Source organism: Oncorhynchus keta, chromosome 5, assembly GCF_023373465.1.
Source record: "Oncorhynchus keta strain PuntledgeMale-10-30-2019 chromosome 5, Oket_V2, whole genome shotgun sequence".
Taxonomy (NCBI): Eukaryota; Metazoa; Chordata; class Actinopteri; order Salmoniformes; family Salmonidae; genus Oncorhynchus; species Oncorhynchus keta.
The window spans coordinates 20,013,709-20,156,736 of record NC_068425.1 but is presented as its reverse complement, the minus strand read 5'-3'; the positions used below and the strand labels follow the sequence as shown (position 1 = coordinate 20,156,736).

The 143,028-nt window shown below is 45.5% G+C and overlaps 5 protein-coding genes, 1 long non-coding RNA gene and 1 other non-coding gene across 19 annotated transcripts in view; 2 read left to right on the top strand and 5 right to left on the bottom strand.

Annotated features, from left to right (window-relative positions):
* The window catches only part of LOC118384194 (envoplakin-like), a 13,644-nt gene extending 3,124 nt beyond the window's left edge, over positions 1–10,520 (bottom strand). Inside the window, exons 1-21 of the mRNA XM_052519032.1 lie at positions 10,364–10,520; positions 7,381–7,480; positions 7,003–7,157; positions 6,629–6,752; positions 6,192–6,323; positions 6,047–6,088; positions 5,585–5,858; positions 5,325–5,407; positions 5,120–5,230; positions 4,871–5,017; positions 4,596–4,750; positions 4,407–4,504; positions 4,083–4,255; positions 3,795–3,973; positions 3,507–3,645; positions 3,164–3,357; positions 1,451–1,601; positions 1,253–1,336; positions 1,035–1,142; positions 822–914; positions 1–711 (exon numbers count right to left, since the gene is read on the bottom strand). The exon at positions 1–711 is cut by the window's left edge and continues 3,124 nt beyond it. Coding sequence (XP_052374992.1) covers positions 1–711; positions 822–914; positions 1,035–1,142; positions 1,253–1,336; positions 1,451–1,601; positions 3,164–3,357; positions 3,507–3,645; positions 3,795–3,973; positions 4,083–4,255; positions 4,407–4,504; positions 4,596–4,750; positions 4,871–5,017; positions 5,120–5,230; positions 5,325–5,407; positions 5,585–5,858; positions 6,047–6,088; positions 6,192–6,323; positions 6,629–6,752; positions 7,003–7,157; positions 7,381–7,480; positions 10,364–10,407 — 3,297 coding nt within the window. The 5' untranslated portion in view covers positions 10,408–10,520. The remainder of the gene's footprint in view (positions 712–821; positions 915–1,034; positions 1,143–1,252; positions 1,337–1,450; positions 1,602–3,163; positions 3,358–3,506; positions 3,646–3,794; positions 3,974–4,082; positions 4,256–4,406; positions 4,505–4,595; positions 4,751–4,870; positions 5,018–5,119; positions 5,231–5,324; positions 5,408–5,584; positions 5,859–6,046; positions 6,089–6,191; positions 6,324–6,628; positions 6,753–7,002; positions 7,158–7,380; positions 7,481–10,363) is intronic.
* On the top strand, positions 7,487–8,936 carry LOC127930044 (uncharacterized). 6 transcript variants are annotated; one of them, XR_008136605.1, is made up of 3 exons: positions 7,487–7,637; positions 7,749–7,970; positions 8,100–8,936. It is a non-coding gene; the product is annotated as an uncharacterized LOC127930044 (long non-coding RNA). The 6 variants fall into 6 exon arrangements; XR_008136602.1 differs by having other exon boundaries at positions 7,675–7,970; XR_008136604.1 differs by having other exon boundaries at positions 7,487–7,711.
* Positions 10,521–24,932: 14,412 nt separating the features above from the next.
* Positions 24,933–30,322, bottom strand: LOC118384682 (probable ATP-dependent RNA helicase DDX5). Of its 2 annotated transcripts, none has more exons than XM_035771416.2 (13): positions 30,151–30,322; positions 29,241–29,409; positions 28,975–29,071; positions 28,749–28,882; positions 28,575–28,640; positions 28,349–28,490; positions 28,112–28,272; positions 27,854–28,026; positions 27,650–27,760; positions 27,506–27,567; positions 27,376–27,435; positions 25,895–26,126; positions 24,933–25,681 (listed from the first exon to the last, which is right to left on the bottom strand). In XM_035771416.2, exons 1-13 carry the CDS (start codon positions 30,189–30,191, stop codon positions 25,654–25,656), a joined length of 1,476 nt encoding a protein of 491 aa, XP_035627309.1. In that variant the 5' UTR covers positions 30,192–30,322; the 3' UTR covers positions 24,933–25,653. The 2 variants fall into 2 exon arrangements, with proteins under 2 accessions (XP_035627309.1, XP_035627308.1); XM_035771415.2 differs by having other exon boundaries at positions 25,908–26,126; positions 30,151–30,321.
* A 12,459-nt stretch (positions 30,323–42,781) lies between these two features.
* LOC118384193 (E3 ubiquitin-protein ligase SMURF2-like) lies at positions 42,782–109,052 on the bottom strand. Its single transcript, XM_052519031.1, has 20 exons — positions 108,682–109,052; positions 76,927–76,965; positions 75,187–75,295; positions 70,017–70,150; positions 62,148–62,213; positions 61,255–61,339; positions 60,518–60,601; positions 59,311–59,525; positions 58,087–58,171; positions 55,461–55,619; positions 55,257–55,310; positions 50,591–50,792; positions 48,879–48,982; positions 48,137–48,251; positions 47,353–47,531; positions 46,918–47,055; positions 46,552–46,672; positions 46,188–46,389; positions 45,497–45,572; positions 42,782–45,305 (listed from the first exon to the last, which is right to left on the bottom strand). The coding sequence occupies exons 1-20, from the start codon at positions 108,731–108,733 to the stop codon at positions 45,206–45,208; spliced, it is 2,319 nt and encodes a 772-aa protein (XP_052374991.1). The 5' UTR covers positions 108,734–109,052; the 3' UTR covers positions 42,782–45,205.
* A 334-nt stretch (positions 109,053–109,386) lies between these two features.
* Positions 109,387–112,640, bottom strand: LOC118384681 (importin subunit alpha-1-like). The gene is made up of 11 exons (XM_035771414.2): positions 112,602–112,640; positions 112,256–112,380; positions 111,980–112,120; positions 111,707–111,795; positions 111,324–111,589; positions 111,135–111,229; positions 110,649–110,915; positions 110,261–110,494; positions 109,965–110,147; positions 109,699–109,848; positions 109,387–109,603 (listed from the first exon to the last, which is right to left on the bottom strand). The coding sequence occupies exons 2-11, from the start codon at positions 112,319–112,321 to the stop codon at positions 109,514–109,516; spliced, it is 1,581 nt and encodes a 526-aa protein (XP_035627307.1). The 5' UTR covers positions 112,322–112,380; positions 112,602–112,640; the 3' UTR covers positions 109,387–109,513.
* Positions 112,641–115,877: 3,237 nt separating this feature from the next.
* LOC118384192 (nucleosome-remodeling factor subunit BPTF-like) lies at positions 115,878–139,550 on the bottom strand. Of its 7 annotated transcripts, XM_052519027.1 has the most exons (31): positions 138,817–139,550; positions 136,308–137,130; positions 135,116–135,336; positions 132,765–132,938; positions 131,044–131,244; positions 130,645–130,793; positions 129,978–130,336; positions 129,693–129,824; positions 129,215–129,344; positions 128,951–129,086; positions 128,495–128,809; positions 126,398–128,279; positions 126,067–126,191; positions 125,827–125,955; positions 125,417–125,567; positions 125,112–125,235; positions 124,584–124,803; positions 123,854–124,024; positions 123,162–123,304; positions 122,853–122,982; positions 122,309–122,550; positions 121,968–122,214; positions 121,463–121,836; positions 120,606–121,432; positions 120,172–120,397; positions 119,709–119,992; positions 119,414–119,602; positions 119,121–119,313; positions 118,753–118,837; positions 118,361–118,547; positions 115,878–116,756 (listed from the first exon to the last, which is right to left on the bottom strand). In XM_052519027.1, the coding sequence occupies exons 1-31, from the start codon at positions 139,295–139,297 to the stop codon at positions 116,720–116,722; spliced, it is 9,087 nt and encodes a 3,028-aa protein (XP_052374987.1). In that variant the 5' UTR covers positions 139,298–139,550; the 3' UTR covers positions 115,878–116,719. The 7 variants fall into 7 exon arrangements, with proteins under 7 accessions (XP_052374987.1, XP_052374986.1, XP_052374984.1 ...); XM_052519026.1 differs by having other exon boundaries at positions 115,878–117,813; positions 120,606–121,836; XM_052519024.1 differs by having other exon boundaries at positions 120,606–121,836.
* A 2,304-nt stretch (positions 139,551–141,854) lies between these two features.
* Positions 141,855–141,936, top strand: trnas-aga (transfer RNA serine (anticodon AGA)). Its single transcript has one exon. It is a non-coding gene; the product is annotated as a tRNA-Ser (tRNA).
* Positions 141,937–143,028: the final 1,092 nt, after the last annotated feature.

Below are 143,028 nucleotides of genomic sequence, written 5' to 3'. Positions count from 1 at the left end.
CCTCTCAAGTGTGTTGATTTGGCTCCTAGTGCGGAATATGTCATCATTGAGGGACTTGGATCTTAACCCCTCCTCTGAGATCTCGGTCTGAAAGGTCAGAACTGCTTTCAGCATCTCCGGGTCCTTCTCTAGTCTTATCACCTCCTTTTTCACTACTCGCTCTTTGATAGTCGGTCTCTTCTGTGCCAGAACTGTGATCTCAGTCTTCATGTGGACCGTCTCTGTATCTCTCACCTGGACCTCCTGCTCCAGCTTGCGCATCTCCTCTCTCAGCTTGGTGGCCTCCTTGTCAAGCTGGGGGTCCCTCTCAAACTCAGTCAACACCCTGGTCAACAGCCTAGGTGTGACATTTGTCAGCTCAGTCTCCCGGCGGATGATATTCTCATTGACAACCTTTATCTCTGTCTGGGTGCCAGAGTGTTTTATAGTCTCATCTTGGATTCGACTCTTCAGGGACACCAGGTCACCCTCTAGTTTGGGGTCACGGTAGTATTGCACAACTTCCCTCTCCTCCATTCGTTCCACACCTCTACGGCTTTTCAGTGAAATAAACCTCTTTCTGTATGTTGCTAGGTCATTCTCAGCATGGGAGCGCCTGGTGGTCTCATCCGCCAGCTCTCTCTTTAGAACGTCTGTTTCCTCCAGGTCTTTCTGCTGGCTCTGCAGCTGCCGCTGCTGTTTCACCTCCACCTGGCTCACCTTCTCTTCATTCTGTTCAGAGCAGGTAACAGTGGACAATATAGTTTAACCTATACTAGTGTTTTTTATAAGGAATTACAGAATCCACTGTGTTGATGTTTTACAAAGTAATTGTGTCATACCTGGGCAATTATGTTCTTAGCGAATCCCATCTTGTTGAGAAGCTGATCATTCTCTGCAGACACCTCTGAGTAGAGATTCAGTAGAGCTCTTTCCTGAAACAGAAACATACAGCCTCTAGTCAGACCATGGATCTTGAATCAATGCCCAAACTTGAATGCAAATTAAGTCAACTATAGGATGAGGATTGTTGCAGTCTCTCAGGTCTACAATACCTTTTTAAGCACAGCGTCAGCCATGGCGGATGTGTGACGTCTTTTGCTATCTTCATCATCCACATCTTTCAGTGTACCCCGGTACTTATCAGATTTGGCCTCATACTCCTACGAGACATGGTGAATATTTATTTTCTCTTTTAAGAGCAACATTGACCAAAAACCTTCAACTGACATTTTTAATGGTAGCTCTGATTAGATGTATTTTTTTAACTCACATTGAGGACATTCTGCAAGTCACGGGACTGTTTCACTGCTAGGCCCACATCATCTGATTTCCTTTTTATGTCCTCCACCACTCTCTGAAAAGAAAGCAAACACACAATAAGAACAAGAGAATGTACTGCAGAAAACTAACGATGTTCATAGCAGGGACAATTTTTGAGATAAAATAACACAAAAATAAACCCACAAACCTTCTGAGAGTTCTGCTTGGAGTTAATTTGAGAAAGTCCATCACTTGGATTGATCGTATTATTAGGCAGGTTGGTCAAAAATAAGTTCAATGATTGGACAGAGCTCTGGAAGCCTTGATTCTTATTGGTTGCCTCTTGTAGCAGAACCGTTCTATAACAATAGATTTTTTATTAAGCATCTGTATATCATAGACCACAGAAGTAACCACAGACACAAGACATATATAACTGTGACATAAAAACTCAGAAAAAAATAAACGTCCTCTCACTGTCAACTGCGTTTATTTTATGTGTAAATATTTGTATGAACATAACAAGATTCAACAACTGAGACATAAACTGAACAAGTTCCACAGACATGTGACTAACAGAAATGGAATAATGTGTCCCTGAACAAAGTGGGGGTCAAAATCAAAAGAAACAGTCAGTATCTGGTGTGGCCACCAGCTGAATTAAGTACTGCAGTGCATCTCCTCCTCATGGACTGTACCAGATTTGCCAGTTCTTGCTGTGATATGTTACCCCCCACTCTTCCACCAAGGTACCTGCAAGTTCCCGGACATTTCTGGGGGAAATGGCCCTAGCCCTCACCCCCCGATCCAACAGGTCCCAGGTGTGCTCAATGGGATTGAGATCCTCACTGGCCATGGCAGAACACTGACATTCCTGTCTTGCAGGAAATCACGCATAGAACGAGCAGTATGGCTGGTGGCATTGTCATGCTGGAGGGTCATGTCAGGATGAGCCTGCAGAAAGGGTACCACATGAGGGAGGACGATGTCTTCCCTATAACGCACAGTGTTGAGGTTGCCTGCAATGCTGTGAAACACCGCCCCAGACCATGACGGACCCTCCACCTCCAAATCGATCCCAATCCAGAGTACAGGCCTCAGTGTAACGCTCATTCCTTAGATGATAAACTTGAATCCGACCATCACCCCCCGTGAGACAAAACCACGACTCGTCAGTGAAGAGCACTTTTTGCCAGTCCTGTCTGGTCCAGCGACGGTGGGTTTGTGCCCATAGGCGATGTTGTTGCCGGTGATGTCTGGTGAGGACCTGCCTTACAACAGGCCTACAAGCCCTCAGTCCAGCCTCTCTCAGCCTATTGCGAACAGTCTGAGCACGGATAGAGGGATTGTGCATTCCTGGTGTAACTCGGGCAGTTGTTGCCATCCTGTACCTGTCCTGCAGGTGTGATGTTCGGATGTACCAATCCTGTGCAGGTGTTGTTACACGTTGTCTGCCACTGCGAGGATGATCAGCTGTCTGTCCTGTCTCCCTGTAGCGCTGTCTTAGGCGTCTCACAGTACGGACATTGCAATTTATTGCCCTGGCCACACGTGCAGTCCTAATGCCTCCTTGCAGCATGCCTAAGGCACGTTCATGCAGATGAGCAGGAACCCTGGGAAACTTTCTTTTGGTGTTTTTCAGTCAGTAGAAAGGCCTCTTTAGTGTCCTAAGTTTTCATAAATGTGACCTTAATTGCCCACCATCTGTAAGCTGTTAGTGTCTTAACAACTCTTCAACAGGTGCATGTTCATTACTTGTTTATGGTTCATTGAACAAGCATGGGAAACAGTGTTTAAACCCTTTACAATGAAGATCTGTGAAGTTATTTGGATTTTTATTAATTATCTTTGAAAGACAGGGTCCTGAAAAAGGGCAGTTTCTTTTTGCTGAGTTTAGCTGTGTGACAGATTGGGTTCTCACCTCTCCTGTAGCTGACTGTTGACGTTGGCATAGCGGTTCTTCAGGTGTTTGACCTCTGTCTGCTGGCGGCGGATGTCTGGGCAGTACTCATGGAAGCCCTTCTGCAGGGAGCTGCTCAGCTGCTCTGTGGACTCCAAGTCCCTGCTCAGCTTCAGCATCTCGTCCTGCTTTAACGCTACATCCTTGCGCATGTTCTGTTTGTAGGACAAGGGAGAAACACATGGGACTGATCAAAGAGGATGGGTCAATCGAAACAAAACACTCACTGCAACTTGAAAGAGTCCATCATAATGACATGATGTGTGATGAACTTTAAGTGGTCATATGACTGAAATACTGTTACCTGAAGCTTCTGGATGCGTGTCTGGAGGACATTGGGAACATCAGGGATGGCAGCATCTTCAGCCAGCTGCTCCTCAAAGCCAGAGACTGAGTTGTCCACCGTATTGATCTGCCTCTCCAAGAACATGGAAGCTGTGGCTCTGGTCAAGATTTAAAAAAATTGTGAGTGAGAATCATCTTGAGCATTTGGATGTAAATAAAATAAAAACAAGCAAAAAATCAGAACATATAGCTAACACAACCTTTACATAGGTTTTTATTTATTTCACATTGTAAACTAAATTCTTACTTTTTGTTGTACAGGTCACAGAGGACGTTGGTGTCGTCAAACTTGTTGTTAAGACCACTCAGTTTGAGGGACAGGGCGGAGGTGGTGGGCCCAAGGGGCTTCTGGGCCAGGATGGGATCCATATCTCTCTGGACCGCTGCCTTCTCTGCCTCCAGGTTCCTAACAGTCAGGGTGGCCCTCTGCAGGGCAAAACACACCATGGATATCACACTCTGGAACCACACTGTCCATTATAATGATGCTATGTAGCAGGCTGCAGTGGTCTGAAATAAAAAACAATCCCTTCACCTCATGCTCCTTCAGCCTGTTGGCCAGGTCACATGTGGGGTCACTGCGATCCAGAGGGGCCCTCAGCCGGCTCAGAATGTCCTTCTCACTGTGGTCCAGGTTCTTTCTGATCTTGTCCAGCTGGCTGGCCAGCACTGTGGTCTTTGGGTCCACTGGGGCATTAGCCACAGGGGCTGAGGACAAGCAGAGGGCACAGTGAGAAATAAGGGGACAGGAGAGGGCCACACTGAGTCTAGTCCCCTGTATCGACTAGGGTCCCACTGTGAGTTCAAACTAAGTGATTTCTGCTAAAGTTCTTAGCAAGTGGAGTGATGTTCCACTCACCTGCTCTCACTGAGCGCACCACCTCCACACCGGGGCTCCTCAGGGAGGCCATCAGAGTAGTTCTCTTTCTCTTCAGGTTAGAAAGCTCTCTTTCCAGACTGGACACACAAACACACATTACAGTTCGCCTGGGATGGTGGTTAAGTTTTGGGTCATTGTAATAAGGAGTCTTTTTTTCTCTCTCTTTACCTTTCCACTTTCTCAAGTGCCTCCGTGTCTGGCGGTGGGACCAGGAAGCAGGCCCCAGGCAGGGTTTTGGTCTTCCCAGTGCTGGTCTGGACCTCCCAGTTCTCATCGTCTAAGTTGGACTTTAGCATGAGCTTCTCTGCTTGAGACACTGAGTCCTAAGGGTGACAGGAGTTTGCATCATTATATTGTGCTACAGCTGTCAATTGACAGGACATTAGCTTGCCCTTTAACTTCTCAGAACTCTCACAATGCTATTCTATGAAGCTATTTTCTACCTCTCCATTGGTCCATTCACACAGGGACACCACAGGGGTGGGTTTGGTGGGGCGGAGACGCCGCAGCTTCAGAGGGGCGATGGTGCTGCTGAACTCCCTCAGGGCTACTAGGCGCTGTTCGTTCCTCTCTATCGCTCTCTCATCACCCTGAGGATATGAGGTACAGAAGATATTAGAGAACATATTGAAATAATGCTTTACGTCATAGAAACGACTTAACTTAGATACAAAGAATAAACCAAATCTCACCTCAAGCTGTAGCAGGATCTCTGGGTTGTTCTTGTTGTTCAGTGATTTGGGGTCCAGATTAGAGTTGAGTCTCTTCATGGACTCAGACAAGGTCTCTACATCCAGCTGGTACTGTAGGTAGGAACACACATAGGAGCAATGTTACATTGAGCCATGACAATGAGCCATAAGAAACGTCCTTTCCCAGGGTTAAGAGATGACGTACCTTCCTGTAGTTGTCTATGTTGTCAAGGTGTACCTCCTGGCAGATACACAGGTTTAGGAAGCTCTGCCACTCGTTCTGCAATGCTGTGTGCCTGAGACAAACCGCTGCCCCATGGAAGTGCCTGAGACAAAACCAGTCAGCATACATATTGCCCCATGGAAGATACAGAAGGACCAGAGTAGATGATGTGGTGAGTAACTCGATGTCCTATACTTAAGCTATTACAATGGGAAAGGTTTATATTTTGTAGCCATATAAACATACCCGTATTGTGGAGCTGGCAGGGTGCTTCATTTCAACGAGACGATCCCCATCCATCTGTAGCTGGTTGGTCTCGCTCTCATGTGTTAGCAGAGTGTTGTTTTTGAACTTCTCGTACTCCATGCGCACCCCTGGGGGGTCCAGCATGCGGTCGCTCCAGTCCTTCCTGAGGATCCTCTCCTGGTACTCGCTCAGGTAGACCAGCTCCTTACTGCAGCCCTGCATGTAGTCATACAGAGAGGCCAGGTACCTGTGTCTCCACAGGGAGGCCTCCTGCACCACACAGCATGGGGAGAGACAGATCAGTCACACCTGGACTATCTTATAGTCAACGATGGAGAGATAGCACAGGCACAAAGGTTAAAATACAACCACAACAGTGTAGCATTCTGAGCCCCTTTGACATGTCAGAGCCATACTTTAATGCACACCCAGATGTATTACATAACTTCTGGACTCACCAAGAGATCTGTGTACTGTCTCTGAATGGTAGACAACTTTGCCTGTGGACAGAAAACAAACCATGATAATCATTGTTTCGAGTTTATCCCTAGTTTTGGTGAGATTCAGAATGAAGAAAGCAGCCGAGTGCTTTGTAGTCGTTACCGGAGAGCCAGTGCTGCTGCGGTTCATTTGGGAGCCGTAGGCCTCGATCTCCTGGTGCAGGATGTTATGAGAGGCAATCTGCTTCTCCACATCAGACAGGTTGGGCCCGTACCTCTCTGCACATATTTGCTTCTATAACACACAACACAACACACAGGTATAGTAAATCCTCTAGAGTTCAGCTGTATGTTTACCTCAACCACATGTCTTGTTAACTTTGCTTGGCTGTTTTCCCCCTGGGGATAATAAAGTTTTGTACCACTACTACTACATTCAGAAAGATATGTTCCTCCAAGGAACTAGGAGCTAATACCAAAGGTTTGGTTGCACTAGCAGAAAGCGGTGGTCAACCAAAGTTGTTATATAATGGCAGGACAGTACCGTCTACGGTCATACTGGTCTTGAAGAGAGTGTTACCAAGGATATGGCAGGCTCACCTGTTTCTCCTCCAGCACCTGAGACCAGTCAATCCTGGGAGTGAGCTCCACCTCCTGCACTGCCTCATACAGGTCCCGGTACATGGTACAGTCCTTGGACCAGCGGTCATGGAGGTTTCTCACACTGAGGACCAGAAAAGAAGGAGAAATAAGAGGCATATTGAAAGAGGGAAAGAGTGTGTGTGTGTGTGTGTGTGTGTGTGTGTGTGTGTGTGTGTGTGTGTGTGTGTGTGTGTGTGTGTGTGTGTGTGTGTGTGTGTGTGTGTGTGTGTGTGTGTGTGTGTGTGTGTGTGTGTGTGTGTGTGTGTGTGTGTGTGTGTGTGTGTGTGTGTGTGTGTGTGTGTGTGTGTGTGTGTGTTCTTGCTGGAACTCACTCAATCTCTATCTCTCCAGCCTGTGGGTGTGAAAGCTTCTTGGCCCGGTCCACATCCAGAAACAGATCCTTCAGCAGCCCCTCAGCCTCAGCTAGGATCTCTGTATTCTCCTTCTGGTGCAGTAAGGGCCTGTCCTTCTTGTCATTCACTGTGTCCTGGAACAGAAATGGAAAGCCACTCATCATGACACATTTGTGTTGAATTGCACATTGATAAAATATCTGTGGGGGGATTGAAAAGTTTTTACTTGATCAAGTGGAATTAAGGGGTGTGTATTTCATTAAGTTGGGCATTGTAACGTGTTAGGTAAAAGTGTATGTATAACTGTGTAATTACATACACAGGCAGTGTATGGGTAGGGATGGTAGGACCTCTTACCTCAGCCATCAGCTCCTCAGAGCACAGCACATTCTTCTCCACCTGGTCTGCATTGCTCTGCATGCGCGCCACCAGCACGGCCACATCATTACCTTGGCTCCTGGGAAGAGAAAAGACAAACCTCCATTCACATCAGTGTAATTGGCACATTGTTGAAACCAGTAGCCCTATCTAAGAGAGATCAGTAGAGCAACCTGAATGTTCAGGAACCAAACTCCAGGTTTGGTAGAATAATCAAAATGAGAACCAGACTCCAGGTTTGGTAGAATAATCAAAATGAGAATCAGACTCCAGGTTTGGTAGAATAATCTAAATGAGAACCAGACTCCAGGTTTGGTACAATAATCAAAATGAGAACCAGACTCCAGGTTTGGTAGAATAATCTAAATGAGAACCAGACTCCAGGTTTGGTAGAATAATCAAAATGAGAATCAGACTCCAGGTTTGGTAGAATAATCAAAATGAGAACCAGACTCCAGGTTTGGTAGAATAATCTAAATGAGAACCAGACTCCAGGTTTGGTAGAATAATCTAAATGAGAACCAGACTCCAGGTTTGGTAGAATAATCAAAATGAGAACCAGACTCCAGGTTTGGTAGAATAATCTAAATGAGAACCAGACTCCATAGAATAATCAAAAGAACCAGACTCCAGGTTTGGTAGAATAATCAAAATGAGAACCAGACTCCAGAATAATCTAAATGAGAACCAGACTCCAGGTTTGGTAGAATAATCTAAATGAGAACCAGACTCCAGGTTTGGTAGAATAATCTAAATGAGAACCAGACTCCAGGTTTGGTAGAATAATCTAAATGAGAACCAGACTCCAGGTTTGGTAGAATAATCAAAATGAGAACCAGACTCCAGGTTTGGTAGAATAATCAAAATGAGAACCAGACTCCAGGTTTGGTAGAATAATCTAAATGAGAACCAGACTCCAGGTTTGGTAGAATAATCTAAATGAGAACCAGACTCCAGGTTTGGTAGAATAATCAAAATGAGAATCAGACTCCAGGTTTGGTAGAATAATCTAAATGAGAACCAGACTCCAGGTTTGGTAGAATAATCTAAATGAGAACCAGACTCCAGGTTTGGTAGAATAATCTAAATGAGAATCAGACTCCAGGTTTGGTAGAATAATCCAAATGAGAACCAGACTCCAGGTTTGGTAGAATAATCTAAATGAGAATCAGACTCCAGGTTTGGTAGAATAATCAAAATGAGAACCAGACTCCAGGTTTGGTAGAATAATCAAAATGAGAATCAGACTCCAGGTTTGGTAGAATAATCAAAATGAGAACCAGACTCAGGCAGAACAAAAAGTAGTCCTCAGCCCCTCCCATCCAACTCCACAAAGAACTGTCAATCATCTACACTCATCTAGCAATCAACACATCTTTAAGTCTGTATGTTCTTGTACTTATTGTTCTGTCATTCCTACTCGTAGTCGCTGTTATGAAAGTCAGCTAATTATTCGTACACACCCTCACATTGATGGATTATTGAGGAGTGTCCTCAGGAATGTACAGTGAATGGGTGACATAGCACATGGAATTCTACTGATGTCCCCATGAATCGCTTTGATCCAAGTTAATAGCTGATGAATGCAATTACAATCCAATGGGACAATAAATGAATAGTGATAGTGGGGGGAGAGATTTACTGTTTTAACAATGTGGAATCCAGTATCTCATACATGCCTTGTTGAAAGTTCTGAGTCATTAAGGCAACTGCTTATCTCTGTTAGTATATGTGGTAAAATGACAAAGTCTACATAGCTGTAGAAGCCATCTAGGTTTGGCAGACACATCCTTTCATACCCTGTGACATCCTAAAGAAGTTTAAAAGGAGTTAGATAATGTATAGCTACCGTACCAAAGCAAACAGCACACACATGTCAGGGTGAGTAGGAGTGTGACAGGCAGACACTAAAGGGAAACCTAAAAGTCACCCTGCTGGTTCTATAAGATAGAGAGCTGAAAAGGATCCAGACTCTACACCCTGTCGCTCCAAGACACACCCCAGTGTAGGAGTGATGTGGAGGGTGTTCCTGGATGTGGTGAGGGACACAGTGTTCAGTGATGTAAAGGAATTGAAACATAATCCTCAGATTATTGATTTATCAAGGCACACTTGAAAGGAACATAGTACATATTTCACAAAATCATATAATCTATTAATCTCTCCGCAACTTTGTATATACACAAATCTAATAGAACCTGTTTAAGCAACAGAACACACAGTACATACCCTCTTCTCTATATAAACATAAATCCTGAGCCTTCCAGCGATGTACCGAAACACATTCCACATCTGCTGTCTGTCACTCACTTCTGTGAGATCACACTTCTTCAAACAGTGCTTTTATGTGCTCTGGGCTCTTTGTTACCGGGCCAGGCTACTTTAGTGTAACATAGTATTATCCATCAGAGCTATTGTTGCTCTGTCTACATAATTAGTCAGAGCAGCCATCTTTGAATACTGAGAGCAATGTGGAAGTTCAATGCACCTTCATGTCACACCCTATTGCTAAAGGCACACATCAGTGGTTACATACAACACAGTCCAAAAACCAGTGAGATTACTATTTTCTCAGTAAAGTTAACAGATTGTGACAGTTACTACAGAAATGATTGTCTTGTCTCATCATTAATCAGTGGCAGATAAGATTGATTTTACACTTATGTAAGGTAGCAATGAGGCGTTACGTATACTAAGTGCTCATAGATCAAATCTGATACTTCATCTAAATCATCTCCTGCATTTTCATGGAAAACTGCAGACTCTTAAAATACACTATCCTTCCAAGTTGGACATAGAAAAGACCAGTCAACAAATGCCCACATGTGCAGTGGACTAGATTCCAGGTCGCCCAACAGGGAATACAAGCAGGCTGAGATGAAGTGAAAAAGAGAAATAAGAGACAGAGAAAAGAGAAGGAAACATGACACATCAAAGTTCAGGCAACGGAGGGCAAACTCACTGGGCCACTTTCACCAGGTCGTACTCCTTCTTCTTGCTGAACATCCTGGGAGGCTGTGCGTTCTGTCAGTCCCAGTGCAATTACCTTACTCCTCACTGTACCTCTCTCTCTAGCCGTGTCTCCTCTCTCTAGTTAAAGAGCAGCCACCTGCCTCAGCTCCACCCCAATGAACAGGTGTGTCATCATGAAGGCACTAGACCAGAGGAACAGACCGGGTAGACCTGTTCCTCTCTCCTGTCCTCCATCCCACTCTCTCTCTCGCTCTCTCTGTCTCTCTCTCACTTTCTCTCCATTCCTACACACCTGCATTCCTATCTTTTAATATATTTACTTTTCCTTACCTGGGCATAATCAATAAAGATCGTTTTGTTATAGACAATGTTGAATAGGCACTGCTTTTCTAAATCAAGGGAATCAACACTAAGAGATACACATTATTATAACAGTGTGATTCCTCATTGGTAGAATTCCAATGGAGAAACACTGGAATGTGGCAGGGCCAGTCCCCTGTTAGATTCCAGCATGCTACTCACTCACATTTACTGACTTCAATCAAACCAATCTAAATTCATTCCCACCTTGAAACATTGGAGATTGAATTATCTAGTAATGACATTAAACCACTGATTAGTTGTCATTACAACCAGAATATCTAGATTCTAGACATATTTGGGATGAAATGCCAGAACACCAAAAGGCTATAGTGTAATGCCAAACAATGCCCAAAGTTCACACTGCATGAAAACATATCCAACAAGAATCGTAATAGTTACTACTACATACACCTTTATTGAAGGTTGGGCACACCACATCCCAACTGTGCTATCCACCCAACAAGCAAACAGTGAAGGTCAATAATGTTTAGAGAGTATCAGACTAAGGGGGTGTGATCTGTGGGTAGTAATAATATCACAAAAATATGCAAGGAAAATGTAATAGCTATTTGTAGTAGTGTGATGACACCTATTTAAATGTTGTGTTGGCCTGACATGCTAGCCCACTACAGAAAGGGTGCCGTGAAACTGGACAAGTTAAAACAGGCCTATCTTACAACAGCCTAAGATAATAAACAAAACGTGACAAGCATTTGACATCACCATTGATCCTTTATTTTAGGAAGTCAAAACTGTGAGTGGTCGTGCTGGTTTGCATTGTATTCTGTTTGTAGCTTAGCCATCGGGTACAGCATCAGACACTACAGTACCGTGGGCTAAAGTTCCCCAGGCTTCTGAGTCTGAGTGATTATTAGACACTACAGTACAGTGGGCTAAATTTCCCCAGGCTTCTGAGCCTGAGTGATTATTAGACACTACAGTACAGTGGGCTAAAGTTCCCCAGGCTTCTGAGTCTGAGTGATTATTAGACACTACAGTACAGTGGGCTAAAGTTCCCCAGGCTTCTGAGTCTGAGTGATTATTAGACACTACAGTACAGTGGGCTAAATTTCCCCAGGCTTCTGAGCCTGAGTGATTATTAGACACTACAGTACCGTGGGCTAAAGTTCCCCAGGCTTCTGAGTCTGAGTGATTATTAGACACTACAGTACAGTGGGCTAAAGTTCCCCAGGCTTCTAAGTCTGAGTGATTATTAGACACTACAGTACAGTGGGCTAAAGTTCCCCAGGCTTCTGAGTCTGAGTGATTATTAGACACTACAGTACAGTGGGCTAAAGTTCCCCAGGCTTCTGAGTCTGAGTGATTATTAGACACTACAGTACAGTGGGCTAAAGTTCCCCAGGCTTCTGAGTCTGAGTGATTATTAGACACTACAGTACAGTGGCCTACAGTTCCCCAGGCTTCTGAGTCTGAGTGATTATTAGACACTACAGTACAGTGGGCTAAAGTTCCCCAGGCTTCTGAGTCTGAGTGATTATTAGACACTACAGTACAGTGGGCTAAAGTTCCCCAGGCTTCTGAGTCTGAGTGATTATTAGACACTACAGTACAGTGGGCTAAAGTTCCCCAGGCTTCTGAGTCTGAGTGATTATTAGACACTACAGTACAGTGGGCTAAAGTTCCCCAGGCTTCTGAGTCTGAGTGATTATTAGACACTACAGTACAGTGGGCTACAGTTCCCCAGGCTTCTGAGTCTGAGTGATTATTAGACACTACAGTACAGTGGGCTAAAGTTCCCCAGGCTTCTGAGTCTGAGTGATTATTAGACACTACAGTACAGTGGGTTAAAGTTCCCCAGGCTTCTGAGTCTGAGTGATTATTAGACACTACAGTACAGTGGGCTAAAGTTCCCCAGGCTTCTGAGTCTGAGTGATTATTAGACACTACAGTACAGTGGGCTAAAGTTCCCCAGGCTTCTGAGTCTGAGTGATTATTAGACACTACAGTACAGTGGGCTAAAGTTCCCCAGGCTTCTGAGTCTGAGTGATTATTAGACACACGCCCTGTTGAATTACCACTCTTGGTATTTATATATATATTTTTTACCTTTATTTAACGAGGCAAGTCAGTTATGAACAAATTCTTATTTTCAATGACAGCCAAGAAAAAGTGGCTTAAATGCTTGTTCAGGGGCAGAATGACCGATTTTTACCTTGTCAGCTTGGGGATTGGATCTTGCAACCTTTCGGTTACAAGTCCAAAGCTCTAACCACTAGGCTACCTGCCGCCCCTAGTATAAGGAGTCAAGGTCTCAGAGAGGAATGCAGTGTACATTTACCGCTGAGGGAAGAGCTGGGTCCTCTGCTGACAGTAGATAGATAAACATTTATGAGTGTATGTGCATTGTACCCTCATAATCAAAAAAATCAAATCCAATTGTGTTCATCACATGCTTGTAAACAACAGTGAAATACTTACAGGCCCTTTTCCCAACAACGCAGAGAGAAAGAAAATAGAGAAATAATATAAGAAAAATAATAACACGTAATAATACAAGTTATAATAAACACCATGAGTAAAGATAACTTGGCTATACCAGTACTGAGTTGATGTGCAGGAGTACGAGGTAATTAGAAGTAGACATGTGCACATAACTAGGAATAAAGTGACAAGGCAACAGGATAGATAATAAACAGTAGCAGCAGCATTCGCAATGAGTAAAAAAAAGTTTGTGCCAAAAGGGTCAATGCAGATAGTCCGGGTTAACGATTTAACTAACTATTTAGCAGTCTTGTGGCTTGGGGGTAGAAGCTGTTCAGGGTCCCATTGGTTCCAGACTTGGTGCATCGTTACCTCTTGCCATGCGGTAGCAGAGAGAACAGTCTATGACTTTGGTGGCTGGAGTCTTTGACCATTTTTAGGACCTTCTTCTGACACCGCCTGGTCTATAATTACACAAGCATGTGCAATTAATAGAAAAGTGGCAGGTGGGAGTTTATGTCTGAGTTATATTAACGCTACTAACTCATAATGTGATGTCTATGGCTCAGTCAAAGCTGTGGTTTAGCATGCTGTTGAGCATCAGGCTTGACGTAGGTGTGTCTGGCTCACTTCCATATTGGGTACAGTACTCTCCTGACCAACGGCAACTTGCCAGGAGAGAAACGTGCAGGATACTAAAGATACAAAAAGTGAAGACATTTAACATTTACATTTAAGTAATTTAGCAGACGCTCTTATCCAGAGCGACTTACAAATTGGTGCATTCACCTTATGACATCCAGTGGAACAGCCACTTTACAATAGTGCATCTAAATCTTTTAAGGGGGGGGTGAGAAGGATTACTTTATCCTATCCTAGGTATTCCTTAAAGAGGTGGGGTTTCAGGTGTCTCCGGAAGGTGGTGATTGACTCCGCTGTCCTGGCGTCGTGAGGGAGTTTGTTCCACCATTGGGGGGCCAGAGCAGCGAACAGTTTTGACTGGGCTGAGCGGGAACTGTACTTCCTCAGTGGTAGGGAGGCGAGCAGGCCAGAGGTGGATGAACGCAGTGCCCTTGTTTGGGTGTAGGGCCTGATCAGAGCCTGGAGGTACTGAGGTGCCGTTCCCCTCACAGCTCCGTAGGCAAGCACCATGGTCTTGTAGCGGATGCGAGCTTCAACTGGAAGCCAGTGGAGAGAGCGGAGGAGCGGGGTGACGTGAGAGAACTTGGGAAGGTTGAACACCAGACGGGCTGCGGCGTTCTGGATGAGTTGTAGGGGTTTAATGGCACAGGCAGGGAGCCCAGCCAACAGCGAGTTGCAGTAATCCAGACGGGAGATGACAAGTGCCTGGATTAGGACCTGCGCCACTTCCTGTGTGAGGCAGGGTCGTACTCTGCGGATGTTGTAGAGCATGAACCTACAGGAACGGGCCACCGCCTTGATGTTAGTTGAGAACGACAGGGTGTTGTCCAGGATCACGCCAAGGTTCTTAGCGCTCTGGGAGGAGGACACAATGGAGTTGTCAACCGTGATGGCGAGATCATGGAACGGGCAGTCCTTCCCCGGGAGGAAGAGCAGCTCCGTCTTGCCGAGGTTCAGCTTGAGGTGGTGATCCGTCATCCACACTGATATGTCTGCCAGACATGCAGAGATGCGATTCGCCACCTGGTCATCAGAAGGGGGAAAGGAGAAGATTAATTGTGTGTCGTCTGCATAGCAATGATAGGAGAGACCATGTGAGGTTATGACAGAGCCAAGTGACTTGGTGTATAGCGAGAATAGGAGAGGGCCTAGAACAGAGCCCTGGGGGACACCAGTGGTGAGAGCGCGTGGTGAGGAGACAGATTCTCGCCACGCCACCTGGTAGGAGCGACCTGTCAGGTAGGATGCAATCCAAGCGTGGGCCGCGCCGGAGATGCCCAACTCGGAGAGGGTGGAGAGGAGGATCTGATGGTTCACAGTATCGAAGGCAGCCGATAGGTCTAGAAGGATGAGAGCAGAGGAGAGAGAGTTAGCTTTAGCAGTGCGGAGCGCCTCCGTGATACAGAGAAGAGCAGTCTCAGTTGAATGACTAGTCTTGAAAAGTGAAGAGTGATGAATGAAGAGGGAACTACAGGTAACTGCCAAAATAAAGGAAACACCTGAGTAAATGATGGATACAAAGTATATTGAAAGCAGGTGCTTCCACACAGATGTGGTTCCTGAGTTAATTAACAAAATTAACATCCCATCATACTTAGGGTCATGTATAAAAAGGCCTGTTTATTATTTTGGTTACCATGACTTTTTAAGAGGGGTCTCAAAGATACATAGGGGGTTTAAAGGGTGTGTGTGTGTGTGTGTGTCTCAATCACCAGATCTCAGCACAATTGAACACCTATGAGAGATTCCTGATTCCACCACCATCAACAAAACACTAAATAATGGAGATTCTCGTGTCAGAATGATGTCGCATTCCTCCAATAGAGTTCCAGACACTTGTAGAACTATGCCAAGGCGCATTGAACCTGGCAGTTCGTGGTGACCAAACCCCCTATCTAGACACTATACTGGTTTTCTATATTTTGGCAGTAACTTGTATGCCATACACTAAATTACCAAAGGTATGTGGACACCTGTTTGTCGAACATCTCATTCCAAAATCATAGGCATTAATATGGAGTTTGTCCCTCCTTTGCTGCTACAACAGCCTCCACTCTTCTGGGAAGGCTTTCCACCAGATATTGGAACATTGCTGCGGGGACTTGCTTCCATTCAGCCATGACAGCATTAGTGAGGTCGGGCAATGATGTTGCGCGATTAGGCCTGGCTCTCAGTCTGCGTTCCGATTCATACCAAAGGTGTTTGATGGGGTTGTGGTCATGACTTTTGTGCAGGCCAGCCAAGTTCTTCCACACCGATCTCGACAAACAATTTCTGTAAGGACCTTGCTTTGTGCATGAGGAAATGTTATGCTGAAACAGGAAAGGGCATTCCCCAAACTGTTGCCACAAAGTTGGAAGCACAGAATCGACTAGAAAGTCATTGTATGCTGTAGCTTTAAGATTTTCCTTCACTGGAACTAAGGGGCCTAGCCCGAACCATGAAAACAGTCCCAGTCCATAATTGATCCTACATCAAACTTCACAGCTTGCACTATGCATTGGGGCAGGTAGCGTTCTCCTGGCATCCGCCAAACCCAGATTAGTCCGTTTATCATTAATTTAAAAAAGATGTAGGCCTATCTCACTTCATAATCCCAGTTAAAAAATACTCACTCTGAGTAAAGCAGGAGCAGCATCTTTCAAAGTTCAGGTTTTCCTAATGTGGTCATAAGGTGTGAGCTACCGGGGCTGCATATTATTGCATTGTAAATGTCCAATCTCATTTACTGACTTAACATGAAACCCCACCAGACCCCTCCCCACCCCTCCCCTATCCCACTACACTACACCACAGGGCAGAACACATACCTGGTTAAATTCCACATTATGCAAGCCTGGCTGCCATTTATCTGGGAGAGGCTCAGCCAAGAACACACAAATCATTTACAGAGAGAACACATTTCCGTCAAGGTATGTAACACTGAAGAGCAGGGCTTGAACTACAAGGGTTATGGGAACAAAGCAAACAAGGGCTTCCCCTTAATCGTTGAAAACATCAAAAGGGTCCCCTGTTTGCCCAGGCCCCTATTTTAGGGAACTGTCTAGTGAATATCAAATCAAATATTATTGGTCGCGTACACATATTTAGCAGATGTTATCGCGGGTGTAGAGAAATGCTCATGTTCCTAGCTCCAACAGTGGAGTAATACCTGACAATACAAAACAATTCACTCAAATCCCCAAAATAAAAATAAATCAAAAATAAATATAGAAATATTTGAATGAGCAATGTCAGAATTCGGAACGTTTAATTTTTGGTCCAAATGCTGGTGAGAGACTGCCGATATAACCAAAAGTTATTTTCAGCTGTAGGTAATAATGCAAGAAACGTTCTGAGCAAATAATGTAAGAAATAACACACACACAAAAATATACTGCAAAGTTGGTTACGAGCGAGGAACACAGCGACCATGTCCGTAGGCACCATCTCCACTAAACGTGTCATTTCAACCCTGACAAAGAGCTCGAAAGAATCACTCTCTTTGAAACACTTCTTAATTGCACATTTACAAATTGAGACATGAATGGATGCAGAAGAACATAATACCTGTGTATGCGATTCACTGTGGCCTGTTACTTGGGACAGGAGCTCTAAACCTGCCTCTGTTTATTTCTCACTGCTGGATCATGAGAAAGCACCAGTCATAAGAGAGGCGAGGCTGCAGCAAACAAGGAAAGATAAATAAATATAACCAGCTTTCGTAGGCTAATAACAAAGGAAAAAGCAGGCAGTATTTACAGTTAACATGCCAAACATACACTATATATACATAATTATGTGGACACCCCTTCAAATGAGTGGATTCAGCTATTTCAGCCACACTTGTTGCTGACAGGTGTATAAAATCGAGCACACAGGCATGCAATCTCCATAGACATACATTGGCAGTAGCCTTACTGAAGAGCTCAGTGACGTTCAAGGTGGCACCATCATAGGATAAAAAACAACAAAATGTATTTAACTAGACAAGTCAGTTGACGGCAAACACTAGCCAAACCCGGACGACGCTGGGACAATTGTGGACTGCCCTTTGGGACTCTCAATCACAGCCGGTTGTGATACAGACTGTATTTGAACCAGGGTGTCTGTAGTGACGCCTCTAGCACTGAGATACAGTGCCTTAAACCCCTGCGCCACTCAGGAGCCTGACTGGCCTGCACAGAGCCCTGACCTCAACCCCATTCAACACCTTTGGGGTGAATTACGGGGTCTGAGACGCCGAAGCTTCCCACCATTAGCTATGACAAGTTGAAAAACCTAGTCATTGGCGACTCCATTACCCGCAGTATTTGACTTAAAACGAATCATCCAGCGATCATACACTGTTTACCAGGGGGCAGGGCTACCGACGTTAAGGCTAATCTGAAGATGGTGCTGGCTAAAGCTAAACAGGCGAGTGTAGAGAGTATAGAGATATTGTTATCCACGTTGGCACCAACGATGTTAGGATGAAACAGTCAGAGGTCACCAAGTGCAACATAGCTTCAGCGTGTAAATCAGCTAGAAAGGTCTGTCTGCATCAAGTAATTGTCTCTGTCCCCCTCCCAGTTAGGGGGAGTGATGAGCTCTACAGCAGAGTCTCACAACTCAATCGCTGGTTGAAAACTGTTTTCTGCCCCTCCCAAAAGATAGAATTTGTAGATAATTGGCCCTTTTTCTGGGACTCACCCACAAACAGGACCAAGCCTGGCCTGTTGAGGAGTGACAGACTCCATCCTAGATGGAGGAGTGCTCTCATCTTATCTACCAACATAGACAGGGCTCTAACTCCTCTAGCTCCACAATGAAATAGGGTGCAGGACAGGCAGCAGGTTGTTACCCAGCCTGCCAGCTTAGTGAAGTCTGCCACTAGCACAGTCAGTGTAGTCAGCTCAGCTATTCCCATTGAGACCGTGTCTGTGCCTCGACCTGGGTTGGGCAAAACTAAACATGGCGGTGTTCGCCTTAGCAATCTCACTAGGATAAAGACCTCCTCCATTCCCGTCATTATTGAAAGAGATCGTGATACCTCACATCTGAAAATAGGGCTACTTAATGTTAGATCCCTTACTTCAAAGGCAATTATAGTCAATGAACTAATCACTGATCATAATCTTGATGTGATTGGCCTGACTGAAACATGATTTAAGCCTGATGAATTTACTGTGTTTAATTGAGGCCTCACCTCCTGGCTACACTAGTGACCATATCCCCCGTGCATCCCGCAAAGGCAGAGGTGTTGCTGACATTTACGATAGCAAATTTCAATTTACAAAAACAAAATGACGTTTTCGTCTTTTGAGCTTCCAGTCATGAAATCTATGCAGCCTACTCAATCACTTTTTATAGCTACTGTTTAGCTACTGTTTACAGGCCTCCTGGGCCATACACAGCGTTCCTCATTGAGTTCCCTGAATTCCTATCGGACCTTGTAGTCATTGCAGAGAATATTACATTTTTTTGGTGACTTTAATATTCACATGGAAAAGTCCACAGACCCACTCCAAAAGGCTTTCGGAGCCATCATCGACTCAGTGGGTTTTGTCCAACATGTCTCTGGACCTACTCACTGTCACAGTCATACTCTGGACCTAGTTTTGTCCCATGGAATAAATGTTGTGGATCTTAATGTTTTTCCTCATAATCCTGGACTATCGGACCACCATTTTATTACGTTTGCAATTGCAACAAATAATCTGCTCAGATCCCAACCAAGGAGCATCAAAAGTCGTGCTATAAATTCACAGACAACACAAAGATTCCTTGATGCCCTTCCAGACTCCCTCTGCCTACCCAAGGACGTCAGAGGACAAAAATCAGTTAACTACCTAACTGAGGAACTCAATTTAACCTTGCACAATACCCTAGATGCAGTTGCACCCCTAAAAACTAAAAACATTTGTCATAAGAAACTAGCTCCCTGGTATACGGAAAATACCCGAACTCTGAAGCAAGCTTCCAGAAAATTGGAACGGAAATGGCGCCACACCAAACTGGAAGTCTTCCAACTAGCTTGGAAAGACAGTACCGTGCAGTATCGAAGAGCCCTTACTGCTGCTCGATCATCCTATTTTTCCAACTTAATTTAGGAAAATAAGAACAATCCTAAATTTATTTTTGATACTGTCGGCAAGGCTAAATAAAAAGCAGCATTCCCCAAGTGAGGATGGCTTTCACTTCAGCGGTAATAAATTCATGAACTTCTTTGAGGAAAAGATCATTAATATTAGAAAGCAAATTACGGACTCCTCTTTAAATCTGCGTATTCCTTCAAAGCTCAGTTGTCCTGAGTCTGCACAACTCTGCCAGGACCTAGGATCAAAAGAGACACTCAAGTGTTTTAGTACTATATCTCTTGACACGATGAAAATAATCATGGCCTCTAAACCTTCAAGCTGCATACTGGACCCTATTCTAACTAAACTACTGAAAGAGCTGCTTCCTGTGCTTGGCCCCCCTATGTTGAACATAATAAACAGCTCTCTATCCACCGGATGTGTACCAACTTACTAAAAGTGGCAGTAATAAAGCCTCTCTTGAAAAAGCCAAACCTTGACCCAGAAAATATAAAAAACTATCGGCCTATATCGAATCTTCCATTCCTCTCAAAAATTTTAGAAAAGGCTGTTGCGCAGCAACTCACTGCCTTCCTGAAGACAAACAATGTATACAAAATGCTTCAGTCTGGTTTTAGACCCCATCATAGCAACGAGACTGCACTTGTGAAGGTGGTAAATTACCTTTTAATGGCATCAGACTGAGGCTCTGCATCTGTCCTCGTGCTCCTAGACCTTAGTGCTGCTTTTGATACCAGCGGTCACCACATTCTGTTGGAGAGATTGGAAGCCCAAATTGGTCTACACGGACAAGTTCTGTCCTGGTTTAGATCTTATCTGTCGGAAAGATATAAGTTTGTCTCTGTGAATGGTTTGTCCTCTGACAAATCAACTGTAAATTTCAGTGTTCCTCAAGGTTCTGTTTTAGGACCACTATTGTTTTCACTATATATTTTACCTCTTGGGGATGTCATTCGAAAACATAATGTTAACTTTCACTGCTATGCGGATGACACATGTCGTGGAAGATTCAGAATTTGTTGGTAACATATTTAAGATGTTTTATATTCATCAAATGTGTGTAAGTTACTTCTCATCAGAATGGTATTTTTGTATAATACTGTGGCGAGGTTGCAGTTATCTGTTCTATGTCAAGACTAAGTTGCATGGGCCGCGGAGAGAGGAGAGGTCAAAGTGTCATCATGTGTAAACATATCTTTTACTCCCTACCTTTTTCTAGTGGGGAAAGGAGGGTGGCAGTGTCTGGAATCATTCTCATGCTCCCTTTTATCTTAACCTATAGCCTCATTCTCCTCTCCGTGAGTTTGTCCAGGATTGGTTGTATTTAGGGTTGGTTGTATCTAAATGACAATTTGTTATATGCCTGTTGATATGGAGGATTGGTTTATGGTTCTGGGGTTTGAGAAAGGAGACAAAGCTGAACGATGAATTACGTCTAGCTGTCTGACTATGTGTGTTCTTTGCTATTAAAGGATCTCAGTTGCATTGTAAGGGGGCTCTCAGAGAATTCATTGAGAGACACTGAATTTATCTGAGAGTCACAGGATTGTGATAGAGCTCATATAATTAAAGATGGACTTTTATAACTAACTCTGACTTGTGTGTGTGGTTTGCTCCCATGATTTGGTAAATAGAGGAAATTTCCACGACACACACAGCTGTACATTTCAATGAAACATGGTGAAGCCCCAAAATTGCTCTCGCTAGAAGCCTGTGTTTCAGACATAAAGAAGTGGATGGCTGCAAACTTTCTACTTTTAAACTCGGACAAAACAGAGATGCTTGTTCTAGGTCCCAAGAAACAAAGAGATCTTCTGTTGAATCTGACAATTAATCTTAATGGTTGTACAGTCGTCTCAAATAAAACTGTGAAGGACATCGGCGTTATTCTGGACCCCGATCTCTCTTTTGAAGAACATATCAAGACTGTTTCAAGGACAGCTTTTTTCCATCTACGTAACATTGCATAAATCAGAAACTTTCTGTCCAAAAATGATGCAGAAAAATGTATCCATGCTTTTGTTACTTCTAGGTTAGACTACTGCAATGCTCTACTTTCCGGCTACCGGATAAAGCACTAAATACGGCTGCTAGAATCCTGACTAGAACCAAAAAAAATGATCATATTACTCCAGTGCTAGCCTCCCTACACTGGCTTCCTGTCAAGGCACGGGCTGATTTCAAGATTTTACTGCTAACCTACAAAGCATTACATGGGCTTGCTCCTACCTATCTTTCCGATTTGGTCCTGCCGTACATACCTACACGTACGCTACGGTCACAAGACGCAGGCCTCCTAATTGTCCCTAGAATTTCTAAGCAAACAGCTGGAGGCAGGGCTTTCTCCTATAGAGCTCCATTTTTATGGAATGGTCTGCCTACCCATGTGAGAGATGCAGACTCGGTCTCAACCTTTAAGTCTTTACTGAAGACTCATCTCTTCAGTGGGTCATATGATTGAGTGTAGTCTGGCCCAGAAGTGTGAAGGTGAACGGAAAGGCTCTGGAGAAACGAACCGCCCTTGCTGTCTCTGCCTGGCCGGTTCCCCTCTCTCCACTGGGATTCTCTGCCTCTAACCCTATTACAGGGGCTGAGTCACTGGCTTACTGGTGCTCTTTCATGCCGTCCCTAGGAGGGGTGAGTCACTTGAGTGGGTTGAGTCACTGATGTGATCTTCCTGTCTGGGTTGGTGTCCACCCTTGGGTTGTGCCGTGACGGAGATCTTTATGGGCTATACTAGGCCTTGTCTCAGGATGGTAAGTTGGTGGTTGAAGATATCCCTCTAGGGGTGTGGGGGCTGTGCTTTGGCAAAGTGGGTGGGGTTATATCCTTCCTGTTTGAACCTGTCCGGGGGTATCATCGGATGGGGCCACAGTGTCTCCTGACCCCTCCTGTCTCAGCCTCCAGTATTTATGCTGCAGTAGTTTATGTGTCGGGGGGCTAGGGTCAGTTTGTTATATCTGGAGTCCTTCTCCTGTCTTATCCGGTGTCCTGTGTGAATTTAAGTATTCTCTCTCTAATTCTCTTTCTTTCTCTCTCTCTGAGGACATGAGCCCTAGGACCATACCTCAGGACCAGTTTCAACTGTTCTGCCTGCGGCTATGGAATCCTGACCTGTTCACCGGACGTGCTACCTGTCCCAGACCTATTATTTGACCGTGCTGGTCATTTCTGAACATTTGAACATCTTGGCCATGTTCTGTTATAATCTCCACCCGGCACAGTCAGAAGAGGACTGGCCAACCCTCATAGCCTGGTTCCTCTCTAGGTTTCTTCCTAGGTTTTGGCCTTTCTATGGAGTTTCTCCTAGCCAACGTGCTTCAACACCTGCATTGCTTGCCGTTTGGAGTTTTAGGCTGGGTTTCTGTACAGCACTTTGAGATATCAGCTGATATATGAAGGGCTATATAAATCAATTTGATATGAATTGGAACACCGACTGTGAGCCAGGCCTAATCGCCCAACATCAGTGGCCAACTTCACTAATACTCTAGTGGAGGTATGGAAGCAAATCCCCACAGCAATGGTCCAACATCTAGTGGAAAGCCTTCCTAGAAGAGTAGAGGCTGTTATAGCTGTAAAGGGGGAACCAACTCCATATTATTATTATTTATTGACCTTTATTTTACTAGGCAAGTCAGTTAAGAACACATTCTTATTTTCAATGACGGCCTAGGAACAGTGGGTTAACTGCCTGTTCAGGGGCAGAACGACAGATTTGTACCTTGTCAGCTCGGGGATTCGAACTTGCAACCTTTCGCTTACTAGTCCAACGCTCTAACCACTAGGCTACCCTGCCACCATGATTTTGGAATGAGATGTTCGAAGAGCAGGTGTCCACATACTTTGTCATGTAATGTACTTTAGGGCCATTCAAATCATCACGGCTGTGAAAATGTGTATCTCTCACCCTCAAGCCATCTAGAAGAAACGGAGTTCATGAGTTCAGTGCTTTTCTCTAGAAGGGTCAGACATCACAATACAGTCACTATCTGCTTGCCATCTAGAACAGATACAGTACAAGCTGTCAAAACATGTTTAATACAGTTTGAGCTGGGTTGAGCTTTAATAGATGTGTGTCACTCCACCCAAACAAGTCCCTGTCAACACCTTTGGGCAGACAGGGCAAACCAGTTACCCAACCCTCACCAGCTTGCTAGGAGGGATGGGAGAGGATGGTTTCATGTGTTGCAGTAAAAGCAGTCAGAGAAACATGTTTGGTAAATGGTGAGTAATCCAGGCCATAAAATGCCTTCATGGATCAGATGGCCTCATGAAATTGACTGAATTTTCCTTCCAATAGCGGCCACTCATCAATATTTAGGTTGTGGTCAAGACGACAGCTGGTAGTGTGTCCAGTACAATTTCTCTTACTGCATTAGGTATTATATACACACTACTAACAGTGGAAGAAACCATGAAGCCGAACTAAATGTTAATGAAACCAGCCAGGTCAGAGCCTTCCTTGGATTGGAAAGCAGACAACACAATGTGCATATTTGCCTCAGCATGTTGAGCACAACAAATGGGTATCTGCAGACATCCTTGCGCAGTGTTAGCCATCTGGGTCAATGAGGGGAAATTTAACTGGGTACTGTCTGCAACTTGCCACTAAGGGCAGAGGTTGTTTAAGCTTTGATTCACACTTGATTTACATAAAAGGCACATCAACAAGCTGACAAAGTCACAATAGCACAAGGGGTGTTATATTGTGTTGCAACATGAGGCCAATGAGAATTCACATAACTCCTTAAAATCTTATGATTATTTTTTTTTAAAAAATCTCTGGATGAAGTCTTTAAATCCAAGTACACTAGTACATTGATGTTGCATAACTGCAAGCCATAAAACAAGTGCCACATAGTCAAGTGTAATAGACAACCATGAGCATTGACTAATTTAAGCAATTGACCATGTTCATATATCCCTCTAGACAAAATATTCATTCCATATTGCTCCTGAGAATTAATCCATTTACCTGTTGAGGCAAAGTGGAACAGACTTAAGAATTCTCTGAAACTCATGTAATGGTGTAAAGAATAAGACAAGATAGGTATTTTTGGTTTTTATTGCGAAAGGCCATGCAGTGCCTCCCAGTTAAGATCTTAACATATCACTTTAAATGGTACAGGTGGGACAAAACAATACATCTGCAATAACTAGTACAAAAGACTAAACGTTACTGAGGAATGCAACAAATTAAATAAGTAAAAGAAAGCAAAATTGTGCGCCATCGCTATTGCTGCGCTGCAGGACCACCCCGCCACAGGGACTATAGAGGTTCAAAAATTGGTTGAACCCTGGTGTAAAAAATTAAACAGTACAATTTTGGATAGAGTATAGGACTAAACAAGACAAAAAAGCAATAATTTACCATCTTTACTTTCATGTTTACTGTGGGAATTGAGGGGGCATTGGGTAAGGCACCATGGGCTGTGGTGCTTGTTGCTGTGTGAAGGGGAACTGTTGATGGCTCATGCCACTCTGTGCACCGCCTTGGTTGGCACTAAACTGTGGGGCCTGGAAGTTCTGCGTTGGGAACGCCCCGGCCTGGCTGGCACCATAGTTTGACTGGCCGTTGCTGCCGTAGCCGCCAAAACCATTGCCGCTTTTGTCAAAGCTACTTGCCCCATAACCTCCACTCTGTGAATTTGTGCCAAAGACTTTCTTTGGTCCACTGTCAAAACCTCTATCGTTTTCCCTGTCCCTAAAGCTACTGAAGTCACGCCTGCCCCCGGAGGAGTACCTGTCCCGGCGGTCATCCCTAAATCCACTACCACCTCTGCCTCCCCTTGAATGACCTGAAAGAAAACAAGAACAAATTAGAATGGGCTTTCATGCTGGTTCGAGTGATATGAAATGGGTACATGGGAAAACACTGTAGGGGGTAAATAAATGGCTAACAAAAATGAATCAAGATCCCATTGCTTTGACTGTGCCAAACCCATCCACGTCAACAAAAAAAAGGGGGGAAAAAAAATGGCTGCAGCTGAACCACAGTTCCTGTATCTCACCAATTAGATTTACCTCCTCTGTCCGCCATCTGGAGGAGTTTAGGGTTGATGGCCTGGTTGGCCTCACGGAGCACAGCAACGAGGTCGCTGGCCTGCCTCATGTTGTTGGGGGTGAAGAAGGTGTAGGCTGTGCCAGTCTTTTGGCTCCGGGCAGTTCTGCCGATGCGGTGAATATAGTCCTCAGAGTTGTTGGGGTAGTCAAAGTTGATGACAAATTTCACATCTTCAACATCTGTAGGATGTGTTGCAGTGTGGCAAAAAAACAAAGGAGCGCACAAAGATGCACACCACAACAGCCAGACCAAAAGAGCAAAGTTAGTACAACCATTCACTGGATGTAGCTGGTTTTTCCACTAGGCTGTAAAGAATAGTATTAGATAACTCCAGAAAGGTTAAATCCGTGGGGATACTACGGTGGGAAGAGAGAAACGATGCACACTCCAAATGCTTCCAATCCAGATAACCCCTCAATTCTCAACAGCCCCCTCCCCCAAAAAAGGATCAGAAGTCTTACCATAAAGGAGTATGCATTCACTAGTCCATTCCCATTGCAGAAAACTCCCCACACAATGTCAAGTGACTGCAGGGTGCTTCTACACAGTAAGGCCACTATGCGCACTGTTGCCTCTTCATGTGCCAAAACTAGGGCCTTATGGTGATAATGAAGGCCCTTTCTTCCCACACACTCATAAGAAGCTCGCTATAAAGGCAACGTCTTGCCAAGACCATAAACAATTGGGGAAATCTAAAAATGGAGCCACTTACTCCTGTGACCCATAACAAAAGTACCCCCAGTCTCAAAGCAAGATATTCCCAGAACCAGTGTTCACGTGATCAAATGTCTCTCGTTGGCAGGTCTCGACATGACTTGAAACACAGGTGAGGGAGGAGTGCGAGCTTGGATTTTGTCCCCAGCCAACTGACATGACCCACTGACACTAAGCGCCAGTAGCCATATCATTACAGAGGTGAACGTGTAATGGGACTTACAACTGGTCTCAAAACAGAAGTTTAGGAAACTGCCACAATTGTCACACATGCTTTGAGAAAAGCGACACCTTCCAGAATTCGATGACTTGCAATACAATGCCCAAACCGACATGCAAGACATGGAAACAGCAGAGCCTGGTGGAGCCATGAGCTTGGGTGTGAAGCAGTCCAAACCGATGCCAGAGAACAGCTGCATTTACAGGGGTGCGGCAGCTAACCCTCATTTAGGCCCCCATTTGGGCAGCCCAGCGTGATATTCAGCACTCGGGCCCCGCCACCTCTGTATGTGACTGGGTGATGTCCCAGTCAGGACACCTCCAAGAGTCCTCCTTCCCCCTCTGGAGACCTGGGCGTGTCATGCCAAGGCCCTGCCTCAAAAGACCGCTCCTTCAGATAGGGGAGAAACTCAGAAGGCAGAAGAGTTACAGAAAGAAACACTTTCTTTCAGAAAAAAAGTTGGTACAAGGTACCAAGGACAGAATGAAACTAACCTAGACCCCTGGAGGCGACGTCTGTGGCAATGAGAATTGGCGCCTTCCCAAACTTGAACTCTGAAAAAGGAAAAGAAATTGATAGCTGGCCATAAAAGAGTGTCATAAATGGTTCTTGTGATAAACTCACCATTGAGCACCCAGTCCCTCTCCTGCTGGCTCTTGTCTCCATGGATACCCATTGCTGGCCAACTAAAAGGAGCAAGTGTCAATTTAGTCCAGTGAAACAAATGACTACCCTGAGTTTAAAGAACAAAGTATTGATGTCACTTACCCATCCCGCCTCATCCTCCTAGTGATCTCGTCACATCTCCTCTTGGTCTCTGTAAAGATTATGGTCTTGTTCTCCTTCTCACTCATGATCTCCTCTAGAAGGCGGAGGAGTCTGGAAAGGCAGGGAAGAATTCAATTAGTGACTTGACAAAGTGTCTAAGTCTTATTTTCCACCCATTACATATACAGAAATGACAGGACTCACTTGTCTTCTTTCTCGCCATCATTGCAAACATCCACGATTTGCAAGATGTTGTGGTTGGCACTCAGCTGCAGAGCTCCCACATTGATCTGGACGTAGTCCTTCAGGAAGTCCTCTGCCAGCTGGCGCACCTCTTTGGGCCAAGTGGCACTCCACATCAGCGTCTGTCGGTCAGGCTGGAGAGAAGGAACATGTCAGAATTTCCCTTGATAACTGTCCCCAAGTGAGATCAGTAGACTAACACATCACAACAGAACTCACTCTGATTTGGTCCACAATTTTTCTGATTTGTGGTTCGAAACCCATGTCGAGCATTCGGTCAGCCTCATCCAGTACCAGGTAAGTGCATCTGCGCATGTTGGTCTTTCCTGCCTCCAGGAAGTCAATAAGCCTGCCAGGTGTGGCAATGCAAATCTCCACACCTATAATAAACAATCATGAGCACCAAATTCCATAGATTAAAATCAGCCAAATGCATAGAGCAGTTGTGGAACTTACCTCTATCCAGGTCACGGAGCTGTGGCCCTTTGGGCGCACCCCCATAAACACAGACAGACTTCAGGCGAGAAGCTCTGCCATACTCTGCTGCCACCTGCTGGACCTGCTGAGCCAGCTCACGGGTCGGGGCAAGCACTAAGCACTGTAAGAAAGGTTAAATACCATAAACCCATGTTGGATGGATGAGAGGTTAGATACAAGTCTTTGAATAACCATGGGTACTTACAATAGGGCCATCTCCACGTTCCAGGAAAGGCTGGTGATTAATGTGCACGATTGCTGGCAACAAGTACTGCAGGGGGAAAATGACATTGCATTACAGTAAAAAGGACTATCAGTCCTCTTATTTTTATGAGCAATTAAGTTGTTGGAATAGTCAATGCTAATGTTCAACACTTACCGAGAGAGTTTTCCCAGAGCCCGTCTGTGCAATACCAACCATGTCCTTGCCACTCAAAGCCAGTGGCCAACCCTGTGCTTGGATCGGTGTTGGTTCTGACCAGCCTGCTTTATTAATGACATCCATCACGTAGGCTGTGCAAAAGTGAAGGGGTTACATGAAAACTAGCCCAGATCAGAAATAAATATTCCAACTGAAGGTGTCAGATATTAATGGATGTGCCTACTTGGAAAACTGGCTTCATGGAACTTCATAATTGGATTAGGACAGTCCCTCCCCTTCACAGTAACCGCTTTAGTACTTCTGTACTGTGCAACCTCTTGCTGCAATGTAACATGGACCCAGATCAATTGGCATGGCAATGCAAAAGACAACTACAGCAAATGGCCATTGGGAAAAAAAGGAACATGTGCAAGAACACATGCCAGTAGCCATTATCTAACATTTAATGTAAATCAGCTGCATCTGGATGTTGACCACTAGAATACATACCGGAGATCTCCGAGTAACATCTGGGTGCTCTTGGTAAAAGTTCTTTTCAAATTTAGAGAGTTCGTCAAGGTTCCAGTGCTTCTTGCGCAGTCGATCACCGGGATTACCAAACTTCCCCCCACCACCACCTCTTCCACCGCCTCCAAAACGAGGTGGTCCACTGCCATATCTGGGGAAGTGAATGGTGTAATGTTAGTCACGCCAACCAATGTAAAAGAGATTTAGGTTAACAGTGGATATACTCGCCTGAGTAAACGCCAAGCGAAGAAATGTACATTTTAATCGTACACATTACCCCAACTTCAATACAATGCAGAAGGTACTGCCAGCGTTTTAAGTTATACAAATTAGAAGAAATGCTTGACTTATTGGACTCTGCGTCACGTTAAAACAGCCATCTTAAGTATATCCAGCAGAGGAACAATGGGGAAAAAAAAAAAAAAAACCGGCCGGCATTTTGTATCCGCATTCAATGATGCCACATGGCGTACAAATACATTTAGTCGGGTAGTTTGCCGGTTATCAAACATGAAGAGGTACAATATTAATGTTAAGATTAACGTTATGAAAATGTGATAACGTAAGTTAGAAAACCACAACAGCGGACTAGCTGGTTCGTATTTTAATAAAACAGGCATCAAGCTAAGAATTTTCGGATTCAGATCAGGCCTCCTGCTAGTTTCATAACGGAAGCGGGCCTTTAAAAACGTTTGTCCCTTCTGATTCTGAATATTCCGGTGAACTTCAAAGGTACAAATTTCGATATTAACTTTTTAAAATGGAGACTACGATCCTCGAAGGGGAAAATATATATATATGTAGGCAGCTACTGTGCGTCATGTCAGCCATTTCTGGCGAGAAAACACGAGGTGTTAAATTCGCCTAAAAATTATTTCATTCAGACACTTACCCTCTATCTCTACCACGATCTCTGTCAGAAAATCCAGGCATCTTGTAAACAAAGTGTATAAATAAAAACGATAAATAAACTACGCCTGAAAATCCGATATCAAACCCAAACTGCCGTGATGATCCTGAAATGCCGGTGAACTCAAAAAAGAGATTCGGGTTTTATTGCATGAGGAAGTGTCACGTTCAGTCTGAGTGAAGTATTAATCCGCCGTGAACTGACTACACCGCAGCACATTGCGTAACGTCACATTCAAAGCTATTTGGAAGGAAAACGTGCATATTTTGCGTCTATGTTCCGAAAATGGTGTGAAATGGAGGAGCTAATTTGTCGCAATGTGTTTATAATGCAAAGGCGCCTTATAGATAACGTATATGTATCCCATATGAAAAGCCATTATAAAAAAATGTTTTGAAACAAATGCTATTCCAAATTGAATCTCTAATACGACAGAATGCTATTGTGCACAACTTGTGGCATTTAGCTAGGTATTTTGTATTGTCAATTTATCACATTTTATCAGCTGTATCACAATAACCACGTTTCCATCCAGTTTTACACGAGTAAATTCATACCGTATTAACAGCTGTGATATAAATGCCGACGGTGTGTCCGTACAATTATTTATGTGAGAAATTCACGCGATGATATGGTATGACTCGGGAAACCATTCCGTTTATTGGGCTACATATGAAATTAATTATTATGAACTTCACAGGTTGGTAAAAGTGCACGGTGATCTTGATGCTCCTTTCCAATAAATATTGAGGGTCTAATTCTGGTGACATGATGCTTGATTGCAGTTTGACAAATAAACAAATTCTCGCTCTTAGGTGTATCAGAGCGATATATTTAGATTTAGACATAGCTCTCTGGGTGTATCACTTGGGATTATTTAATGGAACCTGTTGGCGAAAGCATATGTACAAAAAAAGAAACAGTTGTGATCCGGTTGATCCTTTTACCATAAGTGACGTCAGAGCTCAAAGAAAGCACATCCAGTGAAAAAAAAATATGGCTAGACGGCAGTCGCAAACTAGTGCAGTTAATTTGCAGGAAAATCGCCCTAAAATGAGAATTCCGCTGATTACTTCAGCGTAAAAGATGGTAGACCTAAAGCCACTTAATAATGTCATGTTTTTAATTAATAATAGACTGTAAATGTTTTTTTTTTTTAATTGGAAAAGCTACCTTGTAATGTGAAAATGTTGATTTACAGTGAAAAGTCCCTAACCTCCGAACTTGTTAGTGTAGTTCTGGGTCAGTTGTCTATATTTTTTTCTCACTAAAGTGCCTTTGATAGACTACCGCCGTTAATTACAGTGCCTCCCGAAAGTATTCACCAATGATGACTTTAAAACAGTTACTGAGTTTAATGGCTGTGATCGAAAACTGAGGATGGACCAACAACATTGTAGTTAATCCACAATACTAACCTAATAGACAGAGTGAATAGAAGGAATCCTGTACAGAATACAAATATTCAGAAACCTGCATCCTTTTTGCAATAAGGCACTAAAGTAAAACTTTTTTAAAAAGTGGCAAAGAAATTAACTTTTTGTCCTGAATACAAGCATTATGTTTGTGGCAAATCAAACAAATCCAATTTCTATCACAGCCAGTAAACTCTGTAACCGTTTTAAAATAAGCATTGGCCTCATGGTGAAATCTCTGAGTGGTTTCGTTCCTCTCTGGCAACTGAGGGTGCATTGATACACCATCCAAAGGAATATTCAGTGTCTGCTTTTTATATTTTCACCTATCTACCAATAGGTGCTCTTATTTGTGAGGCATTGGAAATTCTCCCTGGTCTTTGTGGTTTAATCTGTACTGAAATGCACTTCTCGGCTGAGGGACCTTACATATCATTGGTATGTTTGGGGTACAGAGATGGTTACTCATTCAAAAACCATGTTAACTACTATTATTTGACACAGAGTGAGTCGATGCAATGTATTATGTGACTTGTTAAGCACATTTTTACTCCTGAACTTATTTGGGGTTGCCATAACAAATACTTATTGGCTCCAAATATTTCAGTTTTTCATTTGTAAAAATGTTTACAAACAAAATTGCACTTTGACATTATGGGTAATTGTGTGTAGATCAGTAACACAAATCTAAATTGGTTCCATTTTAAATTCACTCTGTAACACAACAAAATGTGGAAAAAGGTGTGAATACCTTTTGAATGCACTGTATGTGATCAGGTTTAATATGCAGAGTGGTGTACCACTGCTTGAATCTACGAAATATCATCAATGTCAAGGTTGGCTGTAGGCTACCACAGAAACAATCTGTTTAGGCCTATACAGTCCATCACACTACCAAAATTGTCTACCCATTCTTTTGTCTGAGCAAATAGATACTGATTCCCCAAGCCCCTTCCCATCACCACCTTTCCCCATCATCATTGATGAAAGCACTTCAGTTCACGCCTCTGCTGCTCAGGACATGCCAGACTCATTCTAATTCAAATAAATGCTCGAATTAAATGGAAAGCTTTACAGCTCCCACTTTGTCAAGATTTAAAAGTTGGTCAAAGGATGACATAACATACTAGCTCTATGAAACACGCCCCTAAACTGACCTGTTTATTGTATCATGGTAATCTAATAAGTGTAGTATTGTAATAACAGCCATTACTCTAGATTTTTTTTAAAGTCCTGCTCTTATACTGTATGTAAAATGACCAATGTCATCTTTCTCATTTCTAAAGTAATCCTTCTCGTATCCCCTTTCCTGATTCGAAGTCAGAGACACATTAGCAGACAATACTCTTCGTGTACTAAGCTGTTCTAAATTACAGTTGCTAAGGAAAATAACCTCTCCCTCAACGTCAACAAAACGAAGGAACTGATCGTGAAATTACCCTCCAGCGGGTGATGAAGACAGCCCGGTACATCACTGGGAACGTGCTTGCACCCATCCAGGACATTACTCGAAACAGTGCTTGAGGAAGGCACGCTGCATCATCATGGACCCACACACCCCAACCACGAGCTGTTCTCTCCCTTACCGTCAGGGCTCTTATAATACTGCTCAATTTATACACTTGCAATTTATACACATCCCGAGTCAATACTTTGTAGAAGCACTTTTGGTGTTACAGCTTTGAGTTTTCGTAGGTATGTCTATCAGCTTTGCACATCTGGATTTGGGGATTTTCTCCCATTCTTCCTTGCAGATTTTCTCAAGTATTGTTAAGTTAGATGGGGAGTGGCGGTGAACAGCAATCTTTAAGTCTTTCCACAGATTTTCAATGGGATTCAAGTCAGGGCTTTGGCTGGCCACTGAAGGACTTTCACATGCTTGTTTGGAAGCCATTCCAGTGTTGCTGTTATGCACGTGAGTGAGGACCCAAAAGCGGTTTAACAAATACAGAGTCCTTTAATGTCAAAACACAGGGAAGACATAGATCCTCTTCAGATGTATATAATGGCAAAATAGACAACCCGCAGAGAGGGCGACAAATGAATCATAAAGTCCTGCTGATAATAACAGAAGAGTCCCCTTCTTAGCAGCAGAGGAGAATAGCTGGGTTAGAGTCCCCTTCTTAGCAGCAGAGGAGAATAGCTGGGTGAGCGGCGACAGACTGCTGGTCTCTCTGGGTAGGCGCGGGTCGTAGAGGACAGAGGTACCTGATCACACGTAGCATCAGATGAACAGGTAGATTCCGACAGGACGGGACAAGGGTGAAGCAAACAAGATGATAGTTTGGTTCTGGCATGAGAAACTCAAACGAGAATCTGACAAAGACAGAAGCAGGAAAAGAGAGAGAAATAGAGACCTAATCAGAGGGAAAAAGGGAACAGGTGGGAAAAGGGTGAACGAGGTAGTTAGAGAAGATGAGGAACAGCTGGGGGAAGGAGAGGAAGAGAAGGTAACCTAATACAACCAGCAGAGGGAGACGGAGTGAAGAGAAAGAACAGGAACAAGACATAATATGACAATACATGACAGTACCCCCCCACTCACCGAGCGCCTCCTGGCGCACTCGAGGAGGAAACCTGGCGGCAACGGAGGAAATCATCGATCAGCGAACGGTCCAGCACGTCCCGAGAGGGAACCCAACTCCTTTCCTCAGGACCGTACCCCTCCCAATCCACTAGGTACTGATGACCACGGCCCCGAGGACGCATGTCCAAAATCTTACGGACCCTGTAGATAGGTGCGCCCTCGACAAAGATGGGGGGGGGGGGACGAGCGTGGGCGCGAAGAACGGGCTTAACACAGGAGACATGGAAGACCGGGTGGACGCGACGAAGATATCGCGGGAGAAGAAGTCGCACTGCGACAGGATTAATGATCTGAGAAATACGGAACGGACCAATGAACCGCGGGGTCAACTTGTGAGAAGCTGTCTTAAGGGGAAGGTTTTGAGTGGAGAGCCATACTCTCTGACCGCGACAATATCTAGGACTCTTAGTTCTACACTTATTAGCGGCTCTCACAGTCTGCGCCCTATAACGGCAAAGTGCAGACCTGACCCTCTTCCAGGTGCGCTCACAACGTTGGACAAAAGCCTGAGTGGAGGGAACGCTGGACTCGGCGAGCTGAGACGAGAACAGCGGAGGCTGGTACCCGAGGCTACTCTGAAAAGGAGATAGCCCGGTCGCAGACGAAGGAAGCGAGTTGTGGGCGTATTCTGCCCAGGGGAGCTGTTCTGACCAAGACGCAGGGTTACGAAAAGAAAGACTGCGTAAGATGCGACCAATAGTCTGATTGGCCCGTTCTGCTTGACCGTTAGACTGGGGGTGAAAGCCGGAAGAGAGACTGACGGAAGCCCCAATCAAACGGCAAAACTCCCTCCAAAATTGAGACGTGAATTGCGGACCCCTGTCCGAAACGACGTCTGACGGAAGGCCATGAATTCTCAAGACATTCTCGATAATGATTTGTGCCGTTTCTTTAGCAGAAGGGAGCTTAGCGAGGGGAATAAAATGAGCCGCCTTAGAGAACCTATCGACAACCGTAAGAATAACAGTCTTCCCCGCTGACGAAGGCAGTCCGGTGATAAAATCTAAGGTGATGTGAGACCACGGTCGAGAGGGAATGGGAAGCGGTCTGAGACGGCCGGCAGGAGGGGAGTTACCGGACTTAGTCTGCGCGCAGACCGAACAAGCAGCCACGAAACGACGCGTGTCACGATCCCGAGTGGGCCACCAAAAACGCTGGCGAATGGAAGCAAGCGTACCCCGAACGCCGGGGTGGCCGGCTAACTTGGCAGAGTGAGCCCACTGAAGAACGGCCAGACGAGTAGGAACGGGAACGAAAAGAAGGTTCCTAGGACAAGCGCGCGCCGACGGAGTGTGAGTGAGTGCTTGCTTTACCTGCCTCTCAATTCCCCAGACGGTCAACCCGACAACACGCCCCTCAGGGAGAATCCCCTCGGGGTCGGTGGAGACTACTGAAGAACTGAAGAGACGAGATAAAGCATCAGGCTTGGTGTTCTTAGAGCCCGGACGATAAGAAATTACGAACTCGAAACGAGCGAAAAACAGCGCCCAACGAGCCTGACGCGCATTAAGTCGTTTGGCAGAACGGATGTACTCAAGGTTCCTATGGTCAGTCCAAACGACAAAAGGAACGGTCGCCCCCTCCAACCACTGTCGCCATTCGCCTAGGGCTAAGCGGATGGCGAGCAGTTTGCGGTTTCCCACATCATAGTTACGTTCCGACGGCGACAGGCGATGAGAAAAATACGCGCAAGGGTGGACCTTGTCGTCAGAGAGGGAGCGCTGAGAAAGAATGGCTCCCACGCCCACCTCTGACGCGTCAACCTCGACAACGAACTGTCTAGAGACATCAGGTGTAACAAGGATAGGTGCGGATGTAAAACGATTCTTGAGAAGATCAAAAGCTCCCTGGGCGGAAACGGACCACTTAAAGCACGTCTTGACAGAAGTAAGGGCTGTGAGAGGAGCTGCCACCTGACCGAAATGACGGATGAAACGATGATAGAAATTCGCGAAGCCGAGAAAGCACTGCAGCTCGACACGTGACTTAGGAACGGGCCAATCAATGACAGCTTGGACCTTAGCGGGATCCATCTTAATGCCTTCAGCGGAAATAACAGAACCAAGAAATGTGACGGAGGAGGCATGAAAAGTGCACTTCTCAGCCTTCACATAAAGACAATTCTCTAAAAGGCGCTGGAGGACACGTCGAACGTGCTGAACATGAATCTGGAGTGACGGTGAAAAAATAAGGATATTGTCAAGGTAAACGAAAACAAAGATGTTCAGCATGTCTCTCAGGACGTCATTGACTAATGCCTGAAAGACAGCTGGAGCGTTAGCGAAGCCGAAAGGAAGAACCCGGTATTCAAAGTGCCCTAACGGAGTGTTAAACGCCGTTTTCCACTCGTCCCCCTCCCTGATGCGCACGAGATGGTAAGCGTTACGAAGGTCCAACTTAGTGAAAAACCTGGCTCCCTGCAGGATCTCGAAGGCTGAAGACATAAGAGGGAGCGGATAACGATTCTTAACTGTTATGTCATTCAGCCCTCGATAATCTATGCAGGGGCGCAGGGACCCGTCCTTTTTCTTAACAAAAAAAATATAGTCTACCCCGGGGGGGAGTGGTTCCCGGAAGGAGATCAATACTACAATCATACGACCGGTGCGGAGGAAGAGAGGTGGCCCTGGACCGACTGAACACCGTGCGCAGATCGTGATATTCCTCCGGCACCCCCAGACATTAAACATTTCACATGACAAGAGACGTTCCAGGAGAGGATAGAATAACTAGACCAATTAATAGAAGGATTATGACAAACTAGCCAGGGATGGCCCAAAACAACAGGTGTAAAAGGTGAACGAAAAATTAAAAAATAAATGGTTTTGCTATGATTACCAGAGACAGTGAGGGTTAAAGGTAGCGTTTCACACTGAATCCTGGGGAGAGAACTACCATCCAAAGCGAACAAGGCTGTGGGCTCCCTTAACTGTCTGAGAGGAATGTCATGTTCCCGAGCCCAGGTCTCGTCCATAAAACAGCCCTCCGCCCCAGAGTCTATCAAGGCACTGCAGGAAGCTGACGAACCGGTCCAGCGTAGATGGACCGACAAGGTAGTGCAGGATCTTGAAGGAGAGACCAGAGTAATAGCGCTCACCAGTAGCCCTCCGCTTACTGATGAGCTCTGGCTTTTACTGGACATGAAGTGACAAAATGACCAGCGGAACCGCAATAGAGACAGAGGCGGTTGGTGATTCTCCGTTCCCTCTCCTTAGTCGAGATGCGGATACCCCCCAGCTGCATAGGCTCAGCACCCGAGCCGGTGGAGGAAGATGGTAGTGATGCGGAGAGGGGGGCAACGGAGAACGCAAGCTCCTCTCCACGAGCTCGGCGACGAAGATCAACCCGTCGCTCTATGCGAATAGCGAGTTCAATCAAGGAATCCACGCTGGAAGGAACCTCCCGGGAGAGAATCTCATACTTTACCTCGGCTCGTTCCAGTCACTGGAGGCGGCAAGAGTGCGAAACTCAATAGAGTAATCTGTTATGGATCGATTACCTTGACATAGGGAAGACAGGACCCTGGAAGCTTCCTCCCCAAAAACAGAACGATCAAAAACCCGTATCATCTCCTCCTTAAAGTCCTGATACTGGTTAGTACACTCAGCCCTCGCCTCCCAGATTGCCGTGCCCCACTCACGAGCCCGTCCAGTAAGGAGAGATATGACGTAGGCGATACGAGCTGTGCTCCTGGAGTAAGTGTTGGGCTGGAGAGAAAACACAATATCACACTGGGTGAGGAACGAGCGGCATTCAGTGGGCTCCCCAGAGTAACACGGCGGGTTATTGATTCTGGGCTCCGGAGATTCGGAAGCCCTGGAAGTGGCCGGTGGATCGAGGCGGAGATGGTAAATCTGTTTTGTGAGGTCGGAGACTTGGGCGGCCAGGGTCTCAACAGCATGTCGAGCAGCAGACAATTCCTGCTCGTGTCTGCCTAGCATCGCTCCCTGGATCTCGACGGCTGAGTGGAGAGGATCCGAAGTCGCTGGGTCCATTCTTGGTCAGATTCTTCTGTTATGCACGTGAGTGAGGACCCAAAAGCGGTTTAACAAATACAGAGTCCTTTAATGTCAAAACACAGGGAAGACATAGATCCTCTTCAGATGTATATAATGGCAAAATAGACAACCCGCAGAGAGGGCGACAAATGAATCATAAAGTCCTTCTGATAATAACAGAAGAGTCCCCTTCTTAGCAGCAGAGGAGAATAGCTGGGTTAGAGTCCCTTCTTAGCAGCAGAGGAGAATAGCTGGGTGAGCGGCGACAGACTGCTGGTCTCTCTGGGTAGGCGCGGGTCGTAGAGGACAGAGGTACCTGATCACACGTAGCATCAGATGAACAGGTAGATTCCGACAGGACGGGACAAGGGTGAAGCAAACAAGACGATAGTTTGGTTCTGGCATGAGAAACTCAAACGAGAATCTGACAAAGACAGAAGCAGGAACAGAGAGAGAAATAGAGACCTAATCAGAGGGGAAAAGGGAACAGGTGGGAAAAGGGTGAACGAGGTAGTTAGAGAAGATGAGGAACAGCTGGGGGAAGGAGAGGAAGAGAAGGTAACCTAATACGACCAGCAGAGGGAGACGGAGTGAAGAGAAAGAACAGGAACAAGACATAATATGACAATACATGACAGTTGCTTTGGCTGTATGCTTGTGGTCTTTGTCCTTTTAGAACGTAAATCATTTCCCCAGTCTAAGGTAATGTAGACTCTGAAGAAGGTACTCATCAAGGATTTACCTGTATTTTTCTCCATTCATTGTTCGCTCTATCCTGACAGGTTGGCAGGTAGCCTAGTGGTTAGAGTGTTGGACTTGTAAGGTTGCAAGATTGTATCCCCAAGGTAAAAATCTGTTGTTCTGCTCCCGAACAAGGCAGTTAACCCACTGTTCGTAGGCCGTCATTGAAAATAGGATTTTTTTCTTAACTGACTTTCCTAGTTCAATTAAGGTAAAAAAAGAAAAAGTCTCCCAGTCCCTGCTGTTAAAAAGCATGATGCTGCCACCACCATGCTTCACGGTAGGGATGGTGTTAGATCGGTGTTGAGTTGTACCTGGTTCTCTAGACATAGCACTTTCCATTCAGGCCAAAGGGTTAAATTCTTGTCTCATATGCTCTCAGAATCTTTCATGTGCCTTTTTTCAGACTCCAGGCATGCTGTCATGTCCCTTTTTATAATATAATATAATCTAAATAATATATACTGAATAAAAATATAAACACAAGATGCAAAGTGTTGGTTCCATGTTTCATGAGCTGAAATAAATAATATTCCCCAAAATGTTCCATATACACATATCACGAAGATGTGGCATATCACGAAGATGATTAAACAGCATGATTATTACACAGGTGCACCTTGTGCTGGGGACAATAAAAGGCCACTAAAATGTACAGTTTTTTCACACAACACAACGCCACAGATGTCTAAACTTTTGAGGGAGGGTGCAACTGGCAACAGAGCTGCTGCCAGAGAAATCAATGTTAATTTCTCTACCATAAGCCGCTTCCAACGTTATTTTAGAGAATTTGGCAGTACATCCAAACAGCCTCACAACTGTAGACCACGTGTAACCACGCTAACCCAAGACTTCCACATCTGGCTTCTTCAACTGTGGGATCGTCTGAGGATGGGGTGGTGCTGAGGACAATGCTCGCTTTGAGGATAATACAGTGGCACTGACACGGCCCGCACCAAAACCTGCGGACTCTCCTTCACTGCAGCCGACGTGAGTAAAACATTTAAACGAGTTAACCCTCGCAAGGCTGCAGGCCCAGACGGCATCCCCAGCCGCGTCCTCAGAGCATGTGCAGACCAGGTGGCTGGTGTGTTTGCGGACATATTCAATCAATCCCTATCCCAGTCTGCTGTTCCCACATGCTTCAAGAGGGCCACCATTGTTCCTGTTCCCAAGAAAGCTAAGGTAACTGAGCTAAACGACTGAGCTAAGTGGCTGCCCAGTAGCACTCACTTCCGTCATCATGAAGTGCTTTGAGAGACTAGTCAAGGACCATATCACCTCTACCCTAGACCCACTCCAATTTGCTTACCGCCCCAATAGGTCCACAGACGACGCAATTGCAACCACACTGCACACTGCCCTAACCCATCTGGACAAGAGGAATAACTATGTGAGAATGCTGTTCATCGACTGCAGCTCAGCATTTAACACCATAGTACCCTCCAAACTTGTCATCAAGCTCGAGACCCTGGGTCTCAACCCCGCCCTGTGCAACTGGGTACTGGACTTCCTGACGGGCCACCCCCAGGTGGTGAGGGTAGGTAACAACATCTCTACCTCTGAGCCCTCTCCTGTACTCCCTGTTCACCCACGACTGCGTGACCATGCACGCCTCCAACTCAATCATCATGTTTGCGGACGACACTTCAGTGGTAGACTTGATTACCAACAACGACGAGACGGCCTACAGGGAGGAGGTGAGGGCCCTCGGAGTGTGGTGTCAGGAAAATAACCTCACACTCAACGTCAACTAAACAAAGGAGATGATTGTGGACTTCAGGAAACAGCAGAGGTAGTGGAGAGGGTGGAAAGTTTTAAGTTCCTCAGCGTACACATCAAGGACAAACTGAATTGGTCCACCCACACAGACGCCGTTGTGAAGAAGGTGCAGCAGCGCCTCTTCAACCTCAGGAGGCTGAAGAAATTCGGCATGTCACCAAAAGCACTCACAAACTTCTACAGATGCACAATCAAGAGCATCCTGTCGGGCTGAATCACCGCCTGGTACGGCAACTGATCCGCCGCCCACAACCGTAAAGCTCTCCAGAGGGTAGTGAGGTCTGCATAACGCATCACCGGGGGTAAACTACCTGCCCTCCAGGACACCTACACCACCCGATGTCACAGGAAGGCCATAAAGATCATCAAGGACAACAAACACCCGAGCCACTGCCAGTACATCTTGCCTATGCCGTTCTGTACCATCACTCATTCATATATCTTATGTACATATTCTTTATCCCTTTACACTTGTGTGTATAAGATAGTAGTTGTAGAATTGTTAGGTTCGATTACTCGTTGGTTATTACTGCATTGTCAGAACTCGAAGCACAAGCATTTCGCTACACTCGCATTAACATCTGCTAACCATGTGTATGTGACAAATAAAATTTCATTTGATTTAATAAGTAGTTCTGTAATGAAGCCCATTTTGTGGGGAAAAACTCATTCTGATTGGCTGAGCCTGGCTCCTAAGTGGGTGGGCCTGGCTCCCAGTCATGTGAAATGCATAGACAGGTGTGTTTCTTTCTAAATCATGTGCAATTTATTTGGCCACAGGTGGACTCCAATCAAGTTGTAGTGATGTCAATGATGATCAAAGGAAATTGAATACACAGGAGCTCAATTCAGACTGTCATAATAAAGGGATGTGAATACTTATATATTAAATATTTATGTATGAAATTTTCACTACATTAGGTAAAATGTCCGAAAACATGTTTTCACTTTGACATTATGGGATAGTGTGTAGATGGGTGAAAAATATTTAATCAATTTTGAAATCAGGCTGTAACAACAAAATGTAGAATTAGTCAAGGGGTATGAATACTTTCTGAAGGCACTGTATATTTACATAGGTACCTCAATTACCTCGTACCACTGTCCATCATCCTGGTAATGGTGCTCCCAGCATACTGTATTCTAGTCAAGGGGTATGAATACTTCTGAAGGCACTGTATATTTACATAGCTACCTCAATTACCTCGTACCCCTGTCCATCATCCTGGTAATGGTGCTCCCAGCATACTGTATTCTAGTCAAAGGGTATGAATGCTTCTGAAGGCACTGTATATTTACATAGCTACCTCAATTACCTCGTAACCCTGTCCATCATCCTGGTAATGGTGCTCCCAGTATACTGTATTATAGTCAAGGCTCATTCTATTAATATACTGTCTATACACACCATTATGTACATATACACTACATGATCAATGTGAACAGCTGCTCGTCGGACATCTCATCCCAAAATTATGGGCATTAATATGGAGTTGGTCCCTCCTTTGCTGCTATAAAAGCCTCCACTCTTCTGGGAAAGCTTTCCACAAGATGTTGAAACATTGCTGCTGGGTCTTGCTTCCATTAAGCCACAAGGGCATTAGTGATGTCGGGCACTAATGTTGGGCGATTAGGCCTGGCTCGCAGTTGGCGTTCCAATTCATCCCAAAGGTATTAGATGAGGTTGAAGTCAGACCAGTCAAGGTCTTCCACACTGATCTCGACAAACCCTTTCTGTATGAACATCTCTTTGTGCACAGGAGCACTGTCATGCTGAAACAGGAAAGGGCCTTCCCAAAACTGTTGCCACAAAGTTGGAAACACAGAATCGTCTAGAATGTAATTGTATGCTGTAGCGTTAAGATTTCCCTTCACTGGAACTAAGGGGCCTAGCCCAAACCATTATTCCTCACCCACCAAACTTTACAGTTGGCATGGGTATTCGACCAATAACATTTGATTTGTGGAGTTATATCAGATGCAACCCAAAATACCGCTTTTGTCTTCACAATAGCGAACTTCAGCCCAAATCCTTTGAAAGCCCCCCAAAACCTCTCACATACACAGACAAAAGACAAGGCACAGCCACATTCAAGGTGCCTCATATCATCTGACAAAGGCAAGTTTAATTAGACCTAAATGACACACAAAATAAAATACTCTTACAAAAATGAGTGTTAAGTACATCTAATTGCATCAGTCAGCTATAAGAGATATAGTCCTGCTCGTGGATCATGCAAAAATAAATTAAGCAACAAAAAGCTGCATCTCAAATTTGACTTGTTAATAAAAAGTTCCATTCTTCAGGGAGGCAGCTATGGAGTAATGTAGAGAGATTGTGTAAGAAACAGACTGCAGAGGGATCTTTTTGTGCCACTTAAAGTAAATGAATATGTTTAGATATAAAATCAATCAGTCCATGACCTATCTGGTAAATAGATAGAAGTCACCTAGTACATACGGCGACAAATAGTTCTGTACGTGTAAAAAAAAAAAAACTTAAGTTAAAGATAAATTACAGGTTGTGTGATCCACATTAATGAACAATATCCTATCACTGTACAAAGCACCATCTGAGGACACGTCACTTTGCATACACCTCTATAAAAGAAAAAGACGAGCAATTCATTTTCAATGTATGCTAACTTTAAGAACAGTCCATGGTCATAGATCACTAGACAGGCAGCCATTAAAAAAATAAGAAAACATTCAACAATTTGTTTGAATGAGTAGAAAATAAATATGTTCTCCCCCAAACCCATACTTATAGAGCTAGGTTCAGGTGAGTAGAATTAGCAGGTTCATCTCATTCATTCAGATTTCATTTATAGCCAATATGGAGATATAGAAACCCCAAAATCACATGATAATGTCTACTGTTGGGTTACAATACATATGACAAATGTAGACTTTATAGCCACTCAACCTAATGTACTGTATAAGACATTCAACCATTACAGAGGAAAAGGTTTTGACCATGTCAGCTCCCAAATAATACAACAAATAATATGACATCTCCTGAGAATGTGGCTTGAGGTCTGAGTGATGTTTATTCAATTCATTGCAACTTTTTGTATGTAGTTTGCTATGCTCCCATCTCAGCCCAAGGTATAAGACTGGTTGCCAATATCTTGAAAGAAATGAGCAAACTGCTATCTTATTTAGCACCAGAAGACCATAACCGGAAGGTAGTAGTAGTTATTTGACAGAATGACAAGAGTAGCACTTACAAAAGATGTGTGTAATCTTCACATAACAAAATGCATCAGGGTAGCAGGGACTCTTAGCCATTATTTTGTGGGGACAGAGAAGATCCCTATGAAGAAACAATCATGAAATCATGAGAAAGGTCTATGGAACTCATCATACATACCCCATCACAAGTACCTACTGGATGATGTCACTGGAATTTAAAGGGTCAGGTTAATATCTAAATAGTTGAAAAGATTCAGTCAAAAGTATTATGGCACTCAGAGGAGGACTGTGTGTATTGAAGACAACCCACCATTAAGACCACCTCTCTACTTACTGTGTAGGAAAGAGGCTATGTAAAGATTTCACCCACAGTAATCTAAGTGTACTTCTTTCAAGCTTTAAACAGCAACACTTCATATTTTCAAAAACAAATCTGGAATAATGGCAAAAGCTTTCTGAAATATAACAGAAATAAATTATATATATTACATATCATTTTAGTGTTTCTTTTTTCATTTTCCCATTATATAAAAATAACACCATTCAAGCTATTTATTTAAATTTCCAAACAAGCTAACATGTCAGACGTGTGACACTGGTTTCTGGGAATGGGAGCGCTGAAAACCAGTCCGCTTTCTTTGGACAGGGTCGTTGACAATGGGGCCCTGCATGTCTTTCTCCATAAGGCCAAGTTCTGAACATGTGCTCCAAAGTCCAGCCTCTGAGTGAAGATAGATGCCCCAAGAGTACTCAGTGGTAGAAAAGGATTCAGTCACCAGGGGGTGCTAAGGAGCCTTCATGCTCCCTTCAGTCCCTGCCTCCAAACAAACCAAGCACCATTCAGTGTTGTTGGTAACCGTGGGTAACAATGTACTCCATCAAACCAGTGATACCAGTCTTGTTTATGTGGCCAATGTTTTGTTTAGTTGTGGACTTCATGTTCTGCTTGGTAAGATGGTAAGTAGCTACATGGAATACTGACTATTTTTTATAATGCTATAACTAAACTTAATAAAAAAAGGAAGAGCCAGCCATTTTTAGTTCCACAAGTTAGTAAATAGTCTGAGTTATTAGCAGCTGAAAATTATATTTTTTAAAAGGGGGGGTGGGGGTGGGGAACCCCATGACAGACGAGACTGCTCGCTCAGGTCTCCTCTGCCCCCCCCCTGGCCTGGCCACTATGTTCCTATTGTGGGCGAGAGAGTCCTTGGGCCACTGGACCCCAGACGCCCCCTTCCCCTGGGTGAACTGGATGGGGGGTCTGACAATGTCGAGTTCCTCCACTCCTTGTTCCTGCCGACCCCTGCTTCAGCAGCGTCTCACTCCACAGCAAAGCCACACGTCTCCTCGATAGCAGTGAGCAGCTTGTCATACAGCTTGTCATAGTTCTCGTAGGGAGGAATGTCGATCCGGTTGAAGCTGAACAAACAGAGGGCAAGAGAGACTTGAGCCTGAGCCTTTGGTATTAGGACCTCACTATGTTCATGGTTAACAGATACATGGGTGGAAACCTAAACCTAAAGCATGATGTTGACATATCAATGTGCCCATCCCAGCATTGACAAAGGCATACATTGATCCTGAAGGGCAAGCTGCAGGCAGACACTCACCAGGTGTGGGCTTTGGGCAGGTTGTTGGAGCTGGCATCGATCTGGTGGATGGTGAAGAGTCGTGGGCCTGCAGCACCTGTAACATATCAACAGTTACTGTGAAGCACAACGGCAGAGCACACTTCACTCACACACAAAAGACAGTACTGTACTGGACAGCTTTCTCAGCACTCTGCGGCGCCAAGTGTGGGCACTAAGAGCACTGGGTTTGTGTATGTTGTCATTGGCCTGCGCGGACCTTGGTATTTAGACCAGCAGCAGCGATGGTCCTGTTATGTAACATGGAAGAGCAGAGTGAAGCGGCATGTCAGACAGGAAGAGCAGTGGATCACAGTGTGTTCCGCACGCCTGTCTGACAGACTGGACTCACTGAACTACTGGACTCTGCTCAGCCTGCTCTGCACAGAGGTTTCAGCTCAGGCAACAACAACAACACACTGAGGCCTGCTGAGCTGCCTCGGGGTACAGTAGAGTATAATACAAACAACCCTCACCCATCTCCCTCTGGCATAAACATTCGTTACACTGTCATAACAAATGTTATAAGCCGTCATAACAATCAATATTACATGCCTTTAAGGGGTGGACAAGGGCAAGCTAGCAACTCTCCCAGTGAAGCGCAGTGAAACACTGAGAACCTAACTACGTAGCTACTGTACATGTCCCAGGAGGGTGAGTGCTGTGAGGGTACCTTGGAGGGCTTTGAAGCCTTGCAGGGGGACCCTGGAGGAGCCGGTGACAAACTGCAGCAACCTGGCCCGGCGCTCCTCATCGTACGACTCCACGGCCTTCCAGAACCACTTGACGATGTTGGTGTCAGGGGTGCAGTGCTTCAGCCGCGTATTGGACTTCCAGTCGTTGATGTCGATCTTACCCAGGCCACACACTATGAGCTGAGGTGGAGAGAGGGAGAGAATGTGAAATGAAAGTCAAAGGGAAACTGTAGGGAGGAAATGGATGGGGAAAATGCTGATGTCTGGGAGAATGCAGTTCTTTGTAAAGGATGGACAGTGAAGGTAAGTACTGCTAGTCTGGGGGATGTGTCTCATTCATACCTCCAGCTCTTTCTCGTCGAAGGCCTTGAGGAGGTGCTGTGAGATGACCTCGTTGAAGCCCTTCTGCAGGGCCAGGAACTGAGCCTCGATGCCTCGCAGGAAACGCCAGTTCACATACAGCCTGTAGGGAACGAGGGAGAGATTCATACTGGAACGTGAAGGCAAAGCCATGATTCTGAGCCTCTTTGAGGGTTATAACACATGTACATTACTCCCTGATCCTAGGTCAGTTAACTGTGGCTGGTCACTTGCAGCTAAGCTCATTTGAAATCCAAACAGTATCTCCTCCCTGCTGGGCTTGACTGTTGACTGCTAGACCAGCTCTCTTCCTGTGTGGTGAGGAGGGGTCGGTGGGAGAGTACTCACCTGACATACTCCTTCTTGGTGTCCTGGGTGACCTGGATGATTTTGCCGTTGGGTTTGAGTTCGTGCTGGATGATCTCCCCGTAGGCATTGTGCTCCACACAGAAGGTGTGGTCCAACACGCCTGTGATGTCATTGTCCCTGAGAAGTGAGAGAGACAGACAGGGGAGTTAGAGAGAGATGGTGCTGGGGGAGGGGGAATGTTAATGTATGTATGGATCAAAGTTCAGTTGAAGAGCTCATCATGTGTAGCTACATGATCATGAGTGTTTAAAAAGAAAAAGTACACCAGTAGATGTTATAGTTCACATACACCAAATTATTACCCGATGAATTAAAATGAGCCATTACAAACTATTGTCATTAAAAACCACATTAATCTCTGTGTGCGCATCTTGGTCTGTGTGAGGATGTTGTTCCCATTTCCTTCCTACTCACAGGATCCAGACCAGGCTGTTGTGGAGGTCCGGGTCCACTGACTCCATGTCGTCCAGGGTGATGGGTTTCCCCAGCAGCTGTTTGTAGAAGGGCAGGGTGAAGCCCCCGTCTATGTAGTGGCCGTGGAACACCGCCATTCCCATAATACGACCCACAAAGTGGAAGTAGGACAGGTGCTCCTGGGGAGGGGGACAGAAACACCTTTAGTCCTCTTAAAGACTTCATAGTACATCCATTTAGCATGGCATTTCCCAGTCTTCAGAGAACTACCAAGATTGAGCAACTCAAGGCAGAATCCTAACTTAACATGCAACTCAAATGTTTTCTTAAGTCATGCATTGATGTCGATGGGAGATTTGCGCTATAGCTCAGATTTCCTCACGCATGTCTTAAGTTAGGATTGGGCCCTTGGTAAATGATAAATACCTGCTATTCTTACAGTTGGGAATTCATTGCAGTGCATAATCCAAAGGTTAGGACTCAAAAGGTGAGCAGCAGCATCCAAACTATTTCCCTTATGATGGATTTAACAATCAAATGCTATAGAGGCAGTAAAGAGTCTCAACACAGCAATTAAATAGTTGCCTAATTCATCACCAGTCTCCAGGAGATCTAGCATCTAGCATGAGAACAGCTGATAGGGGAATGGAAGGCCAAAAACAAATAAACAGGCAGAGGAGAGACAGAGATTGTGCAAGACTAGAGCAGATGAGTGGTCCGTGTGACCTGGTCTTTCACATCACAGCGGGGCGGGCTGGTGGCGGCGTCCGGGCCTCTGACTCACCGGGTTGACGGCCGAGTCGGGGTTAATCTGCAGGGTGTAGATGTCATCGCGGGAGTACTGGAACAGGCCGTAGTACGGATTCAGCATCTCATGGGACAGCAGATACAGCCACTCCCTGCACACACAGGAGACACAGAGAGGGACAGATAAAGAGAGACAGACGATGAGAACATCCATTGTTAAATCTCTTGATCCATTAAATATTTTTTCAAGGCAGGGAACATCAATTTCAGAAAGTGAATACTCCATGGCAATTTAAAAAGCAGAAGTATAATTCTCAGATTAGGTGCTTTAAATCCATATTACCCCTTGGGGACCAACCATGTTTCAGCAGATGGTGGCATTCAAATCAAAATCAAATCAAATGTTATTTGTCACATACTTCCTAAACAACCGGTGTAGACTAACAGTGAAATGCTTACTGATGGGCCCTTTCCAACAACGGAGAGAGAAGAATATAGAACAAATAATAACACGAGGAATAAATGCACAATGAGATAACTTGGCTATATGCTTGAGTCAAAAGAATTGGTGCAAAGAGGGTCAATGCAGATAGTCCGGGTAGCTATTTGGTTAACTAGTTAGCAGTCTAATGTCTTGGTGTAGAAGCTGTTCAGGTCCTGTTGGTTCCAGACCTGGTGCATTTACTTCTCTAACACACAATAGAAATCTTCTTTGTTCCATGATGATGCATATTGAGCATAACTTATTTTTTTCCTCATGCTTTGCTGTGGATTCCTACCTGGCCACTCCTCCGTAGTCCAGCCCCTCCTCCCCTTTAAACTTCACCATCAGTCTCTTCCACAGGTCCTTCGGCCTCATCTTCATCACCTGGCGGTAAGACTCCTGTAACACATAAAGAGATACAACTTTGTAACGAACGGGACTGGGATGGAGGACTGCACCCCCAAACTTACTGAGTACTTCCATCAGAGACCATCTGTTAAATACTGTGCAGTCCAGGGTCTGTGGCCAGAGGGATGCATCTATCTGCACTGTAACATCTGTGTGTGAGTGATGCTGGCTCTGGGGACCGAGCCAAAGAATAAACATTCCTGTGCTCTGTCATTTAGGACCAGCCTGGCTGGCCCCTACCTGCCTAGCAATGATGTACGCCCTCTCCTCCCCTGCGAAAGTAACCTGAGTGTCCAGTCCACCCTTAATCAAAGCGCATTATCAGGAGGTGGGGGTGATAAGAGGTCATTCCCCAGCGCGACACATTCCAGCAAGAGATCCCGTGAGTCTCACTAATGCCCCCCCAACCCCTCCCATCGCCACTATCCCAGTCTCAGTGGCTCATGGGAAACGGCGTAGGAATGCAGAGCATGAGTCTGGCCAAGCCTGGCCTGTCTGCCTGTCCTAAACATGCAAACCAATGACCAAAGACCTGTGCAATTCCAAGTTGCTTCAAGCTGAAGACAAAAAAAACGAAGAAAATAAGGAACTGTCCGGAAACAGTTCCTTCGCCAGATGGGGCTTCTGTAGAACATTAGACAGCTGTGTTTTAGTAACAAACTTTCCCCCTGGTACTCAGAGTCTGGGATCATTACACCCCACTCTGGGTTGGTGCGTTCACCCCACATGCCGAGAGCTGCAGACACATGCCCACAATGTCCAGCACATTGTGTCGGGGACAGTCTCATTAAAAGTGGATTGGGAGAATAATAGTAAACAGACACAACAGAAGAGTGGAACAATAACACCGCTTTCCCCCCAGAGCTGGTCCACCGTGCCCTCCAGTTACACTGAGGACGTGTCAACGGTGACACCAGAGAAATAAGGCCTCTTATCGTCAATAGAATGTACACACTGAGACAGCTTGACAGTCCACCAGCTGACACTTGCCCACACAGTCGTATTTCTAACAGCTCGGCGTGTCCAGAAAAGCAATGAAGTTATGTCTAGCCTTAAAATCCACCCCCATCTCCCTTTCGTGTTGAGATCAGCCAACAAAAACGTCTTCCTTCAGATTAACAGACAAAATTGTTCCAGCACATTCCATCACATATTTTACGAGGGTCATGTAGTCTGTTGCAGGTGTTGTTGCTCTGAGGCTCCACACCTCCCAAACTAGAAAACCTCCCCCACTGAGGAGTGCACTTCACAAAAGCCTAATTTCAAATACGAGGTCTGCTTTGGATATGAACATACTCTCTTCACACATCATAGATAGTAGCATGGTGGATAACGCCGTGACAGAAACATGACGAGCAACGACCTTGAGAGGAGAGGGAAGTAGAGGATGGGAAAACCATTGCCTGAGGTTTGAAAGTGAGGTAAAATATCTGGTCTAATAAACTTTTACAAGTGCAAATGAGAGTGAGGAAAATGTCCAGAGTTGATGCTTTCCTTCAGGATCGAGATAATTAGTATTACTGAAGAGGTTGACTAAAGAGTCAATAATGCTGGTTGTGTTCAAGAACTGAGGGAATAACACTAATTTGACGGTCTCACCTCAAAGATCTCCTCGCGGGACACCTCTATGCGGCAGTGGCCTGCCTGGGGCTGCTGCTGGGACAGCTCCTGGCGGAGGATCTTCAGCTTCTGCACCAGGTCCCTCTTGTACTTGGGCACCGTGAGGCACTCGGCCTCCTCCGGCAGATTACCTGGAGACACCAGTGCCTGCTGGGCCTGCTCCTTCAGCTGGATCTGACGGCTGGGGATGGAGAAAAAGAGAAAGAGACGGAGAGGGAAAGATCATTGCTGAGACTTGGGGTCGTAACAACACGTACAGGTACACAAAAATAAAACACCACAAAAAAAATAAAACCCAGAAACCCTAACAACTCCAAATAAAGCCAGGCAGGAATTCTGCCTCCCTCCTTTTGCTGACTGGAGAACAAAAGGTAAACGCACCGAGGTCACCTGGGAAGCACATCAAGTCAAACAAGCTGCCATATGCCCACAGGCATAGGTGGAGGTGGTATTTCTGAACAAGCACACATGAGGCGGCAGAGCCAGAGGGTGGTGTGATGTGTCCGTAGGTGCCACATTGTCTGTCTGAGGTGCAGCCAGTGACCCTTCCTCCACGTCCCGCCAGGCTCTCCATACAAACGGCTCTGTCGTACGCTCCCCGTGGGTAACTCCGTGGGCCCCTGCCGTGCTGGGCTCTGCCAGCTCACAGGTGTGTGCCATTCCACCTCCCCTCCCCATCTGGCCCCAAGATGGTCTCAGAGAGAGAGAGAGACAGCACGGCACAGACAGAGAGAAAATAGACAGTTCTACAGGGGGGGAAGCAAAATGTGGCCACAGCAAGAGACATCTGCAAATAGATTAAGTGTCGGTCTCATTCTGCACTGAGCAGTGAGGGTTCAATGAGGGTGTCCATAGACCTCATGTCTTCATCTTAAATTGTTCAGGAAGGTTCTTTATTTGTTTATTAAAAGGAGTGACATTTCAATGCAAGTTCCTTCATTGCTGACTATAAGAAACCAATAAATGATCAACCAAGTTGTGTAGGGTCCCTAACAGCTAAGACGACCACCTCAGTGGGTGGCTGTAACTGTGATAACACATCAGTGTAGAGCGGTTAACCTCCAAATCAAAAGACAGGCTATGAGTATGATCTGTGCTGGTAGTGAACGAGGTTCTTCACTTCTGCCCAAATCTCTGGCATGAGTGAACTTCTGAACCACGGCACTGGTGGTAGAAGGCTCTTCTGCTCAGGAAAAGAAACGCCATCACACACAGACACACAGAATCAAAAGGCCCTTTATGGAGCCAGAGCTGGAGGATTATTTGCATGCTGGCCTTTTGCACTTTAGTGGGGCATAGTGGGCACACTCACCCCCTGAGCAGGGTCATAAACACCAGGCTGTATAGCTGGCCACAAAGAGTTGTGTGTGTGTGAGTGAGAGAGAGAGTGAGGGGCAGAGTTTGTAAAGACATCTGCATGCTTCCCAGACGGAAAAGTTCAGAAGATCGTATGCATATATTATGACAGCATTTTGTGACGTTTTGGACTTGTTAGTCTTCTTCTTCTCTTGTTCGGGCACACAACATTTTTTCTTGCCGAAGTCTACACCCCTTTGTCTGTGATTGGTCAACAGTAGGGATTCTTCAGTAAAGTCTTTGTTGTCATTCAACCAGAGATGACTCGTTTTCATGCACATCTTTTCATTTAGAAATATTACTGCACCAAACATCTTAGCTAAGATTTCCTCGGCAAAAACATCTAAATTAATGACAGATTTCTTGAGGTACCGTAAATTAATTGTAACTATTTGGAGGAAGTGTATACTGGCTACGGCGTCTCAAAATTGACAAACAGTACCATTACTGCTTTCAAGCGAATGCCAGCACACTCGTTCGGTTCGCCTAGCTGACTACGGCTAGCTGCCAGGCCGAAATGAAGCATGCTGACGCCTTATGTATGTGGGAAGTGTGAGAGAGGGTAAGCAGAGAGGCTGTGACAGGAGAATCATGGAGCAACAACCCATCCTGGCTAAATAGATGTACATAGGCCCAAAAAGTACAGGATCATATAATATTGGATAGGCCAAAACCACTGAAATCATTTTTAACAACTCTGAAAATCTATTTCTGTCTGGGACACCTACCAAACACCTGCCATTCACTGTACTATACAAAACCAGACAACCTTTTATTAGGTAAAAATGTCATCAAATATGGCAAATACACAATCCTAGCTCTCAAAAAGATTTGTTTGGAGGGTCATACACTGAGCAGGAGTAATAGACAGTCATGTAGCAGCCATCCTGATCTTTATATCCACACACCATAATACACAGTGACAGCTTATTCTAAGGACTGACTGCTCTAGACTCCCACTTCCTGCGATCCCGGAGAGCAGCAGGGCCCCATAGGGCACTCCAGTCCTCCTCCTCAATCCCTTTATTTCCTGCAGACTAGACTCAGAGGGAGCGAGGGAAAGTTGGGGAGGGTGGAGGTAGGAAGGGCTGCCTCCGGACAGCACCCAAACAGAGAGGAAGAATCAGACAGAGAGAGGGGAGGTACCGAGCCACAGAGCAGCACTCCCTCCAGTTTCACTCATAAATCAAACATTCCTGCCCCGCCACACACACACACACACACACAGCCTAGTGCGCATTCTCTCTTTTTCTAACTTGTTTTAAGAGAGTAAGATGGCGTGGTGTGTTATCTGCTGAAGCTCAGACAGTAATACAGTGAACTCAGTGTAAAGCTAGAGAACACTAGACCCCTGGGAACTGATCCTCTGAGTGTACATGCCAGAGTTCAGAGGGCAGATCTGAGGCCCAACAAGGATTTTGTTACCTATTGTCCAGTGACCAGGCTTAGAGTCAGGAGATTGCAACATAACAGGGTGAGTCTAACCAAAAACGTATTGTGGCCCGCTGAGGCAATGTCTTTAGCAAATAAAAGGGGTAATAAACTATAGCTTGAAGGACACGTATATATCAAACATTTTCTTGGGATGACAGCATGAGGGGTGAGAATTTCTGAAATCGTTTTCCTTGATAAAAGGCAGATGTCTTGATGGAAAACCACGCCGGCCTTCTGATTTCTTTTCCAGAGTTTTGTCGCTGGTTGGAATGTCACTCCCACCCCTCGTCTCAGCCAGAGTCCAGCTTCTCTGCTCCACAGAGGTCCGTGAGGGGACAAAATCAGAGAAGGTATTCTCAGATAGGATGATCCAGTCAGACTGGCTCAGGCCCATGAGTCCTCTGCTAACCAGCAGACTGCACACTCCAAACCTCTGAGCCACCATCCAATGTGTTACATTAGTGCACACCTAGAGATCCTGTCAGCTTCGTTAACACAGGCACCCTAATTCTGATATTTTTTTTCATTCATTGGTCTTTTAACCAATCAGATCAGCTCTGAAAAATATCTGATGTGATTAGTCAAACTAGCAACGAGTGGGAAAAAAAATCTGAATTGGGCTGCATGTGTAAATGCAGCCTTAGGTTCTCCAAGACAAAGCCAAGGGTTTCTCCCTTTAAAGCAGAACCCAGGGAAGGTATGTGGTTGGACCCAGGGCTCATCGTACATCATTCTAATGGCCACAGACACGCTCTTGGCTCAGCTTAAACACCTTCCATTTCAATACAATTATTCCTCTCAAACAAAGACATCAATAACCTAGAAGAACTCTAATTCCCAACTTTAAAGTGAAATAATAATCGGATCAGTGCTTTTTAAAGAGAAGAAACACTGTGCACTGCTTTTCACACATCTGGACATTATTGTGCTTAAGACAAGATTCCTGCATTACAAACATACATGGCGTGCCAGCCTGGGATTTTATATGACTTTCAGAGGACCGCAGAAAAAGCACCAAAGTCCCAAACAAGTTCTTTGATCTGTCAGAACAGGGGAAAATAACAGCAGATCTTTTCATCGGTGCATTCCGCCTCTCCTGGCACGGAGCAGGAATGAGGTCAGACGGAGGAGGCCCACCGAAGCCGCCCATACTCTGCTCCACCTTTACACTGCACTGTGGGTAATGCTGCAGCTATCGTTACATGGGCCGTGTTTGAACAGCAGCGAGGAAAAGTTCTGAAGCGCATGTACTGACGAACACGGCACACACACACATGCACTGACGAACACTGCACACACACACAGGCACGCACCAGCACACACACACCAAAACACACTTTCACACACAATTCATTCATTGACTCGGACATCAAATTTATGCTCTGTTTCCTTGACGTAAGACACTCCTCAGCCACAGACACATCAGTCTTGGTTTCCACATTGCTATCTGATGTTGAGCCAAAACAAGCTTTGTGACGGACTGTGTGCTAAAACCCCTGCATGATCAAAACCGCTGCCGGGCGGTGGAATGCAGCCTTGTGCGTGCAGTGTGTGTGTGTGTCTGGATGGGTGAGGTTGTGTGTGGGAGTGTGTGTGTGTGTCTGGATGGGTGAGGTTGTGTGTGGGAGTGTGTGTGCACAGGAGAAAGGCTGCTCTGATAGCTGAACCCCAACAGGTGTTTAACACACCTTGGCACTGGACTCCCCTGTAAAACATCCTGTGTGGGGGAGTCAATATGTCTGTGTGTGTATCTGTGTGTGTCTGTCTGTGTGCAGTCTGTTCTGTCTCTCCAGAACCAAGTGTTGGAGAAATAGAGGTCGGCCACAGAATAGAGGAGGGAAATAGAGGGCCTCACCTGATCGGACTGTTCTGAATTTCGATGCCGCTGCGGGAACCATTGGGGCTTGGGCTGCAGAACACAAAACACCACAGTTACACAGCCACACTGCCAGCCAGTCATACAGTACAGTTCTCCCTCAACTACTTCTCATTTAATCTGGGCTGTTATGAGGCTCTGGACCATGTTTAATTTGTGGCGCTGGTATAACCCGATACTCACTTAAGGACTAGATGCAGGTTGGCGGAGAGGCGCGGGTCTGTGAACTGTGTGGTGCGGTTGTTGTGGTCCACAAAGTAGACCCGGCCGGTGGCTGTGTTCCTGATCTCCCAGCCAGGGGGCAGTGGGCCCAGCTCCTCACAGTTTACATTACTCAGGTCTCTGGGAAGCACAAATCCCCAACACAGTCAGAAGTGAAGGGCAGAAAATAAAAATAATCAAAGAATGAGACGTAAGACCAATCAAAGTCAGGGAATGAAGCAGACCTCAAGGCTGACGGTAACTGGGAAACAAAGAGGCGAGAAAAGATTCCAAAACGACACCACTTTTATTCCATTCTACTTCTTCCCGTCTATATTACTTATTGCTGCCATGCAATCCTTTCAGCTGGACTCCTTTAGCTGTCTGTGGAGAGCAACTAAGAAATGACAGCAGCCCCACTTCAGCGGTAGTGAGTTATCGCACTGAGGCCCAGCCAAATGATCAAGCCTCTCAGCACTGGGAGCTTGGCAGCCCAGCATCTGCTGCACACACAACCAGGGTGTGGCGTGACCAAGAGGATAGCATCAAGTGCAAGAAAAACGGCATCTATCACACGTATTTCCACAGGGGCAAGAGAACGGCATCTATCACACGTATTTCCACAGGGGCAAGAGAACGGCATCTATCACACGTATTTCCACAGGGGCAAGAGAACGGCATCTATCACACGTATTTCCACAGGGGCAAGAGAACGGCATCTATCACACGTATTTCCACAGGGGCAAGAGAACGGCATCTATCACACGTATTTCCACGGGGGCAAGAGAACGGCATCTATCACACGTATTTCCACAGGGGCAAGAGAACGGCATCTATCACACGTATTTCCACGGGGGCAAGAGAACGGCAACGTCTAGGTATTTTTCAATCACTGACTTTCTTTCTATTGACTCTATTCCCAGTAGACTGACGTGTTGATGTGTGTTCTCCTCTGGGCCTGAGGTAATCCATGATACACACATGCCTGAGTGAGTGGCGTCTCTGAGCCACATGTACAGTAGGGCTGAAGGCTGTGTGCTGAGGGTATGGAGGCAGAGGCCGTGCTAGAGGTGTCTGCTGTGAATCCTCTCAGATCCCTGTGGTTTACATTTACATGCCATTTAGTGGACTCTTTTATCCAAAGCGGCTTAAAGTCATGAGTGTATACATCTACATACGGGTGGTCCCGGGAATCGAACCCACTATCCTGCCATTGCAAGCACCATACTCTACCAACTGAGCGACAAAGGACTGTGACACCAGCCCTCTATCGTAGCTTGTCAGCATGTAAATTGCAGCATATTTACAGAAGGGTCCGGACAAGCCTCAGGAGAGCTAGCCACTGATTGTCTATCCCATGAAAGAAACATAGGTGGGGGTAGGTGATGCTGTATATCAACAGCCTCACCCAAACCACATTACAGCATCCCAGATCATCATGTTTTTGTCATCAACCTCAAATCATGTGTGTTGGAAATACTTAATGAGTGTACTGTATAGTGTACACAGTATGTATGTGTTCAGAAGTGGTGCTGGGTATACCGGGGCACTGTGTGTTCAGACAGTAGTGGTGGGTATACCTGGGCACTGTGTGTTCAGACAGTGGTGGTGGGTATACATGGGCACTGTGTGTTCAGACAGTAGTGGTGGGTATACATGGGCACTGTGTGTTCAGACAGTAGTGGTGGGTATACATGGGCACTGTGTGTTCAGACAGTGGTGGTGGGTATACATGGGCACTGTGTGTTCAGACAGTAGTGGTGGGTATACATGGGCACTGTGTGTTCAGACAGTAGTGGTGGGTATACATGGGCACTGTGTGTTCAGACAGTAGTGGTGGGTATACATGGGCACTGTGTGTTCAGACAGTGGTGGTGGGTATACCTGGGCACTGTGTGTTCAGACAGTGGTGGTGGGTATACATGGGCACTGTGTGTTCAGACAGTAGTGGTGGGTATACATGGGCACTGTGTGTTCAGACAGTGGTGGTGGGTATACATGGGCACTGTGTGTTCAGACAGTAGTGGTGGGTATACATGGGCACTGTGTGTTCAGACAGTGGTGGTGGGTATACCGGGGCACTGTGTGTTCAGACACAGTGGTGGTGGGTATACCTGGGCACTGTGTGTTCAGACAGTAGTGGTGGGTATACATGGGCACTGTGTGTTCAGACAGTAGTGGTGGGTATACATGGACAATGTGTGTTCAGACAGTGGTGGTGGGTATACATGGGCACTGTGTGTTCAGACAGTAGTGGTGGGTATACATGGGCACTGTGTGTTCAGACAGTGGTGGTGGGTATACATGGGCACTGTGTGTTCAGACAGTGGTGGTGGGTATACATGGGCACTGTGTGTTCAGACAGTAGTGGTGGGTATACATGGGCACTGTGTGTTCAGACAGTGGTGGTGGGTATACATGGGCACTGTGTGTTCAGACAGTGGTGGTGGGTATACATGGGCACTGTGTGTTCAGACAGTGGTGGTGGGTATACATGGGCACTGTGTGTTCAGACAGTAGTGGTGGGTATACATGGGCACTGTGTGTTCAGACAGTGGTGGTGGGTATACATGGGCACTGTGTGTTCAGACAGTGGTGGTGGGTATACCTGGGCACTCGAGGGTCGTGCCATGTGCTGACTCCTGTCTGGGTGTGGAGGAAGTAGACCTGGCCCTGCTGCGTGGTCCTCTGCTCTGTAAGGGGGGAACAATAGCATGGCTACTCATACAGGTATAAGAGGTACAGAGCAATGGTTACAGACAAGTACACACATGTGAGAGATGAGTGAGAGAGAGGGATGAATGAGAGATGAGAGAGAGATGAGTGGGAGATGAGTGAGAGAGTGAGAGATGAGTGAGAGATGTGAGTGGATGATAAGGAAAATAAAGCTGTTAGTTATACATTTGTTCCACCGTGAGGATTGTTATTGGTGCGTCAATGTGCGTGTGCGTATCTTGATCCGAGTGTGTGTGGAAGCGTAAGAGAGATCACACAGATGGAGATAAAAGCAGGGATTGAGTCAGTTTGGATCCCAGTTGCGGGGCTGACAGGGGGAGAAGATAGTAGTCTGTGTGTTGGTGAGCTCATTCATCACAGCTTGACAGAGATATTTCCATGAGCTTGGAAGCTCTTCTCTGGCATTCCTTAGGACCCACCACCCTGCCTCTCTAACATACCTGTACATAACTCCCCCCCTCACCCCGCCGAGCATCGATGCACCCAATGCATTCGACACAGAGTGACACTTCTTGGCCCGCCACTGGGGCTGCTGACAGCGGTTCAGAGGAGCTGGCCCAAAAAGAGACAGCACCCTTCTAATCTTGAAGAGCTGGGCTGGGCTGCTGTCATTTACTCCTCTTGCCAGCACTCCTAAATCCTCAGCAAGACTACACAGTGTCTGAATATCAAGCAGCCGCCCATGGGCTGCATGTGAGGAAGGAGAGAGGAGAGGGAGGAGTGAGTGGCAGCCGCCAGACATTAACTGCTAGATCGATTCAATTAGTTCTTTAAAATGGGGCCTGTCAGGCTGCTTATGCTGCGCTGCAGAGTCATGGTGGCTGTGCTGTTGGGACTGAATAGGGACACAGATTAGCAGGATGATTCAGCTGAGCGTTGGGCTGAAGAGAGGAGGAGGGAGGCAGTTAACACTGAGGCATTGCAATGACGACACCGGTCTTAAAACAGAAGGAGACACGTCTCTCATACAGGATGTTCATAATACAGTCTAGTCTGGCTGTGGGAACCGAAGTGGTCGTCCTATAGTGTGATTGTGCGTATGTTGGTGTATGTCCGGTGTGTCCATATTGTGTGTTAGAATCCTCTTTCCACTAACCGTATCCCTCGGGCAGGTCTGGGGGTGTGTGGAGGTGTGTCCTGCTCATGTAGTTCCTGTGTCTCTGGGAGCGGACGCGTCTCTCCTGGGCCCGCTGGTCGCTGGACGGGACACACGGAATGGTGGGCGTGGCCCCGTTGGTGCTCAAGATGGGCGTGTTCTCATCCACGATGCAGCTGAGAGGCCGGCCCGGGCTGGAGTACTCCGACGCAGGCCTAGGAGAGACAGGGAACAGGAGGAGATCACAGTCAGACTGGGAGGGTGGGTTATAATATCCTTCATGGTAGGTTTGTTCAAATCAGGCCCGTGTCTATTCATATTTCATATCTAGCTGTGCTTGTAATACGCTTAGATGCTAGGGCTAGACATTGGCTTGCTCCTGCTTTCTTAAGCATCATGAGGTCAGTGAGGCAGAGACATACACACACACACACACACACACACACACACACACACACACACACACACACACACACACACACACACACACACACACACACACACACACACACACACACACACACACACACACACACACACACACACACACACCAGTATTGAGTGAGGGGCCTGAGGCCAGCCTAGAACAGAGCAGAGTAACAGGAAGGGAGCTGATAAGGGAGCAAAGAGAGAGAGACTGTGGAGCAACAAGAGTCTTAGGGCCCCGTTCAATAGTCTGCAGTGTCTCCTAATACAAATTCAATGCTGTCTAGGTCTTGGGGACTCATGCCTCATGCCATGGGTTTGAGGCTGGGTAGTGGGTAAGACTGTGTACTCACTCAGCCTGGACTCAGGGACAGACATAACATAGTAAATGTAAACTGGTCTCCCTCCATTTAGTATATGTTACGAATTACAATTCGTATATTGTTACAAATTGCAATTTGTACAATATGTTAAGAATTTTCAATAGGTATGATATGTTAAGCTAGGCGGCTAATGTTAGCTAGGCTAGGAGTTAAGAATTAAGGTTAGGATGAGCTAATATGCTAAATAGTTACTAATTAGCAAAAATGCTAAAGTTCGGGTTGCTAGACATTCGCTATATAGGCCCACCCATCCTACTCGACCAACCTCCCTCCTTCAGTGTTTTGGCTTCAGTATCCTTATGTCTTATGTCATCATACCAAACCTATCATACTAATTTGAGTGTCACAGATTTACATTTACTAAGTTACATCAAGACTTTGAGGCCAGGCTGACTCACCTTGTAGGCCTCTCCCACTGTGTGGTGCGTGTGATGTGGTTCAAGTACTGGATTCGGCCAGACGCAGTCCTCCGCTCCTCCCAGCTGGATGCAGTAGATACAAACACACACACGTACAAAGCAGTGAGTGGACATTGAGGGCAACCAAGTTCAGGTAGTACCTTCTGTTTCACTCTGTTTCAAAACATTCCCCCTCTACTAAACATGACCCAGATATTCCCTACAGAGCTTCTTGCTAGCTAATAGGACGCAGTCTCCCATCTACTCACCCAATTCCTCTGGCACACACCAACCCCAGACTAGACTCCCTAACCCCAGCCAACATCATGGTCCTTCTGTAGCTCAGTTGGTAGAGCATGGCGCTTGTAACGCCAGGGTAGTGGGTTCGATTCCCGGGACCACCCATACGTAGAATGTATGCACACATGACTGTAAGTCGCTTTGGATAAAAGCGTCTGCTAAATGGCATATATTATTATTATTATATTATCATTGGCTTAGTGCTGAGGTCAGTCGTGCTAAGCTGGTGAAGTGTCTGAACAGCAGAGCCTCTGGCTACTTAGATTGGAGTCTGGAACACCACACCACATGCTGTCTGGAACAATTTTGGTTGTGAGGCAGTGTGGTTATGATAGGCTCAGACTGGCCCTGTTGTGAGGGTATGAAGTGGTGATAGTGGGTCCAGTACGGACAAATGTTAAATGGAGTTGTGGTGTGTTGGTGGGTATGGTACTCACCCGTCTGGCAGGTCATTGTCAAACAGACGGCTGCAGTCCACTACTGGGCCTCCTGTGCCTATCCTGTCTCTGGACTGCAGGCTCACTTTGGACACAGAGACACATTCAGATACACATAGGAGAATGACTGGGTGGTAGAATCTCACTCTGTTCATGTCTTCTCATACCAGAGATTAAAACGGAACTATTTTAAAACTGTGAATTGCTGTAATGCAATACTGTAATGATGTTATTTAGGGCTAAATGAGGAATCAATTTTTAAGAGGATCACATGGTCTAATCCTCTTGTGGGTGACAAGATGATCGTGTCTGGAAGTAGAAGTACCAGCCGTCTGCACTCTGACAGTGGCCTGACCAGTCCCGAATCCCAGTTCTGGAAAGGACCCATGAAGTGAGTGGAGGGCACGTATCAATGTTAGACTTTATGTCTACTGTAGCTAGCTAACCCTGTCCTCTCTGCTACCACCCAGGCTGTTCAGTGCCCATGCTGGTGGGTCAGTGGTGCTGTGACTGTCTGTCACCAGGCCCTGTGTTGCAGATGGAAGTGCGGGCCGTCTGAAGTCAGAGGGAGCCGCTCATCAAGTCTGGTGTCAGAGGCACGGCACGCTCAGGGCCAGCACTCAACGCTTTACACACCAACAAATCACTGGGAAAATAAGTCACCCAGCAGGCTCAGGTTACTGGAGGGAGCCTACATGGTGTTGGGAGGGTTTCTTGTTCTCTTTCCTAGTTCTATTTCTATTCGTGGTGGTATACTGAGGTCTTATCAGCATTATAAAAACAACTGTGGTTAGCCTGAGGTTCTAATAACAACACTTCAGGTACATAACAGTGTTACGTGAATGTACATGAGTGTGTGGTCTGTGTGGCCTGCTGGTCACCGCTGTACTTACCCACAATCTGACCCCTCACTGTGTCACTGTCATTGAGGCCCAGCTTGTTCATGTCCAATCTCTGATCTGTGGAGGAGAGGGGAAGGAGGAGAGCGGGGGGAGAGAGGGGGAGGAGGAGAGCGGGGGGAGAGAGGGGAAGGAGGAGAGCGGGGGGAGAGAGGGGAAGGAGGAGAGAGAAGAAGAGAGGAGAGAGAGGAAAGGGGGATCGATCACTGTCTGAGAGACATGTAAACTAGCATGGTGTTGGCAGGGTTTTTGTCCCCACAGACAAGTCCCTTTGCTCTGTATCATTTACATCACCCACAGTGAATTCCTCTCCCCCCTCCCTCGGAGGCTGGGTATGGGATATGTACTGTTCCTCTCCCCCCTCCCTCGGAGGCTGGGTATGGGATATGTACTGTTCCTCTCCTCCCTCCCTCGGAGGCTGGGTATGGGATATGTACTGTTCCTCTCCCCCTCCCTCGGAGGCTGGGTATGGGATATGTACTGTTCCTCTCCCCCCTCCCTTGGAAGCTGGGTATGGGATATGTACTGTTCCTCGCCCCCCTCCCTCGGAAGCTGGGTATGGGATATGTACTGTTCCTCTCCCCCCTCCCTCGGAGGCTGGGTATGGGATATGTACTGTTCCTCTCCCCCTCCCTCGGAGGCTGGGTATGGGATATGTACCGTTCCTCCCCCCTCCCTTGGAGGCTGGGTATGGGATATGTACCGTTCCTCTCCCCCTCCCTTGGAGGCTGGGTATGGGATATGTACTGTTCCTCTCCCCCCTCCCTTGGAGGCTGGGTATGGGATATGTACCGTTCCTCTCCCCCCTCCCTTGGAGGCTGGGTATGGGATATGCACTGTTCCTCTCCCCTCCCTTGGAGGCTGGGTATGGGATATGTACTGTTCCTCTCCCCCTCCCTTGGAGGCTGGGTATGGGATATGTACTGTTCCTCTCCCCTCCCTCGGAGGCTGGGTATGGGATATGTACCGTTCCCTCCTTGGAGGCCTCCCCCCTCCCTTGGAGGCTGGGTATGGGATATGTACTGTTCCTCTCCCCTCCCTTGGAGGCTGGGTATGGGATATGTACTGTTCCTCTCCCCTCCCTTGGAGGCTGGGTATGGGATATGCACTGTTCCTCTCCCCTCCCTTGGAGGCTGGGTATGGGATATGTACTGTTCCTCTCCCCTCCCTTGGAGGCTGGGTATGGGATATGTACTGTTCCTCTCCCCTCCCTTGGAGGCTGGGTATGGGATATGTACTGTTCCTCTCCCCCTCCCTCGGAGGCTGGGTATGGGATATGTACTGTTCCTCTCCTCCCTCCCTCGGAGGCTGGGTATGGGATATGTACTGTTCCTCTCCCCCTCCCTTGGAGGCTGGGTATGGAATATGTACTGTTCCTCTCCCCCTCCCTTGGAGGCTGGGTATGGGATATGTACTGTTCCCTCCCCCTCCCTTGGAGGCTGGGTATGGGATATGTACTGTTCCTCTCCCCCCTCCCTTGGAGGCTGGGTATGGGATATGTACTGTTCCTCTCCCCCTCCCTCGGAGGCTGGGTATGGGATATGTACCGTTCCTCCCCCCTCCCTTGGAGGCTGGGTATGGGATATGTACCGTTCCTCTCCCCCTCCCTTGGAGGCTGGGTATGGGATATGTACTGTTCCTCTCCCCCTCCCTTGGAGGCTGGGTATGGGATATGTACCGTTCCTCTCCCCCCTCCCTTGGAGGCTGGGTATGGGATATGCACTGTTCCTCTCCCCCTCCCTTGGAGGCTGGGTATGGGATATGTACCGTTCCTCTCCCCCCTCCCTTGGAGGCTGGGTATGGGATATGTACTGTTCCTCTCCCCCTCCCTCGGAGGCTGGGTATGGGATATGTACTGTTCCTCCCCCTCCCTTGGAGGCTGGGTATGGGATATGTACTGTTCCTCTCCCCTCCCTTGGAGGCTGGGTATGGGATATGTACTGTTCCTCTCCCCCCTCCCTTGGAGGCTGGGTATGGGATATGCACTGTTCCTCTCCCCCTCCCTTGGAGGCTGGGTATGGGATATGTACCGTTCCTCTCCCCCCCTCCCTTGGAGGCTGGGTATGGGATATGTACTGTTCCTCTCCCCCCTCCCTTGGAGGCTGGGTATGGGATATGTACTGTTCCTCTCCACCCTTCCTTGGAGGCTGGGTATGGGATATGTACCGTTCCTCTCCCCCCCTCCCTTGGAGGCTGGGTATGGGATATGTACCGTTCCTCTCCCCCCTCCCTTGGAGGCTGGGTATGGGATATGTACCGTTCCTCTCCCCCCCTCCCTTGGAGGCTGGGTATGGGATATGTACCGTTCCTCTCCACCCTCCCTCGGAGGCTGGGTATGGGATATGTACTGTTCCTCTCCCCCCTCCCTTGGAGGCTGGGTATGTGATATGTACTGTTCCTCTCCCCCCTCCCTTGGAGGCTGGGTATGGGATATGTACTGTTCCTCTCCCCCCTCCCTCAGAGGCTGGGTATGGGATATGTACTGTTCCTCTCCCCCCTCCCTCGGAGGCTGGGTATGGGATATGTACTGTTCCTCTCCCCCCTCCCTTGGAGGCTGGGTATGGGATATGTACTGTTCCTCTCCCCCCTCCCTCGGAGGCTGGGTATGGGATATGTACTGTTCCTCTCCCCCCTCCCTTGGAGGCTGGGTATGGGATATGTACTGTTCCTCTCCCCCTCCCTCCAGAGGCTGGGTATGGGATATGTACTGTTCCTCTCCCCCCTCCCTCGGAGGCTGGGTATGGGATATGTACTGTTCCTCTCCCCCCTCCCTTGGAGGCTGGGTATGGGATATGTACTGTTCCTCTCCCCCCTCCCTCGGAGGCTGGGTATGGGATATGTACTGTTCCTCTCCCCCCTCCCTTGGAGGCTGGGTATGGGATATGTATTGTTCCCCTCCCCCCTCCCTTGGAGGCTGGGTATGTGATATGTACTGTTCCTCTCCCCCTCCCTCCAGAGGCTGGGTATGGGATATGTACTGTTCCTCTCCCCCTCCCTTGGAGGCTGGGTATGGGATATGTATTGTTCCTCTCCCCCCTCCCTTGGAGGCTGGGTATGTGATATGTACTGTTCCTCTCCCCCTCCCTCAGAGGCTGGGTATGGGATATGTACTGTTCCTCCCTCCTCCCTTGGAGGCTGGGTATGGGATATGTACTGTTCCTCTCCTCCCCTCCCTTGGAGGCTGGGTATGGGATATGTACTGTTCCTCTCCTCCCCTCCCTTGGAGGCTGGGTATGGGATATGTACTGTTCCTCTCCTCCCCTCCCTTGGAGGCTGGGTATGGGATATGTACTGTTCCTCTCCTCCCCTCCATTGGAGGCTGAGTATGGGATATGTACTGTTCCTCTCCTCCCCTCCATTGGAGGCTGGGTATGGGATATGTACTGTTCCTCTCCTCCCCTCCATTGGAGGCTGGGTATGGGATATGTACTGTTCCTCTCCTCCCCTCCATTGGAGGCTGAGTATGGGATATGTACTGTTCCTCTCCTCCCCTCCCTTGGAGGCTGGGTATGGGATATGTACTGTTCCTCTCCTCCCCTCCATTGGAGGCTGAGTATGGGATATGTACTGTTCCTCTCCTCCCCTCCCTTGGAGGCTGGGTATGGGATATGTACTGTTCCTCTCCTCCCCTCCATTGGAGGCTGAGTATGGGATATGTACTGTTCCTCTCCTCCCCTCCCTTGGAGGCTGGGTATGGGATATGTACTGTTCCTCTCCTCCCCTCCATTGGAGGCTGAGTATGGGATATGTACTGTTCCTCTCCTCCCCTCCATTGGAGGCTGGGTATGGGATATGTACTGTTCCTCTCCTCCCCTCCATTGGAGGCTGGGTATGGGATATGTACTGTTCCTCTCCCCCTCCCTTGGAGGCTGGGTATGGGATATGTACTGTTCCTCTCCTCCCCTCCATTGGAGGCTGGGTATGGGATATGTACTGTTCCTCTCCTCCCCTCCATTGGAGGCTGGGTATGGGATATGTACTGTTCCTCTCCCCCTCCCTTGGAGGCTGGGTATGGGATATGTACTGTTCCTCTCCTCCCCTCCATTGGAGGCTGGGTATGGGATATGTACTGTTCCTCTCCTCCCCTCCATTGGAGGCTGGGTATGGGATATGTACTGTTCCTCTCCTCCCCTCCATTGGAGGCTGGGTATGGGATATGTACTGTTCCTCTCCTCCCCTCCATTGGAGGCTGGGTATGGGATATGTACTGTTCCTCTCCTCCCCTCCATTGGAGGCTGGGTATGGGATATGTACTGTTCCTCTCCTCCCTCCATTGGAGGCTGGGTATGGGATATGTACTGTTCCTGGAGGCTCCTCCCCTCCATTGGAGGCTGGGTATGGGATATGTACTGTTCCTCTCCTCCCCTCCATTGGAGGCTGGGTATGGGATATGTACTGTTCCTCTCCTCCCCTCCATTGGAGGCTGGGTATGGGATATGTACTGTTCCTCTCCTCCCCTCCATTGGAGGCTGGGTATGGGATATGTACTGTTCCTCTCCTCCCCTCCATTGGAGGCTGGGTATGGGATATGTACTGTTCCTCTCCTCCCCTCCATTGGAGGCTGGGTATGGGATATGTACTGTTCCTCTCCTCCCCTCCATTGGAGGCTGGGTATGGGATATGTACTGTTCCTCTCCTCCCCTCCATTGGAGGCTGGGTATGGGATATGTACTGTTCCTCTCCTCCCCTCCATTGGAGGCTGGGTATGGGATATGTACTGTTCCTCTCCTCCCCTCCATTGGAGGCTGGGTATGGGATATGTACTGTTCCTCTCCTCCCCTCCATTGGAGGCTGGGTATGGGATATGTACTGTTCCTCTCCTCCCCTCCATTGGAGGCTGGGTATGGGATATGTACTGTTCCTCCTCCCCTCCATTGGAGGCTGGGTATGGGATATGTACTGTTCCTCTCCCCCCCTCCATTGGAGGCTGGGTATGGGATATGTACTGTTCCTCCTTGGAGGCTCCCCCTCCCTTGGAGGCTGGGTATGGGATATGTACTGTTCCTCTCCTCCTCCTCCCCTCCCTTGGAGGCTGGGTATGGGATATGTACTGTTCCTCTCCTCCCCTCCATTGGAGGCTGGGTATGGGATATGTACTGTTCCTCTCCTCCCCTCCATTGGAGGCTGGGTATGGGATATGTACTGTTCCTCTCCTCCCCTCCATTGGAGGCTGGGTATGGGATATGTACTGTTCCTCTCCTCCCCTCCATTGGAGGCTGGGTATGGGATATGTACTGTTCCTCTCCTCCCCTCCATTGGAGGCTGGGTATGGGATATGTACTGTTCCTCTCCTCCCCTCCCTTGGAGGCTGGGTATGGGATATGTACTGTTCCTCTCCTCCCCTCCATTGGAGGCTGGGTATGGGATATGTACTGTTCCTCTCCCCCCTCCATTGGAGGCTGGGTATGGGATATGTACTGTTCCTCTCCTCCCCTCCATTGGAGGCTGGGTATGGGATATGTACTGTTCCTCTCCCCCCTCCCTTGGAGGCTGGGTATGGGATATGTACTGTTCCTCTCCTCCCCTCCATTGGAGGCTGGGTATGGGATATGTACTGTTCCTCTCCTCCCCTCCCTTGGAGGCTGGGTATGGGATATGTACTGTTCCTCTCCTCCCCTCCATTGGAGGCTGGGTATGGGATATGTACTGTTCCTCTCCTCCCCTCCATTGGAGGCTGGGTATGGGATATGTACTGTTCCTCTCCTCCCCTCCATTGGAGGCTGGGTATGGGATATGTACTGTTCCTCTCCTCCCCTCCATTGGAGGCTGGGTATGGGATATGTACTGTTCCTCTCCTCCCCTCCATTGGAGGCTGGGTATGGGATATGTACTGTTCCTCTCCTCCCCTCCCTTGGAGGCTGGGTATGGGATATGTACTGTTCCTCTCCTCCCCTCCCTTGGAGGCTGGGTATGGGATATGTACTGTTCCTCTCCTCCCCTCCATTGGAGGCTGGGTATGGGATATGTACTGTTCCTCTCCTCCCCTCCCTTGGAGGCTGGGTATGGGATATGTACTGTTCCTCTCCTCCCCTCCATTGGAGGCTGGGTATGGGATATGTACTGTTCCTCTCCTCCCCTCCATTGGAGGCTGGGTATGGGATATGTACTGTTCCTCTCCTCCCCTCCATTGGAGGCTGGGTATGGGATATGTACTGTTCCTCTCCTCCCCTCCATTGGAGGCTGGGTATGGGATATGTACTGTTCCTCTCCTCCCCTCCCTTGGAGGCTGGGTATGGGATATGTACTGTTCCTCTCCTCCCCTCCCTTGGAGGCTGGGTATGGGATATGTACTGTTCCTCTCCTCCCCTCCATTGGAGGCTGGGTATGGGATATGTACTGTTCCTCTCCTCCCCTCCATTGGAGGCTGGGTATGGGATATGTACTGTTCCTCTCCTCCCCTCCATTGGAGGCTGGGTATGGGATATGTACTGTTCCTCTCCTCCCCTCCCTTGGAGGCTGGGTATGGGATATGTACTGTTCCTCTCCTCCCCTCCCTTGGAGGCTGGGTATGGGATATGTACTGTTCCTCTCCTCCCCTCCCTTGGAGGCTGGGTATGGGATATGTACTGGAACAGATGGTCTGTGGAGTGGCCATGGACTGTAAAAAAATCACTGAGCATCGGTACCGAGCAGCCTGCAGTTCACTACAGAGGTCAAACATTTGACAAATATCTGCACAAAGCCGGCACTATTCCACCCAGACTGAACATGGACATGAACCCCTGCCAATGTCTGGAAACTCTTTGTCTACATTCTCAGCCCAGGCTGAAAAACAAAGCAAAAAAAAGGACCAAAGAAATGTCAGGAATACCATGTTGCCTGCAGACATGAGAAATGCCACTATCTGTTCACTGTTGTCTGAGTGTCATGCAGATCAGCTCAGGATGTGCGTCTAGACTAAACAGGGACCAAAACATGGTCGGTCAAACCATTACAAGACCGGGGCAATGAGCGTGCACACACAAACCCAAAGCCCCCTAAAACGCCTGTGGACAGGACACAGTGGAACAGCTGCAAAAAGCACAAGTGAAAGAATGACAAACATACACTTGAATAAGACCACAACCGAGGGACATAACAAATCTATGATTACATTTAAATAGCTGTACAATTATGCATGTCTGAGTAAAATGACCGGTTGTCTAGATTTGCCAACCGAGATAAACGGAGGTTAGTCACTGTGGCGCATGCATGCTGCCAGTCTATGGGACAGACGAGGGTGGAAGGCGTGAGGAGGGGGGAATGAGAGGAAATGCAGAGGCAAACTACTCACAGCTGAGGCACAGGGTTAGGGTTTTCCAGGAAAACAAGTGTCAGGGGCTTCTAGGAAAAGCAGTGGGATTTTGTCCTTTTTCTGTCTACAAGACTGTAGCAGGCCTATCAGCATAGTATACATACAGTGTGAGGGGGAGGCCTTTTGGTAAAGCCATCACTGGGTCCCTGCCTGGTTGCCACTGCTGAGTTGGCTTGGAGCACCAAGCCTCAATCTCATTTAGCCATTTGCTTCTGACATGACACGTTTACAGTGATTTTGGGCTGTTGCTGATTGTCTTTTCCTGTTCTGGCACTGCAGAATGTGACCCCTCTCACAACCTGGTCTGTGCCCTGTCAGGAATAGGGAGAGAGTGTGCACATTTGTGAGGGTACAGCTCAATGTGTCACTGTGACAGGAGAAGGGGATTAATAGCCTGTGACTCCGCTAGCCTGTGACTCCGCTAGCCTGTGACTCCGCTAGCCTGTGACTCCGCTAGCCTGTGACTCCGCTAGCCTGTTTGTGGGACAGACAATTTTTAACTAGACAGACATTACCTCACAGCATTAAATACACACACACGCACACTAATTCAATCAGGTAGTCCTTACAGCCGGTGTCTTTGAGGCGGTTGATGGCGTTGGATAGAAGACGTACACAGCCCAGGAAGCCAGCCCCCTGCTTCTTATGGATCTTCTTGTGGTTCCACACGCTGATGGTGATGGAGTCAGACTTGCCAATATATCTGAGGAGAGAAAAGAGAGTCCAGTCACATCCAATGTACTGTAGATGTTACTAAAGCCTGTGTGAATGCACTGTTCCAATAGGCCACTCTTTGCCTGGATGTCCCCGCTGGGGAGGCACACATCCGCTCGGGGCTGCCTGTCACCGGGGGCTGCGTCCCCACAAGAACACAGTCAGGTGTCTGAGAGGGATTTTCCACCCGACGTCTGTGAATGTGCGACTCCCGACCCCGAGAGTCTGGGTACGAGACGGACGAACACAGACAGATCCTGTGAGTCAAATCATCCAAAGACAGCCCGTTGACCCAAAATCACCCAGAGGGAGAGAGAAATGAAAGAGACAGGGAGGAGGAGAGGCTGAAAGAGGGATAGAAAGAGGGATAGTGTAAGTGAGGAAAAGAAGGAGAGAGTGAACAGTTGAACCATGACATTACTCCCTGACTGCCTCTGTTATCACTCTGTGGGTGTCAGTCGAGGCCTGGGTATTAAACTCACACTACGTGAACCTGACGTGGCACATCTGTTCAGCCCAGTTCTCTTCCTCAGTGTAAAACTAATTATCCATACAGTTAGCAGACTGCATCCCACTATAATTACCATGCTGCTTACAGAAACTAAAGGGATGTGAAACAATGGGGCTGTGAGTAAGATGTCTGGACATTTTGAGTAGAAGCCAAATGCCTGTCTGGGGTGCTATCTGAGAGCATTAGAATGCAGGACAGATTTGTAGGGGGGAATTATTACATCCAACACAGATCTGGATATGATTATTGTATCAAATAATAAGGGCAGTAGACTAGACATTGGATTAAGCTTTTCAATACAAGATACAGTATTTTTACATACAGTATACACATGCCAAACATACCAAACTCAGATAATATGATTACTTGTAATAAGATAAGAGTTTCTCCTCTTAGGCCATCTCTATGTTATGTCTCTGGTTGGTTGAGGTACAGTATATGGCATATTGTTTGGCAGTTGGTGCTAGGCAGGCCAGGCTGTCACACTTCCTCAGCAGGCAGGATAGGACCAGCTGGGCCCTGGGGACACTACCGCCACCTGTTCCCCCAGTCCCCATAGCAGCAGGGACAGAGAGGGACAAGGGCCTAGGCCAGGCTATGGGACCACAACATTGTGCACGTGTCTTTTCATCCCAATATTTGTATTTATGAAGTTATAGGAGATTAATTATATATATCAGTGATGTGCACAATACGGAAGTGGTCTGACGAAGCAGATGCTAAGCTACAGCACTGTTTTGCTAGCACAGGCTGTAATATGCTATGCGATTCATCCAATACAAGGCTAGAGCTGCCGGTTTCAATGAGCAGGACGGTATTCCGGATGCTTATAAGAAATTCTGCTACAACCTCCAACGTGCCATTAAACAGGAAATTTGCCAATACAAGACTGAGATTGAATCCTACTACAACGGCTCTGATGCTCGTTGGATGCGGCAGGGCTTTTAAACTATCACGGGGTACAAAGGGAAACCCAGCCACGAGCTGCCTAGTGACGTGAGCCTTTCCAGACGAGATAAATGCCTTCTATGCTCGCTTCGAGGCAAGCAACACTGAACCATGCATACAGTTCATTGACTATAGCTCAGCATTTAACACCATAGTGCCTTCCAAGTTTATTACTAAGCTAAGGATCCTGGTACTGAACACCTCCCTTTGCAACTGGATCCTGGACTTTCCGACGGGCCACCCCCAGGTGGTGGGGGTAGGCAACAACACATCCGCCACGCTGACCTTCAACATGGGGTGCGTGCTTAGTCCCCTCCTGTACATGCCCCCATCCACATCCACGGGACTGTAGTGGAGTGGTGAAATTATCATGGTCTACACTAGAGGTCGACCGATTAAGATTTTTCAACGTCGATACCGATTATTGGAAAACCGAAAAGCCGATACCGATTAATCGGCCGATTTCATATTTAAAAAAAATAATAATGACAATTACAACAATACTGAATGAACACTTACTTTGACTTAATATAATACATCAATAAAATCAATTTAGCCTCAAGTAAATAATGAAACATGTTCAATTTGGTTTAAATAATGCAAAAATCAAGTGTTGGAGAAGAAAGTAAAAGTGCAATATGTGCTATGTAAGAAAGCTAACGTTTCAGTTCCTTGCTCAGAACATGTGAACATATGAAAGCTGGTGGTTCCTTTTAACATGAGTCTTCAATATTCCCAGGTAAGAAGTTTTAGGTTGTAGTTATTTTAGGAATGATAGGACTATTTCTCTCTATACCATTTGTATATCATTAACCTTTGACTATTGGATGTTCTTATCGGCACTTTAGTATTGCCAGTGTAACAGTATAGCTTCCGTCCCTCTCCTCGCTCCTCCCTGGGCTCGAACCAGCAACACAACGACAATTAGCGCGCGCTAACTAGCTAGCCATTTCACTTTGGTTACACGAGCCTCATCTCGGGAGTTGATAGGCTTGAAGTCTCAAACAGCGCAATGCTTGACGCACAACGAAGAGCTGCTGGCAAAACGCACGAAAGTGCTGTTTGAATTAATGTTTACGCGCCTGCTTCTGCCTACCACCGCTCAGTCAGATATTGCGGTCGGATGCCAAGCAGTTGCCAGTCACGGGCAGGCCTTCAAAATTGTCAAAGACTCCAGTCGCCCAAGTCATAGACTCTCTGCTACTGCACGGCAAGCACATCTACCGATGAACAAAGTCTGGAACCAACATGACCCTGAACAGCTTCTACCCCCAAGACAAATAGTTAACCAACCAACCTAGACTACCTGCATTGAACCCTTTTGCACTAACTCTTTTGACTAATCACTTACGCTGCTGTTACTGTTTATTATCTATCCTGTTACCTAGTCACTGTATACCTATGTACATATCTACCTCAAATACTTCGTACCCCTGCACAACGACTTGGTACTGGTACCCAATGTATATAGCCAAGTTATCGTTACGCATTGTGTATTTATTATTACGTGTTTTACTTGTCTATTATTTCTCTATTTTCTTTCGGCGTTGTTGGGAAGGGCCTGTAAGTAAGCATTTCACTGTTAGTCTACACCTGTTGCTTTCGAAGCATGTGACAAATATAATTTAATTTGACATATTATACTTCTTAGTATATGTCACGCCCGTCGTCGTGGAAATGACTGGACCAAGGTGCTGCGTGGTGAGCGTACATTTTCCTTTATTTATGTAAATGTCGCCAACAAAACAAGAAACGATTGTGAAGCTTACTAGGGCTGTAGTGCCACTAACAAAGATAACTACCCACCAAATACAAAGGAAAAAAGGCTGCCTAAGTATGATTCCCAATCAGAGACAACGATTGACAGCTGTCCCTGATTGAGAACCATACCCGGCCAAAACATAGAAACAGAAAACATAGAAATAAAGAAACTAGAATGCCCACCCTTGTCACACCTTGGCCTACCCAAAATAGAGAATAAAAGCCTCTCTATGGCCAGGGCGTGACAGTATAAATGTAGTTTGAAGCGTGCTGAACAAGAAACCGATAGGTTTGTCCCCTGGTTTGTCTCTAATAGGGCTACAGAGCTGTATTACAGTCCAGTCTGTCTGCTCCACATACTTTAACTGGGCTGGATAGGAGTCGAGGAGAGGCAGTTTCCCAACGAGACACAGTCTGCTATCCTTGGCATTCAGGCCACTTCCGCAACAATGCTGGCTGGGGTCAGCGGTCACAGGCCAGTCTGTTGGTCAGACCACTGATGAGGCCCTGACGTGTCAATGTTGCCATGAGCACATACACTTCCTCACGCTGTGCACATAACACCAATGGAAAAAAGCTTCAGTGCCAATTAAGCAAAGGCTTTTCTGGCTCTGCTGAGCGTGAGCACCAGGTGTTTCAGACACCATTTGAATATGTGTGAGTGTGCTCAGCTACCCTCAGTCAATTAGACTTCACACACTGAGGAGAGTCCATGTGCCTTAGCATGGAGTAGTAATCCTTAACCCTGACACACAGAGGGAAGGCACCTAAAGGTTTAACATAGTCATTAACAGGAAGAAACACAGGCAGGTTCCAGATGAAATAAAAACTGGAGAGGTGTGTGTGCGTGCGTTTGGCTCCGTCTTGGGAGCACACAGGTCGTCCTCCCATCCATCACCGTATCCAGCACTCTCTCTCCTCCACAGTGGGACTGACTGACTGAGGGCTGTGTTTCCCTCCTGTCAAACAGGACATGAACAGCTAATTAAACAGCCATGTTGGGAGAGGGTCTGGTATCCTGAGCAACCAAACAAACGGAGACATGTGCTTCCTCTTTCTGTTACCTACGCGTGACGCCTGGATAAACACTGGGCAAATAAATGGAAACTTTCACTCCCCCCCTCTTTTTCCCGGTTGTTTTCACAAGACACGCAGTCCTTGGGAAAAGCGACATGGGTGAAACAAGACATGCACATATCTGCCCAAAAGGTAAAAGGCTTCTGAGATTAGTTTCCCTCCCCACGGTTCTATTTAAATGTTTTTCTTTTTCACGTTAACTACCCCAGTGGAGTTGTCATTGCTGGCCTACAGATAAGTGAGAGGATAGACATAAACACAGCTTACTGTAAGGCATTCAGATCCTGCAGAATCAATGTGTGACACATCCCTGATGTCCACTTGGCACATTGGAGTTGAGTGAGGGAATGCTTAGATCACAGGTGGGGCCTTAATTGGCGAGGACGGGCTCATTGTAATGGCTGGAGTGGAATAGTATCAAATATATCAAACGCATAAATTCCACGTGTTTGATGCCATTCCAATCACGCTGTTCCAGCCATTATTATGTGCTGTCCTACCCTCAGCAGCCTCCAGTGGTGTAGATATAGCATAGAGGGCACTGGTGATAGTTATAGAGAGGGGCCGCAGTTCAGCAGAATGCTGGTTCATTACTAAATCAGCAGGTTAAGGTAAGGTTTGTTAGATACACGGTTTCACATCTAGTCATAGCTGCTTCTATATGAATGGCATGTCAAGTGCAAGCTCTGCACTATCCATTATGTTAGTTGAGTGATGAGGGGACTCACAGGTCGTAGTGCTGGTTCCACTTGGGGTCGAGGGTGTTCTTCACGGTGTCTGTGGAGTGACATTGTCCTGAGCCGTCCACCACCACTTTGGCAAAGGGATCAGGGAGGCCTACAGGGAAACACACACACACACACACACACACACACACACACACACACACACACACACACACACACACACACACACACACACACACACACACACACACACACACACACACACACACACACACACACACTCAGCACACTGGCCTGGCCAAGGACATACTGTACTAGGAGAAAATGTTACAGGTATCACTCCATCATTATTTGATGATTTCATTATGCAGATGGAAGTGAGACTATCCGGTTTCTGAAAGGGGGAAAAGAGGTCATCTGAAGAAAACTACTTTTGATGAATAACATTCTATGACAGTCTAGGAATGGCTGATGTGTAAATCTGAGCCGAGTGACTGATATCTAGAGATACGGGTGGACATGACATTGACACTAATAGACAGACCTGAGGGACCTGTTGGATGACATTTACCTGCACATAGCCTGGGTGTGGTGGACACACAAGCTCACGGACACACACACACACACACACATATGCCACGCAGGCCCACACAAACAAAACAAAACTGCACTTAGAAATACATATCTCTGTATACATAAACACACTATCCCACAGAGACAAGTCTGCGTTGCTGCCACACAAGGCAGAGTTGTCTCCACCCAGGCCCTGACTGAGTGAGTGTTTACTCAGCCCCTGAGTGCTGGAATGGGAGGAATGGGCACCAGAGAAACCACCTGAGTCAGGGACCTTAACACACTCCCTCTCCATGACAGCCTGACCCAAACACACCCAAACACTGGGGCCACTATGGACACCTAGCAGACACTGGAATGTTGTGCTGTTTCACTCTGAAATGGACTAGCTTTAAATGTCAGTATAAAGTTTTATTGATATCCCATATTTAACCTCCACAGAATTGCCCCAATTAGGCACATTTCGGCAGACTTAATAAATAATTTTGAACAGAAATGCAAAGGTTCGTTGGATCAGTCGAACAATTTGCACATACACTGAAATTGCGCCTAACCTGGAAAAATACATTGTATTGCATTTCAAAGATGATGGGGATGATGATATTTTACCAGATCTAATGTGTTATATTCTCCTACATTCATATCACATTTACACAAACTTCAAAGTGTTTCCTTTCAAATGATATTAAGAATATGCATGTCCTTGCTTCAGGCAATTCGATTTGGGTATGTCATTTTAGGCGAAATTGGAGGAAAAGGGGTCCGATCCTTAAGAGATATTTCAGACCTGTGTGACTCAATGCATGAAATGTGAATGAAACAAAGGGAATAAAATAGTCCTAGTTTTATTAGTCGTTTTATTGGCTAATATTGATAATAAGCTACATCATTGTGACGTGGTGAGCTCATCTTTCTCCTCGCAAACATATCAGTAGTAACATTACAGGCTACTAACCCTTTCCTCTTTGCTGGTGTAGTGTAGTGGTTGGTTTAGTGTGTTAGCATGGCGTTCTGCTGGTAGGGAACTCTAGCAGCTGGCAGCAGGTCCTCTTTTATCAGCTCAAACTGACCCACATTTCACATTTCTCACAGGGGATACATATCTCACACTGCAGACATCAAAGCCCTCAAGCCCCCTGACTATGAAACTATAAAGCCATTTAACATGGAGTCGAGGATCAGAAACACAGCTTTCACTGGGTTACTTACGAAAGAAATCTTTCTTCACCAGGTTTTTGGCACAGAGGACTGAAAGAGAAGAGGAGAATGAGGTGTTATTTTTAATCGTTGCCGATAGACATATTACACACTGACAGGCTGTTGTGATCGTGTGGTTACATCACTTTCAAGGGAGAGAGGTTATGCAGGGCTGAAGTGATACACTGCTGCTCAGGGAACTGAATCGAAAAGCGCTCCATCTTGGATATGGATAACCCTGGCTACATTACATAAGCAGCAAGAGCATTTATTTTATAATGTGTAATTCTGAAGCTAAGCCGGGTTGGTCCTGGTCAGTTCCTGGATGGGAGACCAGATGCTGCTGGAAGTGGTGTTGGAGGGCCAGTAGGAGGCACTCTTTCCTCTAGTCTAAAGAAATATCCCAATGCCCCAGGGCAGTGATTGGGGACACTGCCCTGTGTAGGGTGCCGTCTTTCGGATGGGACGTTAAAACGGGTGTCCTGACTCTCTGAGTTCATTAAAGATCCCATGGCACTTATCGTAAGAGTAGGGGTGTTAACCCCGGTGTCCTGGCTAAATTCCCAATCTGGCCCTCAAACCATCATGGTCACCTAATAATCCCCAGTTTACAATTGGCTCATTAATCCCCCTCCTCTCCCCTGTAACTATTCCCCAGGTCGTTGCTGCAAATGAGAACGTGTTCTCAGTCAACTTACCTGGTAAAATAACGGATAAATAAAAAATAAAAAAGTAAGACAAGTAATGTGACTTTTAGGTGATAAAGAAAACACATGAACATATATCTTGAACATTTTCATCTGAATCTTCGAAACTAGCTAACCGCAATCCCGGGTGACAACTCCTGGCTAGCGTTTCCATCACGGAGCAAGCACCAATTAGCCTGAAGCTAGCCCGGCCAGGGCTCCTGTGCTACCACCGAAGCCCACTCCTGGGCTACAATATCCAGACCCCTTCTACTGCCGGTACGGGGCACGGAACCCCGCCGATCCTCTACGACTGGAATACCGACATAATCTGCCCGAGGATTCCAACAGGCCCCTCAGGCGCGACGCCCGCTGTAGGCCCATTCTGCTAACCTGCTAGCTACCTAGAGCTACTTGGAAGCCTACTAACTCCACGACTGGTCTATCGACGTCACCGCACGAAGAGGCAACAACAGACTTACCCCCATCGCAACGTCCCCCAAAGGCTAGCTTGCCTGCCCCAGCCTGCTAACTGCTAACTTGCCTGCCCCGGTCTGCTAACTGCTAGCTTGTCTGCCCCGGTTTGCTAACTGCTAGCTTGCCTGCCCCGGTCTGCTAACTGCTATCCCCTGCTGAGTGCTAGCTTGCCTGCCCCGGTCTGCTAACTGCTAGCTTTCCTGCCCCGGTTTGCTAACTTGCCTACCCCGGTCTAGAGCCTCTAGCCCTGCTCAATATTCTTAACGATTAATCTGACATTTTTATTTATTTGTAATAATGACAATTACAACAATACTGAATGAACCCTTATTTTAACTTAATATAATACATCAATAAAATCAATTTAGCCTCAAATAAATAATGAAACATGTTCAATTTGGTTTAAATAATGCAAAAACAAAGTGTTGGAGAAGAAAGTAAAAGTGCAATATGTGCCATGTAAGAAAGCTAACGTTTAAGTTCCTTGCTCAGAACATGAGAACATATGAAAGCTGGTGGTTCCTTTTAACATGAGACTTCAATATTCCAAGGTAAGGGGTTTTAGGTTGTAGTTAATATAGTATTTACAGGACAATTTCTCTCTATACCATTTGTATTCCATATACCTTTGACTATTGGATGTTCTTATAGGCACTTTAGTATTGCCAGTGTAACAGTATAGCTTCCGTCCCTCTCCTCGCTCATACCTGGGCTCGAAAGAGGAACACATCGACAACAGCCACCCTCGAAGCATCGTTACCCATCGCTCCACAAAAGCCGTGGCCCTTGCCGAGCAAGGGGAACAACTACTCCAAGTCTCAGAGCGAGTGACGTTTGAAACGCAATTAGCGCGCACCCCGCTAACTAGCTAGCCATTTCATATCGGTTACACCAGCCGAATCTCGGGAGTTGATAGGCTTGAAGTCATAAACAGCGCAATGCTTGAAGCACAGTGAAGAGCTGCTGGCAAAACGCACAAAAGTGCTGTTTGAATGAATGCTTACGAGCCTGCTGCTGCCTACCATCGCTCAGTCAGACTGCTCTATCAAATATAAAATCATAGACTTAATTATAACATAATAACACACAGAAATACGAGCCTTTGGTCATTAATATGGTCGAATCCGGAAACTATAATTTCGAAAACAAAATGTTTATTATTATCGCATATACCCTGACTCTGCGTGCAATGAACGCAAGAGAAGTGACACAATTTCACCTGGTTAATATGGCCTGCTAACCTGGATTTCTTTTAGCTAAATATGCAGGTTTAAAAAATATATACTTCTGTGTATTGATTTTAAGAAAGGCATTGATGTTTATGGTTAGGTACACGTTGGAGCAACGGCAGTCCCTTTTCCGCGAATGCGCACCACATCGATTATATGCAACGCAGGACACGCTAGATAAACTAGTAATATCAACAACCATGTGTAGTTAACTAGTGATTATGATTGATTGATTGTTTTTTATAAGATAAGTTTAATGCTAGCTAGCAACTTACCGTGGCTTCTTACTGCATTCGCGTAACAGGTAGGCTCCTCGTGGAGTGCAATGAAAGGCAGGTGGTTAGAGCGTTGGACTAATGTTAGTTAACTGTAAGGTTGCAAGATTGAATCCCCGAGCTGACAAGGTACAAATCTGTTGTTCTGCCCCTGAACAAGGCAGTTAACCCACCGTTCCTAGGCAGTCATTGAAAATAAGAACGTGTTCTTAACTGACTTGCCTCGTTAAACGAAGGTGTAATTCTTTTTGACATTTTTTAAAATATTTTTTTTAATCGGCCAAATCGGTGTCCAAAAATACAAATTTCCGATTGTTGTGAAAACTTGAAATCGGCCCTGATTAAATCGGCCATTCCGATTAATTGGCCAACCTCTAGTCTGTACACTATGCCTTGAATCTATGCTATCGTGCCCAGAAACCTGCTCCTTTTACTCCCTGTTCCGAATGTGCTAGACGTCCAGTTCGTATAGCATTTAGCCGTACCCTTATCCTACTTCTCTGTTCCTCTGGTGATGTAGAGGTTAATCCAGGTCCTGCAGTGCCCAGCCCCACTCCCCAGGTGATCTCATTTGTTGACTTCTTTAACCGTAAAAGCCTTGGTTTCATGCATGTTAACATTAGAAGCCTACTCCCTAAGTTTGTTTTACTCACTGCTTTAGCACACTCTGCCAACCCGGATGTCTTAGCCGTGTCTGATTCCTGGCTTAGGAAAACCATTAAAAACCCTGAAATCTCCATTGTCAACTATAACATTTTCTGCCAAGATAGAACTGCCAAAGGGGGCGGTGTTGCAATCTACTGCAAAGATAGCCTGCAAAGTTCTGTATTACTATCCAAGTCTCAACCCAAACAATTCGAGCTTCTACTTCTAAAAATTCACCTTTCCAGAAACAAGTCTTTCACTGTTGCCGCTTGCTATATATAGACCTCCCTCTGCCCCCTCGATACCATATGTGAATTGATTGCCCCCCATCTATCTTCTGAGCTAGTGCTACTAGGTGACCTAAACTGGGACATGCTTAACACCCAGCCATCCTACAATCTAAGCTTGATGCCCTCAATCTCACACAAATGATCAATGAACCTACCAGGTACAACTCCAAATCCGTAAACACGGGCACCCTCATAGATGTCATCCTAACTAACTCACCCTCCAAATATACCTCTGCTGTTTTCAATCAAGATCTCAGTGATCACTGCCTCATTGCCTGCATTCGTGATGGGTCTGCGACCAAACGACCACCCCTCATCACTGTCAAATGCTCCGTAAAACACTTCTGTGAGCAGGCCTTTCTAATCGACCTGGCCGGGGTATCCTGGAATGACATTGACCTCATCCCGTCAGTAGATGATGCCTGGCTATTATTTTAAAGTGCCATCCTCACCATCATAAATAAGCATGCCCAATTAAAAAAATTAGAACTAAGAATAGATATTGTCCTTGGTTCACTCCAGACCTGTCTGCCCTTGACCAGCACAAAAACATCCTGTGGCGTTCTGCATTAGCATCGAATAGCCCCCGTGATATGCAACTTTTCAGGGAAGTTAGGAACAAATATACACAGGCTAAGGCTAGCTTTTTAAAAAAGAAATTTGCATCCTGTAGTACTCAAAAAAGTTCTGGGACACTGTAAAGTCCATGGAGAATAAGAGCACCTCCTCCCAGCTGCCCCCTGCTCTGAGGCTAGGAAACACTGTCACCACCGATAAATCCACAATTATTGAGAATTTCAATAAGCATTTCTCTACGGCTGACCATGCTTTCCACCTGGCTTCCCCTACCCTGGTCAATTTCCCGGCACCCTCCACAGCAACGCGCCAAAGCCCCCACCATTTCTCCTTCACCCAAATCCAGATTGCTTATGTTCTGAAAGAGCTGCAAAATCTGGACCCCTACAAATCAGCCGGCAAGACAACCTGTACATAGCCCATCTATAATTTAGCCCAAACAACTACCTCTTCCCCTACTGTATTTATTTATTTATTTTTGCTCCTTTGCACCCCATTATTTCTATTTCTACTTTGCATACTCTTCCACTGCAAATCTACCATTCCAGTGTTTTACTTGCTGTATTGTATTTACCTCGCCACCATGGCCTTTTTTTGCCTTTACCTCCCTTATCTCACCTCATTTGCTCACATTGTATATAGACTTATTTTTCTACTGTATTATTGACTGTATGTTTGGTTTATTCCATGTGTAACTCTGTGTTGTTGTATGTGTCAAATTGCTATGCTTTATCTTGGCCAGGTCGCAGTTGCAAATGAGAACTTGTTCTCAACTAGCTTACCTGGTTAAATAAAGGTGAAATAAAATAAAATAAAAATAAGCTGACAACCAGGTGATGAGTCAATGACATGAGGAACTCTCCTGTTCCGCTCCAGAAAATAGACCCACATCAACATGCTTTATAGCTATAGTAGTCGGTTAACAGCAACTCAACCAAGAAAGTAACTTGACGATAGTGTATATGGGCACTTGTTGGCGACATGCTGAATCATAATGCATTCGCACATTAATTAAATATACTCTTCCCCATAGCAGCCAGCCAGCCTGCTGGAGCAGAGTAGTAGATTGGGCAGATCCCCAGTGAGAACCATGGAGGGGCTGCTGAGGCAATGAGGCAGAGACACTTAAACACCCTCCACTGGGCCTGGATAAATGGCCACCTGGGTGTCTGGAGCCACCGACACACACTCAGTCACTTACCGTAATTTCCGGACTATAAGCCGCTACTTTATTCCCACACTTTGAACCTCGCGGTTTATACAATGACGCGGCTAATTTATGGATTTTTCCCGCTTTCACAAGATTCATGCCGCCAAAAAATGCATATTATGCAGCTTTCAAGTTGAAGGCGATCGATCTGGCTGTTGGAAAAGGAAAGAGAGCTGCTGCAAGGGAGCTTGGCCTTAATGAGTCGATGATAAGACGTTGGAAACAGCAGCGTGAGGAACTGACTCAGTGCAAAAAGACAACAAAGGCTTTCAGAGGGAAGAAAAGCAGATGGCCCAAAGTATTTGCAGCCACTCGACATCAGTGTAAATCGTGCATTTAAGGTGGCGCTCCTTGTTCAGTGGGAGTCTTGGATGACAAGTGAGGAGAAATCCTTCACTAAAACGGGCTGCATGCGAAGAGCAACTTATGGTCAAGTCTGCCAGTGGATCCTGACAGTGTGGAGCATTGTCAAAAAATCCACTATCATCAACGGGTTTCGTTGCTGCGTGTTGAAGGAGCAGCATGAGCTCAGCGGGGTATTTGCCTCTGGATGAAAGTGACGAGAGCGACAATGAAAAAACGATCCAACATTGGATGAAGCAATTCTGAGGCTATTCATCTCCGACACCGAAGGAGATGACTTCAGTGGTTTCAGTGCACAGGAGGAGGAAGATAGTGACCAAGTTCATTTGTTTCAATGTACCGGTAGGCACCTGCGGCTTATAGACATGTGTGGCGTATTTATGTACAAAATACATATTTTTAAATAATTGGGTGGGTGCGGTTTATATTCAGGTGCGCTTAATAGTCCAGCAATTACAGTACTCAGCCCCGGCCCAAGCCCAGTCCCTCTGGTCCACTTCAGTACAGCCACAGGCATGAATGGCCTTTATATTGTTCTTCAATTACCTTTGTGTATTTTGTCTATGTATGTTTTGGGCCATTCCGGTCACATCCTACTGATCAAAATCCACCCACTATGCTCACTACCAGCGCCGTTCAATACCACCCCCATAGACGCCAGCTGCGGTGCGACAGCCGTCTATAGTTGCCATGTGAGTTGATTTCAGATCTTTGAGAGATGAAATTGGTCTCGTGTCTGGCGGGCCCCGAGGCCGTTTGTGTGTCTTCTCTCTACAGAGACCTGCTCACATGCAGGTGTGTCCAGACTTTACTTTGCTAACACAAATAAACAAAGGCAGGCCCATAGGGGCAGACAGCAGCCTAAGCCATTGAATCTACAACCACCGCTATTCATCTGCCCCTCCCCACCCACCCACAGCCAAACACAGGGAGAACCACAGTGCTTACACTGCATGTGAAACATAACCTGACTCCTAAATCAATTTAGGTCTGAGCTGAAACAACGTATGAGAGGGAACAGAACACCATTTAAGAGTGCCATGGACTGAATTAAACACACAAATCACAGACCGCAGTGTGAAACACAAACATCTACACATGGTGTTTACTGATACTCAGCACACACAAAGGGTTTCTGGGTTTAATGAAAATTACACCATTAACATGGAGAGGAGGGAGAAAAATAGGTCTTAACCGAATCTAAACCCTCTTGGGGGATGGGAAGGGAGAACATGCTCGACAGACGAGGAAGAATTTCTTCCAGCAAACATCCCTGGGAATGTGTTCCGTTCCAGTGAAACCCACCTCATTACTCAAACATCTGGAATGCATCTCTCTCAGTCAGTCTCACACACACACTGTATGCCAGTCACACACACCACAGGCCCCTGAAAGGGTCCACAACACCTCGCTCTGCACATCCGCTCTAGCTTCAGTGATCTAATTAATTATTTACAGGCAGAGAGGTGTGAGAGAGAGAGAATGTCGGGGTGTGAGGTGCTGTGAGGGAGTGAGGAGTTGTAAGACTCAGGTGACAGCACTCTGTGATATCACTATTCAGGTCTGGCTTCTTTTACAACCAAATACGGGCAGAACGACATACGCTGGGTCCTGAAAACTAGCTACATAGTGTGTTTCTCAAAAAAAGATGATTTAATCAACAGAAATGGACTCTCAAAGCTGGTAATTTTCTGTATTTTCACAGCTGCAGCGGAGCAAAGCTACAGGAGATGGAGATGAACAGTTCAAACGTTACAGGGAGTCCCAGTGAGAAAGGGCAATGGTGAGTCTCATGTAGCCAAATGTAAACTGGCAGAGAGGAAGAGGGAAGCGAGAGGAGGCCGGTGACACAATAGGACTGTCTGACTGTGGTAGTGAAATGACACATCACGGAACACCAGAACTTGCAGTAATGTCCCTCTGACCGGGACATGAAAACCAACGGGCCTTCTGTAAGCATACATTAAACCTAGCCATCAATTCAGCGGGAAAACAACACAACACTTATACATGTAAAATATAGAACAGGCCGAATTATAGCCGAGCACAGCAGACCCAAGACAAAACCACTGAAATTACAGAGATAACCAGACAATGGCAGCAGAGAAGCCAATGCTGAGATAGACTGCAGCACATGAATGGAGCACCGGACTGCAATCATCATCCAATGTAAGCCAACCATCAGAACATGAGAGGAGTTCTCATTACTATAAAATCTGCGATGAGGAGAACGGGGATGGAATCACAGTATCCAGACTAGAGTTCGACCGATTATGATTTTTCAACGCCGATACCAATGCCGATTATTGGAGGACCAAAAAAGCCGATACCAATTAATCGGCCGGTATTTATTTATTTGTAATAATGACAATTACAACAATACTGAATGAACACTTATTTTAACTTAATATAATACATCAATAAAATCAATTTAGCCTCAAATAAATAATGAAACATGTTCAATTTGGTTTAAATAATGCAAAAACAGAGTGTTGGAGAAGAAAGTAAAAGTGCGATATGTGCTATGTAAGAAAGCTAACGTTTCAGTTCCTTGCTCAGAACATGAGAACATTTGAAAGCTGGTGGTTTCTTTTAACATGAGTCTTCAATATTCCCAGGTAAGAGGTTTTAGGTTGTAGTTATTATAGGAATTATAGGACTATTTCCCTCTATACCATTTGTGTTTTCATTAACCTTTGACTATTGGATGTTCTTATAGGCACTTTAGTATTGCCAGTGTAACAGTATAGCTTCCGTCCCTCTCCTCGCTCCTCCCTGGGCTCGAACCAGCAACACAACGACAACAGCCACCCTCGAAGCAGCGTTACCCATGCAGAGCAAGGGGAACAACTACTGGAACGCTCAGAGCGAGTGACGTTTGAAACGCTATTAGTGCGCGCTAACTAGCCAGCCATATCACTTCAGTTACACCAGCCTCATCTCGGGAGTTGATAGGCTTGAAGTCATAAACAGCGCAATGCTTGACGCACAACAAAGAGCTGCTGGCAAAAGGCACAAAAGTGCTGTTTGAATGAATGTTTACGTGCCTGCTTCTGCCTACCACTGCTCAGTCAGATACTTAGATACTTGTATGCTCAGTCAGATTATATGCAACGCAGGACACGCTAGATAATATCTAGAAATATCATCAAGCATGTGTAGTTAACTAGTGATTATGATTGATGGTTTTTTATAAGATAAATTTAATCCTAGCTAGGAACTTACCTTGGCTTACTGCATTCACGTAACAGGCAGTCTCCTTGTGGAGTGCAACGAGAGAGAGGCAGGTCATTATTGCGTTGGACTAGTTTACCGTAAGGTTGCAAGATTGAATCTCTGAGCTGACAAGTTCAAATCTGTTGTTCTGCCCCTGAACAAGGTAGTTATTAATCCACCGTTCCTAGGCCGTCATTGAAAATAAGAACGTGTTCTTAACTGACTTTCCTCGTTAAATAAAGGTATATAAAAAAAAACACTAATACATTTGTTTAATTATTTAAAATCGGCAAATCGGCACCCCAAAATCCCGATTTCCGATTGTTATGAAAACCGGCCCTAATTAAATCGGCCATTCTGATTAATCGGTCGACCTCTAATCCAGAAATTAAAACAGAATTCAACCATATACATTTTTTACTGAACTTAGTAGGGAATCAACTAACTGTATTGAAAATTAATTAATTTGAGCAGGCTTATCATATATAAGACATGAACAGAATACATCAGTGATATGTATTTCCTGCAACTTTCTGAAGAGTTAATGAGAATTCCCCATCTGTGTATGCGCAGTGAGAGCGTCTACCACTTTTTGTAGTCGTTAGCGATGATGCTAATGAAAAGTCTTCTGGTAGATGGAAAGGCTTTCCAAAAAACCGTCTCAATAAAATGTTAACTACAAAGTAACCTATGCTTAAATGGATTATTTGCATCAATCTAGTGCGTATTTATTCCATGTGTAACTCTGCTTTGTTGTTTGTGTCACACTGCTTTGCTTTATCTTTGCCAGGTTGCAGTTGTAAATGAGAACTTGTTCTCAACTGGCCTACCTTGTTAAATAAAGGTGAAATAAATCAAATTAAAAGTTTGTTTCGCAAATTCTACCATCACATACACCACAAAAATAACACTAAATAATAGCCTCTTGCTATGTGCTACACCCCATAATGTACATTTATAAAAAATGTCACAGACCTAAAGTGGTCTCCTGATGTGGTTTAAGCATTGTTGTGGACTTACAACATCCAATTTAGTTGTTTTTCTATTAAAAAAAAAGTTTGATTTGGAGAGTGAAAACCAGAAATAAACAGGGGGAAACAAAAACCTTGAAAAAGGTCCGCTCCTCCGCTCTCTCCACTGGCTTCCAGTTGAAGCTCGCATCCGCTACAAGACCATGGTGCTTGCCTACGGAGCTGTGAGGGGAACGGCACCTCAGTACCTCCAGGCTCTGATCAGGCCCTACACCCAAACAAGGGCACTGCGTTCATCCACCTCTGGCCTGCTCGCCTCCCTACCACTGAGGAAGTACAGTTCCCGCTCAGCCCAGTCAAAACTGTTCGCTGCTCTGGCCCCCCAATGGTGGAACAAACTCCCTCACGACGCCAGGACAGCGGAGTCAATCACCACCTTCCGGAGACACCTGAAACCCCACCTCTTTAAGGAATACCTAGGATAGGATAAAGTAATCCTTCTCACCCCCCCCCCCTTAAAAGATTTAGATGCACTATTGTAAAGTGGCTGTTCCACTGGATGTCATAAGGTGAATGCACCTATTTGTAAGTCGCTCTGGATAAGAGTGTCTGCTAAATGACTTAAATGTAATGTAAATGTAAAAACTAAACTGAGAATATGGAATTAGGCAAAAACAAAAAAAATTCTAGGGACCTACATTACATACAGACAAGTGTAAACTCAGACATCATGGGCCAATTGCCTGTCCTTCAGTCAATATATAGCCTAACCACCAATATAAGTGGTAGGATAGGTAGGTCAATGTTATGCAGGTATTGAGCAGATAATCTGACTGATCACGTAGTAAACTAGAGTGAAGACCGGCTGTAAACTATAATGATGTACACATATTTCCGTGAGTCCGGCCCTGACTGTCTGATCGGTTTCCCCGGAGAAGGGCAGCTAAATTAACCTACCATGGCTAAACATGGCGGGCTCCAGATAATGTCGCTGGTTGACCCCAGGAATGGGAACGCCGTGGTCAGATAGGGCTCTATGCCAGCGGCTCAGCAGGCTTCCCCTTTGGATGGACGGATAGACTGACTGCAGTAGGAGCCCGGAGATGGACCTGCTAGACGGTACACGGTGTCCCGGTCCACTCTTCAGGGGTGTCACCCCTTATGGAAAGGAGGGCTGAATCGCTCGGCTCTGCTTTATACTTTTACAGGGAGAGGATTCAGAGAGTTATTGACTCTTACATGAACACAAAGGGTTATGGGACCCTTGGTTTGTACCTCACTGTCACTCATTCGGGACACATTTTGGTTAGTTAGTGATTTCAAGGGCTCTTTCCCATGGTAGCGGAGCACTTGCCTCTCGTGTGTAAATCTGACTGTCAAACAGCCACGCTCTTAAATGTTTCCCCGGTGATGGTTGTTTAATACTTCTCATGGTGTTACATACACTACATGACCAAGAGTATGTGGACACGTGTTCGTCGAACATCTCATTCCAAAATCATGGGCATTAATATGGAGTTGATCCCACCTTTGCTGCTATAACAGCATCCACTTTTCTGGGAAGGTTTTCCACTATAGTCCATTATTCCTCCTCCAACAAATTTTACAGTTGGCACTATGCATTGGGGTAGGTAACGTTCTCCTGGCATCCACCATTTCCAGATTCATCTGTTGGACTCCCAGATGGTGAAATGTGATTCATCACTCCAGAGAACGCATTTCCACTGCTCCAGAGTCCAACGGCGGCAAGCTTTACACCACTCCAGCCGACGCTTGTCAATGTGCATGGTGATCTTAGGCTTGTGTGCGTGCAGCTGCACAGCCATGGAACCCCATTTCAGGAAGCTCCAGACGAACAGTTATTGTGCTGAAGTTGCTTCCAGAGGCAGTTTGGAACTATGTAGTGAGTGTTGCAACTAAGGACAGACGATTTTTACATGCTCCGCGCTTCAGCACTCGGCAGTCCCGTTCTGTGAGCTTGTTTGGCCTACCACTTCACGGCTGAGCCATTGTTGCTCCTAGACATTTCCACTTCACAATAACAGCCATTACAGTTGACCGGGGCAGCTCTAGCAGGGCAGACATTTGATGAACTGAAAGTCACTGAGCTCTTCAGTACGGGCCATTCTACTGCCAATGTTGGTCTATGGAGATTGCATGGCTGCGTGCTTGATTTTGTACACCTGTCAGCAACGTTGTGGCTGAAACAGCAGAATCCACAATTTAAAGGGGTGTCCACATACTTTTGGTGAGATAGTGTATTTACAAGTACTTTCTAAATAGAAAAGAACTGATGGAGGATCTGAATGTAGAACAAGGAAGAGAACTGTGGGGGGACAGTCAGAGAATCATCCTGGAGAAAGAGAATGGTTGCACATCCCATCTCACCAATACAGAATATTGCATTAAACGGTCCATAAGCCACTGAAGAAACAGAGCAAACACCATGTCGCTGACAGAAATATATTAGCCATATGATCCAACCTACGGAACACCCTCATTTAATCAACTTTCTGTCATGATAGCTTTGTTTAATGACATAAAGTTAAATGATTGTCCCCATTTCCTGCCAGCACACAAAATTCTTTAAATGTATGGGTTTCTAGGAAGTCTGTCCTGATGACAGGAGCCTTCCCTAAGAAAAGGAAACCGGCCAGCTTGCATCTACAGGGCGGCATCGTAAACCTATTTTTTATTGGTCACGCCGGGCGCACTTTCTCATACTCACACACTGACAAATATATAGCTCTCTCCATCCAGGCACATAAACATGGCCACACACACACACACACATTTCAAGCATTTCGCTACACCAGCAATTACATCTGCTAAATATGTGTCCAATTAAATTTGATTTGACACACACGTAAATATAGAGAACGCAACGTCATGGGCACTTGCACACACAAGACACAAAAAGCGCTACACTCACAATCCTGGGGAAAAAATGTAGAAATGTAAAAAACATTATTTTGGTTAGTTAGAATCACCTAATTTATTTCCCATGTCCAGTTGCGATTTTTTGCACAACCGAGTAATGTACTTGCCAAAATGAATAAGGGTGAAGGGTTTGATTGGGAGGGAGCTAACTGGAGAGTCAAAAATGGTACAAAAAAGTGACAATTCTAACCAATTCCACCTTATTGCCCATGTGGAATGGTTTTGACTGGATGGGATACAGCTTTAGTCATATTTTTCGTAACGGGTTAGGAGAACTTACACAAAAGGTTAGGAGAACTTATGCAGCAGGTTAGGAGTATTAACATAGCAGGTTAGGAGAATTAGGTTAATGTTAGGAAAACTTTTCTACTTTTGATGTTCATTTGGCAAAAGCAGTTTCCCTTCTAGCCATGACTATGCGGAAGGAAAAATATCAGCCTTATCCAAAACCCACCCCTGGTGCAAAACTAATTTTCCAAACATTTCTCACCCTGTCTGCCCCTACTAAACACTCTGGAAAAACATCACGTAACCCTCTGCATCTTGGTGCATCTTAAATCCTCAGTCGCCATAGCGACGGTGGTATCGAGTCAAGGCTGAGAGAAGGGTCTCTCTGTGTGTCTGTGTTTCTCATTCTGGTCGCGCTGCCGCCAGCTCAAAGACCCAACGACTGCAGTGTGACTGACAGGGAGGAAAGACAGCACAATTGAGCTGCTCACAACGGGAGAGGAGTAGGCTAATGAGTGTTGACATTTAAAACTATGAATACGGTAATGGAGAAGAATACCACACACAAACAAAAACACTATAATAGAGGTGGGCTCAGAGGCATTCCTAATTGTTGTATAGCAGTGGAATGAGTTGAGTGTGGATATGACAGGGTGGACAGAGTAGACTTGTAGTGTACAGTTATTCAATGGTGTCAGCCTTGTACCAGGCGCGGCGCTGCAACATCAGTCAACTAAGGCATCTGTGGGGGTGACAAAGTGAGTAATAGCTGCTGTATATCACAGCTTGAACGCTAATGATAACCACGCCGCGCGCTCCTTCCCTCCATCACCAGGCTGTCCACACAGCCTTCATAGGGAACTGGCATCACATGCAACTCTGATAAATGACAAAAGCCTTTTAGGCTAACATATTCTACATTTACTCCACATTCATATCTAAATGGCCCACAACCAAACAGCTGGAGAGGAATTTGAAGCTGCAGCTGGAAACACATTCAGAAACCCACCCACACACACTCGTATGACCCATGAAGCCTCATCTCTTAATATCCTGTTAAAGATGTGGTATCACTTAATGTCCTCCTACAAGCCCTGAGTCATTGGCACCAACAGGAACAAACAAGTGGAACATATCTAATGACTAAACTGGAACATAACCGGCATTCCAGCATGGGAAGCAGAGGAGTTGTGTATCCTCCTTGTGTCTGACAGTCAGTCAGTGGGTTATTAGTCACATCATAGGTTTCCAAATCACAGGCCAAACTAGGTAGCTTCCCCAAAGGGGGGGGTCAGCAAACACCTCAACCTCCTGGCTTTCTCGGTCAAAATCAATGAACAGATAGGTTAGAGGCAGGCAGAGACCTTGAGTGTAAAGTTAAAGTTCCACCTATGGAGAAAGAGAAGTGGGTGAGTCTCTCCCAGGGCTGGACACAAAGAGACCCAGTGTCCTGGGACTCAATGCACCCCGCCACTCAGGCCACCTGGGGAGGGAGAGGTCACATGACACACTGAATGAGCAAACAATCACTAACCAAAACAAAATGGAGGCACTTCAGCTGGATCCCACACATCTCCCACTCTCTCTCTCAAACACACACTCAAACTATAACCCAGTGGGATGGAACATGGGAAATGGATGCTGTGGGGAAAAAGGGGAATTCACAGTGCTGCCCTGGTGTACAGCTCTGTGGTTAACCATCACACTGGAGTGCCTGTGGAGGAGGAGGAAGTGGGGGTGTGGGAAAAGAGAACTGCCTTGTAAAAACCCACCATTACCAGCCTGTCCAAAGTCAAAATCAGGTCTGGAATTGAACAAAAGAGGGACATGTCAAAATCAACCTCTTTCAGTGTGAAATCATAATTGTGTGACCTAAAATAATAGTGCTGCTGCTGCTGCTAACCCCTGCAGCACCCTTCCCCTCCACCTGGTTCCCCTAGTCCAGTGCCCTGACCCAATCCACCAGACAGTCTGACATCTCACTGGAAAGCCTGCCTGCCAGCCTGTCTCTAGCCCTGTTTTGACTCCAGGACTGAGCGCTCTCATTCGCCGGGCATTGTTCTTCTGTAAACAAAAAGCTTCCTTTCCCCCCAACCACTCCTCCTTTCACTGCGCCTTAAAAAAAAAAGAGAAGAAAGATGGAAGGAAGGAGAGGGAGAGAGTTCGGATCAACAAGTGTTGGAGGTGGACCAGGTCCTAATCGGTAATCACCAATCTTCCTCCTGCAGCCTGATCCATCTCCTGGTTTCCCCACTCTCGAGGACGAATATCCCTCTGCTTCCAGCCAGCCCATTAGGCGCTGGTGGGTTCTCAAATCCGGGCCTGTCTAGGCTCTCATTCCAAGAGAATGCGAGTCTTATCTGGGCTGGGGCTTCCATTGCCTCTCCACAGAGGAACAGTGACAGGACAACATGACTCACATAAACATACACACACATAAAAGGGTTCAATGGGAATCGAGACAGTAAAATAAAGTCTTCATGGACATTCTATATCTATAGGGTAGTTGTAGACATTAAATGAGGGTAGGTTATTTATATGGCCTACGTGTTGTGTGTCATGGTATGTCTGCCATGGCTGGCTGTGCTAACATGAGCGTGCCACACGCTCCAGAAAGCCCTGTGTAGTGGGACAGTTCAGTAGGTTTGCCACTGGGCAGGACTCTCCTCTCTATGTGTGCACGCAGCTCTGCTCCGGACAAAAGTGGGTTGTTTTTTAAAGACTTTGCCACACCACTTAACTGTAGACCTGAATGTAGCCTTGTTGGGCAGGGTGGGGGTTAGTGGGGGAGTGCAGAGTAGAATTTCATCAAACCCAACTCTTCAGAGCCGAAGTGTAGAAATGTGGTTGGGCCAAAGGACTGGTAAAAAATGTAAATATCCATCTAAGGCATTTTTAATTTTAAAATTTTACCCCCTTTTCGTGGTATCCAATTGTTAGTAATTACTACCTTGTCTCATCGCTACAACTCCCGTACTGGCTCGGGAGAGACGAAGGTCGAAGCCATGCGTCCTCCGAAACACAACCCAACCAAGCAGCACTGCTTCTTAACACAGAGCACATCCAACCCGGAAGCCAGCCGCACCAATGTGTCGGAAGAAACACTGTGCACCTGGCGACCTTGCGTGCACTGCGCCCGGCCCGCCACAGGAGTCGCTGGTGCGCGATGAGACAAGGATATCCCTACCGGCCAAACCCTCCCTAACCCGGACGACGCTAGGCCAATTGTGCGAACGCGGCCGGCTGCGACAGAGCCTGGGTGCGAACCCAGAGTCTCTGGTGGCACAGCTTGCGCTGCGATGCAGTGCCCTAGACCACTGCGCCACCCGGGAGGCTGTGAAACCAGAATTGTTTTATTTAGGCGCGCCTAGATAAATTAAGGATTCTAGCTTTAATATCTCAAATATTTGTCATTGTGCTCCTAAATTTCTTTGCGTGTGTCTACATTTTTCACACGCGCTCCTTAAAAAAAAGGTCAGCGTAGAGCCCTGCAACAACTAGGGAATGGAGAGGAAGGTCGGAGAAAACCTGCTGTGATGTACATTACGGCCACAAAATAAATACAACCGAATTGGATCCCCAGGACTACTATTACACACTGATGGACAGTGGAGCTGACATCAGGCACATCTGTCACACAGTCACTCTAAAATGACAACGCATGTTGGCATTACAGAGGACTCAAAATGTTCCACATACAAAAAATATAAAAAATAAACGTCAAACATCAGAGATGTGCTCCAAGAAACCTCTCAGTATCATACTTAACACACCAGTGTTGAAAAGTGACGCCAGATCTGTACATGTTCTGATGAGCTCAAACTAAGAACCTGTAGTCAGGTGACATGATGTCTGGTTGGACTGTAGAGAATGTCTACCAGTGGGAAGGTGGCAATAATTGTTGCCAAACTGAACCATTCTCCTGATGAAGACAATGAGGGAAGCGCTATTTAAGAAATATATTTCACCTTTATTTAACTAGGCAAGTCAGATAAGAACAAATTATTATTTACAATGACGGCCTACCCCGGCGACGTTGGGCTAATTGTGTGCCACCCTATGGGACTCCCAATCACGGCTGGATGTAATACAGCCTGGATTCGAACCAGGGACTGTAGTGACACCTCTTGCACTGAGATGCAGTGCCTTAGACTGCTGTGCCACTCGGGAGAGACAAGAGTCACACAGAGTCGGTGAAGCAACCTTTCACTGCTAAACCTGTCTGAACCATGCAAACAGATGGGCTGACGACATTCTTGGTGTGAGAACATGTCATCCATCTTACATCACCCTTTCCTCCACAAGGCCTTGTGTAATTGCATAAGGAGTCCACACAAACTATTTTGAGAACCAAAAAGAAGGAACTCATCCCCATGTTTTTTGCTGTATTTTTGGTACCCCTGCGTAAGTAGGCCTACATGTGTTTTTTCCACTGTGTGATACAATGTGCCTGAGAGGAAGTCATCCAGTCGAGTAAAGTCTTCCACAGCACTGATGCTTAGTGAGGAGTCAAAACAGTGAGCACTCAGCTTCTGCCAGCTTGCACCACTGTTGGCTGGGACTGGGCAGTTTAGAGTGGCTGCATGGCTCTCTAAAGCTCTTTGGCTCCTCTGCACTTTCTGATGTAGACTAATGGAGGAGAGGCCGGGGTAGAGCTACAGAGGAGAGAGGGATATTACTAACCTGTTTAACAGACATGGAGGTCCGCCACGGCCTGGAGCAGAGAAATACTGCTGCTCCCTTAATTTTCCTCCCTGTGAGTTTGTTTCATAAAATGATTTCACAACTCTGTTTGAGAGGAGGGTTACATCATGAGCAAGCCACGATTTGGGCCATGCCAACCATCACACTGCCTCGAGTAGACTGATTCTTCTTTTCACCTGAACAGCAACGTAATACAATGAATGTGCTTTATCCCTTAACCTTGAAAGCCTATAGGTGAAGACACAACAAGAGGGTAACCTAGGCCCTATGTACCGCCAATGATTTGGGCATAATTACATGTTTTCAATATAAAAGAGACAATGTAGTCCAAACACACACACAACATGTAGGCTAGTCACACAACATGTGTATCTGTTTATATGCATTCTTGGGAGACCCAGTCATCCTTGATTGTCAACATTATGTAGTGAACTACAAAAGTATTGGGATAGTGACGCATTCTTTGTTGTTTTGGCTCTGTACTCCAGCACTTTGGATTTGAAATGATACAATGACTGAGGTGAAGACTGTCAGCTTTAATTTGAGGGTATTGTCATCCATATTGGGTGAACTGTTGAGAAATTACATACATTTTTGTACACAGTCCCCACATTTTAGGGGACCAAAAGTAATCACTTGTGTAATTAAAATAGTAAAAGGATAAGTATTTGGTCCCATATTCATAGCACACGACTACATAAAGCTTGGGACTCTCCACATTTGTCGGATGCATTTGCGGTTTGTTTTGGTTGAGTTTCAGATTATTTTGTCGCCAATAGAAGTGAATGCTAAATAATGTATTGTGTTATACATTATTTAACTAGGCAAGTCAGTTAAAAACACATTCTTATTTTCACATTCTTATTTTCAATGACAGCCTAGGAACGGTGGATTAATAACTACCTTGTTCAGGGGCAGAACAACAGATTTTAACTTGTCAGCTCAGGGATTCAATCTTGCAACCTTAAGGTAAACTAGTCCAACGCTCTAACCACCTGCCTCACGAGGAGCCTGCCTGTTACGCGAATGCAGTAAGAAGCCAAGGTAAGTTGCTAGCTAGCATTAAATTTATCTTCTAAAAAACAATCAATCAATCATAATCACTAGTTATAACTACACATGGTTGATGATATTACTAGTTTGTCTAGCGTGTCCTGCGTTGCATATAATCGTAGCTGTGCGCATTTGCGAAAAAGGACTGTCGTTGGACTTTTCCTCCATTTCCAACTGTTAACTAGTACCTAACCATAAACATCAATGCCTTTCTTAAAATCAATACACAGAAGTATATATTTTTAAACCTAGATATTTAGCTAAAATAAATCCAGGTTAGCAGGCAATATTAACCAGGTGAAATTGTGTCACTTCTCTTGCATTCATTGCATGCAGAGTCAGGGTATATGCAACAGTTTGGGTCGCCTGGCTCATTGTGAACTAATTTGCCAGAATTTTACGTAATTATGACATAACATTGAAGGTTGTGCAATGTAACAGGAATATTTAGACTTGTGGATGCCACCCGTTAGATTGAAAGGATAAACGTTTTGTTTTCGAGATGATAGTTTCCGGATTCGACCATATTAATGACCTAAGGCTCGTATTTCTGTGTGTTATTACAGAACCAGGGACTGTAGTGACGCCTCTTGCACTGAGATGCAGTGCCTTAGACCGCTTTGTCCGTGTGTGTGTGTGTTAACGATACTAGAATGCTTAAAGGCCGCTAAAATTAAAAATGTTGGTTATTGGTATCGGGTGTTTTGGCAAGGAAAATATTGGATATCGGTATTGGCAAATGATTGCCGCATCCCTAGTAATCATTGTATCATCCATATTAATGGAAGTGTTTAGAAACATTCTTATTTACAATAAAAGTGACTCCAAAATGACACAATACATTATTTACCATACATTTATATTAGGCACAAAATAATCTGAAACACAACCAAAACAAACAGCAAATGTTCTCCAACAAATATGTAGAGTCACAAGCTTGATGTAGTCATTTTGTGCTATGAATATGGGAACAAAAACATAATTTTTTACCACTTTAATATAAGTTCATTTGTCCCAATACTTTCTGTCCCTTAATGTACAAAATGTGCTGTAATCTCTAAATGGTTCACTCGATATGGATGAAAATATCCTCAAATTAAAGCTGACAGTCTGCACTTTAACCTCACAGTCATTGTATCATTTCAAATCCAAAGTGTTGGAGTACAGAGCCAAAACAACAAAAAATGTCACTGTCCCAATACTTCTGGAGCTCACTGTATGTGGCGCTGACAGACCTTGAGCTCCATGATTAAAAACCATGAGCGAATGGGATAATGTGCAGGTGTCTACCATAAACAGCTTTTACTGGGTGTTTTGAAGTGTGTAACACGTGTCTACGCACCATTGTGTCATGTCTGTCCCAGCTTTAGCACCATTGTGTCATGTCTGTCCCAGCTTTAGCAATTGAGGGACGTGGGCAGAGTTGTGCCATGCTGCTATAATGAGATCATTCCAAGTCTGGGCAGCTCTGATTAGTGTGCAGGGAGACGGGGTTAATAAGGAGGCACGGCCAAAACTTTGAGATCTTATTTCTTGCTCTGGCTTAGAGCCACGTTTAAAACAGCCACGTTTAAAAGCTCCTTGAACTTTTTGGGGCGTAAGATGTAGTAGCCTAGTGCATTACACTTTAGTCACCTGTGGCCCCTCCCTTGATGAGTCAGACCAGGGCTGTAATTACACATCCCATCTGAATGATAATGCACATTGAAACCTTGACCTCATACTCTAGACTTGACTGGCTGGAGTGTCTGCGGCCTCTGATCCAGCTAAACCACAATGAATCATCAGGCCATTGTAGCGATTGTTTTAATGGAGCGGTTCTGGATGGGGAAGGTACTTTCATAATGATTTTCCACCTAGCAAGCCACAACTTATTAAGCAGACAGTTACACAATAACTGGGTCAATCCCGCAAACAAGGCACCGAGTTAAAAAGAGCGAAATCTGACACAGTCTTTCTACAAGGATAAGGTTACCGACCGCATTCTGGAGAATTCCAATAACTCTATGGAATGAGTTGAAGGCTGTGCAATCATGTTGAGAGTAGTCCCTGTAATAACAGCGTTAACGGGGTCCTCTCAACGAGACCGTGTATGCAGCCATTTTAAAAGAAGGATACCTGGCTGTCCTTAAGACAGTCAAACAGCAAAAAATACTTGTTGAATTAAGTGTAATTCTATTTAAAAAGGAGAAGGGGCATAATGTTTGGTGACTTTCTAACTAGCCAACTACCGGACATGGCAGTCTTCAGAAATAGACATTTTAAAACAACCATCCGCTTTGCTCACATGCAAAAATCATTTACAGGAAGCCTTGGCATATTTGTTCAACTTTAGTCTGGTGTGAATATAAACACCTCGTGATCTATCTCCTCAGAGGACCAAGGGCTCAACGGCAGGCTGGGCACAGACAAATGCTTTGTGTCAGCTGTGAGTGCCTTGCACTTTTCACACCAAGCATCCCATAACACTGGTGAGTTAGAGACCCCTATATGCTCAAGGTTAGAGAGGTATGGGTTAATCACATCAATCTAGGTTTACAGCAGAGCCCAGGAGCATTCTAGGTACCCCACCACCTTTTCCTGGAAACGGAAACAAGTCTGGATATCTAGTGGAGAGGTCGACCGATTAATCAGCATGGTCGATTAATTAGGGACGATTTCAAGTTTTCATAACAATCGGTAATCAGCCTTTTTGGATGCTAATTATGGCCGATTACATTGCAATCCATTAGGAAACTGCGTGGCAGGCTGACCACCTGTTACGTGAGTACAGCATCAACAGGACTTTACGGCTGGTAAGTTGCTAGCTAGCATTAAACTTATCTTATAATCTTCACATAATCACTAGTTAACTAAACATGGTTGATGATATTACTTGGTTAACTAGCTTGTTCTGCGCTGCATATAATCAATGTGGTGCCTGTTCAATTTAACATCGAATCACAGCATACTTCAACTTTGCCAAACAGGTGATGATTTAACAAAAGCCCATTTGCGAAAAATGCACAATCGTTGCAAAAATGTACCTAACCAACAGCAATTTAAAAAACTAAATAATAGAGGCCCCCCATCTTGCCGGTGTAGAGAAAAGTAACATTTTGAAGCCAATTTCCTGTAATCCCCCCCTCCAAAATCTCCATGTAGTTGAGATGCAAAAATGTTTCAAGATTATTTCATGAAATACTACATATTCTGCTAAAGAGCTGAGAGAACATTTAGCTGTATTAAAGCACATTTCCTGCAAATGTATACATTTTGCCATGGCGAATGCTGTGCTCTTTTACACAAACATAATACAATATATACTGCTAAATTCATTGCTTTTGAAATGTTCAATTCTCCCTGACTGTTGACCTTTTATTTTGGTGATTGGTAGCTCTCAAAGATTAAATAATGAAAAAAATAGGTCAATTATCTTTTCTACATACTTTATATCTTGTTTTAGTCATTAAAGTTAATACTGAAAGTGTCTTTCCATCCCAAAAATTAACCCCCACAAAACACACACACATATATAAAAAAGAAACGTCCTCTCACTGTCAACTGCGTTTATTTTAAGCAAACTTAAAATGTGTAAATATTTGTATGAACTTAAGATTCAACAACTGAGACATAAACTGAACAAGTTCCACAGAGATGTGACGAACAGAAATGGAATAATGTGTCCCTGAACAAAGGGGGGTCAAAATCAAAAGTAACAGTCAATGCAACTGGTGGCCACACCAGATATTAAGTACTGCAGTGCATCTCCTCCTCATGGACTGCACCAGATTTGCCAGTTCTTGCTGTGAGATGATACCCCACTCTTCCACCAAGACACCTGCAAGTTCCCGGACATTTCTGGGGGCAATGGCCCTAGCCCCCACCCTCCAACCCAACAGGTCCCAGATGTGCTCAATGGGATTAAGATCCGGGCTCTTCGCTGACCATGGCAGAACACTGACATTTCTGTCTTGCAGGAAATCACGCACAGAACGAGCAGTATGGTTGGTGGCATTGTCATGCTGGAGGGTCATGTCAGGATGAGCCTGCAGGAAGGGTACCACATGAGGGAGGAGGATGTCTTCCCTATAACGCACAGCGTTGAGATTGCCTGCAATGACAACAAGCTCAGTCCGATGATGCTGTAACACACCGCCCCAGGACATGACAGACCCTCCACCTCCAAATCGATCCGCTCCAGAGTACAGGCCTCGGTGTAACGCTCATTCCTTCGACAATAAACGCAAATCCGACCATCACCCCTGGTGAGACAAAACCGCGACTCATCAGTGAAGAGCACCTTTTGCCAGTCCTGTCTGGTCGAGCGACAGTTTGTGCTCATAGGCGACGTTGTTGTCGGTGATGTCTGGTGAGGACCTGCCTTACAACAGGCCTACAAGCCCTTAGTCCAGCCTCTCTCAGCATATTGGGGACAGTCTGAGCACTGATGGAGAGATTGTGCATTCCTGGTGTAACTCGGGCAATTGTTGTTGCCATCCTGTACCTGTCCTGCAGGTGTGATGTTCAGATGTACCGATCCTGTGCAGGTCTGTTACATGTGGTCTGCCACTGCAAGGACGATCAGCTGTCTGTCCTGTCTTAGGCGTCTCACAGTACGGACATGGCAATTTATTGCCCTGGCCACGTCTGCAGTCCTCATGCCTCCTTGCAGCATGCCTGCGGCATGTTCACGCAGATGAGCAGGGACCCTGGGCAGCTTTCTTTTGGTGTTTTCCAGAGTCAGTAGAAAGGCCTCTTCAGTGTCTTAAGTTTTCATAACTGTGACCTTAATTGCCCACCGTCTGTAAGCTGTTAGTGTCTTAATGACCGTTCCACAGGTGCATGTTCATTAATTGTTTATGGCTCATTGAACAAGCATGGGAAACAGTGTTTAAACCCTTTACAATGAAGATCTGTGAAATTATTTGTTTTTTACGAATTCTTTGAAAGAAAAAGGTTATTTTTTTTGCTGAAAGAGAGAGAGACGGAGGACGACTAAGTGGGAGTGAGAGTGAGATATATATATATATTTTTTTTTTCTCACAGGAGATTAGTGCCACTTTAATTGGGGAGGACAGGCTTGTGGTAATGGCTGGAGCTGAATGAGTGGAATCGTATCAAACACATGGTACCAATGTGTTTGATACGTTTCCATTTGCTCCGTTCCGGCCATTAATATGAGCCATCCTCCCCTCAGCAGCCTCCTGTGATTATATATATATATAGAGAGAGAGAGATTTGCCCTTGAGCAAGGCACTTACCCCTAACTTCCTCCAGAAGCCCCATATAACTATGGCTGACTCTGTAAAACAACACATTTCACTACACCTATACAACATAACGCTAGTTAGCACCAGCTCGCGGAACTACCTCGAACTTCCTTCATATTACACACAGATACTTAATAAAAATGTACTTCCAGAATCTCACATAATCCCTTTAAGATATTACGACTAGCCTACATTTGTCAAGGGAGTGAGACTGAACACATCCCATTTCTATGTATCCAATACTCTTTCTGTACTATTTAACTGAAAAACAACAAGGGCATCTAAAGTGAATCATAGTGAAAAAATGACATTTCTCACTTCAAAAGGCAGCGAATGAGCATTGGGAGGAAAATAACGGAGTTCAGGCAGCAGTGATATGAGGAATCTGCAGACAAGCATCAGATGAATTCTCACTAGAGCTCCCCCCCTCACCGCTAATCCAATTCTGACCCATTAACTGGCTCTGCCATGTTAATACATCAGACCTTTGAAGGCGCCCTTTCAACCATTCAAGTTAGCGAAAACATTCACTGTCCGCTCGACACCCAGGCGGCGTCTTCCTTGGGAAGCTGACAGGTGGGCTTCTTCGGAGCGGCGGTGTGAAATGCAGATATGTCAGTGTGTAAATAGGAAACTGGGGTGGTCAAAATGGACAGCCCTGAGGCAGAGCAGGTACGGAGAGTGTTTCCTGTCAGACATGCAGGCAGTAAGGTGGAGGGGCGCTTGTAAATAATGTCAGCCGCTGCCTGGAGAGCACTAATCATCCATCAGAGAGGGGCTGGCTGCAGATGTTCTGTCGACTGATACTCACGCTCAGCACCTGCTTATCATTGGATGCCCTCTGGTTTCAAAGAACATAGGCTACAGAGGCAAGACAGAGCGGAGTATAGACAGACAGGTTGGTTGACAATGTCGAAACAATGATGCACTCGCATCTAAGAGTCAAAGGGCTGTGTATTGATTTTGAACGGTCAGATGGCAGCTTCTAGTCATTGCTGTAGCTCTGTGGGGAATCATAGGTGGCTGTTTCAGCTAGTTGTCTTGTTTTGAGGTGTTTTAACTTGTGTTACGGCTATGCCGCCCCGGGTGGCAGGGTAGCCTAGTGGTTAGAGCGTGTGACTAGTAACCGGAAGGTTGCGAGTTCAAACCCCCGAGCTGACAAGGTACGAATCTGTCGTTCTGCCCCTGAACAGGCAGTTAACCCACTGTTAATTTGTTCTTAACTGACTTGCCTGGTTAAATGAGGGTAAAATAAATAAATAAAAATATGCCAACACGGCTAAAATTCGCTAGCTAGCTAATCTACAACTGCAATGATGCATTTGAGAGACACAACTTCTTATTGGGCAAATGTATTTATGTTTTCAATAAACATTAAGCTGAAATATGGTTTACATGTTGCAAATAATCCTTTGTTTGTACGCCAACGCCATCTGTGCTGCCCCAAAGTTGTGCATGTATCAGTTCTGTTGGTCAACAAACCACCTGTCTATAGGAAGGGGAATGTGAGGTGGTCTGTGCATTTTGTTTCTAAATGAGACAAGGAAACTATAATCCATTAACCCAAGTTAAATGGAATGTATTGAGTCAGTGAGATAAGCACACAAACACACACACACACACACCGACCTAAGCCTGCATTAAGTTCAATAAAGAACTCTGAATTTGGGAAAACAATCCACCACTGAAGATAATAAAGCTCTGTCTGATGGACCACCCTATGCTCGGCCTAGCTGGGAGCACCACTCTCCTAAGATCCACCACCGACTGATTTCTCAAACTCAATGCACTAAAGAGGACAGCCCTCATAATCCACCCAGCAATCTGAGCAAAACATGAGGACCAACCGAAAGTCCTGCTGCGTAATAGGACTGCAATTCTTCACTTTATTATTACTATGAACCTCAAAGGGAGTTTCTCTTGTCTGCTCCCCACCTGTCAGGGGTGACATTTAGACAAGTGTTAGTCTGTAAAGAGCTTCCTCTCCGATGCTGCCCACTCCGCCTCTACATCTGGCCTCGGCTCCGTTGCTGGCAGTGGTTTGGGAGTGTGACCGCAGAAGCCTTCGTCCTCGTTGAAGAGCAGCTGAACCAACAGGAAAGCCAACCCCAGTCAATTCATTTATGGAAAAATTGCAATTATTGTAGGGCCCTCAGCAGGGGAAGAAAAACATTTACAAATGACGCGCAATAATTGCTATTGTTTTATTTTCCTTCTCTTTAAGCAAAATGTGGAACTGTTCTGCAGTTGTGTAATGGAGCAACAAAGTCAACAGTTCTCCACATGTACCTAATCATTGTGTATTTACGATGTATCCCATCTGAACACCCAGATGACCGAAATCACTTCCATACAGGCACTCTGTAAAACAGCTGAGCCACATGAACGCACCAGACAGACTCGGCACACATTAAGAACTCTGGATCATTAAGTCCTGTGCCTCTGTAGCACCATCTGTGCCCAGCTGCAAGTTTCCCCCCACTACCTAACATGTTAACCCAATCGGTAGACTATAGACTACAGAGAATGGATCCTTCAATCAGATGTGTACAGCGAGAGAATGTTTAGTCTCGTAACCTACTGTCACAGGAATTTTTTTTGCTTTGATTTAAATGAGACAAGTGCATCTGTGTTCATTCAACAGCCCATTTTATAAGATCCCAGAGAGGTAGCAAGCAACTATAAATCGACTAAATAAAATGTAGACATTTCAATAGGTAAACCTGACAAAGCTGCAGCTTTGTTCAATGCTGTCCTCAATAGTAGCGGGTTCCCAGTCAAAAGAAAGATCCAAAAGCACTGACGGAGTCAGAGAGAAACCCAGCACCACACAACAACTCTCTCTCTCACTGAGGGTGGGGGTGACACGCGCTTAGGACTGGGAGGGGAGCAGTTTAGTCGGAAAGAACAGGACTGAGTGACTCACAGAAAGAAAGGGGGGTGCTTTTGTGGAGAATGCTAGACAATCCCATAGAGCTAATTCTTCCCTCTTTCCTGTACATGGCAAAACCCAGAAGAGTAATATGCATGCTAAACAAAGAGTTGAATCAACTAACAAAGGGTCAGCCAATGAAACTAAGAACAGATGGCCCTTAAATATTGTATAACTTATCTCTTAATCAATGTCTGTGCTGTTCAAATCTGTTGGTGGGTGAGGCGAATTCAGCTCTCGGCTACAAACAGCTGGGGATCAGAGGCCTCAGTGTTAAAATGGAGGGATCACTTCTCCCTTCCACAGTTTTTGTTCAAATGACTTTATGGGAAACAGATAAGTTAGCATGTGCTGTGTCCTGACAAATTTATGGCTGTTTGGAATGGATACCATTTGGTCATGAACCATGTTTGAGTAATACAATTTAGAGCTGATCAGATAATGTGCTCCGCATTGAGCCATATTTTAACGCTGTAATTTATTACTTACCGGATCATGCATTGTGCCATTAACCATGTTTGTGTGACATAATTTAAGAATGATCAGCTGTAGAGCATAATGGAAACCTGTCTTGTGTATTCAAGGGGCAATTCTCACCACAAGTGTTAGTTTTAGCGGCTTGCTTGCCATATTTTTCCAGTTTAAAAGCTGGCAACCGTCTGCAACATCTGGTTCAAATGGATGGGGGTATGTCAGTAAGGAGAAGCTCAGAAGAACGCAAACAGCGACAAGACTGCTCAAATGTAACAACTCATTCAGGGTTTACCCAATAACAAACTCATCAACAGCAATGTGTCAAAGTCAACTACATCTATTAAGCTGCTATTATCAATTCACGACTCATGCGCAGACCTTCATTACTTATACAAACTCGCCGATCAGTAGGTAAACATTAGATTTTCACAATATTTTCATCTTATCATGCCCAAATAGTGATTATTTAGTTTACACAATATTTGACAGATGGAGAAAAGTGGAGAATAAGCTATGAAGGAAAAATATTGGTGTGTTGAAGGTACAGCCAACTAGCGCAAAAATAATATTGCGATATTGTCCAAACGATATAGTCAAAAATAAAATCCCAATATGTAACTATCGATTAGAGGTCGACTGATTAATTGGGGCCGATTTCAAGTTATATAACAATCCGTAATCTGCATTTTTTTAACACCAATTACATTGCACTCCACAAGGAGACTGCGAGGCAGGCTGACCACCTGTTACGCGAGTTCAGCAAGGAGTCACGGTAAGTTGCTAGCTAGGATTAAACTTAAAAAAAAAAAAAATGTTAACATAATCACTAGTTAACCTACTAATAGCATCAACCAAGTGTAGTTATCTTGCTGTCCTGCGTTGCATATCATCAATACGGTGCCTGTTAATTTATCATCGAATCACAGCCTACTTCGCCAAACGGGTGATGATTTAACAAGCACATTCGTAAAAAAAAAAAAATTAAACGCTGTCGTTGCACCAGTCTACCTAACCATAAACAGCAATGCCTTAAAAATAAAAAAAATCATTACACAAGTACATTTTTTAACCTGAATATTTAGTTAATATTGCCTGCTACAGGAATTTCTTTTAACTAGGGAAATTGTGTCACTTCTCTTGCGTTCTGTGCAAGTCGAGTCCGGGTATATGCAGCAGTTTGGGCTGCCTGGCTCGTTGCGTACTGTGTGAAGACCATTTCTTCCTAACAAAGATTAATTAGCCAGAATTCTACATCATTATGACATAACATTGAAGGTTGGGCAATGTAACAGCAATATTTAGACTTAGGGTTGCCGCCCGTTCGATAAAATATGGAACTGTTCTGTATTTCACTGAAAGAATAAACGTTTTGTTTTCTAAATGATAGGTCATTAATATGGTCAAAGCTGGAAACTAAGGCTTGTATGCGTATTTATTGTAAGACTGAGCAGTGGTAGGCATTCATTCAAACAGCACTTTCCTGCGTTTGCCAACAACTCTTCACTGTGCTTCAAGCAGCGCGCTGTTAATGACTTTTAGCCTATCAACTCCCGAGATTAGACTGGCATTACTAATGTGCCTATAAGGGCCTCGCGAGTGGCACAGTGGTCTAAGGCACTGTATTGCAGTGCTAGCTGTGCCACTAGAGATTCTGCGTTTGAATCCAGGTTGTCACAGCCGGCCGCGACCGGGAGGCCCATGAGGCGGTGCACAATTAGCCCAGTATCGTCCGGGTTAGGGAGGGTTTGACCGGCAGAGATATCCTTGTCTCATCACGCACTAGCACCTCCTGTGACGGGCCGGGCGCAGTGAACGCTGACATGGTCACCAGGTGTAGTGTTTCCCCTGACACATTGGAGCGGCTGGCTTCCGGGTTGGATGGGCATTGTGTCAAGAAGCAGTGCAGCTTGGTTGGGTTTCGGGGGGGGGGACGCATGGCTCTCGACCTTCGCCTCTCCCGAGCGGGAGTTGAGGGAATGAGACAAGACTAACTACTACCAATTGGATACCACGAAATTGGATTTTAATTTTTTTATTCCCCAATAGTCAAAAGGTATATGAAATACAAATGGTAGAGAAATAGTCCTATAATAACTACAACCCAAAACTTCTTACCTGGGAATATTGAAGACTCATGTTAAAAGGAACCACCAGCTTTCTTATGTTTTCATGTTCTGAGCAAGGAACTTAAGTTAGCTTTCTTACATGGCACATATTGCACTTTTACTTTTCTCCAACACTTTGTTTTCATTATTTAAACCAAATTGAATACGTTTCATTATTTGAGATTAAATGTATCTTATTTATGTATTAAGTTGTGTTCATTCAGTATTGTTGTAATTGTCATCATTACAAATATATAAATAAAAATCGTCAATGTTGTCCTCCAATAAATCTGCATCGGTGTTGAAAAATCAGAATCGGTTCGACATCTATTGACCCCCCCCAAATCGCTAATGGGTAGTCCAGTAAAGAGGACATACCATCACAGCGTTGACTCCCTAAACAACGTCCATCCCTGCACAGAGCGAGTCCGGCTGTGGAGGCGCATATGGATAACACTGCAATTTTACATAGCCTAATTCTAAAAGAAACCTTCCCTGGGGAGATGGCATAAACACTTCAGTTCAACTGACATGTGGAAGACAGGCAGAAAAGCAAATATGAAACAGTAGTTAAGTGAGCAAATACACATTTGTAAAGTCAGGAAAAGGAGGTCCATGTGATCGTACTCTCCCTGTTCTTGACAGTGAATTCACATTCTTACCATTTCTCCAGGACACCAATGCAGTCAATCTCGAAGTGGAACGACTAATTCACAGTGAGCAATTTACAAAGTTCAAGTAAAAAAAGACAGAAAACGGTGTTTCACTTGACCACCACGTAGTTCGGACAAACACAAATCTGTCTTAAGTTCAGGCTATTACGTTGGAAACATTTCAATGGGGCCATCTAGTTCAAACCTGGTTACCCCACCCACCAGTAGAAATTGTGCAGAGTTCACAATTTGGACAAATTGACAGGTTGTCAGAACTCTCAATGTGCTTTACTTTCAATGCTTAAAGCTGCATTTACAAATCAGCCCAACTCTGATCTTCTCCACTAATTGGTCTTTTGAGCAATCAGATTTTTTTGCCACAAATTGGGCAAAAGATACAAATTGGGCTTCCTGTGTAAATGCAGCCTCTGTAGCACAGGTTATTAACATCTCTCACTTCAGTCCAGAGACCCCTGCTCCACACTAATTTCTATTAGAAACAGAACTAGCTTAAATATTTAATTTGGCTCTTCCTGGTGAATGGAAAGGCCTGGAATTTGACTCAGCCCTGATTCTGGAAGTACAAACACCACTGCTGTCACCCTCTCCCAGTCAAAACAATGTCATCTCATGTAAACGTTCCACTGTGTGTTGAAATGGTACAAATCAAATAAGAGCAACCCAGAGAGTACATTGAAGCCCTGTTTGCGTCATAGTCACAGGTTTCTGGGGGGGAATTGATCCCCACTTCGCAGTACGATGTGGACTGTCTGGGAGATATGCTGCGTTTACACTGACAGCCCAATTCCAATATTTTACCCCTCACCAATAATTGTGCATAAGCTCAGAATTGGTCTGCCCGTGTAAACGCAGCCATAGTCTCGCCATCTAGATAACGCTTCAATTTTACATTGCGTAGTAGCTACGGCATTGTTTTTTTTAGCTAGATTGACATCACAACGAATACAGTCACACTTATGGCAATTAATGAGAACGTTAGTTGACCACATTAACATTCTAGTATATGCATAGTTTAAAAATTAAACCGGGTAATCTGTTATTACACAAAATTGTGGATGTAATTTGAATCTTGAGCACACCAAATATTGAACAAGTTTGATTAAACTAATGTTATTTAGTTAGCTACTAACAGTAATCCCAGGCGGATCTCTGGTTTCGCCTGTGCTAATGTTAGCTGGTTAGACACCAATCTAACGTTAAGCTAGCCAACTGTCTAATTTGGCACGCGTTACATTTCTGAAACGTACAATTAATAGCTAGCTACTGTGTCGTTTAGCTTAGTTTTTTTAATTTGCTACATACATAACGTACCCTACTCGAAATATTGAAGTGCGGCTAAAACTTTTAGACTACATCAAGCACACTTTCGAACACACGTTTGTCCTGCAAACTAACGTCGTTAGCTGGGCTGGCGACACAAACTAGCTACAGTAGCCACATTTGCGTAGGGACAACATGGTCTCTTACCTGTTAAACGCAGTTTAACCGGACCATTTCGCCGAACTCCTTGGTTAGACATCTTGCTTCCAGCTTAATATTTTAGACTAACCAGTTTCAGACCTAAGTAACAATAACGGAGTGAAGGCATCGTTGCCCGGATGTAGACAGCACTGCTGCCATCATGATCACACAATCACTGTCGCGCATATACGTCAACCAATTACTAGATAGGATGCCGCAGAGTGCATTTGATTGACCAAATACTCCTGCAAATCGGGGTCCTGGCCGACTAATTACTTTAAGAGTAAGAAAGCGAACCGAGTTCACTCTTCAGCTTCGGAACGATTGGAATTCAGTCCTCCTCCCAACCAGACGAGTTGAACTGTTGAGCTCGTACGCCCTTCAGTGCAGAGCCCACTTCAGGGAGGCTAGTAAGTAAATGACCAATGACGACACAGGGATGGAAACATCTGCCTGTACGGCTTGGCTTAAGTGAAATGATCTGACGCTACAATGCTAATGACCGAGAAAAATACAACTTTGTCAGACAAGTGATATTTCGGGTCGCTAGTGTACTTAGTTTAAAAAAAAGTCTGACAGTCCAGATACCGTTGCAAAAACAGTGTTTCTTTGCATGTAGTTTACAGAAAGAGGGTGGAAGCTATAAAGATTCATATTAAATTGTAAGTGAATGTATTGCCATTCCACCCAAACAAATTACAGCAGTTAGAATTTCTTTAAAGAAATTTATTTACAGACATTTATAAAACATATGTACATTTCAGACAGAATAGAAGTCCATTATTACACAGAGGACAACAGTGGCCATATACAGTAGAGATGAAAGGAAAAGTGGTATTTAGAAGTTGAAAGTGCTTTGGTTCTCACTGATCTGGAATGCATAGCCATCGGTTGTCAATTCTGGAGCAACACATTGGTCTTCCTCTTCCTAGAAACCAGAACATGCAAGAAATTGAGGCAAAGGAAACAAATAGCATCTAATAGGACAGGTTCAATTAGTCACCATTACACAACAATGCTCACCTCGCCAGAGAAGTATTTCTCAATCAGGCTGAGAGAGGCCTTGTAGACTAGCTCATTCTCATGGGACTGCAGAGCTTCAATCTTGTCTAGCCCACCGCATTCCTCAATCATCATGCACAGCTTGTCTGCTTCACCAATCTTATCTCCAGCCTGATGGACAAAACAAGTTAAGAATAAGTCACCCGAATCTTGCAGTTACAGGGTACAAATGCCTAAGTCAATACTGTAATAAGATTAACTAATTATTGGAGAGAAGGTCCCCTTACCAGGAAAATATTGGTGATGGCATCCAAGATGACAAGGATGGTTTTGCTGTCCTTTGTTGAGAGTAGATTCAACAGAGGCTCCAGCACATTAGCTTGAACAAGATACACAACCTGTTCAACTGTGCCCCCACTGGTAAAGTTAGTTATTGCCCAAACTGCCTCTTTCTGAGTCTTGTAGTCCCCCTGTATGGAAAGACAGATGATTTTTTTTTTTTTTAAATATCACACCATTCCTAGTTATGAAAAAGAAAATACAAATCCAATCATAAGAGACTACAGAAAACAAACCTACATACCTTACGTAGGACATCTACCATAAGGGGGACCAGGCCAGCATTGATGATATCCTGGATCTGAGAGTCTCTCCCTGCAGTGATGTTGGACAGGGTCCAGGAGGCCTCCTTCTGGATGTTACTCTTGTGATGGCGCAGTAGGCCAGGGAACATGGAGAGGGCCCCAGCGTTCAGCACGGCCTGAGTCTGCTCATCCGTGCCAGTCACCATGTTTCCAATTACACGCAGAGAAGGAGTCTGAAGGAGACAGGGGAAAGACAGTGGGCACTTGGGTAAAAAAATAAAATAAAATTTAAAAAATAGTACCATAAATGTAGAGACATAAATATGGTGACAACTTAATCGTTTTACATTACAGTCCACCACCTCTAGAGGATAACTGGACACATACCACAACAGAGATCTCCCCAGAGCCAAGCAGCTGCACCAGGCGGGAGATCAGACCAGTCTGAACCACCACCATCTCGATGCGATCGTTGGGCCCATCGGTCAGATAGGACAATGCCCAGCAGGTGTCTGCCAGCACCTCCTTATCATCATGGTGCAGCAGACGCACCAGAGTGGGAATGATCTGCTGCACGGCTGCCAGAGGGGGAGAGGGGTGCTTGTTGCGGCACAGGTTTGACACCGTCCAGGTGATGTTCCTCAGGTAGCCAGACTGCAGAGAAATAAGACAAAAATATTTTAGAGGTGTTCATTCATTGAGTTACAGCACCTCCTAGTGGCCAGTGAGGAAAGTAATGTGGGGTCAAGGAGTTATCAAAAAACAAGACTAATACGTTGTATGTGTCATGAACAAGTCAAGTGATTGTCCATTACATATGAATGGCTGCCAAGGGTCACCACATTAAGAGTACTAGGCACTAAGAATACTTACAGAGAACAAAGAGAGCTCAGGGACAGCAAGCAGACTAAGCAGGGGTGCCACAGCTCCATGCTTGATGACCTGGTCTCTGTAGACCGACCCATCACCTGACAGAATAAAGCAAGGTTAGGGGTGAGAGATACTATGGCAAATTAGGGTTCTATACACTGATGAGATACTGTAACAAGAGGAATGAGTTACCTGCAATGTTACCCAAAGCCCACACAGCCTGCTCACTGATGTGGGGTTGGGGGGATATGACAAGCCTGATGAAGGCTGGAATGGCTCCGCCCTCCACAACAGCACTTGTCTGGTCAGATGTTCCAGATGCAATATTGGTTAGAGCCCAAGCAGCCTCAAACTGGATAGGGGGTGACTCCAAACCCAAGAATGCAACAAACTTAGGAATCAGCCCAGCACTGATGATGTGGTCAATGGGAGGATGTCTCTCACGGGATAGCAACTTCCTATAATGAGAACAATTGAAAAAGCAACACGTCATGATTATGGTAGCCAACACTTAAAAATAATAACACTGCCACAAATACAGCATTTCCCAGAGAGTTTTACATCAATCACTTTACCTTGCAGCTTGAGTAGCATTGAGCTGGACATCAATGTTGTTACTGTTCACACCAGCAAGAATCTCCTCCACGGACCACTGTCGAGTGGCCTGTAAATTAAGACAACAGGTTGTTTCCATTGGAATTATTTTCCTAGGCAAGTCAGTTAAGAACAAATTCTTATTATACGGCCTACCCCGGCCAAACCCTCCCCTAACCCTGATGACGCTGGCCCAATTGTGCGCCACTGGAATTATTGTGCATTGTATAAATAGACAGACCTAACAAACTCACTTGACAGTTTTGGCTTTTCTCTTGAAGTGGGGAAGTTGCCTCGTCGACCAAAGTGTTCACATTTCTTCTTTTGAAGATCTGATCGTCCTTCTTTGCCTTGCGAAGTTCGACGTTGACTTCTACTCTCCTGCGTCTAAGCTCCTGCAAAGTGATCAACAACCACCATTGATTGACTATGCCTAGCCAGATTTATTTAGCTCGCAAGCAATGTACATTTGAAATGAAACATTGAAAAAAAAAAAAAAAAAAAGAGTGCCATGCATACATATCACTTACATTCGCATCTTTTCCCTTATTCTTGAACTTGTCCATACGGACACCGTTCTCGTTGCCAGCAGACATTTTTGGGCAAATTGACAAAATGTTCGAAGTCGTTTGATAAAGAAATCTTTTTTGAGCACCTAAACGAAATGCAACAATTAACTTCATAATACGAATTGCTAGCTTGGATCCAATAACACGTGTTTGGCTTTTCTAGAAAGTTACATCGGTCACAAGTGACCAGGAAGAGTGGCGAGCAAACCCCATCAACAAAGTAAAGCAGTAACATATCAACTAAATAAAGCAGTACATCGAATATTTGCCAACCACTACAAACTATGAGCCCTTGACAAGCACTTACCCGGTCCTTCTACAGAAATTCTAGCTAATGCATATAACATTTGTACAGACCTTTAAATTCCTGTCACAAAGCTCCCTGATTGGTTAGTTCGATTAAAAGCATCACCCTATTGGACTGTTTTGAAAAATCACAGGGCGCTCTGGAAGTGTTGTCAGTAGACACCTATCGCGAGATTTCAGTACTCTCATGCCCTCATAATACAATTTCTATCATATCAGAAACAATTTTTCCAAACAAGTTCATGTTGGAACAGTTGCTTTTGTATTATTAAATATAACCGTTCAAAATGTGTTTTGTGCTTAGGTCTGTGTGTGGAAAACAATATCTAAATCTGATGCAATTCAAGGAGTGGTTTCAAACCGCCCAGAAGATACGCTTAAAATCAGAGAACCCAGACAACTAAAATCTGTTAAAATATATGGATAGACATTACACTGACTATTTTGTATCATGACCAATAATCAACATCAACCTCTGAATATAGTATTTACATGTGCTTCCGTATATGCATACAATCCAGACATGAATGCCTGGAACTGGGGATAAAGGGTCACTGGACTCCCATCTGGTCATATGATTAATGATTAATGGAAATTCAAATTATATAGATGCAGCTAGTTGATGAGATCATAAGGTCTTACCCAAGACCCTGGTTCGATTCCAGGCTGTATCACAACCGACCGTGATTGGGAGTCCCATAGGGCATTGGCCCAGCGTCGTCCAGGTTAAGATTTGGCTGGGGTACGCTGTCATTGTAAATAAGAATTTGTTCTTAACTGACTTGCCTCGTTATATAAAGGTTAAATAAAACATTTAAACATCTAAAATTGATTAAATATATTTTTTATTTCTCATCAATCTACTCACAATACCACATAATGACAAAGCAAAACAGGTTTTTAGAAATGTTAGCATATTTATTACAAATAAAAAACAGAAATACCTTATTTACATAAGTATTCAGACCCAAACCAAGCCATGAGGTCAAAGGAATTGTCTGTAGAGCTCTGAGACAGGATTGTGTCGAGGCACAGACCTGGGGAAGGGTACCAAAAAATCTCTGCAGCATTGAAGGTCCACAAGAACATTGGCCTCCATCATTCTTAAATGGAAGAAGTTTGGAACCACCAAGACTCTTCCTAGAGCTGGCTGCCCGGCCAAACGGAGCAATTGGGGGAGAAGGGCCTTGGTGACCAAGCACCCGATGATCACTCTGACAGAGCTCCAGAATTGCTTTTCGGAGATGGGAGAACCTTCCAGAAGGACAACCATATCTGCAGCACTCCTCCAACTGCTCTTAAACGCTAGTAAAACTAAATGCATGCTTTTCAACCGTTCGCTGCCTGCACCCGCACGCATCACCACCCTGGATGGTTCCGACCTAGAATATGTGGACATCTAAGTACCTAGGTGTCTGGCTAGACTGTAAACTCTCCTTCTAGACTCATATCAAACATCTCCAATCTAAAATCAAATCTAGATTTGGCTTTCTATTCCGCAACAAAGCCTCCTTCACTCACGCCGCCAAACTTACCCTTGTAAAACTGACTATCCTACCGATCCTCGACTTCGGCGATGTCATCTACAAAATAGCTTCCAATACTCTACTCAGCAAACTGGATGCAGTTTATCACAGTGCCATCCGTTATGTTACTAAAGCACCTTATACCACCCACCACTGCGACCTGTATGCTCTAGTCGGCTGGCCCTCGCTACATATTCGTCGCCAGACCCACTGGCTCCAGGTCATCTACAAGTCCATGCTAGGTAAAGCTCCGCCTTATCTCAGTTCACTGGTCACGATGGCATGCGCTCCAGCAGGTGTATCTCATTGATCATCCCTAAAGCCAACATCTCATTTGGCCACCTTTCCTCCCAGTTCTCTGCTGCCTGTGACTGGAATGAATTGCAAAAATCGCTGAAGTTGGAGACTTTTATCTCCCTCACCAGCTTCAAACATCTGCTATCTGAGCAGCTAACCGATCGCTGCAGCTGTACATAGTCCATCGGTAAATAGCCCACCCAATTTACCTACCTCATCCCCACACTGTTTTTATTTATTTACTTTTCTGCTCTTTTGCACACCAGTATCTCTCCCTGCACATGACCATCTGATCATTTATCACTCCAATGTTCATCTGCAAAATTGTAATTATTCGCCTACCTCCTCATGCCTTTTGCACACAATGTATATATACTTTTTTTCTACTGTGTTATTGACTTGTTTATTGTTTACTCCATGTGTAACTCTGTATTGTTGTCTGTTCACACTGCTATGCTTTATCTTGACCAGGTCGCAGTTGTAAATGAGAACTTGTTCTCAACTAGCCTACCTGGTTAAATAAAGGTGAAATAAAAAATAAAATCAGGCCTTTATGGTAGAGTGGCCGGACGGAAGCCACTCCTCAGTAAAAGGCACATGACAGACTGCTTGGAGTTTGCCAAAGAGCACCTAAAGGACTCTGACCATGAGAAACAATATTCTCTGGTGTGATGAAACAAAGATTGAACTCTTTCCCCTGAATGCCAAGCGTCACGTCTGGAGGAAACCTGGCACCATCCCTACGGTGAAGCATGGTGGTGGCAGCATCATGCTGTGGGGATGTTTTTCAGCGGCAGGGACTGGGAGACTAGTCAGGATGGAGGGGAAGATGAAAAGAGCAAAGTACAGAGAGATCCTTGATGAAGTACTGAGTGCTCTGGAGCAGGTTCTTAGACTGAGGCGAAGGTTCACCTTCCAACTGGACGACTCGAAGCACACAGACAAGACAACGCAGGAGTGGTTCTGAATGTCCTTGAGTGGCCCTGCCAGAGCCCGGACTTGGACCCGATCGAACATCTCTGGAGAGACCTGAAAATAGCTGTGCAGCGACGCTCCCCATTCAACCTGACAGAGCTTGAGGATCTACAGAAACTCCCCAAATACAGGTGTGCCAAGCTAGTAGCGTCATACTCAAGAAGACACAAGGTTGAAATCGCTGCCAAAAGGTGCTTCAAAAATATCTGAGTAAAGGGTCTGAATACTTATGTAAACAGGGATTATAATTTTAATATTTTTCTTTAAACATGTTAAAATTCCTAAAAACTGTTTTTACCTTGTCATTATGGCGTATTGTGTGTCGAGGGGGAAAACAACTATTTAATCAATTTTAGAATATGGCTGTAATGTGGAAACATCAAGGGGGTCTGAATACTTTGAATGCACTGTAAATGCTGGAGGGAAAAATATTTCCATATAGCTAGATCAATTTATTTCACAAAAACATATGCCAACACTTTCAGTAGTGGAAGAGAGCTCAGTCTTCTCCATTTATTATGTTTCATATACATCAATCTCTTCAGCTGTAATACAAAAACAAAAATTCAAAATCTGACAAGTTTTACAAACAGGGCAGGATACCTTCAAATACATGTTGTGTTTTTATCCTTAGCAGTGTCATTACTGCTGGGAAATTAATACCAAATACTTTATTCATTTCAGCATAGCTTGACTGAAACTCAAACTGTTACAGTGTCCAGAAAGCTAGAAGGTCCAAAATCAAGCAAGTACTTCCCAATGAGATCTTTCACACCACCTCTAATAAAGTGATTGAAAGGGGAGACACACATAAGTGCACTGTGCAATCTGATACACTGAGTGCAACTCAGCTCAACATTTTTCAACGTTCAAACAGGCGTCAAATGTTTTTTTTTGTTTTGTTATGGGCATGGCCATGGAAGCGTAAGCTTTTCTTAATTTCTTCAACTGGCTAGATGGGGTATCAAAGAATCAAATAAAAAAGGAACAAGGAAACGTGAGATCTCCAAAGAAAGTATTTTCTTCAAGGTAACCTTTTTCAGAAATGCCTTTATTCAAACCCTCCATTTTAACCCCTTGTCAAATGTCCATGTGGCAGAGGTGGGCAGGCAGCAGCTCCACCTGACAGTTGTGTGGGAGCAGCGCTGCTGGTCTTACAGGGAGAGTCTTCCTTTGGGGGCTGCGTAGTGGGGCCAGAAGGAGGGAGAGGAGTGGAGGTCACAAAGCACAGGAGCCAGGTCCCAACATGGATTAATTGTTCAGAATTGATCCCCAATTCTCGCAGAGTGCATTTTTTTGTTGTTCAAATATGTGGTATATACTAAGAGGTCGAAGTCTGTAGTTTGTTGTTATGAGACCTATAGAATGTGGAAAAGGGGAACAGTTGAGAACCTTTAAAAATGTTTATGAATAGTTTAAACATACTGACATGAACAAAAAACAAACAACAATACAGTGATAGAAAAAATGGATGCCTTGGGGTCAGGAAGGAGATAGACCAACATGGCTGCTCTAATTCATTGGGAATGACTTAGTCAATGAAAATGGTGCTTCACGTCTACATCCTGAGGTACCTTCATGCAGTAAGGCATGGGGTCCAATTTAGTTATAATAATAATAATAATAATAATAATAATAATAATAGTTAAGCCGTGACATTATATTTATTATTTTAAGTCTATATAAATTCCTCTGACCATACGCTCTCTTTGTTTTAACCATAAAATAATCCTTAACAAAAGGATTAAAAACCATACAATATTCATCTTATTGTTTTAACCACAAAATTTAAAACATCCAAATAATAAATCAACCAGTAGTTAAGCTAAAATTGACCTACAAACCTGTGCACTATATTAAAATCATGCCCATTCATTACAAATGCATTATATTTAAATTAGCAGAAAGAAGGCCATGAGGAAGAGGAGCTTAATTTGATAAATATATAATAATAAAATATACAGTTTTACATATGTGGTCCCAAATGTTGTTTATACATCTCCCTCTCCAAGAATAACTAACTATAAATAAACATTAAACATTTCTAAGTAAAAGCTTCCCTGACACTTATCTTGCTGATGATTGATACAATTTGAAATGGTAAAATTACCAAAATAATAGAGAAAAAGCATATCCCTTCAAAACTTGATTTGTAAGTGTCAACATGGCTGCCATTTTGTGATTGTCACAGGAAGGCATCTTTGGAATTTGGCTACTATACTTGCAAATGTACATTTAAGCATGGTTTGTTTCACTGATAGAACACTTGTGTTTGTGTGTTTATTTCTTTAAATCTGACAATAATCACACAGAATTTCCACTGTTTATGAAACAGCAAGTTCCATGATTCACTACTAGAGACCCCAGCATCCAGCTCAGACTCCAGCTATAACGTCAGACTTATGACATCACAATCTGCAAGAAAGAGAGAATGAGTGGCATAAATCAAATGCATGCGGTACAGGTGAAAGAGACACAATGCAAGGTGATGCATGACATAGAGATGGAACAAACATTAATGAAGCTCTACTGAAAACTATTGCAGGGAGGATGTCTGAGCTGAAGTCAGCCCTGTAGGCGTTGGTAAGACTCTGCATCCCTCTACCAAGCAGCCCACAAACCACAGCCAGGTCTGTGGGGAAGACCACAGCCAAAGTCAGGCTACTACAACACAAACGGACATGCCCAGAGAGCGAATGAGGCTAACTAGCATGACACAGTTGCATGGTTTAATGAAAAATAAAATATTTTAAAAAGGGTGTTCTTGGGAAATTCTCAAAAGCAGATTCAAAGTCACATGGAGTGTCATGAACATTATATGACTGCCAAGCCATTACCCATGCCCTAACGTCAGATGAGACCATGGAAGCAGAGGAGCATGACGGAGGGAGTCTTTTCTAACAGGAGAATTAACGACAGGGCTTCTGAAGAGCTTTGGGTGTCATGAGAGCTCTAAACTTACCTGCTAGCTTTGAAACCTTTGAGCTTCTGTACAAAGAATGACTCGAGAACTTCGGCACACTGAAAGAAGGGGGAGTCGTTGGGGTTGTAGTAGCGGCAGTTGTCAAAGACTTTGGTCATGTCCGCCACAAACTCAGTGAGCTTGTTGTAATAACGTTTCTGTAATTTGTCTTCCATTGTGGAGAGGTCTGGGGATGAAACATAGAGAAGGGTGAGCAAAGGTAAATGTGTTGGTGAATTATTATATTTTCTAAACAATCAACATAAACACTAGCCAGTACAAATTGTGTCTACTTTCCAACACATTCAAGGTTAATGTTTTTTCTCCAAAACAGAAATAATAGCGACAGTCAATGACATTACAGTGATTTAGAGATCTGCCCTTGCCCTTACCCATCGGTTCCTTTATAACGCCATAATAATCAGGAGCATCGTTGGGATCTACTGGTTCAAGGAACGGCCACGCCATTTTGTGAGCCTGTTAACAGAACAATAGATGTTTCACTAGATTTACAACAGTGAGGTATACTGAAGTATGTTGAGAATGTAGTGCCCCAGATTTACAACAGTGAGGTATACTGAAGTATGTTGAGAATGTAGTGCCCCAGACCAGAACACTGGTCCTGCAATGCAACGTTGTTTCATTTAATCATTTCATTTATTCAAGACAGGGTACATGATGTGACTCCCAACTCTGGCCATATCCATATCAAATGCATTATCAGTAGAGACACTGAAGAGGAGACCACAGGCTTTCATACCTGTAAGGAGCGCAGGATTCTTCTTAAACCCTCTTGGTCCTTGTCGGTTAATGGTGTGAGGACCGTCATGGCGTCCTCCGTGGATTGACACTGCGGGCACACGTACTCGTCTATGTGGGTGGCCTCGCTCTGCAGAATGCCCACACAGCGCCCGTGGTACCAGTTCTGGCAACGGTCGCAGCCAATGTAAAACCTGGGAGAAAAGACATGAGAAGTACAGGTCAGGGATATTTGGACCTATAACATTCAGTTCACCCAAGCTATAACCTTATTAGTGTATTGTGTTATCATACTGTGTTTCATCATATGGCGTCCGGCAGATGCAGTACAGCTCCTCCCTGGTGCCCTCCGAGTCCTGTGAGTCCTGTCCCTGCTTGCAGCCATTACAGACGTAGTCGTCCATCTTCTTGGCCTCCTTCTCCGTGATGCCCACACACGCACCGTGGAACCAGTTGGAGCACAGGTCGCACCCAATGTAGAACCTGAAACCATGTGGACTTAAATTTGACGTCTTTGACACACATGCTACAGTTCAGTTACATGTTCAGTGTTTCAATGGGAACCCGATATGGTGCATCCGTATCTTACTTGGCCTCGTCATAGGGTGTTTTACAGACACAGTACAGCTTGACTTCCTTCTTGTGATCCTTTGAGGTAGTGGATATCATCATCTTCTTCTTCTTGGGCTTAGCGGAGGACGAGTCCCTCTCGTCGTCCCTCTTGCGTTTGTGGGTGGAGGAGAGCGAAGCCATGGTGGGGGAGAGGGATGAGACCACCTGGGCTGCGGCTGCAGCAGCGGCTGCCTGAGAGGCTGCAGCTTGGGCCTTCTCCTTCTCCTTCCTCAGCCTGCTGATGTCCCTCCTCAGCTCCTCCTGAGAGGGAGGACATAGAGGAAAGGAAGGGGAGCGAGAGAGAGAATGGTTAACAGTTGGTATCACAATGTAAGGAATTCCTAGGCAGTGGCCGCAACACATCCAATATCACACTTCTACACCCTACTGGAGCACTACAATACAGTGGCCTATGATGCAGAGGTGGCTTTGGCACTGACCTGAACCTCCAGCTGCAGCTCCTTGTCCAGTAGAGCCCTCTTCTTCAGGATCTCAGCCTTGAGCTGCTCTTTGTGCTTGAAGAGCAGAGCCGAGAGCTTGGTGGCATTCTGCTTGCTGCGTTTCTGCTCCACAGACTCCTCCTTCTTCCTCTTCTTAGCCGCCTGCTTCTCGTCCTTGTCGATCTTGTCCAGGATGAACTTCATAACCTGGTTGCAGACGATTATTCTGCTCAGCAGGGGTTAGAGGAAGGGAGGGCTTGTCAGACTCATCATGGAATCAGACAAAATTACAACTAACACAAAATAGTTGGCGATTGTTGGTAGGATTAAGCATAGTAAGGTTTTGGAACTGACAAATAGATAAAAAAAAGGTACTGTAATTCATATTAATGTCGTTATGTAAGGGTCATGTCTGTGAATAATTACAGCCATACCTCTGGTTCTCCTCCCGCTCTGCTGGAGTCATGGTCTTCCTCTGTTTCAGATTTTCTATCACAGCATTCTGCTTCATCACCACCTGTTTCTGGATGATGTCGCTGGGACTGGAGGCCTGCAGGCTCTGCTCCCTTTTGGCCTCCTGCTGCTTCTTCTTCTGCTGCTGCTCTCTGAGCTGCTGGATCCTCTGCAGGTGGTCCTGCACACTGGCTGTCTGGATGGTCACCACGTTCTGGATCTGGTGGGCCTGCATCTGGCCTCCTGCCTGCTGGATCTGGATAGGCAGCTGCAGCTTGATCTGCTGGGGCACCGCCCCACCCTGCTGGGCCTGGAGCTGGGCCGCCACGTGGGTCTGGATGGTGCCCAGCACCTGGACCTGCTGCTGCAGCCCCGGCACTGTGATCAGCTGGTGTTGGTGGTGGAGCTGCAGCTGCTGCTGGGGCCTGATCTGAGCCGTAACCTGGGGCTGGAGTTGAGCATGGGCCTGGATGGGCCTCACTGTGGCCTGGGTGATAGAGGGGGAGACCGAGAGTGTCTTCATATGGACCTGTTGTGGAGAGGTTGGGATCTGGGCTATCTGCTGGATGGGTAATGCAGTTCGGGACTGGAGGGGGATGTGTACTTGAGTCTGAGGGGGTTGAGTCTGATGTGTGGACACTGGAGGGGGGGCAGGAGCGAGGGCAGGAGGCTGGACAGGAGCGATAGGCTGTTGAGGGGGCTGGACTGGAGCGATAGCCTGTTGAGGGGGCTGGACAGGAGCGATAGCCTGTTGAGGGGGCTGGACAGGAGCGATAGCCTGTTGAGGGGGCTGGACAGGAGCGATAGCCTGTTGGAGGGGCTGGACAGGAGCGATAGCCTGTTGAGGGGGCTGGACAGGAGCGATAGCCTGTTGAGGGGGCTGGATAGGAGCGATAGCCTGTTGAGGGGGCTGGACAGGAGCGATAGCCTGTTGAGGGGGCTGGACAGGATCGATAGCCTGTTGAGGGGGCTGGACAGGAGCGATAGCCTGTTGAGGGGGCTGGACAGGAGCGATAGCCTGTTGAGGGGGCTGGACAGGAGCGATAGCCTGTTGAGGGGGCTGGACAGGAGCGATAGCCTGTTGAGGGGGCTGGACAGGAGCGATAGCCTGTTGAGGAGGCTGGACAGGAGCGATAGCCTGTTGAGGAGGCTGGACTGGTGGTGCCAGTGCTTGAGAGGTGGCGGGAGCCTGAACCGGAGGCTGAGACAGCGCTGCAACGGAGGAGAGAGAGGAGACAGCAGCACAGTATTAACACATCTACACAAACTAGAGACCAACAATCTAATTCACAACTCTGCAAAGCCTTGTGTACGATGCTTGTTGAAGTGGCCTGGCCTCATACCTGGCACTGAGGGTGTTGTTGTGGGGGCTGTGACGGGGGTGACAGCAGCACTGGCCGTGGTTGCGGGGGTGGGAGCTGATGCCCCTGGGGTGAAGAGGAAGCGCTGCACCTGGCCGTTGGGCATGGCAGCCTGCATGAGCTGCTGCCCAGGGCCTGGGATGACTGTCACCCCCTGGGGGATGACTTGCAGCTGGCCTGTGGTCTGTCCCTGTCCCTGGATTACTACTGTGAGACCCTGGTTCCCTCCCTGGAACACACAGACACACACAGTCAGACATAAAAACACACAGAGAATATATCCAACAGGAGTGTGAAAGTAGGTGTAAAAGAGAGTTCCTCACCTGTGTCCCCTGCGTTAGCTGGGTGAGCTGTGCCAGGGTGAGTTTGACCTGGCCCTGCTGTGGTCGGCCGCCTTGGGGGGTGGATGGTGATGGGGACTGCCCGGGGGCAGGGGTGACAGGATGGGGGGACGGGGCAGCACCCAGCATCCTCTGGCCTGCGCTGGTCTGCACAGGGCTGGCACTGGAGACTGCTGTGGAGACAGGTTGGCCCCGTATGATCTGAGTCACCACCTGCTGCTGGCCTAGAGGACAGACAGTGAGGCAGACAAACGGACACACAAGTAGCCTTAAATAAGAAAAGTGCATGGGACAGTCCCAAAACAAATCAGGTGACTTATCATGAATGAATTGACTAGAGGTCATACATAAAGTTAACATCGGAGGACTACCAATACAGTTCTAAATATAGTATCCATCCGAATAAAACAAATACGTATAAACATATCAAAACAAAGCCATGTCGCTGACTGTCTGTAATGTGCATGCTGAGGAGTGAGCAAAGCCATGCAGCCACGGGTTGGGAGGCGGCAGAGGAGAGACCTACTGGCTGGTAGAATACCTTGTTGCATCATCAAGGGGGTTCTGATGATGGTTTTGCCCATGGTGGTGCCCTGCTGCAGGGGCGATCGGATCACCGTCATGCCCGGACGGATCTGGGCTCCGGTGGCAATGACCTGGTCCAAAGAAACAAAACACAAATAAATGATACAGTACACACGATTACGCTAATTTCACTACACTCCAATTAAGATTATAACTCAAAGAACGAGCAGGGGAGAGCATAAGAGGTAAAAAGAAAGCAATAATATGTGTGAGAGAGAGGGCTAGATCTGTTTGGATGTCTATTCTCTACCGGTTGAGTGGTGGTTGAGGTGGAGGTGTTGGGTCTGATGTTGATGGTGGCGTTGCGGTTCTGGAATGAGGAGTAGGTCCGCTGGTTGCCTGGGGTACTGGATGGAATTATGCCCAGGACATTCTGCTGGACTTGCACCATACCTGTGACAAAGAGGGACTGTGTTAAGCAATATGAATTCACCACAAGTAGATAAACAGTAGGGTGTTGAACCTCAATAATGAGATTTACAACAAATCAAACGCCCTTGTTAAACGCTCATGGAACTAGGAATTCAGTTTGTCAAAGAAATACAGCCATCATTGGGAGAAATGTCACCTGCCCCTCTTGCAGATGACCTGGACAGAGTGTATGGATCAAGCAGAACAGGTCCTTTGTGTTGAGACTGTCTGGGACGCAGCCAAGATACCGTAAGGAAGCTTCCATTGGATCAATAATCTGACAGACAGGACTATTACTGAGCGAGACAGACAGGGCATCCCAGGGGTCCTCCTTCCTGGAATGTTCTGGTATAAATCAGTGGCATTTTCTACGTATTAGGCCAGCCAGCACACTCAAAGCCCCTCAAAGATTCCACTGGGGTGAGATGGTTCATGGTTTGGCTGAGTGGGGGTAGGCCTGCTGAGTGGGGGTAGGCCATGTCAATGCGGTGATGCCGGCTAAAACCATACAGACGGCAAGGTTATCCATACCTCCTTGTGTGGTTGGCATGTTGACCGTAACAATCTTGCTGTTGGCCGGGATGGGTAGCTTGGCGGTGATGACCTGGCCAGCCATGGTCACCGGGCTGGCAGAGATCTGGAACGTTTGTCCAGAGGTGGTGACCATGCTGTTGGCCACGGTGGCCCGTGAGCAAGTGGAGACTGCAAGACACACCCCACCTGCAGTCACACACCGTGTGCATGTGCAACCACAACAGCCAGGATGTATAGCAGTGGTGTCCACTAAGGGGTCCTTTCCCCCCAGCTTTGATTCAAACAAAGCCATTGCATAATGCTTTTTGGACTGATTAACTTATTATGAGTCTGAAACGTTTTTCTAGGAGTCAAAAGTTATTCTAAATGTTTTTAGAATTCTCTTTCCCAGCCCCACACTTGACTGGGTTTCAGATACAGGAAGTGGACACCACTGGCCATTAAGGCAATTCAACATACCGTAAATATCTATCAAAATAGGTCAAATGAAAAAATTGAATCCAAACCCTAAGGTTATCTGTTGTAACAATTTGACATCCACAAGTGAACCTCAATGGCCACCATTAAAAAGTGAATGGGGAATGAAAACACCTTCTGACCAAAAACATGGAAATATGAAAAATAATATTTCAACACTGTTACCAAGGATCACTATCAACTTAAAACACACCCCCACAATAGCCACTGCCATGATTTTGTATGATCAGTTAGTCATCGCCAAACTCACCTGGACTACCCTGGCCCTGCTTGACCCATGAAGCAAACGACTGATGGAAGTTCTTGTTCTGCTGGAATGTGACAGGTGTCCCCAGCTTAGTGGCCAGGACCAGTTTAGTCCCCGGGGTGACCTGGCTGGTCAGGGATGCCGGAGTGCCAGAGGCTGAGGTTGTAGGGGTGCTGGTGGGGGTGGAGGTGGTGGCACCAGGCTTCTGTTGCTCCAACCGTTTCTACAATGCAAAGGTTCAGATGCTAAATCTATGCTAAACCACATAGAAACACCAAACTCATTGTAAAGTGGAGACCGGAGTAAAAGAGTGAACATGTCTCATCTGAATAATACATCAAATTTGTAATTGAACATGGTTAAAAAGGACAATTATTCGGATCAAAACCAAACCAAACAGAGGCCCTTGAAATGCCCCAGCTCCCAGTGTTTAGTGTTTGTGCCCCCCCAGGTTTGGGTTGAGGGGGGGTGGATTGTAGGGAGGCTAGGTGTCACCATAGTGCAAGGTGGAAACTTGTCTGATCTTCCCACCTGCTGAGCAGCCAATCTCTGGTGCTTTAGCTGAGCCTCCAATTGGGCCTTGGCCTCCTCTGCTGTCTTCAGCGTTCTACTAACCTTAGCCTGGTCTGCAGCCTGGGCCTTCTCCCTCTCTACCCTGGGACCACAAGAGGACAAGTCAGTTAGTCATACTACATCCAATAACAACAGACCTGGGCAGGGTTACAACAAGACATCTTGAGGGAAGTAAAGGTTCAAAGGTCACATAATATCAAGCAGTACAGCAGCTTATTCTCTCCAGCCCCAGCAACAATGATAAGGACAGTCCACCTGCTCACCTTTCTGAAAAGGCTCTGATCTCCCAGATCTCCAGCTCCTCCTCGGCCACCCACGTCTCTAAGATGATGGGTCCAGTCTGCTTGGCCGGCTCAGGCTTCTTTGGCCTCAGAGCACTGGAGCGCAGGCCTTTCCTCTGGGGAGTGGGAGTTTCTACCCAGGAGGACAGAAAAAGGATGAGGTAAAGGGGAAAACGACATCTGTCAATTAATGTCACTCTTTCTATCGTGGGATAAACAACTTACTTAAACTCCATATTTTCACTTACATTGCAAAGGATTTGCCTACTCAGGTACTTGAGAGAGAACACTAGAAGAGGTGAGGAACAAGCTGAGCAAAGATTCATGAGACCACTATAGGATTGTGACAGCGTGATCCTAAGAGAATTTGGGATGCAGTTTCATCCTTTTACCTTTGGGAGCTTCGGTAACGCCAATTGGGCAGATGATCTTCCTGATGCAGTATTCAGACCGGATGCCGTGCGGCCCCACATCTCGCCGCTTGATGATCTCTGTTGTGGTGATCGCCGTCTCCGAGGATTCTGGGGAAAGCAGAAAGGAAATATGTTTGTTTGAAATGGTAACTCATCTTCAAATTGAGAGACAGGAAGGATGAGGGCAGAGAGAGGAGGGTAGGATTGCTGTGCTCTCACCTGTGCGGGTGGTTCCTACAGCAGGGGAGGGCTTGACAGCCATGTCATCCCACCTCAGGCAGGCCCAGAGCAGCCGCAGCATCAGACTGACCCCCGCCAGAGACTTCACAGTCTGGAGACGGTATCTGCATAGGAGACCCACGTCAGTGAGTGTTATCAGAACAACCTTTAACCAAACAGCTATATGGACAAATGTACATGGTTCCATGTTCTCAATGGTTTTAGCCAAAGCATTGTTGTCTTTCTTTGTTTTCATTTCAGTGCACGGCATATGAGATGGTCCACTGCGTCAATGGCAGCCTAATGGCTCAGGGTCAACTACGTGACTAACCTCCACGTGATTCCAAAGGTGGGTCTGGGGGAGGGATAGGGCCAGATGTCCAGAGCTGGTTTGGCGTTGTAGTTGAAGATAGGTACCTCTCTGATACCCCCTCTCCTCGCCAGCTTCTTCAGGTCATCATTAGGCAGTACAAAGATGCTCTTCTTGCTACTCTTGGTGACAAACTTGCGGTAGGAGGGGAGGGCCGTGCCAGAGCGGGTCTTCTTGGAACGGGAGAACTTTAGCAGCCGAACACGGTCTCTGGTGGAGTACTCCTTACTGACTGTCATGGAGGTGACTGAAGAGCCTGAGGGGCCAGATTTGGCATCTATCAACATTGCAGTGACAACAGTCTTGGTCTCCTCGGAGACAGTGGCCCCGAGGGTCGGGGAGCACACCCTGGTGACGGTGGTCTTGGTCATGGTGGTGAGGGTGGATACAGCACTGCTCTCTGCAGCAGGCGTCACTGCAGGCTTAGTGCTGCTGGAGACCTCGGCTATCTGCACCGTGCGAGACTCTGTTGACATGGTGGTAGTAGTGGTTGTGGTGACTTGGGTGATGGTCTTCAGCACTCCAGTACTGCTACTGCTGTTCACTGTGGTGTTGTTACTCAAGCTGGACTCCTCTGCAGTGGGGATAGGAAACGGGGTGATCTTATTGGATGCCGTCTGCCCAATCTCCATTGGCTCAGACTTGGTGCTGTTGCTTACCGTGGGAACACCAGTGGGCAGCCCTAACAGTGACGACGTGACGGAGTCTGCCACCCTGTCGCCATTATTCTCCAGTCTGGCAACCTTCTGAGGTGGCAGATAGTCAGGCTCGGACACCACAACCCTTCTCTCTACGTCCGCCGAGGCTGGGCTGGTGGCTAACACAGTGTTGTTGACCTTTAACCCGTCCTGAGAGAGAGTACCGTTCATAATGGATTTTACAGGTTCCCTCACTGGCAGTGTTTTGATCTCACCCTCTAACGTCTGGAGCATGACCTTGGTGTCCACTTTGTTGGCCAGGTTTAAGTGCATCTTTGAGTCTACAGGAGCCTTGGTGTCAACAGCGTCTTTCCCATTCACCTGCACTAAATGTGGTTTGCTTTCTATCTCCCTCTGTCCATTACCTTGCTCTGTCTCCTCATAACCATGCTTCCTACCGTTTTCTCCTGCTATCGTCACTTCTGCTCTGGGAGGTTTGGCCGCACCTAAAGCCGGTTCTAGAGATGTCAAATTGACTTTGTTGTTGAGGTCTATGCTTTTCTGGGAGCCTCCATTCAGCTCGGTTTGAGATAACGCATCCCCAACATGTCCCTGAACGCTGCTCTCATGGTTGGCCAACCCTGTGGTGTTGAGGTTGGGGCCTGTGGCTCCTGCTGCCTGGGGTTTACAGGTGGAGCCTAATCTGACGTCCAGATTATCTGTCTCTCCTGAGGGCTGGGATTTCACTGGCTGCTCCTGGTCAAAGTCAAGCCTTTTAACAATTGTGTCTTTAACTACTGAATCTGCTTGTCCCTCAGCTTTCAGACTTGTGCACGGTGTCACTGCTAACTTGTCTGCTGTAGAAGCCTTGATGGTGGTGGGAGTCCCTGTGTTAACTTTCTCCTTGGAGACTGTGTGTTTGGCCAGGGCTGACTGCTGTTTGAGGCGCTCTAGCCTCTGCTTCTCCTCCAGGGTGAACTGTTTCACTCTGCGCTCCAGCAGCCCGTCGAGCTTGGACGTCTTCACCTTCTTCTTGTAGGCCGTACGGAGCTGGAATCCCTCGCTGACGTTCACCACATCCCAGTTGAAGGGGCGGACAGGTGGCTTGGCCTCAGAGTCCTCCTGCTTAGGTTCTTCTTCCTCCCCGGGCTCCTCCTTTACAGCAGGGTCAGTCAGTGACGAGGGGCATTTGCTGTCCACTATACCTAAAAGCGAGAGAGAGAACTCCATGAATGATATTAGCCAAAAAATGCTAACTGTGAGACCTGAAAGACAGCTGCTAAGTACCAGGTTAATATAGAACACAGCCAATCATAGTAGGAATGGGGAAAATACCAAATGTCATCTCATAAAAATGTCTTATTCAGATAAACAGCAGGGGACCCTCTCTGTTTATTGATGAAAACTAATATCATTGTACCTTTTTCCTCACTGAGACAGGTGTCTGGTGGACTGGGGTCAACATCCATCTTGTCCTCAGTCTTCTCCTCCACCTGATCATCTTTCTTCTCCTCCACGTCTGTGATATTATTTTCTTCCTTCTCTTTCAGAGTCTGCCCCTCTCCTGGTAAAGTGCTCCCAGATGACTCCATGGTGGAGGTTTCCTCCTGGTCTTTTTCTTCAGTAATTGGAGTAGACTCCTCTTTTGCCTGGGTTTCCGAGCTCGTTGGTGCTTTGAGCAAACATTTTCGTTTGTTCGGGCAGGATGTTGCATTTTCTTTGCCAGTTTTAGCTGCTGTAGAGAGATTAAAATGAAAACACATGAAGTACCTAATTTATACTGAGGCATGCTGGAGCCAAATGTTCGGCTTGAGTGCCCTTGATCATCATCAGTGAGATAAGACAGAGATAATATGTGTACAGAGGAAACACTTACCTTCGAGTGCTTTGCGGTAGTTGACGTTGGTGTTCCCTGGTAGCCTGGGAACAAAGCGATGGACGTGAGTCTTACTGACCCAGCTCCAGCCCCCGTACCCAGTTACTCTGTACTCCTCCCCCTTCTGCTTCCACACCTTACACACAGAGAGAAAGAACCAGTTAGATAAAAGACCACACAAAAGAAGGGATGATTATGTTGTCAGACATCACGCAGTCATAAAAGCCCAAACAGGACTTGAGAGGAAAGTGAACCCAGATTTACCTGGTGTTTGATGGGGATGGTGTACTTCACCCAGGTGGCCTGCTGCATAGTCTCCTCGTCCTCCAGTTTTTTCTCTCTCTTTTTCCCCTTCTCTTTCTCCTCCCGCTCCATGGAGGTCATGCGATGGAGCCTGAAGGGAGGGGAGGGGGAAAAAAAATACATCAAAACAGCAAGGTGACTCTGGCTTGTTTAGTCAGGGCTCCATTATCTTCAACAATGAACCTCCTCTCACTCATGGGAAGAGTGTCAGCTACTCTGCATACACTGCCCACACCACTACAGACCTCTGCACTGAGGAGAGGTGAACAGAATGCTTCATAATCAGCAGAGCAGTGAAGCAATATAATTAATTCAGTTTAGCATTGTACACTTGTACATTAGACCGCAGAGAGCAGGATGAGTTGGGTCGATGTGCTATGACTCAAAACTCAATTCAGCAATGAATTAAGTCCTTTGATTCACAACTAATGTCTCTTACCTGGTGTGTCCAAGCGCATCTTTCCAGACAGGCAGCATGACCACTGGTTTGATGGCACACTCCATGATGGCCAGCGCCAAGGCAAACTCCCGAGCCTTACTGCACATCTGCACCGCTTTAATCCAGTTTGTCCTGGAAAATCCCAAACCCACAACCTCACTATACAGCAAAACACGATTTCACACATGACCTTATCAGTCAATAATATTCCATTTCTCCATTGTGTGAAACAGTTCTGAACCCCACTTTCCTATGCCAGAGTAAGTAGTCTGTTCTGGAGCGTACCTGTGAGAGGCCCAGTTTGGGTGCAGGAAGGGGGCGGGGACATTGGTCTCCAGCTGGATGATGGTGAGCCGCAGGGTGGAGATGGTCAGCACCTTGGATCCGTGGATGGAGCCGTTCCACTTGAAATCCCCGGCGGGGGTTAGGCTGAATTTATGGGAGAGGTGGCGGCGCTTGTCGTGGTCCTCACGATGCTGGTGCTTGTTGAGGCCCAGTGTGTTGGTGCTGAACTGGTTGTGGTAGACTCGGAACTTGCCCTCCTGGCCCAGCTTGAAGAAGTTGTTCAGGATGCCCTTCACCGTCAAGTCTTTCCTCACAGTACCCAGACGAGCCACTTCACTCTCAGAGCTGGCAGGAGATGTCTAATGGAGAGACACACGGGGATATATACACTGAGCTGAATAGAGACACAGCTAAGAAGAGAGACATCGTATCCATAGGGATTTGGCAATTGGGAGACTACCGGTAGTTCAATGAATTGTGTAACATTGTGTAATAAAGTGAGTCGATGTGGAACAGAGGACTGGATTTCAGTCTAGATGATTGAAAATATAACAGGACAATCCATTTAATCCTGCTACGGCTGCCTTCTCCTAATGTGAGAGACTAGGCTGTGGGTGAAATTCCACAGAAACGACAGAAGGTTAACAGTGTCTGGTTGGTGTCTCACCTCCTTGCTGTCCCTGGGCGTAGGGCTGCCATCTCCCTGGGTCTTTTGCTGGCTCAGCTTACTCTCCGGGTTACGCAGACGAGTCACTATGCGATTGTTAGTCCATCCAGACGCTGACCCCTCACCATTCCTAATCTCCTTGCCTTCAACTGCGAGCAACAGAACACATCATTAAGATCAGTGATGATGAATTAAAAGAGAGAAGACAATCATGAATAAAGGATTCATGATTAATTGGGCCAAAAACCAGCACAGCGGAGGCAATGTTCAATGATACAAATAGTATCTCTAATGTCACTTGGTAGTCAAGGCCCTTGAAAGTTGAATGAGTCAGGGCATGCATCAGTAACAGAGTGCCTCCAGAGGCCTGAGTGTATGGATGGTATGGCAACGTCGTACCCGTGTCGTCCTGGCTGGTGATGGAGGACTGAGAGGACCTGTCAGCGAGGTTTGGCTCTTCAGGCCTCCTGAGGACCCCAGGCGCTGAGACGTGGCTGCTGTTGCTGTTCTCGTCTCCAGGGTGTGGTGGTGGGGGAGTAGGCTGGCACTGGGCAGAGGGGTCCTCCTCTCCATGGGACTCGGAGTCTACAGGCTTATCCTCTGGGGAGGAGGAGAGGTTTGAACAGTGAGAAGCTGAGCAGCACAAACCCCTTAGGCTCCCTTTGAGCGAAAACATGCGTCAACACCAGCACCAGGCACTAGCTGTCTACACTGATAAAGTATTGCAAATGATGACGGCAATGCAGAGCAAACACGGATTAACTACTTAAAAAGTAAAACCTGTAATCCACAACAATTGTAAAAAACAGAATGCTTTTGACTTGATGCCTTCCCTGCCTCACCTTAATGATAAAATGCACAATTAGCATAACACCAGGGAAATGCTTAATCAGTGAGTCTGGCAAAGACTTTGCACTTCAGCAGTCCAGGCTGACAGATAAGGCTAAAAACACAGTGCAACACAACACAAGCAGTGCAAAACGCGGCTGCAGAACCAAATTAAGAAAGATATTGTGTATCTGAGCTGTGGGTTAAAATGGCCCTGCTGTATATACTGCGCTGAGGGAGCAGGTGGAAGGTTCAGGCAGGCAGCCAGCCTTTTGTTTCCCCTAAAGGAACAGAGGCCAATTTTCCCGATGAATTGGGGTGAGAATAAGAGGCTGGTTGTGACAGACTTAGCGTGGTGGGCGCTGCCTGCCAGGGATGCTGTTGCCGAAACGCCATTATCTGAGAACAAGTTCACAGTGTGTGGATCAGACAATGCACCGCATCAGGATCCGGATAACACAATGAATGCATTGAGAAAATAGAACATGTAAGCAATGAACACAGTGACTAGAATAACAACAGGCTACACGTACAGCCTCCTGAGCACTGTTCAGCCTTGCATGCTGAACACTACACAAGACAATGGAACACAAAATGGATGGCAAGAGCACAAGATCCTGCAAAAAGGCACATTGCATCTGTTGAAGGAAGACAATAACCAGGCAGATCTCGATCATATGAAGATGGATGAAAGACAAATTCTTGGAAAAGAAAACCACAGAAATAAAGGGATACAATAATGGGCTATTTAAACGTTACATAAGCAGATGTGAAAAGCAGAGTGCTTTAAGGAGTAAGAAAATACTTAAGACAAAATATGTTTATTCCTGATTTATCTCAGTAAGTCAGCAACACAGGTCAGTTTACAGAGTGATACTGAGGTGAGCAGTACTGTGGCAGAGTAGAGCCCCCTCTGTTACATTCATTACTCTGGACTGGGTGACTAAGTGAAGGCTGCCAAACAGAGTCCACTCGCTCTGTTAGTAATCTATGTATTGAATTAGTAGACAGTAGATAGAGAAAGGCATACTGTGTAACTGTGTTGCAGCCATTCAAGACACTCTCATCCTCAAAGGAAGCTATGACTTAGCTTTAATGGTCCAAGAGCACTCTTTAGTAGACTTTCTACCAAACAGCCAATAATCAAATCAACAAATGGTCACATTGAGGAGCAGCCAACCAGCATGAAGATCATCATCTAGCCAAGAAGCAGCAGCAGCAAAAAGCCTGTAGCAGTGACTCCAAAGCATAGGCAATACACAACTCACATAGAAGAGTAATTCCAGTCTTACCTTGTGAGCTTGCCTCCTCTTTAGACTCGGAGTCTTGAAGCTCTCTGTGGTCTGGTAGTTGAGAGCAGTGTGTGGGGGTCTCTTCCTCTATCTTGGTGGTGTCTGTAGTGGCCTTCTTTGCCTGCTCCGATTCTCGGCGTTCCTGCCTGCCCTGCACACGCTCCAGGATCTCATCTACACAAATAACAACACCCACACACCATGTTAGGTCTGTTTGACCGGAGACTATGTTTCAGCTTTATGTGTAAATCAGTAAGTCTACATGCTGTTTACTACATTATTATGTAAATCAGTAGGTCTACATGTTGTTTACTACATTATTATGTAAATCAGTAGGTCTACATGTTGTTTACTACATTATTATGTAAATCAGTAGGTCTACATGTTGTTTACTACATTATTATGTAAATCAGTAGGTCTACATGTTGTTTACTACATTATTATGTAAATCAGTAGGTCTACATGTTGTTTACTACATTATTATGTAAATCAGTAGGTCACATGTTGTTTACCACATTATTATGTAAATCAGTAGGTCTACATGTTGCAGACTCATCGCGCTCTAGCAACTCCTTGTGGCGGGCCGGTTGCCTGCAGGCAGACCTCGGTGGTCAGGTGAATAGTGTTTCCTCCGACACATTGGTGCGGCTGGCTTCCGGGTTAAGCGGCCGGGTGTTAAGAAGCACGGTTTGATGAGACATGTTTCGGAGAACGCATAACTCGACCTTTGCCCCCCAAGCCTGTTGGGGGAGTTGCAGCGATGAGACAAGATTGAAATTGGGGAGAAAAAAGGGGTAAAATACAACACCAAAAAATACAAGGAGATGTGTCAAGTAGCTAATTCCCAACCAGAAGAAGCTATGCTAGACAATAAGAAATGGAATGGAGTTGTTTGGCTCACTAGCCCTAGCCTGTTTGTTGAAATGATGCCTTTTTATTACAGGATGGCACATATATAATGGAGTCAAACCATAATTACTTTCCAAAATTGCTCTCCTACACATTTTGAAACATAAATTGCAATTGGAAAGTAACAGGCCCTATGTATAATGCTTGTAACAGTGTCAAGATCATCCTGTCACTAGGTTAACCCCTTCCATCCTAGTTCTCATAGAAGCAGTCACTCACCTTCAGAGAACAACCACACAAACATATCAATCTTGCAGATTGCTAATACACCTTCTAGCACTACTTGAAACTGTGTGAAGAATGAGTGGAAACGGATTGTGACCGGTAATAATAACCAAGTCACAACACGTATGATCACCAGCACAGTTAAACACCAATATAGTTAGCCATTGGCAGCTAAAACAAAGAACAACTCATTAGAACCCATGTCAGTGAGTCACTCCTGATTTGCTGTCTCTACTATTGTTCCCTGAAACACAACAGTGGGTCAACACTCCGAAGATGACTGAGGTTTTCATAGGGAGAGATAAAGGAGTTACGATAGAGGGAGGATGAAGCAGTGGGCTTCTGAAGAGGATAAAATACCAGCAAGGCCAGTTCATCACTACAGATGGTACAGGTGGAACGAGACAGGAGAGAAAAGACTCTGCATTGACTTTAAACAAAATCCACCTTGTCTTTGGAATATCTGTCAAAGAAAGTCCTCATTGTCTAACAATTGAGGAGACTGATGCCAAAACAGTACAACTAGACCCAAGCAAGCTTACCATATAAAACTTGGTTTGTGTAAACTATGAGATCTAGTGGTCAGGAAATGCAGAAACAAAGGAAGGCTCTACAACAAACAAGGAGGAGTAGAGTAGCCACACAGAGAAACCGACACTGGTTTAAAACAAACTTTCTCCCTTCGATGGAAATAAGAAAAACGCTGTTTGCATGATAAGTAAAAAGGCTGAGAAAGAAAGGGGAATAGCAACATATACGATGTTTGATGCTTATTTAATATCACATACACTGGACAGGTGCAGTGAAATGTGTTGTTTTACAGGGTCAGCCATAGTAGTACAGCACCCCTGGAGCAAATGAGAGTTAAGTGCCTTGCTCAAGAGCGCAGACAGATTTTTCACCTTATCATCTCAGGTATTTGAACCAGCAACCGTTCAGTTACTGACCCAGCGCTCTAACCACTAGGCTACCTGCGGCCATCTGACAGTTCTAATAGATCAACCATCCTAATCATACTTCAGCACGAGGGAGAATGTACTCTCCTCACCAGAGATGTATTGGAATGTAAATCTCACAGGACCTACACAACATGTAGCCTTGGGGTCGTCATTGACATTTCTATATCAACAATGCATAGAAGCCATGGACCAGCTAAAAATGCTTCAGTGTGACAGACAGTGATTCAGAGCGCCCAGCAGGTGGCTGTCTAGCCTTACCGTTGGCTGCCGTGAGGAAGGTCTTGTTGTTGCCGCGGGCCTTGTTGGTGAGGTCCTCAGTGATGTCCATGTGAGTGTGCACCTCCTCTCTCATCTCCTCGAGGACGGCACACAGGTCGTTTTCCCAGTACTCCTTGTCTAGACACTCTATCAGCTCTCCCAGCTGGACCTTTGTGCTGTAGTACCAGATCTTCTTCTTATCATGCTCCCCGTCTTCCTCACTGGAATAACAGGTCAACAACCATTAGAGTTGTGACAAATAAGATGGAATATAATTGACAATCAGTTTGTTTATAAAACAGGTTCAATGACCTTAATGAATAGATCATGAGATGGCATCATTGTATGGCATATCATGCTGCATGAGGCATCGTTAACCCGGAGAGAAAGATATCTTAACTTCGAAGGAAAATAAACACTGAATGCAAATGGGCAATAAGCTTAAATTCCATTTGAGCGCATGTTGTTTTTCAGCACCCTTACTCCTTTTTGTTTGCCTCTCGCAAGAGAGACCAATTGCAAGCAATTGCGAAGATATGTTAAAATGGAGGAGGCAACATGATGAAGAAGTAGATACTCCAGCAGCAGTTCAGTAAACTCTCAGGGGGGCTATGGCATCACAGCACAGGAGTGTCACCCTAACTAAGGGCACAATTAATAAATCACTGCACCCTCGCCTCGCTGGCTGATGTCTCAAACCGCCACTAATGATCCCTCCCACAGCTTGTCAGATAGATCCCACTCTTCAGATTGAGTCATCGTTGAAATCAGCTACATTTTTCACACGCAGTAAATGTTTAATCCAGGCTGCTTCTACATGAATATGGGTGATTACCAACAACATCGAGCTACTAAAATTCAAGTAAAAAAATATATGTTCCAAGTTGAAATCAGCCCTCTCAGGCCATCTGTGTGTACATAGTGTTCAGCAACAAAATGTGTATTATTCTATCCACAAGACATGACTGATGTTATACCAAGCAATTCAGCACTGGAAAAAACATCTAAGTAATTCTGAAGGCAATCGATTAACTTGTTTTCAAGAACCTCAAGGACATATATCCACTCTCTGACTACATCACAAAATACAATGTATCACTCAGGTGAGATCACTCAGTATGGTATTGAGATGGTGCATAATATTGATGAAGTCACAACAAGGGAAGTGGGGTGGAGGCCAGTAATTACTTACACAATTATCCTTCGGTTTAGGAACCAGTATTGCCTCCGGTGGCGGTCGTAGCCGATGGGCTCCTGGCGGATGTAGGGTTTGCTCTTCTGCATCTCTGTCACACAGTCTGTGACCCCGGGCACCTTGTGTGCCACGCAGATCTCACACTGCCATTCGTCCTCCGGCACCTCTACCAGCGGCGGCTTCACACACTCCAGGTGGTAGACAGCAGAGCAGGTCTCACAGCACAACAGGTCCCCCAACCTGTGGCACACCCTGCAGTGGTCATCATACTGCACCACCCCCTCTGACATCAACTCCTCGCGGGCGATATTGGTGGTGAGGAACTGATCCACCAAGAACTGCAGCACCTTGATCTTACTGTCCAGAGGGCCATAGGGGTAGTCCTCCACCTCCTGGTAGGGCAGGACATGGTGGTACTCCTGGTCGCTCTCGCAGTAGGCATGGACCACTTCGGGCCACGTCATACCATCAATGAAGTAGAGGGTGGAGTTGACGCTGTCCTTGAGGTCAGCAGGACCGAACGTGGTGTTGGAGGTGTCCTCCTCACGCAGGATGGCCTTCAGTAGGGCTGTGTGGGTCTCTGCCATCAGTGTGCACTGCTCCTGGCCTACCAGCGCAGCACAGAAGTCCTCAAAGCGGAAGGGAGAGAGCCGCAGAACTGTGCTGAAGTTGCGCAGGACCTCGTAGATGGAGGACACGTTGAGCAGTTCCTCGCTGGGCACCATGAGATCCTCAGAGGTTCTGGGCAGCTCCAGAGGAGGGATCTCCTTTTCCTCAAAGATGGGCGAGCGAGGGCAGTGCACCCGCATCCTCTTCCGCCCTGCCAGACAGAGAGAGAGAGCAGTGAATGCCATAATCCATGTAATTTAAAGACTAAAACTGAAATTGCATTCTGTAAATCATACATAAAACCCAGACAAAGCAGAATTACATTGTCTCAAGGGCTTACATCATACATTAATGAAAATTCAAAGAAACAAGTTGAAGACAGAATTTACACAAGCGAACAAATGTTAGCCATGGCCACAGAAATATGTTTGATTCTTTATATTGGTGACAGGTCTGCTTTAAAACAAATCAAGTCTTGGACTTGGCGAAACACTACACCAACTCAAAGTTGGCAAGGGTATTAAACCCAGGAACCAAGAAAATTGAGAGGGGTTATATTATTGCAATTGAGAAAGTCAAGAACAACAATTTAACATAATGGACATTCCCTTTAATGTAAAAAAAAAATGACTTCTTAAAATGGGTCTAATCCAAACACTGTGATAATGTTTTGCAACAGCAACATAACCATTACTTTTCTGCTATTCTACAGATATGTTTTGGATCTTTCTTACATTGTTTGTCAGTATCTTTCAAATGATACTTTCCACAAATAATAATGAACTTTAATATAATCTAAATAGTTACTTATATCTATTGTGTAAGAAAATCTGCATCAAAAGTGTGTTGAAACAAAAATAACTTTTGCATTTAATTTCCAAAGTTTAGAACATATTATGGATATTAAATAGTATAGATATTAATTTAACATTGAAATTAATAATCCTATTATGTATTTTGGGGAATGTAAAACATTATTGTGCTGCATGACTGAAACTTCTTCCTCACATAGTTACAACTGGTGAAATTGTGAGCGCTTATTTTCAAAACAATGGGCCACATGGTACCCTGTCCTGTCATTAGCTCGAGCTGATGTGGATTACTAGCAAGCCAGCTGGGTCCTCCTGGACAAGAGCACAAGCCCATGACATTGCTAACTAGCTAGCTTGAAGAACTCATCTGCTTCTCAGCTGTAAAAATAAACCTATGCTGGATATAAGAAGCTAATGATAAGTAAGAGTGTGTTAAAGAAAACCCCCAAGTTAATTAAGTCTCATTAATTTATAGACACATTTGCCAAAGTATTTAACTAGCTAGACATGCTAAGTAGCTATTCCCCTGCAAGGAAATTATGCATCATCAAGGGTTGTTTTATAATTCGAAACACTCTAGTTATTAGTGTATGTTACCTACTCTGGAATGTTAATAAGGTTGTTCGTCATTTTAATTGTTTTCTAAATGATAAATCTGCATTCACAGCTGTTTAGCAGGTTTAGGCATTCGCTTGTTAGCCTAGCTTGCTAACGTTAGATAAGGTATGTTATAACTACCTAGCTCTTGCAATAGCCAAGTCAGATCCAAAACTAGCAAACACAATTATAATATCTTGCACAATACTGTTAGTTAAAGATGTTTCAGAATTCAAACATGTGCAATTCGGCTCTCGTGCACTGCCTAGATCGCTAAATGCAAAGCTTTCATTCCATCATCAACAATTTTGAACTCAAACTAGGCCTGTTTTTATACACAGGCAGTGCATTCTCCATTTTGAACAATACAGCTTCCTGCACTATAAGAACTAATGCCAATGAAAATAAGCCCAGACAAATTATAATTAGTTACAATGTCATTGTTTTCAAACATTCTCTAAGCAGCTTGAGCAATATTGCGTTTTTACCCGGAGTGCTGCCATGAGTGCTCTGACTCCGAAAGCTGCTTTCAGTACAGTAGCTGGCATCATCATCATCCTCCTCGAGTATTTCCTCAAGCGGGTCTGACTCCTCGTTGAGGGCCTCTTCTTCCTCGTCTGTTATCGTCTCTTCCTCTATCAACTCGTCCTCCTCAGATCTCAAACTCACAGCATCATCATCTTCCTCACTTTCATGATCATCATAAACCACAGATCTAGCGATTGACCGTCTGCCCCTAGTACCTCTGCCACCACAACCTCTGCCTCTTCCCCTACCGCGAGATGATCCCACTTTCCTCCTGCCCCTAGACGAAGAGTTATTTCCCCTCTTGGGACTCTCAAAATCGACCTCGGCACTACCTCTCCCCTTTGCCCTCAACTCCCTCCTGGGTCTCAAGCCACGCTCCGGCTCGGATGAAGGCTCCTGCATCCGCAGGGTTTTGGGCGGCCTGCCTCTTTTCCCCCTCATTATATATAAAAGCTATTATTTTCAATTTCAATTTCTGCGTTTATTTAGCCTTCACAGAAACAAGAAAAACGGGTACCGCCAGAAAGCTTGATTTGCGTAGATTCCAAAGAAGTAGTCCCGTAAAGCCCCGGTCTCGGTTTACGTGAGAAAGCTCAAAACGAATGGCTGGCGTCCCGCTTCTGATCGGTCGCAGCCGCCATTTTTCTTCCTCTCCGACTACTGAAAACAGACCGAAGGCCCAGTGCTGATGTCACGTGGTGACTGTTCTTCCAGTACAGTAGACCTGAACAGGCACAGGGATTTGTATATACATTCATTCAGTCATTGCACTCTGAACTGAAGGTTGCAAAATAAAAAGACCGAAATTATGTTTTGTCAAGTAGGCTACAAAAGTGTATTATGAATATCTATAAATGGGAAAAGGATATGATACCTAGCTTGTTTCTATCTTGCTTTTCATTTTTTAAAACTAACATTTGTTGCTATTTTCTCATTTTTCTCAAGTTATAATGTTAAATTATTATTTTGCAAATTTAAGCATACCCCTTCATGATTTTACTCCTAGAGTCATAGAGGTGAAGTCATTTTAAAAAAGTATTCTGCCAAGGGTATGCATTGGATGAATACAAAAGATCTGATAATGCGTTTTTTTAATGTTTAATTTGAAAGGGGAGATGATCAATCTTATCTTCCACCACAATTACTGAAATCACATCATCAGAAGAGGTTATAATCTGTATCGGTGCGTGCTATACGGGATCATTGGGACGTCGCCAAACACCATTGACGTTGGTTAGGGATAAGTAAGGGCTAAGGTTAGGGTAATTCATCCTTTGTGATTAAGGTTAGGGTTTAGGGTAGGAATGTCCCGAAGGTCCCGGATAGCACTGGCCAATCTGTATATTTCATACTGTATATCACAATATTACTTGTTGGTGTTGCAATGTATCCAATCATAGACTTATCTCCATCACAACATGACTATGTATGATAGATAACCTTATCGTATTAACCAATGATGTACAGTACCAGTCAGCAGTTTGGACACACCTACTCATTCAAGGGCTTTTCTTTATTTTACTATTTTCTACATTGTAGAATAATAGTGAAGACATCAAAACTATGAAATAACACATATGGAATCATGTTGTAAGCAAAAAAGTGTTAAACAAATCAGCCACCTTGATGACAGCTTTGCACACACTTGGCATTCTCTCAACCAGCTTCATGAGGTAGTCACCTGGAATGCATTTCAATTAACAGGTGTGCCTTGTTAAAAGTTTATTTATGGAATTTCTTTCCTTCTTAATGTGTTTGAGCCAATCAGTTGTGTTGTGACAAGGTATACAGAAGATAGCCCTATTTGATAAAAGACCAAGTCCAAATAAACAAAGAGAAATGACAGTCCATCATTACTTGAAGACGTGAAGGTCAGTCAATGCGGAAAATGTCAAGAACTTTGAAAGTTTCTTCAAATGCAGTCGCAAAAACCATCAAGGGCTATGATGAAACTGCCTCTCATGAGGACCGCCACAGGAAAGGAAGACCCAGAGTTACCTCTGCTGCAGAGCCCAAATAAATGCTTCACAGAGTTCAAGTAACAGACACATCTCAACATCAACTGTTCAGAGGAGACTACGTGAATCAGGCCTTCATTGTCGAATTGTTGCAAAGAAACCACTACTGAAGGACACCAATAATAATAAGAAACTAGCTTGGACCAAGAAACACAAGCATTGGACATTAGACTGGTGGAAATGTGTACTTTTGTCTGATCAGTCCAAATGTGAGCTTTTTGGTTCTAACCGCTGTGTCTTTGTGAGATTCAGAATATGTGAACGGATGATCTCCGTATGTGTGGTTCCCACCGTGAAGCATTGAATAGGGGGGGGTGATGGTGTGGGGGTGCTTTGCTGGTGACACTGCCTGTGATTTATTTAGCATTCAAGGCACACTTAACCAGAATATCTGGCCTCCACAATAACCCGACCTCAACCCAATTGAGGTGGTTTGGGATGAGTTGGACTGCAGGGAAAAGCAGCCAACAAGTGCTCAGCATATGTGGAAGCTTCAAGACTGTTGGAAAAGCATTCCTCATGAAGTTGGTTGAGAGAACGCCAAGATTGTGCAAAGGTGTCATCAAGGAGGCAAAGGGTGGCTACTTTGAAGAATCTCAAATAAGAAATATATTTAGATTTGTTTAATACATTTTTTGGTTGTGTTATTTCATAGTTTTGATGTGTTCACACTTGAATTAGTAGGTGTGTCCACTTTTGACTGGTACTGTATATAACAATATAGATCATACCACCATGTATATACATCATTAATCATAAAGTTACTGTCTGTATGTGTTACAATGTCTCCAAAAGTAGACATTTCCTCATCGTCACGTTACGGCTGATGTTAAAATAGTCGCCTTAACCACTCGGCCACGACAACCTCATACAATTTTGTAAAAAAGTTACAATCAAGTAAATTCCAAATGATTAAGCAGAAACTTTCGACAAAAACCTCATGATGTAGGTTACACACATTCTGATGAATTTATTATCAGGTTGTCGTGGCCGAGTGGTTAAGGCGATGGACTAGAAATCCATTGGGATCTTCCCGCGCAGGTTCGAATCCTGCCGACAACGGTCAATGCTTTTGTAGGTTTTTGCGAAAAGCCATATCGTCCACTCTTGTGGTCTGATCATAATTGTGTACAAATGCAGTTCGTTCATACAGAAAAATGCAGCATTTACTAATTCATCTCGAATGATTCTCGCAACGGACATGTAAGGACGCAAAAACGACACCCCATTATCGTGGTGATGCACTTTTACAACATTTATTTTAACGTTATTTTTTAAAAGAGTCTTTGAAAACATTGATATATGCATACTTTTATATCTAATAAATTGAAAACGGGTAAAATATTAACATTATTATAGCGCCTTGCAATGGTCGAACCGAATGGTGGCATGAGGAAAACGAATTAATTTCAGATGATATAGTTGCCAGGAGGTGGCGATAATGCATTATGTATACCAGCATAAACATTTCTGTCAGCAGGCAGGGATTGCAGTCATACAAGGATGATTATCTTTACCACAGACCTTTTAGTTGCGTCTGTGTTTAATGTAATGTAGTGGGTACAACAGATTCGTTTTCATATTGGAAACTATGTGTACCCATTAAAGACATTGTATAACAAACATGTTTTGGCATGCTTGATCTGATAGTCTGGATTGTAGTATTGAGACATTTTAACAGTGTCATGGTGGTAGTGTAAAAGTACACCATTGAGATATCTGTCTGATAAGTAACAGGGTGACTGGAGTACAAAGAATCCAATGCTTGCATTTCACAGACTATTTGCATGAGGTTGGTAAGCGGGTGAACATCAGTGGTGTCTTTATTCCTATTTGAATATGATGACAGCATAAAGAATAGCAGTGGGAAGATCTGAAAAGTTTTGCCTTCGAATACTACCTTCCAATAGTGGATAATGAACTAGTGTGGCCCAGGGTGAGTGACAGGATGCCTGTAAGTTCAGTGTTATTTCACTGTGTGTGTCAATGTTTCTAGATGTCTGAAGGAGAATACAAATATGTATTTCTCTGCACATTCCCACACCTCCGAATGGATAAACTGACGCGCGCACAGACACCAAGCAGAGATAAACTGTACGTTGCATCTTACCAAACAAATAATTAATAATTTATGTAAACACTTAATCATGCAAT

Excerpts from the sequence above, each read along its gene's own strand:
- LOC118384682 (XM_035771415.2), bottom strand. The coding sequence starts at position 30,191 with ATGCCTGGATTTTCTGACAGAGATCGTGGTAGAGATAGAGG. Across the intron at positions 29,410-30,150 it reads GATCGTGGTAGAGATAGAGG|ATATGGCAGTGGACCACCTC; the intron begins GTAAGTGTCTGA and ends TCACTTCCCCAG. Across the intron at positions 27,761-27,853 it reads GATGGCGAGAAAGAAGACAA|ACTCCTCCGCCTTCTAGAGG; the intron begins GTGAGTCCTGTC and ends CTGCCTTTCCAG.
- LOC118384681 (XM_035771414.2), bottom strand. The coding sequence starts at position 112,321 with ATGTCTGCTGGCAACGAGAACGGTGTCCGTATGGACAAGTTCAAGAAT. Across the intron at positions 110,495-110,648 it reads CTGGGGAGATCTCTGTTGTG|ACTCCTTCTCTGCGTGTAAT; the intron begins GTATGTGTCCAG and ends TGTCTCCTTCAG. Across the intron at positions 109,849-109,964 it reads CCATCACCAATATTTTCCTG|GCTGGAGATAAGATTGGTGA; the intron begins GTAAGGGGACCT and ends TTTGTCCATCAG.
- LOC118384193 (XM_052519031.1), bottom strand. The coding sequence starts at position 108,733 with ATGTCTAACCAAGGAGTTCGGCGAAATGGTCCGGTTAAACTGCGTTTA. Across the intron at positions 76,966-108,681 it reads GGTTAAACTGCGTTTAACAG|TCCTCTGTGCCAAAAACCTG; the intron begins GTAAGAGACCAT and ends CTTCTCTTTCAG. Across the intron at positions 62,214-70,016 it reads CCGCCTCAAAGACACCGGCT|ATCAGAGATTGGACATGAAC; the intron begins GTAAGGACTACC and ends TCTCCTCCACAG.
- LOC118384192 (XM_052519024.1), bottom strand. The coding sequence starts at position 139,297 with ATGAGGGGGAAAAGAGGCAGGCCGCCCAAAACCCTGCGGATGCAGGAG. Across the intron at positions 125,956-126,066 it reads TGTAGGAACCACCCGCACAG|AATCCTCGGAGACGGCGATC; the intron begins GTGAGAGCACAG and ends TGCTTTCCCCAG. Across the intron at positions 119,603-119,708 it reads ACACCCTATGACGAGGCCAA|GTTCTACATTGGGTGCGACC; the intron begins GTAAGATACGGA and ends ACATGGTTTCAG.